The sequence below is a fragment of the Micrasema longulum genome, unplaced genomic scaffold (assembly GCF_059751315.1).
Source record: "Micrasema longulum isolate JH-2025_06_02 unplaced genomic scaffold, ASM5975131v1 h1tg000699l, whole genome shotgun sequence".
Taxonomy (NCBI): Eukaryota; Metazoa; Arthropoda; class Insecta; order Trichoptera; family Brachycentridae; genus Micrasema; species Micrasema longulum.
The window spans coordinates 1-144179 of NW_028277895.1; the positions used below are offsets into that span (position 1 = coordinate 1).

Sequence of the window (144179 nt, forward strand, 5' to 3'; positions counted from 1 at the left end):
TGAGAATAAAACCAATGACAGATATCCACAGAAATACATTAAATACACGTACAATACATACTAGTGTGTTTGTGTGAGTGTAAGTGAGTGAGAGGGTGGGTGTGTGGTTGTTATATTGGAAAGAGGGTGTCAGGTATCGAAAATATAAATATATATAAAATATTAAGAAATAGAGATAAAATTTAATACAATAAAATAAAACTTTATTATTGAAACTAAGTATAAGACAAAAAGAATGTTTTAAGACGCGCATTTTAAATGTTATTTTGTTACAATCAAATGGATCAATAAGGGAAAGTTCAAATTATATTCACTAGCAAAACGTATAAGTGGAGAGTTCTGGGCATAGTTCGTACGAACTGCTGGCACATGAAATAGAGAGCTCGACGTGTGAGGGTGCGGTAGCCGGGGACATTTAAATGATAACTCTGACAAAAGAGCCGGACTATCAAGGCGTCCACTGAGTATGTCATGAAGCACCCCCATGTCCAACAGTAGACGGCGATCTTCTAAAGTAAGCAAGTGGTGTTTTTTGCAGGAAGACATATAATTGAGATCGGTATACCTGCATCTCCAGTTAAGATGTCTAAGAAATGTCCATTGAATTTTCTCAAACTTTTCTTTATGTGTGACATATTGTGGAGACCAAACAGAAGAGGCATACTCGAGCAAACTGCGAACATGAGCAAAGTAGACCATTTTAATACACGCGATATCATTAAATACCTGACATGTACGAAGTACAAAACCAAGGTTTCTATGTGCACGGGTCAGTATGTCATCGAAGTGATTCTCAAATGTAAGTTTGCTATCAAGAATAACACCCAGATCGCGTACGGTATCAACTCTCTGAACAGGTTGGTTTGATAATATATAATGATATGGGATGGATGTCGACCTCGCGAAAAAGAAATAAGCAAACACTTTGATACATTGACGTTATTACGATTTTTCAAATAGTATTCTGTCAAACGGTTTAGATCATCTTGAAGTTTAAGACAGTCAAGGGGATTCTTAACTTTGAAGTATATTTTTTTATCATCTGCGTACATCAAAAATCTTGCGTTCATAAATACAACATAAATATCATAGAGATACGCATTGTAAAACAATGGTCCCAAATGTGAACCCTGGGGTACTCCGGAGGAAATATCAGCAAACTCAGATCGAAAACCACCAAGAACAACAGCTTGGCTTCTATTGCTGAGATAAGATAAGATCCATCTGTGAACGTCTCCTTTTACACCCAAGTTTAAAAGTTTTCTCATAAGAATGATATGATCCACTCGGTCGAAAGCTTTTTCGAAGTCTGTATAAATTACATCAACCTGCTCAAGTTTGTCCATACAATGAAAAACATAATCTATAAATTCTATCAAATTGGAGATAGTAGATTTGCCTTTCAGAAACCCATGTTGTTGGGGAGGTATTCCTTTTACTATGATTGGATAAATCCGAGAATAAACTATTTTTTCGCACACTTTGCTGAAAGTATTGAGTATGGAAATACCTCTATAATTAGAAATTTTATTTTTTGAACTTTTTTTGTGTATTGGTAAGATATGAGCTTTCTTTCCATTTCAGGGGAAAATATCCTTGCTTGAGAGATAAATTAATTATTTTATTGAGAGGGATACACAATGATTTTGCACATTTTACAATAAAAATATGGAGGTACTCCGTCACTTCCAGCACCTCCATTTACGTCGAGTGTAGACAAGAACTTGTGTACCTCCCTTTCAGTAGTTTCAATTTTATCTATTAAACTACCGTCATCACAATATGGTGGTGCAAGATTTTCTACAGATATGAAGTGCAAGGTTTGCTGAAGACCGAACTGAAGAAATCATTGAATCCTTGACAAATAGACTGACCACTGTTATATTTCTGATCTTTATACTCGAAGGATTTAGGGTAAGCAGAGCCACCTCGACGTTCTTTTATATATGACCAGAGTTGCTTGGGGTTGGATTTGATGTTATTTTGTAAAGATACAACATATTTTTGAAAACAATCTTCCTGAAGTATTTTTTGTCGATGACGCAACAGAGCAAACTCATCGTAATCGAGAAGGTTACCAAACTTTTTCCATTTGGCATGAACTTTCTTTTTTTCTTTAATTAATTTTAACAAAGAATCACTAACCAAGTAGGATATGAACGTTTGCGACTACGCGTGTCGAGAGGAATGTGTGTTACGATCAAATCATTAATTAAATCATAAAACCTGGAGACGGTATCTTCCAACGATAAGCCGAGGAATTGTTGAATCCAGTTAATTTGTAAAAACTTTTCATTAATCAGATCGTAGTTTCCTTTCCGAAACCTTCTAATTGGTAAACTGTTTTCCTTAAGAGGGACAGTAAAATATCATTAATGAAAATTTCTAACGAGGGGTGGAAAACATCTTCCTTTACTAAAGGAGAATTAGAGCGACTTACTTCCGATGCAAAATTACTAAAAACAAGGTCGAGAATATTAATTTTAGAGTTCTTATTCAAATTGTATTGACGAAAGTTATTTTTTATGAGTAATTCGATCAAGTTCCTGGCTGATTCCTGTAACTCGGCTGACCCTTTATGGATATAAACCGGGGAGTCAAAAGAAATCCATTGAATATTGGATAGATTAAAATCACCCGCAACAAAATAATAATCATCGCCACCAAGTTCAAAAACACTTTCAAATATTGAAGTTAAACTCAATATATGTTGAGATAGGAAAACTTGGTTCTTACCCTTGTTTACATAGTTGATGCTGTCAGGAGGGGCATACGAAGAGCAAATATGTAAGTTGCGAGAAGCTGAAGAAGACGCAGCCGAACCCATGCGGGAGCGCAAGGACTCCGAAGGAATGGTAACCCACAAGCACTCCGAACCCACTCGCGACCACTCGGGACGCGCCCGTGCACTGAGGCTCCGATGTACCAGTATCATCACACCCCCACCGTCGAGCTTACCACTTTCCACGCGATCACGATCGCGGCGAAAAATATCGTACCTGCTGTCGCAAATTTCGGAATCGAGGATTCCTTCGCGTAGCCAAGTCTCCGTGATTATAATTACATCATAACAGTTACTTAAGACATTCTGATAAAAAAGAGATAATTTAGAGCGAATTCCCCTTATATTTTGATAAAGAATTTGTAATTTATCGCCTTTCATAAACATAATATAACTGAGAAAAATATATACCTTTAGATAATTCCATAAATAATGTGACTAAACTCCTTGGTAAAGGCGCATAACTATGATGATTCAGTTTAAAGACAATAAAAAAGTGCGAGATATAGAATATTTGTTTTTTTAATAATAAAATTGTGTGCAGTAGAATGTGCAAGTGTGTACAGGACAAGTGTGCAAATGATAGTACACTATAAGGATACAGTTTTCTGACAATAAAATAGTGTGAAATATTGAATATTTGATTTTTTAATAATAATAAAAATGTATGTGGTAGATTGTGCAAGTGTGTGTAGAACAATTGTGCAAATGGAAGTATCGTAAAAAGTTGTATGTATAAAAAGATATAATAGTGATACAATATATTATATAACACTATACGGCGAGTTTTGATAATTTTAGTTTTAGAAATCCGATTCGTTTCTAATATGGATTCGTGGTGAACCGTCGGATTTTCTTACATAAATGTTACAGTTTCTCACCCATATATAATTGAACTTTAAAGAATTACACAACAATTTACAGTCTTTAAAAAGTTTCTTGTTAGATGGAGTCAGATGGTCGTATAAAAACATAGATTAAGAAAAACTGTCATTGTCTGGTTTAAGTGGCCATTTTACACACTGTAACATTCACCATTCTGCTTATGTTTAAGTTAAAATGTTCTTTACTCTGTTGTAATATTTTAATATGAATAACTCTCAAGAGCGTTGAATCCAGCTCACGCCCACATTTTTTTTAATATCTCTTTATTTTAACACAACACCTCCTTATCATTTTTGTCTTCTATCATAATTTTTAATTTTACTTTTTCAGTTTCTCAAATACGTAGTTTCAATAATAATATTTATATAACAATGTTTGAGTATGTCCAAATGATTGCATACTGGCTGGATTTCCTTCCTAGGGAGTTATTCGAGTTATTTAAATTTATTGCAAAGAGAGGGAAAACATTTTTGAGAAGGGGATATGAAAGTCTAGGCATTTACAGGCTTATGACCTGTCCATTAGCTGGTTTAAGTGGCCACTTTACGCACTGTGTAACTTTCACCATTCTGCCTATGTTTAAACATCCACATTTCTTCAACTCTTCCATAATTAAAGTGGCCACTTTAACCAGCCAAAGACAGGTCATAAGCCCTGTAAATGCCTAGACATCCATATCCCATTCTCAAAAATGTTTTCCCTCTCTGTTGCAATAAATTCAAATATGAATAAGATTTATAAGAAAATCAACATTCTTACCAAACTTTAAATAATGTTAATAAATAAAATATCAAAAAACGCAAAAGTTTTTGAAAATTAAATGAAAACATCATCATCATTATCATCATTCCCCTTTTTGCACCCAGTGGCGCATAGAGTATGGCATTGGTAAAACGAATCCAGCGAATTTCGATAATCTGTAACATGACGGTAAGGTAATTAGTCTTACGTTTCGGGTGCCAGTACAGGAACAATGTAATATTGCCGCACAATCAATATTTCACATCCTCCGTACCAGAAATTAAACTCAAGACCTCGTTCCTCGTCAACGAGGCGGATTTATCTCCACTTTATTCTTGATTTTATTTTTTATACTAGACTATTATATATAAAAGTAAATAATATTAATTATATTTATTATTTATAAGTCCCTATTTTCAAAAATATGAGCAGTATTTACAAGTCTAATAATTAGCTATTTGGAAAAAAATCTGAAAGTCTTTTATTGTTTTCGTAAAAAAATAAACAATCCATGATTAAATGTTTTCTCCTTTTAATACTTTACACGAATATTTTGTAAGTGTAAAGTAAAAATATCTACAACCAAAATTTTCTCTCCCACAAATACAAACCGATATTTTCGATTGGAAGGAATTAAGGGTAATCGATTGGAAGCAACTAACAAACCATTTGACCTCCAATAGATATCAATAGACAAAGTAAGGTTTGGGTAATGTGGTGTAGTACTCTATACTCACCCTTGAATAATAAAAAGGGTTAAAATACAAAAATAGTTTTATATTTTACATATTAAAAAAAAAATAACTGCTCACTATAATCATCATCAAAATAAATCCTCCAAGGTTTCATATACGTGTCTTTAAAGCTCTGTTTAGGGACCACTTTTGTGGAATGTGGTGTTTGATGATTTTCTCGAACTTTCCGTTTTTTTCATCATGTATGATCTAGGCTTTTGCTGATGATGGTATATTTTGAATTGTAGGTAATAGACGCAGATTCCAATAGAGTGAAGCAGCTAATGCATTAAATAAAATTAAAATAAATTATGTTTTGCTCCTCAAAAATCCCAATTTTCACTATTAAAAGGCAGCACTGTAAGTGGCGTCCATCTACTCCCAACTGATGGATGTCTCAATCCGATAAAAAAAATATGTCTTTGAATGCTCTTCTTGATGCTTGGCAATAGCAATGGGAATCTTCCTCTTCAAAAAGGGTTACCTTTTTTTTCCTTCAATTTGTCAGCACTTAAAATCTTCTTGGGTTATACGCAGTTTTCATCAGCTCTTGGTAAATTTAATGTCAATTTTTTTGTTTTTAATATTGTTGATTCCTTTTTGCGCTGCTGCAGATATCCTAATAAATTTTCTGACCACATCCAGTGGACTTGTTTTTTTCTTCCTCTCTATGATTATCGAATAGAGCTTCCCATTACTTTTTGTGACCATGTTATAGGTCCTGTCAGATATACAGATCTAGTGGCTTCCAAAAATTATTTCAACGCTTTTAAAAAGTTTTGTCATCATTTCAGCAAATTGATCATGTCCAATCAATTTAATCCCAGTCAGTGAAAAATTTACATCTCTTTTTTTCTCAATACAATAAAATGCACATTACGTACTTCTAAAATACCTTCTTTTTACACTAATATGCAAAGGCTACCAATTTACACGTTTAACGTCTTAACGTCTAAACGTTTTTATCTCTTTTCTGATGAAAAATATGTAAGAAAATCATAAAGGCTCGTATACGTAAAAAAAATATCTTACAAAGCTGGATAAACTTAGACATATTATTCAAAAAGTTTGTGTAAATATATAAAGGAACATTCCTGTAAAATTAGATGTTTAGAGCAGGGAGCGAAAGTGTACTATAAATCAACGCAAAGTATTTTTTTGTCAAAAGACGATACCAAAGTTAGCCCATATTCAACTCTTATATTTCTTTATAAATATGTGTATTTTATTTTTTTAAATAAACATTTCTTACTTGACAATTCAATAAAAACCACTTTTAAAATATAAACGGTAAAATTCAGTTCCAGGATTCGTCGCAACACGCCTTCATATGAGACATGCTTCCGCCCACGTTTAGAATACGACTGAAACAACGGGTTAGCGCTTGATTTCATAGTGTTTCCCTCTACTCTATGATCACCTATTTTGGTTCTCAAAATGCCTATTTATACAAAATTCTACATTTTTTACTCCTGAATCCTAAATTTGGTTCCACAGTGCTACGTGTAAACAACGTATTTGTTCGTAGAATTAAACATGTCAAATTTCGTGCCAAAAAACGAGTATTTGCGGAGAATTTACCTGCGCTATTTTTTTAACATAACCTGTAGTTGAAGCACATAGAATTTTTGTGAAACTTATTGTGACCATTTTCTGTTGGCACATCACTTAACATAATCATAATTATTATCTGTGCTCTGCAACATGATCAGCTGAATGTAGTGTAGTATGAGCTCCTTGAACCCAACGAAACTATCACGGAGGATCGTTATCAACTACAATTGATGCGTTTGAGCCGAACATTGGAGGAAACACGGCTGCAATATGCGGAGAGACACGACAAAGTCATTTTGCAATAAGACAACGCTCGGCCACATGTCGCGGGACCAGTTAAAATCTACTTAGAAATCCTCAAATTGGAAAAACTGCTTCACTTTTCGTATTTATCGAACATTGCTTTTTCCGGTTACCACTTATTCCAATCGATGACTCATGGCCCAGCTAAGCAATACTTTTAATCTTATGAAGGTCTCAAAAAATGGCACGATTTATGGATATCCCCAAAAGATAAGTCGTTATTTCAAAATGGTATTCGTATCCTGCCAGAAAAATGGGATATAGTAGTCGCTATACATTTAATGACACGTTTTTTACTAATTTTAGAAAATAAGGTATTAATTTTCACGAAAAAATAGTAAGAACTTATTCAAGTCCCCGTAAACTGTTTACGAAAAAAATGGATATTTAAAAAACGTTTATTTCATCACTTACAAGGAAGTATCGAAAAAATCATAATTTCTGAAAGTATAGTTGTAACTAGATTTTAGCTGATTTGAACATGTAAATAATTACGTAGTGTCGAAAACATTAGTATGAACAATCTACATAGACTGAAAAATATAACCTGATAGTTCTCACCTTTATAATCTTCAGTTGCTGCAACTAATCCTCTTCCCACTTCACCCCACACAAGGGCCACGGTAGACGCGGTAACTTTGCTATTGTCTTGAGATTCTCTATATGCATCATCAACTCCATGTGTATCGGGAGAGTTTCCCGATCCTTGAATAACAAAACTCTGCGATCGGATATCTTCCTCATTGGCAACATAAACCTCCGGTACTTGGTCATTTTTCAGATTATGAAACCTTCGATTTGGATCTGAATGGTCATCGTCTGTTGGTAATTCACCGTGGAGATTTCTGATTTCTCCTCTTGTCAGATCGCGGTTGGATTGTTCGTCGTCATACCACGTTGGTTCTGTCGATACATCTATTAAGGATACGTAATCTCTATCATCTTTTAACTTAAATACAGTCGGCGTGGTTTCCAAAACCACGGAATCGACGAATCCCGCTTTCATTGTTAGTTCTGGTAATGAAGTGTGATAATTTGATGGTAGTATTGTTTTTCCAATTTGGTTCATTTGGTTGTATTGTGTGGACTGTATTTTATCAGGAGCCACATTGGTAACGTAAATGAGCTCATCTTCTAGAAGTTGTTGCGTTATGTTTTGTTTGTTAGCCAAACTTGGTGCTGGTTGCAAATCTCCCGAAGATGCGTGAGATGATATCGTATCTGAAACAGAATGAGCGGAAATATTACAAACTAAAAAAAACTATACATAACATGATTCAAGATTCTTTAAAACTTCGATAAAATTTCTAAAGCATTTTGACAGAGTAACCGAGACCATAAAATATTGAAGACTTCGAACGTATGATGTCAACTTTTTATAGATTTTTTATCTAAATTGGAAGTTTTCCAACTTACTACTTTACTGAAGAGTTGTACGAAAAACGTGAAAACTGGGACCACCTGTCGTCTAAAAGTTTCAACCTTATAATACTGAAAGAAGCTTTTGTCATTTCCGGTTGAGTATTACAAAATTTTCCGCGAAGCAACGCTTTATAAAACTCTAAACCAACTTCTAAATGGAATTTATGTAGTGGATTAACCTTTGATAAATGGCTTATCAAAAACCTGTTATACACTTTATCTAAAAATAATCATCTTGATTGTTTTCATTGTAATAACTTTATGAACTTGAGATTAAGAAAACTTTAAATGAAAATATAAATTTATTTGACCAATATTTTGAGCGATTTCTAATCTTTCTAGAGGAGAAAGAACGGAATTTAACTCACTAAGGATTTCGTTACAATTGGCGGGTATTTCAACTCTTGGAAAAACTTTTTGAAAAATCAGTTTGTATAAAGACAACTGTTTTAAAAAGAAGAATAAAAGTATTTTATTTCTTTAAAGGTGTTAAAATTCGATAAACCCTACAAGGTTTTATCTTTTTTACTTCAAAAAAATCTGTTGTGTAAAATATTAAGTATAGGCAAAAAAAAATAATAATAATGAACTGAATTGTGTTAAGTGGTCACGTAAACTATCCAATGACCGACCATAATTTATGTAACGCCTAGACTTTCATATTGCCTTTTAAAAATGTGAACGGTTTTGGTCCTGGGTTAGTGGCGTGTTCTACGGATCATGAGGTTCGAGGCTTGTATCCTGCTCGATCACAGGCCGTTTCCCATTTTTGATAAAAAATATTGGGATTAATCGTTAGAACAAAAATATTTTCAGCAAAGATACGTACTTAAAAGATACGTACTTTGAACAGTCAGTCAGTGTGTCATTTTCAACATACACGTAATTTATTCAAATAGACTCTTTTTTCGGGAAAAAAACCCAATTATCCGAATTTTTGACTATCCGAACGGGTTCCGGATCCAATTGATTCAGATAGTTGAAATTCTACGGTAATTGATATTTTAAAAAATATTTATTCATTATTAGGTTTAAAAAGTTATTCTGTTTTAAGATTTTATTGATATAAAAAATAATTCAAAGAATTATTTATAAATTCAAACTTATTAATTAAATAATTATTAATCTACTTAATCATTTATCTGATTTTTTTTTTAAATTTTCAGTGTGTTAACATTTTTGTTTTTTCCAACTCAAATATTCACTTTTGCAATTCAAAAACTACTTTTCCATTAAGGGTAAAGGATGATCATTTCAAATATGTGATTAACAAATTAAGTATAATATAATATTTCATTATTGTTATTATTAAAGCACACATACGTTTATGTGCACCTTTAATTCAAAATTCAAAATAAAAATCATAAAATTTAAATAACCATTTCCACTAGACATATTTTTTTAAACCAATAAGCTGAAATACACTCAAGCCAAGAAAAATATATTTTTCAACTGAAATAAATTAGTGAATTTAAAATGAATTTACGGATATAATTTCTTGGGTTATATCATCATTAGAAATATAACCTTTAGTTTTTTCTTTGTATGAATAAAAGTTTCCCAATCTTTCTTAACATATTCGAGTATGTCAACAGAGAGTTTTGTTTAGTTTGTTGGTCAAAGTTAAACAGGTTTTACAATTTTACACAACCACCTTTATGATTATATTAGAAGTCAGCGTTGTTAAATAATATCAAGTTTCTCGTCACATTATTTCCCTCTAGAATTGAACATACCATTTCACATTTATAATAGTATATTACCTACATTATTCTATCCTTGTGGTAATAGGTGCGGCACGGTTACTGTTTTTTTCTCTGAAAATTGACCTTTCACGCTGATCAATAATTATGATTAATAATGACATTTATATGAGACTAGTTTTTGATAAGCATATAAAGACAGCACTTAATAAACAGGCAAAATTTTAAACGCGTAGGATAATAAATTAAATGCAAGCAAATACGTGTTGCGCAAGATAGACTACAAGAGCCAACCCTCTTTAATATATACATTAATGAATGTTGTTGTTAGATCACCGGTGGATAAATTACGTGTTTTACGGATGACACCGTCATACTTATTTATGTCAATTCCTGGAATGCTGTATACGAGAAAGCTGCAGAAATCATAAATTGTGAGTATACTAAAAGTCAATGAAATTAAATGTTTGCAATTGGTTGCTGCACAACGATAGGGACGAGGTTGTAATTTTTTTTAAGTTCAAGATTAGCAATTAGCAAAAATTGACAAATCTGCTTTCCTTGCATAATTTGCTTTTTTATATTTTAATATTTCTGTTTTTTTTATTATGTACTTTTGTATTATATAATTTAGCACTAAATATTTTTTGGCATTTTATATATTTCTCCTATTTTTACTACAGTGAAGAGTGAGTTTAAAGAAACCCTATCTCAATTATCATTTCGAATATATTTTTATATATACATTCTTTTTCTATTGATTTCAATGATACTATGATTTAATTTTTTTTTTTAATAGGTACTACTATATTTTACTATAATACTTTTATTTTGTTGATTTTAATAATTTCATTTATTCTATTCTATTTTATTTGGAATTTTTACGGCTATTACATTAACAAAATAAGTAGAAAAATATTAAAAATACTAGAGCCAATTTGAAAAATCCACTATAAATCTAATGACACGTATAAAAAAAAAGTTTACGTCATTGTATGTGTGTGACGTTTGTATTCATGTGTAGGTGAATGTGTGTATGCGTGAATGAATGAGGAAGAGGGTACACGTGCGTGTGGGAATGAATGAGGGAAAGGGTGCGTGTTTGTGGGTGCGCAAGTAAAAAAAAAATAGTTTCAAACTTGTAATTATATTAAAAGTTTTAATAATACTAGTATCTTGTATATTTGATGTATGAATCTAAATTTGTATGTTTTATAATTTACATTTTAATATTTTTGTCTGAATATCTTTTTTAAATTGTATTTATTGGAATTTTATTATTCATTACTCATACCTTTTTTTCTGGATTTTTACCATATTGCATCACATGTCATTATGTTTTAATCTAATTAATTTTACTATGTTTTTTAATTATTATTTATAATGTCTTGTCACAGCCACAGCCTAACGAGTCTTTATGAGGTAACTTATGTTTAAATTAGTGTAATTTTGAATGATAAATAAATAATTTAATAAATTTGTAAATACTCACTACAAACTACAAACCTTAAAATATATTTTTTTTTCACTTAAATTTAAATTTTTAAACAACTTTCATTTATGTTTTCTTTTTCCTTCTCTTTTTTATACTTTCATAATTAACATTAGATTTAATTGCTTTTTAATATGTAAACTTCACTGGTCCATTAGAATTAAGTCCAATTGTGTAAAATATTAAACTTTGTAACTGTACTGTATGTTTCCTGAATAAAAGAAAATAAGAAAAATTAAAAAAAATAAATAATCATGGCTTGATCTCAATTTCACTGACCTTCAACTCGGATAAGACTCAACACATTGTTTGTAGCATAACTATCAACGGACAACCGCTATCTGATTTACAAATCAAACTTCACGACAACAAATGTATAAGAAACATTTGCAAATGTCTTACCTTGCAATACGTGGATGTTATAAAATAATTCGATATCTTTATTTATTCCCTCAAATATTAAAATGAACACAGAGTACAAATACTAAATAGACTCAAGAAACTTATATTTGTAACACTCGTTCAGCAACACAAATTAACTGTATTGTCCTATTTGTATCAACCGCCTTTCGTAAAAAGCAATATAATGTAATTGCTCCAACAATATTTAATGATTTATTGCCAAATATAAATGACTTAAAGTGTAGAAAAAAATTTGAAATAAAAATAACAGCACATATAAATAGTGTAGCGAGAGATTTTTTTGAAAAATACATGTAAATCAAAACACGTAGTACTTTATATTATTGGTACACATATTATTTATATTTTAATGTATTTCATTGCTTTATAATTGTTTTCTGTTATAAATTAATTTATAAGTAACATGTATTCTTGGCATATAAACATACTTTGTATTTGTATAATAATGATTTTTAATATCTTACAATTGATTAGCTAGGCATTTATAATTACGTAGTTTTAGTTTTTCTTTTTTATGTTATTGTTTTATTAGTATGGGATTTTTTATGCTCTAAAGATATAAAACCTCCATTTCAGAATAGGCTGAGCCAGGATAGATGGAGACTATCATAAAACGAGAACACTCCGTTTTCATTTTACATTAATTAGTTGTATATACTCGTAGATTCCCTGTTATTAAGTATGTAAACTGATTTTTGGCAATAAATTTATAAAATAATAAATAAATAAATTTAAAAGAATAAGAGACATTATAAACCCAACAATAACTATTTTCTTTGTGCCATTCACAAATTGAATATGGCATTATATCATAGACGCAGCAAGCAAGACAGCAGCTCATCAAATTAATATTGCACATAGAGCCAATTTAATAGTCCTCTTGAAAGTGTCCATCTGTTCACCCTCAGAAGAAGTATTAAGAAGGTTCAGCGTAATGAAAAAAATAAGGTTTCAGCTCTTCAACTTCACAAACACATATTAAAGAATCAAAGGGATAAAGATGTTCAAGTATGGGCAGTGTGTAAAGTGGCCACTTAAACCAGTCAATGACAGATCATAAGCCCTGTAAATGATAAGACTTCCATAATACCTTTTCTTAAATGATCTTCATCTCTGTTGTAATATGTTTATATCAACAGCTCCCCAGGGAGTTGAATCCAGTCCATGTCTACAATCATTTGGACAAACTCAAAATATAATGCATTTAACGTAAAAGCAAACAAAACATCTTGTAAAGTAGGAAATTTTCTTTTGAATAACGTATAACCTTTATCATTTTCTTTTACTTTTGGTGCTAATTTTTAAATTTGGAAAAAAAAAGAAAAGACTCGTTTTAATATTAGAGTATCAATACATAAAAAATACAATAGATTTATTATTGAACTTTACTTTTTATTAACAACATTTCAAGTCCATGATTTTTTCACGATTCTTTTGCCGCACCTAACGGTGTATAGGGCACTGCATTGGTACACCATTCGCAGTGTATCTTGATAGTTTTTTCACGTAAAGGTGAGATGATGGCGGCCTCCGTGGTGTAGTGGTCAAGACGCTTGACTCACAGACGGAAGGTTCCGGGTTCGATTCCCGGTGAGAATACAAAAATTAAATGTGATTTTTCTCAAGCCTGGGTGTTCTGTGATGTAATTCACCGCTGTAATTGGGCCTCCTGGCCTGTTGTGGTGCAAAAATAAAATAAAATAAAAATAAATAAATAAAATGATCAATTTTACGCTTCTTGAAGCGTACCAGTTCAGGGACTTCGAAATATTCTAGTGTAAAAACCCTTTTTTAAATAAATGTTTCATGTCAATCAGTCGGGAATAGAACCCGAGACATTTTGCGTGGTATGCAGACGCGCTGACCACTACACCGCGAGGCCGACCACTTTATATTTAAACACGCTTATTTGTTTGTATTATTTAAGTAAAATAAACTCTTAATATTTTTTTAATTAACTGTTAGTATAAACAATAAAGTGCTAATGGTTTTCTAGATAATGCACAAGCAGTCGGCATATTAAACAACCCACAGCACAAGTCAGTCTTTTTAAGACGTCCTTTTAAAAGCATGATGACTTTTTAATTGCTCCTCCAAAGAAAAATTAAATTTATAAAGAAAAAATACTTTCATCCTAAATCATTTCCTTCTTAAAAATTATAGAGGCGTTATGAAAATATCCAAACGAAATTAACGCTGGCTTTAATTACTAGTTATAAAAAATTTAGTCTGGTCCTTTTTATTTCTTCAGACACTTTCAGAATTATTGTTTAGTATTAGGCGAAAAATTTTAAAAACGAAATTTCTACCAGAATTTTGATATTATGCGTATTTATTTGGCATGCTGAATGATGACAGATAGTTTTCCAAAAGTAAACACACTTCTCGTCAAAGACAACATAATTTGTACATACTCGTATATATTTCATTCAACTTGGCAAAGAAATGTTTGTCGCGAGAGGCAAAATTAGCAGTTCACAGTGGATTCTCGGTCCCGACTCTGATGTATCAGAGCGCGGATGAAATTAGGCTGAATGCTGTCAAAATGCAATTTCTCAGACAAATTTTTAGTAAAACTATGTTTTAAAGATGCAAAAATATCGAAATGCGTACATTATGTAAGGCTGATATAAGCATTGTCGACAAAATTAAGAAAGGACCTCTGCGTTGCTTTGGACATATAGAGCAAATAGACGGCGAAAAAACGGATAAAAATATAGGAATGCGCATTTTGATGGATCCTGAAATAGAAAAAGACCAAGAAAAACATGACATGACCAAATCCAAAAAAAATACTTAAATAAGAATATTTCAAAAGTAAGAATAATCGGCGCGTGTGACGAGAAAATTAATGAGTGTAGAGGAAGTGAGATATGTATGCAAGAATAGAGCGATGTGACGTTCTATCCTCTCTGCCTACCCTTACGGGGAAACGGGGTGATGGTTTATTTGATATAAAAATCAGTTTTGTTTATTGTTCTTAAATAGACAATATTATTATTATCAATAGCTCATCCACATATCGTTTGAACTTTTCGACTTCTTAGTTTTATATAACTAACTCTGAACTCACTAGCATTAAATCACGGAGAAAGTAATACGCTGCAAGTCTTACAAATGAAATCTAATACTTTGAAAATTCATACGAAAAATGGATCGTGGCGTGGGACGTGTCACCATTGTCGGCAATACCAGGGCCTGCATTGAAAAAAATAATTATTACAATAATTTTAAAAATTTAAACTTATCATGATTACTATTTTTTCAATTAAGATAATCACTAACAATCATCACTATCATCATTTCTTTGCTACAACTTATAGTGCATATGGCACTGCATTGGTCCACTTACCACAGCGTATCTCGATATTTTTTGTTACTTGAAAGTATAAAGTACGACTACCTTTTTGTATTTTTTCGCGGTATTATTTTTGGAGCTTGGTTTTGTAGTATGGTGAATTTGTTTTAAATTTGTCGTGGTTTGATAGAGTAATGTGCTGCTGCGGTAATTGGTATGTGGTTCAGTGATTGTGAAGTAGGTGATTTTGTATGAACCCATATAAACAAATCTTCTAGGTCTTCCCAAAAATTTCAATTGAAAATGTTTTGTTCCTAGCAATATTTTTCGTTATGGCTTTCAAATGTACATATACTGTTTAAAAATGTTTATGAATAGTGTATATTTTGATAATATATAGATATATGTTAATATTCTTATATATAAAAATCAGCTCTTGCATTCGTGTTTATGTTTGTACTTTTTTAAGACAAAAAGAATAAACATATATATTCTAGTGTATGACACCTTTTATATCCAATATTTTATGTTAATTATGTCGATTATGTCGGGAATCGAACTCGAAACCACTTATATTTTACATGTTAGGTGATTACGCTGACCATTAGACCACGGAACAGACTCAACAAAGCAAATGATGTCATGAAATTAATACTTCTGTTTATGTGTTAAGTAAAAAAAAAAAATATTTTGTATCTTGATTGCAATCAAGTATGGTATTGCTTTGCATGACAATCTTCAAAAACAATATTTTTCTAATCAAACTCGGCGCATGGTAAACAACATGTTAAACATCATGCCAACCATAAATGTACTAGGAGAGGGCTTTTTTCAGACTCGATTACAAGTTTTCATGATTTTTACCTGAGAGTATTTAAAGAGTCGAAAACACTCATCAAGGATAAAAAGTTGATTAAAAGAGAGGGGATGAAGGAAGGGGTATGAGTTTAATAAGTATAGGGTAACCATTTCAATGGAACATCGTATAATGGGCTATATTGAAAGGTTGTTTGAATATTGATCAACGGAACATTATTTTTTAAAGCCTTCGTAATGTGAAATATTCCCATGTATTTTACTTTTCATCCTTTATTATTTGTATTTCTGATTTTAACTCTTTTAATGATTAAAAGTTTTGTAAATTCGGAAAAATTGTTATTTTGAACTCACGTTATGTATTTTTTAACACTTAAAATTAAATTTAAATTACTGGTTGTTTTAATAACGTAAACTGAAAGATAAATGATTTTTATCTTTATTTTAAATAACACTTGACCAATATTATTATTTGGATACAAAGCAAATTTGACATTATTTAAAAAAAAATTGGATACATATAGTATGGATGTATTTACGTTAATAATTCTTCCGCGTTTATTTCCTTATTTTTTTTTTCTTTATTTTTCTATTTTATTAATAAGAGTATTTATTAAGAGTATTTTTTTAATGTATTTTGTATCCATCATTATATTATATTTTTATACAACAACTATGGTGAATGTGTATGGTGGGTTTGGCATGTTGGTTTGATTGATGTCGTGATGAAAAAACGGGTACGTCTCGAAGCCGGTAGACATAGAAAATGTGATAAGTGGTCATATACAAATATTTATTAACATACTTAACAATTAGAACTTTATTCTTTTTCCGCCCTGACTTGGGAAATTCCATGATCAGTCAGCCGTTTAAAGTTTACAATTTTCTTCAAAACCTTTTTTAGTATCGATATTTCATCAAACTAAGGCGCAAGACACAAACAAGCCAAATTAAGAATTTTAAAAAAATATAAATAAATTAAATACAATTATAATTAGGTTAAATAAAAAAAATAAAAAAACTTTAAAACTGACGTGCGTCCTATTCAAAGAATTTCCCAAACCGAAAAATAAATGAATACGTATTGTCAGAATTACTGTATAACGCAACGACGCGACGCGACGCGATGCGCACCGTGCACGGCGCGCGACAAGTAAATGCATATAATGACTTGCCATACTAATTTTCATAGAGACAGGTGGCTCCAGCGTTTTGAAATATTTCAAAAGTTTAACTGAATTAAAGTGAACATTTAATTACTTTCAAGATGTCTTTGTGTATTTGGAGTAATATTTATTGCACGGAGCATGACAGAAAGGGCATTTTCACGTATTTTTACGTAAATTCATGCACTTTTTTTTCATGGAATTTAAAAAATTTCAATTTGAGATTTTAACCTTAGATATATTTTTTAAAATTGAAAAAAAAAAATTTTATTTTACTTATTTGTACATATAATTGACGATTTAACTATATAAACGTTACAAATTGTAAATATTTTACCAATCTCATATGTGTTGTTTATTTTTTGTAGACTTTAATAATTAAAATAAACTTATTACTCAACTATACGAACAGAATTAGCAGTTTAATTATCGGGTATATTTAAATTTGGTAAAGCATCCAAAACAAAACACTTTTATTGAATTTAATTATACTTAAATATAACTTTTTAAAATTAATATGACGTATTTTATCTTGATAGGATATTATCAAACAAAAATTCTTTATACAACAATAGTTGCTTTTAAATAATATAGGTGTATAATAGTTTTATAGTTTATAGGGGCATTTAACATTTTTTTTATACAGACCAAGAAAAGAAACGTAATTAAAAATTAATTAATCATGTGCTAACAAGACGAAATGCATCACATATTTTTTTTTTAAATGTATGAATATTAGTTTAATTAAATCCAATAAACTGTTTTATTTTGGACGCTTTTCCAAGTTTTAATATGGAATCCTAACAATTATCTGCATACAAAATAAATCAGTTATATTGCTACAGTTGGAATGATTGGAATGATTGGAATGATGTTTTTAATAATCTGACCCTCAAAAAGCTTAGTTTAACAAAACGCGTAGTATAAAAATCCATGTGTACGTAATTAGTTAGAGCAACGTGAAAAACCCTTTTTCCGGTTATCTCACACTTCTGGCGTCCCGCCCACTAGCCCCGCCCTGGAAGGACTATTATATTATACTGTTGGTCTCTTATCGGAAGTTTTTGTGTATTTTTCTGCCCCAGATGGTCTCCCGATGCTACGTCACCCTTTTTTGTGGCGCGGATTGAATAGCACGCGCTCCGCTATTTGTAAAGCCGCCTACTCCGCTTCGATCACAATACTCGCCAATTAATGACCGGAAGATACAAATGATAAACTTTTCTTTCTCTTTTGTGCTTTTTTTCAACCGACACTTATTAAAACTCAACGTAGGTAGCGCATTGTATTTTAATAGTTGGAAATATAATTAATTTGTTAACCTAATTCTTCACTCAGAGAGTTAACAAAAATCTCCGATATAGATCACTTAAAACACTCCCCGTTCAAGGAATATTGTGGCTCTGCATCATTTCGGAATAGTGAAAAATTTCAATATTTTTTAAATTTATCAAACTGATAATCTGGATTTTAAATAAAATATCAAGCTCATGTCAAAACCGGCTGGCGGTAAAAGAACGACTAAATATGCATTGGCCATGATTGAGCGTCTGGGCATGAGTTAAGTGTCATAATTTTATAAGACTCGGGGTGCGTCTGTGTGTCTTATTAGGTCAGTGGTTTTATTTAAGAAAACCGAACCTGTTTCTTTGATTACGTAAAAGCATTATTTTGCATATATTGTAGGTATACTTAGTAATTTTTTATCTTGAGGGAAAACGTGGTCTTATTTTTCTTCAAACAAACGTTTTAACGAATTTTTACCCTGGATTATGACACTATAAATATTAACATTTTTTTTTTACATTTACATTTTTTTTTTGCACCACAACCGTCCAGGAGGCCTAATTACAGCGGTGAATTACATCACAGAGCACCTAGGCTTGAGAAAAATCACTTTTTTAAAAAAAAAAAATTGTGTTCTTACCGGGAATCGAACCCGGAACCTTCCGTGCGTGAGTCAAACGTCTTGACCACTACACCACGGAGGCCGCTTTCTGCGCCTACCATCTGCGTGTCTAAATAGTTTATCATTGGAACTAAAACCATCGAATAATCTATAAAACTGTATAATGTTATCTGCGGTCGTCGGGCGCACGGTATACACATGTCATAACTATTTTAGAAAAATACAAAACGTACCGATACAGAAAAAAATATTTTAACATTTTGTTTTTTTTTTTAATCGGTTCAGATCTCAGTTGTGGAAAATAGGACAAAGAAACGTCGGTTTTGTTTTTGTCCGAAATGTTGTTATCCTTTTTGCATGGCTTCGTTGAGGCATCTTCAAGACAGTGACAGGAAAACAACGTTCAAATACCTATTTCAAAATTTCCTTTCACCGCATATCCTCACAATTTATGTAATCCGAAACACAAAAATAATCGGGTATATGTACATATCTATTTTTAACTCAATACAATTATTGACATCTTTCGATTGTGTTCATTTAATATAATATACAAGCGGACTGAGAGAAGTTGTCCTGCCCGAACGTTAGCTTGTTTGTAATAAAAATGAAAGTAGAAATTAAAGCTATAGCATATATTTTTAATCTGATTCGTACTGACCTCAGATTTAATAATAAATGTTACAATAATAAAATAACATTATGACTTCTCAATCGAGATTTTTAAAATGAATGTAGTATAAAATAATATGTTCAAATTTGATATACTTATAATAATGTTTTTATGTCGCATTTAGTTTTTAAGGTCTTGCCAGTTTTTATTTTGACTGAAATCATTGATGTTAAGATATTAATTTTTAAATAGGATTGATTTTATATAAAGAAATCTCCACCAACAAGCCACACAAAAGTGGGTTGGTGGGGTTTAAGTATTTACTAATTACATATATTCTTCGTTTTCTCATCTTATTTTAACCCATCTTTTTTAACCCATTTATTGAACCCATCTCGTATTCCAGTGACATGGCTGCTATGAAATAATATTTTCATCCACATTTAATAATATAACGTGTTTATATTTGTGTAAAAAAAAAATTCAAAATAAATTGAATATGCTGACCGGTTTCAGAACATGACTATTTCCATATGAAGGCTTAAAAAAACTCACATAAAATATAAAGTATGTAGATACCTAAAATACATCGTCTGCTGACATACGAGTATTATCTGTTCAGTGTTTTACGTTCAGGCTACAGATTATCAGAAAATGAATAAGAGGTACGTAGTTTGTACCGGGTTAAATAATTATTTTAATTATTAATTATTTTAATATTAAGGCTGTTCAAATCGTTAATTCCATCAATTTGAAAAATACCTCATCACCCCTTGATTTGTAGTTGAATCTTGTTCAACCTTGATCATCAAATATTATTATTGCGATGAACAAGTACTGACCAGATTATTGGTCAAAAGTTATCAGGTTACATACACATAGACATTACATATTTGGAGAGCAAATAAGAATTTCATTGGAAAAGTTTCCAACAATTTTTGCCCTTAATCATTTGTTAGTAAATTTGCTTTCATTTTATTCATATTTTAAATTTTCTTTCTTAAACAATCCACTATGCCGTTTCCCCGTTGGGGTAGGCAGAGAGAATAAAACGCCAAATTACTCTGTCTTTGCAAACATACCTCGTTCTCTCTACATTCATAAATGTTCACCCTCAAGTATTCGTTAGATTTGGTCATGCCATATCTTTTCGGTCTTTCTCATTTTCTGCATCTATCAACATTCACATTCACATCGTTAATCTTTTTTGATGTTCTTTCGCCATCTATTCGCTTTGCAATTTTAATCGAAACAAACAAAAAGCTCTCTTTTTGATTTTGTCGATAATGCCTTACATAAAGCACGTATTTCGACATTCGAACACCTAAAGCTTCTTTCTTTTTGTACTGTATTTCATTGCTTAATTTACACAAAAATCCTTATATGTTTTAACTTACACGCAGTGAGCAGTTACGAATGATTACAGACCCAGTTATATATTAATATGTTACAACAGAGATTAAGAACATTTAAGAGAAGGTTATATTTAAGCATCTATAATCCTTCAGTTCTTTCATCAGCTGATGTTTTTGAAGTTAAAGAGCTTAAACTTTTATTTATGCGGGTGAGATTCGTGTGATTGAATTATATCATCTACATACTAAGCAACGCCTGAAATTTTAATTTTTAATTTTTATACTTCTTCATTGACCATGGAGTTATATATTGTTTTATATATTTCGATTTTAATGTTGCCGTTAGTTTGTTATTGTTCTAAAACAAACAAATAAAAACCTCGTCAAATGCATTGGCTTTTATAAATCGTTGGCAATACTGCAATAGAGCGTAACCCGTTTTTTTTTTTCGAAAACGTTTTACTGAAATAAATTTGTTATGAGCCCTTTATTTTAAATTATTTATTTATTTACTCTCATTCACGATAGTTTTCCTGATACTCCAACAGTATTTTTGGTTGATTAAAATCGAAAGTAATATATTAACAGAACGCTTCTAAGGTTCCCTTTGCCAAAAAATTCAATTCACCGACAATTTTCCTTCTTGATAAATTATTTGAACTTGAATGAAATACATTTATTACTACTTTATTTGTATCCATTTATTTTTTATTATTTCTACTGATTGGTTTCTAAGCTACACAAACTTGTTCATCAAGGTATAATGAACTTATGAGTAATATCCTATTTTATTTCAAAAGTAATTACAAAATATTATACCGAAAAATAAATCAAGTCATTATATTATTCTTGTAAAGATGTAAAGTGTGAAGTGAGATAGAAACGTTAAAAATAGACAGGATTTGACTTTTGTTTATTTAGTTTTTTTTTTCACTTTTTTTATTTTCTTAGATTTACATGTTGTTTTTTTCAACGTGAACAAGTTTTTTTCCAGTGTTTTAATAAAAGGTATATTATAAAAAGATGGTTTGCAAATTCAGAAAAAAATATTTTTCTTTAGGAACGTTAAGTGTTCATCTACTCCAATATTAATAAAGGTGAAAATAAAAAATAATGATTTAATCATTTATATGAATGGGCATCATCAGACTGGATTAATATAATGAATCATTACAGTTGAATTCCATCAAGAATTGTAAATAAATAACTTAAATAAAAATAAAACGATGTTGCTAAAAACAATGTTGTTTTAAATTAATGTTATTATAACGAATAACAAGAATATTAGTTCTTCAAGGATACATTTTATTTCAACTTTATTGAGTTATAAATTATAAGGCTACTTTAAAAAAAAAATCGCCATAAATTGTATGAAGATTGACAATGTTTTGAGTTGGTCCAATTTTTTGTAGACAAGGACTGGATTCAATCCCGTAGCGATCTTTTAATATAAACATATTACAACAGACACGAATAACATTTTACAGAAGGGAATAAAGAAATCTCAGGGCTTATGATTGGCTGGTTTGAGTGGCCACTTTACACGCGGTGAAACATTTACCATTATGCCTATATTACACATCATGGCATTTTCCTTCGCCTCTTCCATATGATAACGTTTGTGAAGTTAAAGAGCTGAAACCTTTATTGTTGCGGGTGAAATTTAATTGATTAATTATTTCACCGACGTACTTGGTAAAACCTGAAAATATTTTTTATTTTTATACTTCTTCTTGGACCAGGCGAATTCATCAACAATGTTTCGAGTTTGTCCAAATTTTTGTAGTCAACAGATGGAAGAGTCGCAGAAATTAAATATCAAGTATAAGCAGAATGGTGAATGTTACAAAGTGTGTAAAATGGCCACTTAAACTAGCTTATGACAGGTCATAAGCCCTGTGGATGCCTAAACTGCTGTATTCCCTTCAGTAAAATGTCTGTTGTAATATGTTAGTTTGTAGATTGTACAAGTAAGATTTGTAAAAAGTAAGCCAATAAATGACCATAAATCACTTCAATTTATCGATTGGCCAAGAATTGATAAAAACCACATTTGGAATTATTATTTGCAATGAATAGTAGTTCTGGCACATTCATACTTCGTCAGCAACATTCATCGATTTTCTTGATACTTTTATATTGGTTATATTGAATTTCTCTTAATTTGATATTTGATATTGTCGATTTATTTATTCGAGGTTCTTCCTACGTCAAATTTAGTACATGAACAAGTGAGGATATTAATTAATAATAAAAGTAAATGACCAAAGTTTCCCTTTAGATACATACAAACAAGAGACTCGTTCTGTTTATCGATAAAACAAAGAAACTGATTTATCGTCATAATTAACTTTTCTAAAATCCAAAATATTTATAATCCACATTCGCCTACCATTCTTGAGAAACTAGGTTCAATTTCTGGCAGAGTGGATGTGAAATATTTGTAATAAATATTTAAGGTTTTTTTAACTGCTTTATTTAGTTTTTCTTGGACTGCCACCCAAAGCGTAAGAATGATCGCATTACCTACATGTGACAGGTGACAAATTATCGAACTACTATACATTCGATTGATCGATGTATTAATAACAATGTGTTTTATGAACCACAGGGTGTGGATTAAGGAATTGTGATAACTACATGGAGAATATTCATTTTATTCAACGTCGATGGGTATTCTCACGGAGATGGAGAATTTCGAAAGGGAGTGGTGAACGTTTTTGATGAAACACAATAAAAGTGATGAGACAGGTCATACGCTCAGTAAATGCTAAAGCTTTCATATTCTGTTTTTAAAATGTTTTTCTATCCCTTTTAAAACATCTGTTAATCTTAACAAACTCCATAGAAGGTCAAAACCACGGTAGTTTTTATATCAAATGTTCTAAGAGCTACTTGGGTTTTTATACCTTCACGTCCAGGTTTCGCAAAACTAATAGTTCATTGAGATAGATTTGTATGCTTTTACTAGATCTATTTGCAAATAATAGTGTTAAATGTAGGAGGTTGGGCATGGCTAAGCTTCAAGTTTTATACACAGTTTTTTAGGGCCATACTGCAAAACTTCAGAGGAACATTTTTTATAATGTATTTTTTTAAATAACCCAATCATTATTTTCTAAAAAAGTATTTTTATTACTTTTAAAATTGCAATTAAAAACGTATTTGACGTAGATTGTGAAACGGATAAGTACGGGAGGGGTAGGAGTTTGTGTTAGGCTCAAAGTTGTACTTCGCTCCCACTAAATTTTTAGAGATGTCCCTTTGTTCTATTGCAGAGAACAATAGCGTTCCAAACGTTTGGTTCAACAACAAACGTATAACGAACGGTTTTGGTTTGCGCTTGCAATTTTCGACCTGAGTACCTAAGGCCCATCGTGTTGCAGTAAACTGAAGCCAACTTCGTGATTGATAATCATAGATCGGTATTTGCCCATATGGGCGACTCTATAAGCGGGTGGCATATTAAAACTCTGAGATGTAAGATGAGGGATACCAGTTCGAGATATTTAAGAGTGTTTCCATTTTCAAAAACAATCACGCCATTTTCCTGTTTTGTTAGGCGGATAGAACGCTGTATCATTTATTTTTATAAAATAATGTATTTTTTATGAAAATAAAAGCCATCGAAAATTGGAATTTTATTCTGAATTTTCGTTATCTGACCTGGAAACACTGATTTTAGAACAATTTGTTAGAATATAAATGATATACCATGATTTGTGATATGATTTTTTATCATTGCTTAATGTATTTGCATTCTGTTCCCTTTTTTCCTAGATTTTTTTCTAAATACTGTACACAATTTTATTTCATTTTCAAGTTTAAATATTGAACAATATTTGTCCCAAAAGACTATCAGCTACAAATAGTTTTTCATCTTTATTATAATTGAACGTGGTAATGCAGAAAGCAGTCAGCCATAGAAAAGTGAAACTGAAATAATAGCACCTTTGTGAAAATAGTGAATAATTAAATCTACACAACAGTTGGAATGTTTTGAACATTGACAAATGATAAACAATGAAAACATAAGTTTATTGTATCATTAATAAGATTCTTCTTGTGTATTTGACCAGTTTAAATGATATTTTTAGTACCGTAAGATTGTTCTTGTGCTGTGGCTGTTTTCTGCAAATTAAGAAATGCCATTTTTGTGATCGACACTATTTTTATAAGGTGATTTTTACAGTTTTTGTGTGAAAACGGTCTGATGGTTTTGAGCAGAACATAGAACTGATCTTACTGCACCTGATTACATTTTTTTTTATTTTTTTTAATGTGGACTCTCTGCTTTTTGCATAACTACGTTCAATTGTTTTGGGTAGTTAACAAAACAAAATGTAAACTTATATTTATTTAATATGTCGTCGATTAATTAAGTGTTCTTTTAGATACACATAAAAAACGAGGTTTTTACGCACCAATAAAAAATGTATGTTTATTTATATTTGCGTTTGTATTTTTTGATTTATGATATGAATAAGGGGTTATTTTGATAAAATCGAGCTGAAAATAAAAAACCTCAAATATACACACGAGTAAATACACATTTTCGAAGTCTGCCGTAATACGGCGATGTCCCAAGGGGAACCTCAGCTGTTTTGATACAAAATATTAAGGATGCTTTCAATTCAATAGAAAAACGTTTTAGTAATCATATTTGATATGAAAAAATTGTAACAAAAACTCTTAATAAGCTTCTTACGACTCACCTTAAATACTAGTATGTGTACATATTATACCATACAAAGTTTTATTATTTGTTCATTTTATTTCACAGTACAGCATAGTTAATATTAAATATATATTTTTTTTTAAAGATGTGTAGGAACCAAAACAGCAAGCTTCAATGCAAACAAATAGTGACTGAAGTATTAAAGAAAGAGAAAAAATTAAAGGAACACATTAGTTATCACGATTATTTTATTTATCAGAAACTGGTAATTAACTTTAAAAAAAACGACACTGAAAGGAAAAATTTGTTTTATTTATTTTTATAACTATTTTGTTTATTTTATTATATATATTAAAAATTAATGCCTAGTAGAAAAAGACCCGTGCTAAGGCAGACTAACATATATGTTTGTTTAAATATCGCAATGTACATACACACACACACACGTGTGCACCCTTATAAACATTCATACTCATACACACATACACATGCATATATACATATATATACATACATATAAAACATATACATACATATACATACATATACATACATATACATACATATTCATACATATACATACATATACATACATATACATACATATACATACATATAAAAACATATACATACATATACATACATATACATACATATACATACATATACATACATATACATACATATACATACATATACATACATATACATACATATACATACATATACATACATATACATACATATACATACATATACATACATATACATACATATACATACATATACATACATATACATACATATACATACATATACATACATATACATACATATACATACATATACATACATATACATACATATACATACATATACATACATATACATACATATACATAATATACATATATATACATACATATACATACATATACATACATTCACACACATATACATACATACAAATCGTTACATACACATACATACATATATTGAAATTGTATCCTTCCTGTCATTGTATTTTATAGTGTTTAAATTGTCGTGGATAATATTAACGTTAATATAACTTACTTTGCAATGAAGTTCAACAAGCTTTCAGTTTCTTTTCTTAATAACTTAATAACCCACCGGGTTATTTTATTTTTTTGTATAGTAGTTACATCGCGTTGAGTGAATAAAATATCTTAACTTATTATGAATTCAAGGAGCCATAAAGCTAAAAGATCTCTGTCCGAAAGAAGTTCTCGTCCGCGGTATAATGTGTTTCTGTGGCGTCACACTGCGAGTTGATATATTGTGTGCTGTCAAGACGTGGTCAATTTTATTGTGATGATGAATTATTATTAAAAATAAGATAGATTTATCGATGTAAACACATACTTAACATAGAAATAATGGAATTCACATCAAAAACAGAGAAAATAATCCATGAAAAGAAAGAAAGAAATTTGCAGGTATATTGATATTAATTATCTTTTAACACTGTATTTAAGAACGTTTTAAAATGAAATATTGTATCAAAAATCCATTTTATGTCATAGATCAATTTGTAAGAAATATTAGTAAATTTGTAATTTTGTTCTGCATTTTTATTGTTTGTACCGCTATAAATAGGCCAAGAGCCCTTTTTATAGTGGTGATTAATCGAACAGAACACCCAGGCTTGAGAAAAATAAGATTTAGGTAATTATTAAAACCCTCCGTTTTTGAGACAAGCGTCTTATCCATTACACCATAAGAATTTTCACTGTTTAAACAAGCGTAGTTGCAATTACAACGGTGAATTATGTGAGCATCATAAAATTATGAAGTCACATTAATCCTTAGTTCCCCGATGGCACAAATTTGTCGAGGTGTAAAATTACTCATATGTTTAACACTTATATGAGAATGCATTTAACGTAACTTATCATTATTGATACATATTTGATATTTTTTAGTAGTTTCCTAAATTCTAAAGTAAATATTTTTTTAAAAAACTCCAGAGGATCAGTTTTATGTAGAGCTGTCACCCGCATGGGTGTGTACAATTACTACTCCTTTACAAACTTTAATATTATGATAGCAAGTAAGATTTATTTTTCAAATATTTATTGTGCTTTGATTCTAATGTGGGTTTTTTATTTATGTTTGTAAATATATCGTATTGGAAAAAAAATCACTATGTTATTAGCAATTTCCTTACGGTGCTAATTTGAATCGCTATTTTTTTTATATATGTAAAGAGTTTGAAAAAAAGAATAAGGAAATATGCAACCATTTTCAAAAAAAAATAATCAAAAAGGCCACATAATCTTTGTTCAGGGATTCAAGGATTAATATACATTATTGCTGATACTATCTAAAAAATTATATTGCATGACAGAGAGAATCAAATTTGCCTGTTATAATAATAAATATTTATAAAATCCAAATGTAGGTATATAAAAAAAAACCATTTAAAAAAATATGAAAAAACGCATTTTTTAAATTGTGAATGTATAAACACGACTTGAAAAAGAGAGAATGAAAAAATGTAACACATAATTTTTTTGCCAAAAACTATTAAAAGTATTAGGTACAATTTTGTATGGTAGATAAATATTTTGCACTTAATCTTTTATTCTATATTTTTTTTATTCAACCATTTTCAGACTTTTCTGTGGATAGCGAATTTGAGATGTACTTGATGATGTCTCTTTGTCAGGGTATTAATCACGCTAACATGCTAATCCTATTGCGCACATTTACCACAGTAGTTCCACGAAAAAAACCAACGTGATGATGTGTGCTATTAGAAGCTTACTCTTGTGGGATAGTTGAAAAATGCATGTATAATATTCGTCCTGTCAGCGCGTTGGTTCATATTTTTATGCAAATACTAGGGTGAAAGTGGGATTCGCATGTTATTCTGATAAATGTCACGGCGAATAGACGGGTACGTCTCGAAACCAGTACCCATAGGAAAGTCGATAAATGGTAACATACAAATATTTACCATTCAATAAAAGTTTTGACCACAAAATCACTTCTTTATTTTAAAAATATGTAAATAAAAAAGATTTACTAAATGAAGAAAAGTTATGGCCAATAAATAAAATTGTGTTAAAATAATTCATTTATATTTGGGCCTAGATAAAAAGTCAATATAATTTCAATGAAAGTATTTTTTTCATAATTGAAATGTAAATCGGACTTACTCTGCGTAAACCCGCCAGATTTACGATTGGAAATTTCGATATAAATTGATGGTTTTGCTCCCGCAAGTAGAACCAGAAAAATTATACTACGAAAATGTTTATATTCGATAAAGGCATATGTACATTTATCTATTTTTTGAGGAATCTTTTAAATTGGAATACTCAAAGGAATTCGTATTCCAAAATACCCATCATCGATTCTGGAAGGAATCCGAAATCTAATCAAAAGTACCCCGGAGTTGGATAAAGGGGTGAGAAGGTGAATCATAACCCGGGTAGGCAAATTTAACGCCAAAAAACTACTGAATATTGATAACCAAAGGAAATGCGCCAAGTACTCGTATATCTACTGTAATAAGCAGAACAAACAGAGGGTTGCTGACTCGGAGGACGTATATTAAATTAAGGATCTAATACCTTACGGAGGAAAAGGATGTGCCCTTATATATATATGCAGAATATTATGTGTATAATATGAGAATACAATGAACACACTATAATATTATTTAATTTATGTGCTACCTGTTGTATTTACTACTTAAATGTGTTTCAAAAACCGTACCCTAAAATTTATTATTTCTGTTTTTGGTACTTTTTTAATGCCTGTAGGGCTTTTGCGCAGATGATTTCAACACAAACCTATAACTGCTACTACTACCAACACGCCTTTTCAGAGGCGGCGAGGATAGACCGCTTCATACGTCTATCATGACATACATTCCTAGCGTCTTCCACATTAATACATTTTGTCATACATCCTTTAGGTTGTGTCTGCTTTTGACATGACCAAAATTGAGATTTCGATTTATCTGATCATTCCGCGTCTTTCTTTGTCGTTCTCGTCTTACGTTATCACACATTATTGCCATATATTTAATTTATTTTAATTTTTTAAAAGGTTTATTATTTTGTTTCTTTTTATATTTTATTTTTAAAAACAGTTGAGAACCTCTGAGCTCTTATCAGCAGACAGTTAGTATTATTCCTAGGGCATTCAATATACATTGCAACAATACCAACAAATCAATGATTTATGATTTTTGCTATTTCGAATATACCGCGTAATCTTTATTTTTATTATTTTTCTACCTAAGTATGTTAAGTATTGAAATTCCAAAGTTATTACATAGAACATTTATAAAACAACTGTGTAATATGTATAGATATATTGTTATTATATTATTTCATAATTTTGTAATAGAACACTGTATGTTAATTGTATTTATGATTATGTTTATAAAAGGCATTTGTGCCGTGTATACACTAATAAATAAATAAATAAATAAATACATATTTATCTTGTTTCTACATAACCGAACCATCTGAGTGATCCATTCTTAATTTTATTAATTCTAACTGTTTCAGGGCCGCGATTTCAATCGAAATTTAAGAAAATCATACCTTCACCGTGTTTTTACAAAGATATACTACTGACGCTCTATCTTCGAGTTTTGGGTAGGCACAACGATATTTATCAAGAAGACACGTACGCCAAGGCACATATCTACGCATTAATATGACATACCTTCATTATGACGTCATAGTTGAAGATAAATTCTCCAGAGTGATTACGAAGATACACTGCCGACGCTCTATCTTCTAGTTTTGAGATGGGTTCATATACATGTACCGAAAGATCTAGTACTCCAGGGTACACATATCAAATAAAGTGACATAAATATGAATACATTGATAAATTTTTGTTTTGACAGTTAACTTAATTTTTAATAGTTCTGAGCAGGCCAGTTTAAAAAAAAAAATATTTTTAAAATATGAAAGAGAAATAAGTCAATTTTGAAGTCAAATTTAATTCTGACATAATTGTCAGTTTCAAATTCGAACCACAATATGCAGAAATAATGTGACTAGGTGCTACTTTATTAAAATACAGTAGCATCTAGGCGTTAAAATATTGCCAACATTAAAATAAATTCAGTTGTTATATATTTTCCAACTTTTTTACTTCCTGATTTTACGTATCGAGATGTCAAAAGAGCCGGCTTTGTAATACCTCGGTAGGTAAACATAGACAAAAGTAAAGCATGCTGTCTTGAAAATATTTAAAAGTCATATTTAAAACATGTTAAAGCAAACATTTCATGCTTAAATTTGGATTTATTTGGGTTTATGATCGCTTCAAAGTGGTTACTTTATTACCACAAAGTCTACTTAAAATATAAAACAGAAATATTCTAATTTCAATTAAGCATTGAACGCGGAGTAAAATTTCCGCACTTACATATGGTTGAATTCGATCATATGACGACAGAGATGACAAGTTGGTAGAGCAAACCGAGGTAGATAGAGATACAACATAAGTTACGTATGCTGTCTCGGTATGTACCAATAAAGATGACGTTTGTAATTGCCCCCCAGATTCGCATTCTTGCCTGATTTCATCATTCATACCCTGTCATAATGTTAGATTATTGTCAATTTGTTAAAAAAAAAGTTTTTTAAGAAATTTTAAAGGAAAGGTTCATAGGAAACGTATTTGCATAATATGTTGAACTATTAACTTGATGAATATTTTGGTCGAATTTCATTTTTTTTTTTTTAAATTTAAATTTTTTAAATTTTTTGAATTTCATTGTATTTACATTACAACAGAGGTGGAAAACATTTCAGATATGGAATATAGGCATATACAGAGCTAATGATCTGTTATTCACTGGTTAAAGTGGCCATTTTCAACTCTAGATTTATTAAAATAACAATTACAATGGTTTGAGTTGTTGTCTAACAAACATGATTTTTTTCATATTTGTTTTCAGCATTTGAACGTTTTTAAAAGTTGGCTGGCAGTAAACGTATTACCCTAATTTAGAACCAGGATCCAATTCGTGATGGAGTTTGTAATTGAATTTCGTTCCCAATACCTGAATGTAAAATATTGTTTAAAACATTTTTGAAATAAAACTCCCGCGGAAAACGAAAAACGTGACAAGTTTGCTTGAATGCTGAAATCAAAAACTGCTTTGAATTTACCATTGCAGTGTAATTGAATTTCAGCCACGGATAACGTTTGTTAGAAAATATATTTGTTTGCGGATGAAGTTAAGTTTATCTTATCTATATAAACAAAGAGTTGAGATAATTTTGTCTAAAAAAAGATTTTATTAGTAAATTGGATTTGGCTCTCTATTCCCAATATTTTCATTACTTCACATGTAGAAGGCCCCCGCAATTTAGTTTTAAACAATACTTTTTCACCAAATAAATACATCGAATTATTTAACATTATGTCTCTATGTCGGCCTCGTGGTGTAATGGTCAGCGCGTTAGCCTGCCATGCAAGAGGTCTTGGGTTTGATTCCTGACATGGTTGATATAAAATATTTATTTGAAAAGGGTTTTTTCACACTAGAATATTTCATAGTCCCTGGACTGGTAACTGAAGCGTGAGACTGATCATCTTACCTTCATTTAACAAAAATGATCATGATACGCTGCGATTGTTGATTGATACAATGCAGTGCCATATGCACCATTAGGTGCGGAACGGGAATGATGATGATGTCTCTATGTTATTTTTTTTCAAATGTCTGAACTTAAGAACATTTTTTTTTGCTTGAGGTAACACAAGGTTGCATCACCGCGTGTAAAGAAGTTTTGTCTCACAGCCTTTTAAGAAATGAGTATGGCTTTAATTCGTGCTTCATTTGGGGTTCAGACTGTCGATAGGATCGCAGTGAGTCACATCTTGCTGGAGGGTGTGACTCTTTAAAATGCTGCAACACCAAGTTGCATTCCACAGGCAACACTACAAACTAGTCCAACTCGTTAGCCTATGGCGTCTAAGTTCTCTTTCCCTTCTTCTCGGTGTGTTCTGCTGATTTGTCAGCTGACTTACCGTAAACCCGAAATCTATCACAAATCTCTTATTTTTGGTTAATTTAAAAGAACTAGTGACGTCCAAAGTAGTTAATTTTTATTTAAACAATTTTTTTTTCAAACATTTTCAAGAAACTTGTGTCCTAATTTTTGAATGCCGTAATTTTTACCGCAATTTTTATTATTTTTATTTTTGATAACACATATAAGTATACAATGTTACTTCTAAATACAATTTTTTATTTATTAAATATATAAATTTACATTAACGTTTCCCATTACGTAAAATAAAAAAAAACAATTCTTGTGTTCATAATGGGGAGTGACGTCTTACAATAGTTTGTTTATTTTATTTTTAATTATGAAAATTTTAAGGATAACATATACATAATACATTTTAAAATCATTTTTTTTATGGGCCTGAATTTCTTAACTGTTTTATTTCTTAGTATCAATCCGGCAATTTTAAAATCCGGATGACAGGAGTTCAAATAAACGCAGTTCTGTACAGTTTAAATAAACAGTGCTTAGAAAATACATTGTGAAAAGTAATCTGTTTGTAATAGTCAAAAAACTCATAAATTATCACACATCTCTGCTTAGAAGAACTCTTTGTATTTGTGCAAACATATTAAAATCTAGGTTGGGGGTCTAAATGACTGTATATTCATATATGTAAAAAACATCACCTACTGCCTCTGCAAAAACGTCGTGAAATAGCGGATATAATTTATTTACTTAAAATTGCCTCTGGTTCAATTGACTGTCCTGAACTACTTTGCAAACTTTCTATCAATGTTCCTTCCAAAGTTTTAAGAAATAACCCTCTTCTTCACATACCTCTTGTTTCATCTAATTATAGGCAAAATTCATATTTATGGCGAACTTTTAATAATTTTAATGTACTAAATAAATCATTTAACATAGATTTATTTGAAAATAATCTTAATAACGTGCGGCGTTTGCTTTCAAAATAACTCGTAGTATTTTTTTTCTTTTCTTTTAAATTTACATTTAATTACTATTCATTTTATGTTCGAGAATCTTTTTTAACTTACTGTGATGCTACTTGTGAAAACCTGTAATTGGCTTATTTGTTATTTGTTTTGTTTTATAAATATGATATAATTATAGCTGTTGGTTATCCAAATAAATAAAATAAATAAAATAAATAAATGGGCCAATTTAAATAACAGCATTACAGGATAGTAATTTCACAAACATTTGTGACGTTTTGTGACGTTGAGGTGTTTGAAACAATTATCAATAAAAATAACACTGCCACATAAGTGTGTAGTGTATCCATATACATAAATTAAATATGTATATTTTTTTATATTTTATTTTACCCTGTACAAAAATTTGGCATAAAAAAATTCAATTTGACATTGATCCTTTCCATCCCAAGGCACAGAAATAATTGGTGTCAAACGTTTACATGATTTCGTTTCAAATATCTATAAAACATGTTTGATATGATTTAATTTATCTGTCTGTTAAAATATAAGACACGAGGATAATAAATAGCAATGTAGATGATTGTGAAGGTACCTAATAATTATCTGAACTAAAGGGATCCTATTCAACGTCTGTGGATTGATTTGCGAATGAATAAATGATAAGGAAAATCATATAAAACTACTCGAACAAGATATTCAGAGCTCTGACTCTTTATGAGGGTAATCTGTGTAGGAAAAACATGAATGGGTCGTTTGAATGGAAAGCGATAGCTCATGTTTATTGATAAATGTTTTATTATGCTCTTTTCAAAACTTTAAGTATAGGTTTTCAATTAAAACCAAAAATTTGTTAAAATAAAGATTTTAGGAATGCTTGATTTTCACATTTATCCGCTCCTTAAAGGATACTGAACTTTATTGCAATTAGTATTCAATATCTTACGGTAGTAAAATATTGTAGAATACAAGAGTAAACACAATTGTTGTATGTTTCAAGTGTTTATTCTTATTAATAAAACTTTTTGCAAACATTTTGATCCGAATGTAACTAATTCGATTGTGAACCAAATCCGAGACTTTTATTTTCGCATAGGTAGATAACTAATTACTTTGATACTTTTTACCACACACTGCTCTACTCGCGCAATTAATCGCGACGCTCCACACTTGTCATTTGTCTTTCTATACAATGGACGATGAAACTGTGACAGCGTGCACGCTGTGCATTTTTAGTATAGCTAATTATATTAATGTCATACAAAGAAACATACATAATTCAAAGATGACGCGTAAAAATACGCTCGATGCGTACTGTGACCGCGCGATTAGGAAGCCAGTACTCGCGCTCATATTGCCGGTCCTCTGACTCGCGCTCAAAAACTGACAAAATAGGGAGCGGTAGGCACAACGAGGAGCAATGTTGCTACACTACGTCTCTGCCTCTTTTCCCTACTTCCCATGCCACTCGTTGAGTGTGTGGCAGGACCAATAGATTGGAAGAATTTAATGCTTCTAAAACAAATGATTTAATTGAATAAAGTCAGTTTTAATTATTAAACTTTTCATTATCTACAACATTTAAAAAAAAAAAGTTGGTCATTAATCGTAACGATATGAGATAGGCCTGATGTTCTTTCATCAATAACTTCTGAGAAATTGAAACAGACCCACACATATATAATCTTTTGTCTGCGCAGATATATTGCGCTTCGTCTAATTCAGGTACAAGAACTGGCATAGGTCTGTTGGTTCCTATGAAGGAGTCGTTCAGTACTGAATTCACAATTCCGCGCAAGCGCAAATTAAGATTTTATTTTGTGGAAGAAGGTCTAACAAACCAATCTTTGTTTATTTTCACATATTGTGACTGTTTTATAACGAATTTAGAACGTAAAACGGTTCACACGCTAATATAATAATATTAAACAAAATAATATACAAGTCTTTTATGCTGAAAATATGTCATAAAGTCGCTTTTTAGTTTATTTAGTAGTCAATAGTATGTAAATAGTTGAAAAAAAAGTATTTATTCCATCTGCCAGTCTGTAGCACTAACTATGCACAATACTCTTTCCTCCGTCGTTCTTGCTCAAACTATAATGCTTTTTTTTCCATCTATTGATATATTTAACATGCCCTTTAATTTATTCGAAAATAGATTAAGAATTATTTTTTCTGGCTACGATACACTCCCACTTCCTTTTTAACGATGCTCTCGCTTACACACACCTGAACACTTACTCCTACATAAATACACAAAGACACACCTCTACACTTACTCTCATACAAATACACACAAACATAATTTAATATGTTCATTTATATTTAGAAACTTTGGTGGTCTGCCTTTAAACCGTATATTTTTTATATTATATCATTGTCAACTGTTAGTTTCTGTATAATAAACAGTTGACCTATGTATCTTATATTTATTCACTGCTTCTTTAATCGTCCAAACCTCTGTGCACGCCCTTGTTGTGTACCTATCGTATTCTAGAGTTTAACGAAAAAAAATAAAAAAATAGTCGGTTTTTTCCGATGTTCCATTTTTAAATCGGTATATTTTATTACTTACCAAAGAATTAAGAGTATTCCAGAAGCCGAATACAAGCACCAAACAGCAGGCGACTAAATTACTCATAAAAAAGTAGTTTTACGTTTGAACCCATTAGTTTCTTTGTAGACGTCGCAGTCGCTTAGTACGCAACTTCTGAATTGAATTCAACTATGCCGTGTTGTGTTCTTTTAAAGAGTAGAAATACTGCTGGGATCTTAAAGAAACGGGATGGGATCACATTTTATGTATAATTAGCAAATGAATGTGTAAGTAGCAAATACATTACTTAAAAATTGAATTATTTTTCCATCTGTCAGATTGTCGAAGAAATCAAAATATAAATTTCGTTTGTGTTGCCAGGGTAGTGATTTTTTTTACCCAACTTTGCTCATCTAATAAGAAAACTAATGAAAATCGGATCATCGGACATTTGACCGACATTATCTTTAAAACATCAAATATTATTTAACATGATATAAAAATATCCGTTTTATGTAAAATGAAATTTGTTTTATATTTAAAGTTCAAAGTTCATTAATTCAATCACTTTTATTAAATGACCCTTTACTTATCTACTCTGTTGTGTCAATCAATATTTCCGCGTACAGAACACAATTTTAGAGGAATTAACAGATTGATTTTTTTTGCCTTACATTTGTGTTATGATTATATTTTTTCCCGTCGTGCAACATTCGTGGGCATAGTGGGGGGATTTTCGGACCCAGTCCGATGTATTCAAATATAATTCTACGCTCCTTCTGGACTATTCTTAATTCTATGTTACTAACGTTAGTACAGTGCATTCGAATGTTGCATTGCGTAAATTAATGCGTTTGTATCTGTCGGTAAAGCAAATAAATGTAGGTGTGATGTTTATTTGTGTTATTACACCCGATTGAGTATTTTATTTTAAAACTTTATGTTACTCGCATAAAAAAATTGCTATGTACGTATAAAATTCAATAAATAAAGAAGCTTCTGAATATTAGAACTGAAGGTATTTATTTCATAACAGTGTATGTTATTTAAAATCATTATTTTTTAAATAATAAAACTACGTATTTAGTGTGTAAAATCTCTAAGGTGTTTTTAAAATGGAATATTTTATATTTTCTAGACTGGCACCTAAACAGTTGATCATCTTACCGTCATGTAACAAAAATGATCAAAATACGCTGCGATTTATGTATCAATGCAGTCCTTTATGCACCATTAGGTGCGGAAAGGGAATGATGATGAAAATCTTTGAAACAAATTTTCAATGCTGACCACTTTAAAACACGACTGTTCCATTGTCATGGTTTTAAAATAAACTGACATTATGTATTTTTAATCTTACGGAATAACGAGTACTTATTTAACTAAAGTACATAATCTTCTAACAATAAACATGTAATTTTTTCAATGTTTTACGTTCTGGCTACAAATCTTGGAAATCAAACTGAAAACCCCAAATAAATGCTTCTGCAGTGACTTAGTAACACTCACTCCTGAATCGCCGTCGCTACGGTGCCAGTCAAGACATAAGAGTGGGCGGAGCTACGTAGAACGCGGTGACCTGCACTTAAATTTAGTCTTCCTGGCGATGGGATGTATTTTTTTATAATAAACTTAATCCCTACAATTACCATTTTTTCTCTAATAGAGTTTTAAAAACATTTTCTTTTTATTGTATTTTGGCGACAGTGCAAAAGCTTGCGGATTCAATTTCAACGACGCGCAACGGCGTGACGTACCTTTATTTAAAAATGTATTTTTGAGATTTTTTATTTTATTTTTTTATTTATTAAATCATATAATTTTATTTTTTTTGTACTCCCAGGAATAACAACAAACTCATTTTGGGACAGAATAATATTTACATAAAGGTTTGGTAAAAATAATAATATAGTATCAAGTAATAATAAAGTAACAAGTTATAATATGCACATAAAACTGAAATAAGACAGCAAGCAAATATATAATACATAGAAATTTAAACAATCCAACTTATTTAACTCCATGCATTAAATTATTAAAATTCACTACAAATAAAGTCATCATCATCATCATTCCATGTCCGCTCCCTAGTTGGAGCATATGGTATCCACAAAGAGCCTTTATGCATCACTGTCCACCAACAATTCCTTTGCGTCCTCCCAAGTTAGGGTCTCGTTCCGAAGTTCTGACATATTTTTTATTTGATTAATACTTTATATACATATACAGTTTACATACATATAAAGGCGAGCATCTTGCCTTAAGGCAATTTTTTCCTACCTACCTACCCAAACCGTTTAGTTTGATAAAATTACAAGTATATGGACATATTGAATCTTACAATTTTAGACAAAATTAAAAACAAAGAATAAGAAAATAAAAATACATTAAAAATTTAACACCATACTATGAAGAGAGGAGAGGGGGTGTGAAGGAAAGAAAAAAGGATAAAGGAACAACTTAAATATTAAGAAAGTGACATTTCAATCTTTACTTAACTACCGGTAAACTGTCAGCAGTGGACGTCCAGGACGTCGAGAACCTGATGCCTTGTAAAGTAGGCAAACGTGGTTAAGGCTCTCAGGAGGCATCCGCAATGGCCTAGCCAATCAAATCGCCTCCGCCTGACGACAGTTGTCACCGGAGTTTGCTGCGTCCGTTCTTTTATTACCTCATTTCTCAAAAAGTCAAACCACCGCACACCCAAGATTTTTCTGAGACACCTATTCTTAAAACTCTGAATTTTGCTATTTTGGGCTCTAGTGAGGTGCCACGATTCGCATCTGTAGAGGAAAATAGGTGTTTTGCAGGCGTGATATAGGCGGCAGTTGGTTTTCACTATAAATAAAGTACTAGTTAAATATTTTGTGCATAGTACTAGATACAAATCAGGGTATAAAGATGATGCTTTGCAAAAAAAAAATCAAATAGTAAATAACCATCAACTTAGCAAGAAAAATACTCTTTTTCTTCACGCTTATAAATTCAATGTTATGAAAGTGGACTCAAATTTATGGATCCGTCAAAAATGTAGTCGCAAAAAGTTTTACCGCCATTTTAGGAAGATAGCGTGTCCTAATTTCTAATACTTCAACTCACGTACACTTCAACTAAGTGGATATGAGAAAACTTGCTCTTGAGGAAATTAGTTTTGTTTAAAAGTTTTATCCTCATAATGACGGAACTTTGTCACAAAAACACTACTTAATATACCTGGTCATATAAATTATAATTATCTTAAGAACCTTAAATTAAGGCTAATATGTAATTAACTTAGTAAGGTTTTATCATCAAATCAATTGAAATTAAGTGAATAACTGTTTATATTTTGAGTTCAGGGATATTTTGAAGACTCTTCATTAAATTTTGTATAAATACTCTAAAAATGTACATAAAAAGTCACATTAAAATAATTTTTAAAATACACATTTTTGAAAAAAAATTCTTTGCAGATGTTAACGGTTTTATAATCCTATTTAGTCAAAATTTAAAATACTTCCAAGTATATATTTTTTTTAAATTCATCCTCTTTACAATAATAATAATAACGTATGAAACTATTTTCCAGACAGGAAATGTATATTTAAAATAAAACGTTAGTCCAGATGATGGGAAATTGGGCAAAAATAACTTGAACTTAATATATTCCATAGTTCATAATGCAAAATAAAGTATATGCTTTATTTTACATATTTTGAGTTTTCAGTAATAATTACATTTCAACACATTTCCGTGTTCCAACAAATATTCAAAATTACATTTTTTTGCGATATTTTTATCCATAAGAATCCATTAAATAGAAACATTTAGATATTGCGAAATTAAAAATACCGAATAAATAAAAATCTTTCATTTGAAATCTAATATTAACAATAGTTGTTACATAGTCGGAAAAAAACCCGTGGACAGACACATCTCTGATGATAAATGTCGGAGGTTACTGAGAGGAGATGAAATACAAAATTCCCTGACTAAGAATTCAAATATTATATTATTGTATTTTTCTCTGTCGGGGAGTTAGGAAGGGTGAAACGTATAAAGGGGGGAAGGCTGTAAAGCGTTAGGTAACATCTGAATGGGGGATGATTTTTTGCTGTCGTTTTTAAACCCTTTTTCGTGTAAAACCATTACTGTTTGTACATAGAAAATAAAAGCCTTTAAACATACATATAACCGTTATGGGTATCTACTGTAAGTAATGTTAGAGATTGAAATGATAGTTTTAAGTAGACAAGCAACCTGAGACATGTTCATGAATATTTTTTTTAAATGTAACTGTATTGCTTAAAAAATCGTTTTTTTCCTGTAATTTCTGTAATTTGAAAAACAAAATATCATAATATTAAACTTAAAGTATCAAATTTGTTGTCAAAAATTTAACTAAATGTTATTAAATATTTGTATATAACCAACGAAGAGAAGGGTACGTCTCAAAACCGGTAGACACAGAAAAGTCGGTAAGTGGTTATAAACAAATATTTAATAACATTTAACAACATTTAACAAAACAACAGTTTGTAGTTCTTTAGTTCTTACAGATTATTTATAATTAATAACTATTTAATAATTATAGTAGTTAGTTGTTAGAATTGAGAAAAGGAATTTTTAAAGCATTTAAACATTTCTAGATTTTTTTAAAAAGAATCACTGAAATTGTTAATTTATTTATACTTTAATGACTAATGTAGTGTTCAATCAACAAAATTTTCAATATTAACTCATTTTCCGAATGTTTTTTTAATCTTAGGAAAAAAATGTCAAATTTTAAAACTTAATTAATATCACTTGTAAATTTAAAATTAAGCACTGATCGTGTAGTTGAAATTATCAATTTTAAAAATCACTTTTACTGTTGACTCAGGTAGCACTTTGTGTAAAAACTTGACGTTGCGTTGCGTAAGTACACCAAATTTCTCACTGTACTACGAAATAAATTAATTGGTGACTTTTTTGTAATTTTATGAAATAATTATATTTCTTCAAAACTGATGTAGCTAGTTGGGTAATGATAATATTTTAAAATCTGTGTCAAAACCTACCTATTTTTTATTTTTTTTATCAAAACACATGCTTAAGTTGAATTATAAGGGTGTTTTCTTTTCAATGTAAAATACGGACACAGAGGCTACACGTGAAACATAACGTTTACCCTTTTCACAAAATATTCGATCACATTTTGACATAACTGTGAATAAAGTTTTTCAACAAATCATCAAGTTACTGTTTTGGGCTGCAAAATTGTCAGTATATTATTTGAATATGCTTTCTCCTTCGAAAACCTTTAAAGAAAAAAGTCCAGAGGAGTCAGATCTCACGATCTTGGCGGCCAGTTAACTTTTCCCCGCCGCGAGATAACTTGTTAGGGAAATTTTATCTGCATTACCTGCATTGTTTCTGCTGCAGTGTGGCAGGTTGAACTATCTTGTTGAAACCTTATGTCATCAACATCAATTTTATCCGACGCAGGCTAAAAAAATTTACGCCAGTCCAAAATTCACATCACGCGGTAGGTGCATAGGTTGCTGATGAATTGCTCGTGGGTTTTCAGTTCTTCAAATTCGTCAGTTCTGTTTATTGACATATTCATCAAGGAGAAAGTTTGCCTCATTTTTTTTTTTGAAAACTTACCATCGACTTGTTGACGCTCTATCTTATCCAATTTGCGAATGTTCGGCGCAGGGCATGGGGTGTTGGCCTTAGAGGTTGAGTTTATTGAATTTCGGAAGCGTGCATGTGACTTTGAAATTATGAAACTGCTATGACTCGCTTTAGAATGTAAAAGAAGAAGAAGAAAAAAACAGTAAATACTTTACTACTATCATCGAGTCACTACCCCGTAGGGACAAGCAAAAAGCATAGAACACCATATTATGCGTCTCTCCTGGCATTCGCGCTTAGCTTTTTCCACATACGTACATCGATTTTGCTGGTTGATGAATGTGGAGCTCCTATTTCAGTTAGAAATTGACCGAAGACGCTAGGGTGATGTTTAATGTATGCCTTTATTACATGGCGAATAAATATATGATGCTTTTTTGTGAAACTAATGTAACGTAAATAATACATAAAAATATAAATAAATGTTAAACGAATTCCCTCTCTAAACCCGAGTTTTCACTCTATTAGAGAGGTAGAAACGTTATTATTAATTATGTTTGTACCAATCGTCTTGTAAAGTAATCCTTATTTTGTCAAGATTTCTCGCATAATTTTTTTTTTTTTTAAACTGCTATAAATGGTTAAGCGGACTACTTGCTGGAACTGATCTGCCGCATCACTCGGTTCACTTAATTGTGCTGACAATTTGGGCTGAATGGGTGCTACCACGCCTTGTGGTTTCTTTACAGGCCACGTTCCTTTGTTTTTCATATCTCCATAGAGTGAATGTACAGCAGAATGTTGCTCTTATCTAGATGGACGTTTTTCTGTGCAATGCTGTTTGTCTTGCAGAAAATAATGTATATTATTAAATATAAAATGATGCCTTGCTATATCGGTCGTTGAGTTATATTTTAGATAAAATTATTGCACGTGTATGTCATCAATCAATAGACTATGACTCTCACACATAAAATTCCTTTCATACATGGATAACGAATTTGTCTGTTTTTGACATGACTGAGATTTTCGACATGAGATTTTGGTTTATCTGGCCACGTCACGTCTTTCTAGTTTATCAATTCGTTTAATGTGTCCATTTTACACAATGTTTCATTCATTTATTTGGATAAAAATAAATTGCACGTCCAATAAAACAGAGCCAAACTACTAAAAATATGATTTTTGTTCAGTATACAGATCGAATTATAAAAAAAACTCGCTTGCCGAAAAAAAAGACAAAATGTTATCTTTTCAATCTCCCCATTTGATGACTGTATGACACTTACTTGAACGCCGCCATTCTCAAACAATGTCGTATTTTAACTATTTTCTTTTTGACAGTCGATATTTTCTCTAAAAAATGAGAGAGATTTTTCAAAAAAAAATCCTTACATATATCTCGACATTGCTTTAAAGGTGAATAGAAAAATATATGAAAACTTAAAAATATTTGTAATGACATTATTTCAAGACAACGTGTTAATTGTGATTTTCGGCTCTCCTTGAAATTTTGTTTTTTTTCATCAGATATCGATATGTGTTCAAAATCCATCCGAGGGTTAATCCAATACTTGTATAAAATATTTCAAATGTTTTCTTGTATGATTTCAATCTTTTTTTATGAGTTTTGAAATATCCACACGTTTTTAATTTATTTATTTAGAATTTTTTAGGTCATTTACATTATGAGGACAAACGTTTCAACTCAACAGAAATACGGTAATTTTCTGAGTTGAGAGAGATAAAGTTTTAGTACAATAAATTATTGTTTAAATAATAATTGATATATGCATAAAAAAGTGACTTTTATAATTAACATATTAGAAAGCAAAACATAATTTTATTTTGGCATTGGAATAATAACTCTTTGCGGAAATTTTAAACTTCTTTATTTCATTATCATAAAACACACTTCGGAATAATTACTTAAAATTCAACTTTTTCGTCGAAAACAATATTAACTTTTAAAAAAAGGAGTTTCAAAAAGTTTTTATGGTAAGATTCTAGTAACGACCTCAAATTTATTTTATTCATGAAAATGAGCAGATGTGGAACAATTTCATCTTCAACCTCTCTCCTTTAATTAATGAATTACCTACTATTCCGGGTGTCCCGAAACGTTTCTTAAAAATCTTAGTGGGAATTTAAACTTTATGAAGAAAACTGTCATGCGTTTAACGTTAATTAAAATAAGGGGTCTTTCCTTTTGAAATTCCTATTTTTAGGAAAATAGGGTCAGTATTTCAGAGTATTTTTAATATAAAAATTCTGACATTATAATCCTTCCGCTTATTACTAAGATTCTTTCATAATTTTACATTCAGACTTGCAATTTTTTTGTTAAAAGATACTTTTTTTATGTTGAATATTAAGCCACACTAAATTATACATATTTAGATTTTAGTTATTTATCTTGCTTTTTTATGATCGTTTTAGGTGATGTTAATTTTTTTTTTGGTACCATAGATAACAGAAAACACTTTGCCATTGTCACTTTTGACTATGATATATTTTTTGAATATTATAAAGTATAATGAGGTGTATTTTAATACAACGTCTTTATTTTACGTGTATTCAAAATAAATTATTACGCTTTATCTTAATACTAATTATCATCTTGATAGGAACAACTATTGATGTGTCCCTAACTATTTATGTCTTATATCTTTCACACATATATTTTTATAAGTTTAACTTATAAAAAATATAAATAAAATGAATTGTCTCATTCGCCCAAACCAATATTAAATCAACTGCTCCACAAGTGTATGGCTTATTTAGGTTTTTATTCTTTCATTGTGCGTTTTGTAATATAAATAATGTAGATGTACATAAATTAATTATAAACAGAAAAACGTAGTATTTAAAAATGTCTGAGCATTTTGTTTACTATCTCTGTATTAAGATAGTCTTCTTTATTTATTCTCAAATGTTAAAATATTTTTTTTAATGTATATTGTTAAGTGTCTTAGGTACAGGAAACCCCAGTGAGGTGATATTGATTTTAATATTAATTATAGTTTGTAAGATAAAAAATATGAATAAATAAATAAAATAAAAAAATCCGATTTGGTTCGAGTTGAAATAATTCAGGTATTTTTTCAGACGTTTCTAATTATTTCTATTTTGTTGACAATTTTGGAGCAACACCTTTTTTTTTAACTGACATTTATAGCTTCCGTTGATGCATATTTCGGGAAAAACTTTTTTTTAAATATTTTACTAGGTTTAATCCCTTGTACATTGAATTTGATCTTCTGGTCATTTGTCAAAGTATCCAGAACTTTTTTCACTGCCTAAATATATTAATATTTATATTGCACAATGCATTTGATAACAATCATTATTATTTTTTATCCAGGGCGCTTATTGCTCCATTAATTGCAGCAAATCTCGATCATTTGTGTTTTAATGGGAGTAAGATTATCAGACATACGCTTCTGGTGCTATTCTATGTGCTTTAAATTAATTCATTTCAAGCTGGTCTAAAATCCAACCCGTGACCTTGTGCATATAACTTGTACAAAAGCACAAACCACTAACCACTAGACGGCGCGGCGGGGTGGATTTTTGAAAAAAATACCATTGACGTTGGCTAGACATTGCACTTCATATTGATATTTTTATTTTATTATTTTGTCACGCCCATGGGGTTTTTACATACATGAAAGTTATATAAAACATGAGTATATCAAGAACATAAAATTTAAAAATAAAATATAAAGCAATAAGAAAAAGAACAGTGTTTAGAAGTAAAGTAAGTAAAAAAAAAAGATAAGTATATTAACAACATAAATTAAAAAATTACAATTTAAAGAAATAAAAGATAGAAACAGTGTATTTTATAATCATAATGTATGATTATGTTCGTATTGCAATATTTCATAAGCTTAATATTTGTGCTAAACGATTATTGCGCGCTATAAAAAGTAATGTTTGCAAAATGAACACTTTAATAAAACTGCAGTGCACATTACACTTCATACTATTTCCGATACGAAAGCTAGTATCGTAAGAACTTTTCTACCTTCACATTTTCGGAATTTCACCAGCAGAAAAGAATTTTTGCCGGAAGCTTATTAGAAATATTCCATTTACTTTATGAACTAAAACTATTTGCGTTATGATACTGTAATGAAAGCTTCTCTGTTAACGTCGAATATTTTCATCAAATTCATTTAAAAATTAATTAATTTCATTGGTTTTATCAGCATTTACTTTGTAACAATTAATGGAAAAATAGTTTTATGTTACAATTAGTACTGTTAATTTTATTCTTAATAGGCCTCTTCCAACTTCTTTTAGTCGACTCTGTCTTAACTACTCATCCGGGCACCACCAGCGTCGGGGCAACGTCGTCGGTCTATCTCTTTGATGTCCTTCCGACAATCGTTTTATCTGCCCATGGCCTCCACTTCAATATTTGTAGTCCTCACCTAGTGTCGCCCTGTCTAACCATACGTCCTGCCTATTGCCATTTTAGTTTTACCACACGGTTAATGACATCGGCAATTTTACTTTTCCGTCGAATCTCTTCGATTCTTATCCTGTCTCGGAGACGTCCACCAAGCATCTGCCGTCTCATGAACCGATTTTAGACTCTCTTTACTTTGAAGTTTGTCGTCTCAAGTTCGTAAGTTTTTGATGTTACACTTGTTAACCCAAGTTCACAAACCTTTTTTTCAAGTAACGCTGTAACTTACCTTTCGACTGTCAGACTACGAAACAAAACATCAATATTTATTTAAACAGTTTTATTTCTACAACAAATCACTTAACATACCAATATTCATTTTCAGGATACTAAATAGTTTTATTATATTTTAAATTAACCTTTATGGAACAGCCACAGCATAAACGAACAGTGTAAATTTATTTCAACAGAGAGGGAAAACATTTTTGAGAAGGGAATATGGAAGTCTAGGCATTTACAGGGCTTATGACCTGTCATTGTCAGTATTCCCTTCTCAAAAATGTTTTCCCTCTCTGTTGAAATAAATTTTAATGTGAATGACTCCCTAGGGAGGAAATCCAGCCAGTCTGCAAGCATTTGGACATACTCAAACATTACAAACAGTTTGCCACAAACGACTCTTTTGTAGAAGTATTTCCGCGTGCGCAGTTTTTTGGCTAGGCAATAGCTGTTAATTTTACAAAGAAACATTTACAATAATTATAACAAAAATAAATACGTTTGATAAAGTAAATAACAACAACAAAGCGCAATAAAGATCGGCATGACTTGTATAAAAAATGACGATTACGCGATATATTATCCCAATCCAATTAGCACGCATCCGCAATCAATGCGTGCGGATGACTGATTTCAATATTTAGGAAGGTACTACATAGAAGTGGACGAATCGACGAGGGGAGCAACTATTCTTAGATGTGGAAGTCAGTGCTATGCAAGCTCCTGACGTCTATGCGGAAAGATCTATGCGGAGAACTTACCGAAACACCAAAAGCGCGGGGTGGCGTGGAGTGGCGTGGGGTGGCGTGGGGTGGCGTGGGGTGGCGTGGGGTGGCGTGGGGTGGCTATTATACAAATAGAGATCTAGGGTTCAAGACATTTTAAGTTTAATGAACGGATTAAAAATATGTTTTTGGCTATTGCAAAAAAAAAACACATTTTACTTTATTCGGGTGCAGATGGATAAAAATGATTAAATTTAAAAATAATTTATTGAGCTTGTTACTAACCCATTCCTAACTACCTACTAACCCAAGTTCCAGTGATTTTCTGGGAAAAATATTACAACAATGTTTGAGTATGTCCAAATGCTTGCAGACTGGCTGGATTTTCTCCCTAGGGAGTGATTTATATTTAAATTTAATTTAACAGAGAGTGAAAACATTGTTGAGAAAGGAATATGTAAGTCTAGGGCTTATGACCTGTCGTTGGCTGGTTTAAAAGGCCACTTTACACACACTGTGTAACATTCACCATTCTGCCTATGTTTAAACATCCACATTTCCTAAACTCTTCCATCTGTTGAGTTTTGTGAAGTAAAGGAGCTGAAACATTTTGCCTTGTAAGTGATTTGGTTCAGCCGGATGAATATCCCCCACATAATAACCAGCCAATGACAGGTCGTAAGCCCTGTAAATGCCTAGACTTCCATAGTCCCTTCTCAACAAAGTTTTTCCAAACTGTTGTAGACTAGAACAGGATTTAAATACTTCAATAGAGATGGGGTACATTTTGGAGAGTGGAATATGAAAGTCTAAGCATTAACAGGGCTAATAGCCTGTGATTAGCTGGTTTAAGGGGCCGCTTTACACAGAATGTAACATTTACCATTTTGCCTGCTTTCCATCTCAATCTTAAGGTTTCAGCTTTTTGATGCTTAAATATGGGTAGAATGGTGAATATGTCTCGGTGTGTAAATATCCACCAAAACCAGCCATTAGCCCAGTAAATGCCTTGACTTCCACATTACCTTCTCTGAATTATTCTCCATCTCCGTTGTAATGAGCTTATAAAATCTGATGCATAAAAGATACATGATATAATATGTATGTCGCAATCAAAACATTTCACTATATTAGTAAAAGTGGTGAGATTTATAAAACTTTAAATCGGTCAGATGTTAAACTTTACCGAAGAAAAGTTTTCTCTCAAATTCCGTAATTTGTAAAATACGCTCCAAATATCAAATAGGTACCTACTTTATGTACGATAATCTTGGGGTTAAGAGGGGAAAAGTGCCGACTTTTTGTGAGACCAGGGTCCCTAAAAGATCCGAATTTGATGCCCCGAGGCCCGTGTCAAAGGTGCCTCCTAAAAAGATATCTCGCTGGAAAGGGTCAGGCAAAAACCTTTTTTAGATTTTGAGGCATTTTAGGGGTTTCGGTTAGATACGATGTTTACACAGATCGCTTTTGAAAAATTGTGAGCTGAATGCAGATTTTTCAAATAATTTAAGTAGCCTAGGAAATGCGGACCATATTCTTCTCGTATATTCCATTTCTGTAGGTTTAGTTAGATCGATGAAGATATAAATGTTTAAAAAAATGCTTTTGTTAAAAAAAAATTGTGATGTATTTAACGCAATTAAAAATAATACATTTTAAACAACTGCATATTTTTTTGACAAACATACATACTTAAATAATATTATTAACATTGAATTTATTTTTCTTTTTACGTTCTTTTGATCAATAATCAAACAACCATTTTATATAGTTCATTATACGATGTTCCATTGTAATGGTCACTCTATACCTATTAAACTCACGCCCCTCTCTTTATCACCTCCATCTCTTTTTTCAATTATTTTTCCCATAACATAAATTACTTCCATAACCTAATCAGTGCATGTGAGAGTTACTTATTAAAATGCATGGCATGTTTGTTTTATATTTTTGTGCAACAATATGTTGAAAGTGTATGGTGGGTTATGCATGTTGATTTAATTGGTGTCCTGACGAAGAGACTGGTACATCTTGAAACTGGTAGAGAAAGGTAGAAACTGGTAGAACAAAGTTGGTCATTGTTTTTTTACAAATATTGAAAAACATTCAGAATACTTGGGTTATTTCATTTTTAAAATGCTAAACAGAAACAATGCAGCATTTTGAGGAGCACGTTTAACCCATTTACCTCGTCTGTCCCCATTTGAGGACACTACTTACTAATCTTAAAATTTGTTTTTTTTTACTTTTTATTTTGAAAAATTGTTATTATCCCATTAGCATAGATGTCAATGGATATTACATTGTGCCGATAATGACAGTTAATTGTTTAAATTTGATATTTATCTACGCATAACTTCATTGCGTTTACAGCGTTTATCGGTGAGTTATTAATTGTATTGTTTTTTCACATTTTCTATTTATTTTTTTGAAATTTTACTAAAAACATATACGAAACTTATGTACAAACTTTGTCTTACATATAAAACATCTATCAATAATCTTTATCGATGTCTACGTCAAGTTTTATATTGCCGTCCTTGTTTGGGGACAGTGAGCTTATTAGTGCTACATTTTTACTCTTAAGTGTCGTAAGTTTGTGACATTAATAGCTCGACATACGTTGTAATTTATTTTTAAATTAGATCATTTACAATTTTTCGTTCCCCCTGTATTATAATATTCTGTTTATGTAGTTAGTAAATAATACATACGCTTATTTGTTGTTAAATTATTTGATATTCATTGCACTTTTTTTACAGTTCCGAGCAACACAATAATGAGTAAGAGAATGTTCAGGTCATTTAACAACTATTGAGGATTAGAAGAAGCCTTAACTTCGATTTTCTTTGAGGTAAATGAACAGACTGAAAATGATTTAGTTGTAATACCTTCAGAACCAAGCGCATTAAGAGATAATGAAAAAGGGTCTGATGATGATCGCAATAGAGATAATATGTCGAATAATATACCTAAAGGCGTCAAGGTATTAATACAATTGCCAGATGAAGATGAAAGTGATTGGAATAGCAGTGACGAGGAAATGCTGTCAAAAAAGAGACCCCGATTGACAGATTTGGAACATCCACGTTGGAGAAAATACAATCCACAGTATTTGGAAGCACCTAACTTTACAAAAGATGTATACGTAATTAAAAAAAGAAACGCTATCGCCGCACTAAAAGGACTAAAGCCAGTCGACATTTTTTAAATGATTTTCGATACTGAAGTAGTGGACCTAATAATTAAGGCTTCGAGGCTCTACGGTAAACAAAATAACCGACAAACTTTTGATCTGACTTGAACTGAGTTAAAAGGGAATTCGGGAGGTTATTTGGGAATTCTGTTACTAACAGGATATTATAAACTACCAAGAGAGGCTTTATTGGTCGTATGACGAAGATTTAGGTCTACACATTTTTGCGAAAACAATGTCTAGAAATAAATTTACAGAAAATAAAAGAAATTTGCATCTAGCTAATAATGATCTCGCTGCATCACGAATCACAATATGTTCAAGCTCAAACCGCTTGCCAAAATGTTGTCTAAAAAATTGTTCACTGGGGAGTAGACATGGCAGTAGCAAATGCATGGCGTTTATATCATTTAGCCAATGGAGAAAAAGAAAATATGGACCAATTCTATTTTTGAAGAAGCATTGCTTATCATTACATGCGTGAATGAAGTTTGGTCTCAACAGGAAGGTCATCAGCGTCAATGCTACCTAGCTCAGCTCTAGACGGGCTTGGACATTTTCCCAAGAAAATGTCATCCCAATTACGCTATGTCAAAAAGTATCAAAATATCAGCTAGTTTTAATTTGGACATTAATGGGTTCAGTAAAAATATAAATATTTCAATTAAATTCAGATAACCTGGGTTTAAATAAATATAAATTGTTAATTATGGCAATCCCTTCCTTTCATTTCAATTCCGCGTCCCTTAATTTCGTCAGTAAAATGATCGTCATCGACGGCCTTCCAAATATAGCAACTTGAGTTTAGGTTATACTTAGGCATGCAAAGCACGTGTCCGAGCCAGGTCCACTACCGCACACTTAGAATGCTCATTTTAGAAGGCTGCTGCATCCGTTCTCAGACTTGAATCTTAGTTATAGAATCATACCACCTCATACATACACACTTATTCTCAAAACGCAGAAGTTTGGAGTTTCGAGTTTTGGTAAAGTATCAAGATTCGTATCCATAAAAGAGTATTTATACAAGAGTTGATTTATCAATTTTTAGTTTCGACCGGGTATTGACTTATAACACGCATCTTCTTAAAAGTTGCTCAAGCAATACCAAAGCGCGTTGCGAGCTTTTTGAGCATGCTACTAGTCTCAGTTATGTGAACTCCTAAGTATTTAAAGCTGTCAACTTTCTCGATCCTCTGTCCATTACTATAGAGATACTGATTAGGGTCAGAAGAAGATTTGTTGCACATACGAGTAATATGGGTATTTTTTGTTAATATTAAGAATTAGACCAGGGGAGTTTTTTCGCAGTTTGTCAATTTTGTTCTGAAGATTATAAATAAGGTTTTTAAGAAGAACCGCATTAAACATCAAAATACTATTTTTTACGAGAAATTGCGATTTATTTACAAAACAAATCCAAAAGCTGGTGCTCAGTTGGGTTCGTTTACGTTTATTATTGACAAGGGTAAAGTTATATTTATTGCGCACATAGACTTAATTCAAGATCAAGGTGAAGCCAAAGCAAATAATAAAAAATTTACTTTGTTCAAAGAAAAAAAATTAACTTCGGTACTTTTAGTTTCTCAATTATCATCGGAATTCATTCAACAGTATTATTTTCAATCGATTATTCATGCCACCAATTCAGAAGCTAAAAGTAATGGGTATCTCTTTTAAATTTATCGCCAATTAGGTTGGGTCTAACGTCAAAACGACTCTGGGAATTTTCAATTAGGCATAGTCATCAAAACAAACCGTGAAATTCGCCGTAAGGGATATCGATATGCCACCCCTACTTTATAGAGCCACCCGACCCCTCAAAACGGCTTCAGTCTATATGGAGAACCCCTGTCACGTGGAACAAGGCTGTGTTCTAGTGACTGGTGACCTACTCCGAGTTAACAAGTCTCTTGTCACACATTAGGACTTTCCGAATTCGGCTGAAATTTCAACACCCTTTTAAATATAAAAGCGGTGAAACCTCAAAATTAGAGGGCTGAAATTTCTCAATCAAATTTGTTGTAAATAGCTTTTGAATCGTTTGTTTTTCAGTATTTTAGCATGAATATGAAATCTACATGATTTTTCAGATAATAAAGTTGAATCAATCTTTGAACTTACACATTTCAACAATAAAAACAATATAATATTATGACTATTATATTTTTATTTTACATAAAATAATTTCTTTCTTATAATTTACCAACGAATCTACGAGAAGTAAATAACCGTTTTGAATGGGATTTTTTAATGACGTACGTTATTTATTTTTAATAAGCGGTCTTTTTTCCCAGCAATATTTTATGATTAATAGACTGGCGCCTAAAACCCAAGACTGACTTTTTTTTTTTAAATAAAAAGAAATATTTGCGTTCTTATGATTTACCGGAATATTTCATTTTCAACGAGTTATAAGTAACTAGCTATTGGAAAATGGAAATCGAGTTGGAGTAGAGTGGGATTCGAGCCACGAACCTTTGAGCCATAAATTCGAGACACTTGCCACGAGACCACAACCCGATCCATTTATGTGGCAAAAATGATCAAGATACACTGCGGTTAGTGCAGCAATAAAGTTTTATATCAAACATTAGGTGCGTGAACGGAATAATAAAAAAACAGTTTTCGCTAAAAATATTTTATAATTATAATAAAATGTAATTCTTCGATAAGTCTTAAAAATATTTCAGTTTATTTATTACACATATTGAATATTCAGGTGAATGATCAATATGTGAAAGAACCAGAATCCTGAACGGTCGTTGTTGATGGCTACTCTCAGGTAAAAATCCATTCAACGTGTAACATTTACCATTTTGCCTATGTTTGAACATCCGTATTTCTTCAATTCTTCCATTTGTTGATTTCAGTGAAATTAAAGAGATGAAACCTTTATTGTTGTGAAGAGATTTATCTGACTGAATTATTTCACATACTAGTATGCATGACTCCCGAGAGCGTGTAATCCAGTCTTTTGTCTACGAACGTTTGGACAAACTCAAAAATCGGAATTATGCTATTTTATAAAATATATTAAAAGATAAAGTATACTCTTTTAACCTACTCTCCAAAATAAATCTTAATGTCCTCTTTCACGTGACAAGAAATATGTATTTATTATATTTGCTAGTCTGTAGCACTAACTATGCACAACACTCTTTTTTCTATTATTTTTGCTCAAACTATAATGCTATTTTTTCATCTATTGATATATTTATCATACCCCTTAATTTATTTAAAAATAAATTATGACTCATTTTTTGCTGCAATATGCTCCCACTTGCTATTTAATTATGCTCACTGTTTAATTTAGCGTTTTCTTTTGTGTCTTATTTTCTTGATACAAGTGCATTTTGTTGCTCAACCCTCGAAACATACAAAAATAATTACTTGATAAACATGACTTCTTTCATTTTTTAGTTAGCTCTTACCAGTGACGGTGAGGACACTGAAGACCAGCGTCAGCACCACATGTCGCCCCATGCTGGCCACGGGGACTGGAGCCCTTGGGGGCTCGGACAGGGGGTGCGCCCCTACCCCACGGGGGCCGCCCGCCTTTCCCTCCCCAAACCCGATCGCTGAAAATATCAAACCATTATAAATTTATTAAATTACAGTAATTTCAGTCTGCATTGTTACAAGTAGTACAAGGAAAACATCAGCCGTTTGTGTTTTTCTCATTCATTCTATCAATCGGTTATTGGCAGTGAACAGGAGTGCACGCTAGTTAAATGACTTGCATGTTTAGGATTTAAAATGTATTTTGCTAGAACAGGCCAAACTTTTGTTCTCACCGCATATCCTCCCAATTTATGTAATTCGAATCACAAAAATAATAATGTGTTTGTAATTATCTAATTTCAACTAAATACACTAATTGATATCAAACGTTGGATTGTGTTCATTTAATATACGCAAACAAGTATCTACTCAAATCTTGCAATAGCAAAGCATTGCGCGGTTCAACTTGTATTGTATAAAAATTAATAAATAATTTAGCCTGATGTAGCAAAATAAATTTAAAATAAAAATTACGCCGATTATCTTACAGCGTATTATCTTATATTTCACTCAAACACCGGCCACAAAACAGCGTCTATGTATTCTTTATTGTGAGTTCTAACTTCATGAGACCTACTCTTCATCCATTTTTGTACAAATTTTACTTTCCAAATCCGGTGTGAAAATGTTTATTTGAAGAATACAAAAAATACAACTTCATATTTTTTTTTTAAAGTAGAGATATATCAAGTCTCGTATCGCATATCGTATAAAGACTAGTGTGACATCATAGCCACTCGAAAGTTAGTTGTAATGTATTTTTTTGGATAGTTTTAAACAAAAAACTTTCAAAACTAGTTATAACTCACACTACAATCAATATGTACGAAAATAATTTCAGTGACTATATTCTTATTTGCAGTCTCAAGCTTGGGGATTGGTTTGCAGCAAAGTCCTGCATCTCGTCCTCCAATTAAAAGTTATTAAATTCAGACGCATTACGTCTCCTTATTTTTTTTTGTATTTTCCATTCTTAATTTTATTGAATTTTTTGAGCAACTTTGTATGCGTCATCTCTCTGTTTCTGAATTTGACGCAAGGGTTGTTGTATACCATTATTTGTTAGTTTTCTTAAATGTATTTTTTAAGTAGGCATAAAATTGTCATTTACTTTCATCACAAATCGATATTTTCTATTATTAACCTTGTTTATAGATCTTTCATAATTCTTATTTTCTTTTTGATGATGCATAGTTATTTTTTCTTTCGTGCAAATAAGTTTTTTGACATCAATCTCCGAAGAAATCCAATCAAAAATTAAGGTCATGATTTGGAAAATGACATAGCACTACAAATGTTCATGTTATAAATGCTTTGTTAACTTTTGTAACGAGCATCGTAAGATTTGTTTCTAGCAAAACCTCATTTGAAATTATCTTGAAAGAAATTTTACTTCGGATGACGATCATTACGCCTCCTGTATGCCGACTTAACAAATCACATCTGACAGTCATGCATCCCGAAAACATTACTTCATTTGTTTTTATTTATTAAGTCATCACTTAGCATCAGCAAACGTGGTTTATATTTATACAATGATACTTCCAGTTCTTCGCAATTAGAATTCATTTCAAAACAATATTTTTGTAACTTTTCACTTTAAAAAATCTATTATTCTTTTCTCTGATTCAATTCTCTTTTTATAAATTTCAGATTCCTTACTATAAACCGGATGGTCAACATCAATTTACAATTTTAGTCATTTATTATGTAATAAAGTTAAATAAGTAATTATACAAAATATATATATGAAAGGAAGAAAACTATTTGGAAACAAATTTCGAAATCCCCCTTCTCCTTTTCTCTCACTCTGTTTCCACAAAGATTTATATTTTTAATAAATTATTCACTAGACTGAGATATTCTTTAAAGTGCGCTGTTTTTCGTTGGATTGAATTGGACTGAGGGCGTAGAATTTCAAAAATTACAGAATGAGTTCTACAGACTGGGACTTGATACAAAATGGTTCCGACAGTGTTTTGTGGATTATAAATTATATTATTAACAATTTTATACAGAAAGCTTATATTTAACATGATACACCGAGTTGCGAGATTAAAAATTTAATGAAAACCATAAATTTATTTATAATATTTTTATAAATTTATCACTGTTTTATTAATTTATTGCAAAATGTACATAATATATTTAAAACCAGGGAATCTATATAAAACTAGTGAATTAGAAAATAAATACGGAGCGTCCTCCGGTTAGGATAGTTTCCATCTAACATGGCTTATCCTGTTCTAGGATGGATATTTTTTTATCTTTTAAAGTATAAGTAGTTCTATACGTATATAATAATAACAAAAAAAACTTTTTTTTCTTATTGAAAATGTATAACAAATTAAATATAAAAATTTAATTATCATTTTTTCATAAATATAAAGTATATAATATGTATAATGTTACTTAAACATAAATAATGTAGTAAAACATAAAAAAAAGTAATCTAATACATAAGAATATGAATAAAATGTGTAAAGTAATGCGTTTATTAGTCTCCATATTTTTTTATAAAATCTTTTGCTACGCTATGCGATTTTTGTATGTGCACGTATTTTTATTTCAAAATTTGTTTTACATTTTGAGTCTTTCATATTTGGAATTAAATCATTTTATATTTTTTTGATACACTATATTGTTTTTTTACGAAAGTGGTTTATACAAGTGGGACAATACAGTTCAATTGTGTTCGTGGGCGATTGTTTATATTTTGTTGAATTCTTTTGACCTCACTTAATTTATACCTCGTCTTACTTACAATATCCTCAACTCGAATAGACCTTATGTTGAATACCTCAAAGGTTTTTTTAAGAATGTTCTTTATGATCCATTATCCCTTTTTCTGTTTTTTTCACAGGTTCAAGATTCAATTGCATGTATTTATTTTTAATACATCATTCCTTTCTTAAATTCATCTACTTCTTGAGTTGCAAACGAGATAACATCGGTTGTTGACATTATTTGTATATTGTTTTATAGTGCCAGCCCTGACAAAAGTGCTCGATGGTCAAAAAATATATAAGTTAAACTCAAACAAAGGTTTGACTGATATTTTATGCCAAAATCTTTTTTTTTTTTTTTAATTCTCTACCGAAATACTTACAAACGTTTTACTCGTATTTGCGCCTAAAAAAATGATTAAGGGTAACTCAATACTTATTTACAATTTCAATTTTTCCTAAAATTACGAAAAATTTCAAAGGGTTAAGTCATTTTGCAGGAGCAGTTTTATTAACACCATTTTCTTTGTATTTTAGGGAAAAGGGCTTTTCGTGGTTTTATTTTATTTTGTGATGAAAAAAATGGTTTCCGGAACAATGAAGTTATTTCACGTTTGTATTTTTAGGGAGATTTTATTCAAATTAGATACGAGCTATTCGTTTTATGGCGAAATATAACCGTATTATGTTAAATATAATTTTTGGCTGTGTAAAAAGACTATCTCATATACAAAGCTTAACGTTTAAAATGTTATTTTTAATCCTACCTATGTAAAATCATGTTTTGTAAATTATTTTTTTACGTTTTTCTGTATTTGTTCTGTGTGTTTATAAAATGTTGAAAATTTTTTGTTTGTTACTAAAAAAGGTATATTTTTAATAAAGTAAATATAAAACAACTCTGTTTTCAACCACAAAGTTTTACCTTTTCAACCGACTGGTTTCAAAACTACACAAGCTTTCACGTACAAATCTAAAACTTTAGACATTCCTTATTTTCCTAAATTCAATACATAAAATATTGAAATTTACTTAAGAAATCGGAAAAATTAAAAAATAAAACTTTCTTGACTTGTCTTTTAGAATAAAAAATTTTAAAAATTATTTCAATATCTACCGTTTACAAACATAATCAAATACAATTATTCATAACTAGCAGGCGACAGTCCGCTATCGCGGACTGTTCCATGCTAAGGAATTCGGCTCTTTGAGCCTCGTGTAATTGGCCATTCGGGTCTCGTTTTACGGCCCTGCGGGCCTTACTTGATCGGCCTCTGGCCTCGGTTAGTTAGGATCTTGAGCACCTTAAAATTTCGCCCATTTGGGCTTCATATTTGTTTTTTGTTCGGAGCATTCTAAATGTGATAAAGAAAAAATCGTGACTCAGTATGAAGCTACTAAAACGACACAAAATTCTCAGATAAAATATATTAGATTTCTACACATAAGGTTCGGTTACTTAGCAATTAACATGGAATAGCGGAGAATCTGTGATGTAAAATAATAACAGTCAGCTATCAACATAAAACCAACATGCTAGTTCATTTGGCCCATTGAGCCTCATATAATTAGCCCTGTGGGCCTTAGTGAATCTGTTCCAAAGGTCTTGGCTAATTATGATCTCGGATGCGCTGTACAAGTTATCCGTTATCCAAAAAAATACATTTTTATGAATGGCTTTGTAACGCGCCCTTGAGCACATTACGAAAATGGCACTTTATACGTTTTCCATAATAATTATATTGATAAAATACATGAAGGGCCTTACTTATAAAGTAAGTATAAAATTATGCCTCGGCATAGTGGTGGAACAAGAATAGTATATTAAAAATTCTTAAGCCTCGCATAAAGTTGTACTTGGTATAAAGCTGTGATAGCGACCGTAGTTACTTATTCCACGCTTATACCTGGGTCCAACGTGGTAAAGCGCTGGAAAAAACCCGCGAACCATCATATGCCAATTTTTGTTTTTGTTAAATGGATCGTATTTATCTAAAATTTAAAAAAATTATAAAACATGCCCTTTTTTCAGAAGTTTTAAAGTAAAATATAATTTATGAGTGTAAAAGTAATCATCATCTTGATTTTATTCTAATAAATTTGATTTGGCAGATATTTTAACAATGATTTTTTTTTTATTTGCCTTATTTATTTAAGATTTTTACATATTTAAATTTACATTCATTTAATCGTCTTAACATTAAACAACAATTTATTGTTTTTATGACCAATGTCGATGCTTATGTCAGTAATTTGTGAGTGCTGTAATATCTAACAATTGACATTATTTATTTACATTTGATATTATCTTTTAAAAGTCTGATGACGCCAAAAGAATATTTTTTATTTTCAGCTTGTTTTTTATAACGAATTCCGAGTATACAACACAACACAAATTAAATAATACGTCAATTAATAAATACCATCATCGATTTTGATAGACTTAAATTTTGTTAGACGCTTGACGTTTCTTTAGTTTGTTTGGTTTTGTTACTAATACGAATTACATGTTAGAATTTGAAAATGCACGCAGCTTGTTCATGGGTGTGCGCAAAAAAAATGCATGGTTAAAAAATAAATGATGGAATAAGCTAAGTAGTTATAGTTTTTCTAAATAGTAAATAAGCTAAGTAGTTATAGTTTTTCTAAATAGTAAATATTTTGAAGCGTAACCTTTTTTTATACCAAATATAAATGGTTATATCGGGTATAGTTATTCCTTAATGTAAACTCCGAAAAAGAGAATCTAATAAGTAACGTCAATAAAATTATTTAGGATATTTTTTTTTCTTCGCAAATTGAATTTTGTACATTTTGGAGGATATTTGTTTTTTTGGAGTATAATTCAAAAATATGTCAATGTTAATAGGTAGGTACTTAAAATGAAATCAAGTTGTGGCCCCGTGGCTACTGTCGTGGACTCACAGAGCAGAGGTCCGAGGTTCGCACCAAGCTCTACCGCAACCTGATTCCCATTTCCAAATAATGAGTTATTTACAACCCGTTAAAAATGGCCCCCAAAATTTAAATGTTGTGTAAATTTTAAAAAATAATAACCGAATGGAAATGTAAAAATTTCATTTAAGAGAAAACATGAACAAAAAATATGGATATTTAAAAAAGGGCCTACTCACCCTATAAAATATTTATATGGCTACACTTTCGTGAGCGCAGATTTGATATCCGTATAGATGTGTGACACATTACGTTTTGTATATTACGTTAAAATAAGATTTTGAAACTTTCCTAAGTGATAATATAAAATACCAAAATTTTGTGACATTTTCAACACTTTTTTTACAATAAAATGAATTTGATTCAAGTTATATGCCAGAAATTTAAACTCTTTTCTCCCTCATACACGGCGTTCAGACAGTGTTATACCAAGTGTTCTTCAAATGACAAATTTCAGACGAAAATGACTCACTCACTGACTTACTTAAATAATATAGCTAAAATTCTTATCCGCTTATTTAGTCAATCATTCAACATAGTACGGCACCATCCGATAACATAGGGTGGATTTATAAATAACTATTTTTTCCATTATTTAATTTATCAATCGACAGGTAAACACACGAATCATTACATTTTGAGGCCGACTAATCTCCGATCGATTTCTTTTAGCGAAAATTCCCCCGCAAATAGAAACTAAATAAATAAAACAAAAAAAAAAAAAAAAAAATATTATCCACCCGCCGTAATTTTACCGAATGGAGTGGATTGTCGTGATACGTGTAAAACGGGCCCGTACATGACAGACACAATCAATCTTTTTAGACTATTAATTTAAAGGTCCTTTCAAATCATTCTATTGCCCATAAACATTCCGGAATCTATCAAACGATACATTATATGTTAATTAATGTTTCGCTAGCTGATACTTATTTTTGAAAATAACTTGATGCAGTATGTTATAAAACATCAAACCTGCATTCTAAACAATTAATAATTTTGATGTTGAAAATCACTAATATTAAGTCTCTTGATATTATAAATCTTGCATATACTAATTAAATTGTAATGATTGAGATTCAATCTATATTGGAAAAACTAAAATAAACTAAAATATTAGAGCAATAGAACACTTAAGGGGCCTAAATAATAATATTTTATCTGGATTTGCATACCATCTGATGGCAAATAATCATCGTTTTAATGAAGAGACTGGATTAAAATTTCTCCATGATGAAATAAAATATTTAATTCAGTCTTGAAAATCATGAAATTAAAAAAATAATTTATAACGAGAAAAACCAAACAACCAAATAAATATTATTTCTTTACTTACCTTGTATCTAATTCTAAAGATTGTATCCATCCCGTGGTACATTTCCCATCTTTATCAGAGAAACATGACAAAAAAACATTTTTTTAAAAAAGATTTCACAAGTAAGGGAAATATCTCACATTTATTGAGATTTCAAATCTTTTCCATAAAAAAAGATCAATGGATTAAATACTTGAAAACGTATGTTCGTTTGAATATAAGCGAAATTCCAAATGTTAGACAGTTTTTGAAAACTTAGTGATGCCAAGTTAGAGAAAACCATTAGTTTCATATTCTCTGGTCGACGAGGTTTTTCATCTCTGTTAATATATATTTTAATCAAGACGAGAATATTTTTGCAATAAGATCTTTCTGGAAGCTTTCCCGGATTCCAAACTAATTGGCTTAATAGTTTGCCACAGAACCACGTAAAATTGTGGAGACTCGGGAAGAAATGGATTGCGTTAGAGATAAGAATGGAAAAAGTAAACGAGAATCAACCGAATTGTCCTGGCGCTAATAAAGGTTTCAGAAACGTATTTTGGTGATTACATTCAGAAACCTAAAGTCGCACATTAGGGCGAAGTTCTGAGAAAAAATAAAAGTATGCTAATTCATGGTTCAATACATTTTCAATCCCAAAAAGTTTTTTTATTTATTTATTTTTATTTGGGAAAAAAAACAACAGTTCTTTTGGTGATTACATTCAAAAACCTTAAGTCGCATATTAGGGCGAAGTTATGAGGAAAAATAAAAGTGTGCTCATTCATGGTTCAATACATTTTGAATCCCAAAAAGTTTTTTAATTTTATTTTTTTAATTTTTATTTGGGAAAATAAACAACGATTTTTACAGAAATTATATACAGAAAATAAGAATACATATGAACGAAAATTGTGAAAACAGTGAAAAAAAAATTTTCACAGTGGTGTAAGATATTGATTAGTCGTTTTTCCTTGAGTTAGTCCTAGGTACTGGTAAATTAAATGTATTTTAAAGAAGCATTTTTGTAAACAATGAAGTTTTATAAGCTATCTTAAATATTGAGATTTTCTACTGACATTTCTTGGTGGAACTGCATTTTAATTTTAATAATAAAAATACTTTATAGTTTTATTCCACTTTTATTTATAATTATTTTATTTTTTATTTAACCCCTGCTTGCACTTGTATATAACATAGAAATTTGTTTAGTTTCCCACCAGTCTGACGATGTCGGTCACGACGAAACCCGGTCACTGGTAAAAAATATAAAATAATTATAAATAAAAGTGGAATAAAACTTTTAAGTATTTTTATTATTATAACTATCTTAAATATTTATCCAAAATAAGAAAACGCTATCTCACCATCAAATTAAGGACAGTTTTAAAAAAAGTGTTTTCGACTCGATGGCTATTGTCGAGTGAAAATCCTGAAAAAAGAAATTAAGTGAAAAGTAGTACGCCTCGTGTTGTAGTGGCTGGCGTTTTCGCCTACCAGGCCAAAAGTTCTCGGTTCGATTCCTGAGAAGGTCGACATGAGACATGTGTTTTAATGTTGCTGAATTATTTCATTGTCTCTGAAGCGTTCATCAAAATATGCTCCATTTTATTTTACAATGCAGTACCCTATACACTATCGTGTGCGGAAAAGGGTTTGATGTTGATGATTTTTTTTAACATTTTTTGTGAAAAAATACCAAAATGTACAAGTAAGCTAAGTCACGTATGAGTCACTTCTTTCAATACGCATGTTTTTTTAGGATCATATCTCGAATATGATATGTAAATACAATATCCAACCAACGATAAAAATACGAAACAACAAAAAAAACACTCACAAAACAAATAAATTTAAACATAGTACTAGATACACAGTTGTTAGATTTTTTTCAATATTTTGAAACTGGTATTAATTTTCTGTGTTATTAAGCCATGTTTTGTTAGTCTTTTTTGCAGACGCGACGCAACATCTAGATGTCGACAAATGTTAACATATATAAACTTCATAAGTTGGAAGTTATTCTTTTAAATATCCGTTTTGACAGCAGAAAGTAAATGGGTGTCATAGTTTATTTATCAATGACACACAGACGTGCAACCATTTCACCTGAAATAGAGCAACGAGCGATAAAGCCAGTCAGCATTTTATCTTTAGTATGGTACATTATATTCTGCAAGACTAACAGTATGGTACATAAAACATCCATTTACATAAGAACAATGTCTTTCTTTGTCTTCGTTCCCGACATGTAAAACAAAAAATTGTGGCCTATAAAGAGACCATAGGGCGTGGTAATGCCCAGTCAACCCAACAAATGAGCTCAAGCAAGTCCATTACTATAAATAAATAATAATAATCTAATCTTTTACAGAATATTTTATTTTTTCTTTCTTATATAACTTAAAAATATTATACCTGCCTATTTATTACAGAAGCATAAAATTCATAAACATTTCTTGTATACCAACGAACAGGCCATGCCTTTGTGGGATTTTTTGTTTTTTACTGTTTATATGTATTTTTACTATTTATATGTATTTCATTACTATATTCTTGTATCCTTTTTTTAGTACTCTGTTTTACCTTTTATGTATATTGTAAAAATAAATATATATATATATATGTTGTCTATTAAGTCATATATTGAACATTTAAAAGGAAGAGGGTTTTTCTACTAATACACTAATGAGTAGGGCTAGAAGGTGTGTATCGGTAGGGGGTCGGGCTGGGCTGTTCCTTCGCCGCCGTGTTGTGTTATTGAAGATGCTGTCCTTATATGTTAGATTAGGTGTTCATATTGCGAGGGGTAAATAAGGTTGGTTGATTGTTTGTTTGGCAGGTGATGTCAAGTTTTAAATAAGTTGATGCTATGTTTTCGTCTCGACTAGGATGGTACTAGAAATAGAGCGAGATTAAAGCGATTTTCTTTCGGGTTAATAGGGTTTTAATTATTTGGCCGGTGGAGAGGTGGTAATGGTTCTGGTTTTCCCAATTGGACTTGTTTCTTCCGGTTTACCAACAAGCTGATGAACTAACATAACCAATCGTCTTCAGAATCGGAAAAATTAGATTAAGGGGACAGACAGATTGACTCATGTATTAAGGTTGCTCTGGCGGCGATAGGGGCATTGAAAGTAGGTATTAAATGTAAATATATTTTTTTTAAAAACGTGAATCTTTTGAAAACATAGTTTTCCGTTCATTACAGCTAAAAAAATGTTTTTGTAATGTAAACTGAAAAGAAGCCACAATATTCTTACAGGCCCTTAAAAAAAGGATCCGGGTCATAGGGAGGCGCTCTAAAAAAAATTCCAGCATGTAGTTTAAGTGCAGCCACTTCAACACCTCATCGCTATATCTTATTCAACATGCAATAAATTCGCACTAAACCTCAAATGTCGTGTCTTATGTCAATATTCAACTAGGGTAGGAGCTCCACAATCCTAATATATGTATGGTAATTTTAATATTTAATGATATGACTAACTAAAAATTGCGTTTTTTGATTTTGTGGCTTTCAATTTGGCTGAATTTTAAAAAGCAATTCAAAAAAGCAAATTCAATATCCTCTTTCTAAGAGATTAAGTAAAAAGCTGATACGAAGATAAAATATGAGGTAGGAATAAATTCTTAAATTTTCTTCGCGTTAGAAAATTCTTAGTAACGCATAAAAAATATTCAGGATGTGGGTATTCCTTCGCAAAATTATTAGACACGTAGTATATAGTGGATAAAAGAGTAGAAAACGTTAAGTATACGGTAGAAGATATGAAGGAAATGGAAAGGGATTTTCCATAAAGCACGGATATTGGTGTTAAGAGAATAAACTGAAGAATTTAGCCTTATGGTTAACAGTTAAGAACACGAGATATGGCCTTTATCGACTTTTGTGTAGTTTTATCGACTGTCATATTTTAGAGACATCGTTCTCATTTACTTTAAAACATAATTATCATTGATGTATTATCCGGATCTAATAGTTACTCTTGATACTCTAAATTTATTCCTTGGACATTATTGACTAAAGAAGATAAAAAGGGATCAAGGGAAGTCTTACGGTATTTGTGAAGATGCGCATTTATAGTTCCAGTAATATAAATATATAAGAACGGGAGTATGAGGTCGCATTTTAAAATGCAATATCTCCAGTACACTATATATTTTTTTGTGTAAACCAATCAAAAAAGACAATTTACTAATAAAATAAAATAAAATAAAATAAAATAAAATAAAATAAAATAAAATAAAATAAAATAAAATAAAATAAAATAAAATAAAATAAAATAAAATAAAATAAAATAAAATAAAATAAAATAAAATAAAATAAAATAAAATAAAATAAAATAAAATAAAATAAAACAAAATAAAATAAAATAAAATAAAGTAAGATAAAATAAAATAAAATTTTAAAAATGGAGTAAAAAAAATTTTTTAAAAAATAAAAAAACAAAATAAAAAAATAAAATGATAATAATAAATAAAATAAAATAAAAATATAAAATAAGAGTAAATAAAATAAATTGATCTGAAAATAAATTTGAGTAAATATTATAAAATAAAACACAACTGTACTGATATCAATCATAATCCATTAGCATTAAGATTTTTTATAAAAACCTTTTCGGCAAGACGTCACGTTAGAATTAATCTCAACGGAATCCCGTGCTAGATATGGCTCTCAAAAATAATTCTTTTGGATAAAAAGAAAGCTTTTATATTTCGTAACATAATACTGTACTTTCGTGAATATGCAGATAATAGGATGATTAATGGTTATCACTCCGTACCGCTTTTTAATACAATTCTCACGGAACGTATAGCCACAAATTATAGTTGTTTTGTGAAATTTTACGCCCTTTAAAATAACGTTACAAACTTTTTGAAGGAACATTAATAATGTTATTAAATACATTTTATTTGAACACCTCGTATTTAAACATTTATAAATTTATAACATTTTAAGAGGGTATCGGATAATTCCTAAAATTTGTATTTTTACTGGTGTTACTCGTATATTTCTTTTACTTATAGGGTTCTTGTTCCTTTTTGCACTCAAAACTCAATTCTTCATCTCACCGAACACTGAGATATCAATATTTATTGAAAAATTTAAATGGAATTTTTTACTTAAGTTGCTTACCATATTCGGGGTAGACTGCAAGAAAATTTTGATGGGAAGAATTATTTTTGAGCCTCCCAAATCGCCTTTGGAAATCTAAATCTCTCGGAACATTTATTCCCTTTGAAGTGACAAGAGGCGTGAGGATATTGTCCCAGGCCCAATAAGCCTCCGTCCATTGGATCCCTTTAGTCCTACTGATATATGTCACCAAGCGACAATAAGGACACTGCTTCAACCTTTTGAGTAAGATAATAAAAGTTTTCTCTTCACTTGTCGAACAAGAGTGAAATTTAAGAGCTTTCGTCGGAGATATTTTCAGCTTTTATATTCAAATAAAATAAGTGTTTCTTCATGTTCGCATAAAACTAGTCCTCATTTTTTCCATTCTCTGTTTTTATCGCAAAAAATCATCCAAATAACTTTACTTAAACTTTTCTCAACCTACCCGGTGCGAAGAGTGAAATCCGAATTCCCTGTGAATCAATTTTAATTCGGTAACTCTTATATTATTGGGACTATTTACTCCATATTTTGTTTGTATCTTGAAACAAACAATAAAAAGCATTTGCTTTTTTGTTTTTAAATATTTAAATCCTTTATCTTATTTTTTTAAATCAATAATTTTTTTATATTTATTTGTACTCGACGAGCTAACAAAAATGAACAAAATACGTGAATGAGTAAAAAACGTATTTGCGATAACATGAAAAAATATTTGCACGATCAAAAACACATCGAACTTTTTACTTTCTTGACTAAAATTGAATAAAATAAACATAAAAAAAAATATTTGACCAAGAATGTCATACATATAGAACAAGGGAAGAAAAATAAGATTACTAATGAGAAAAACAAAATCTCAAAACTCATTGTTCAAGGGATTGAAGCTGTCCAATGAGTTACCTCAGGAAATAAAAGAAATTAAATTAAATTAAATTATTTAAAATTCATTTGAAATATATGTTTTTGAGAAATTTAAAAAAAAATGGTAATGTTAATGAAAGTTTATATTAGTTCTTAAAATGTTATGAACTAATTTAATAAAGCATTGATAAATGAATGAGCCTGTGCAAGTAATTACTTTACACTGAGTCAATGTTTGAAAATGCATTTTTTCTATTTTTGTTTGGCTCTCACAATTTTAAAAAGTGAAAGTCAACGCCTTGAAGTTCAATAAAGTCGTATTGGTGATATTTATACGAATATTTAACATTTTACGGCTCACATTTATAAGCTACGAGTACATGTATTACAAAATTTGATAATGCTTAAAAAGTGTTCTTCCACCTTGGGGTTTGATGGTTAGCCTCCATGCAAGATGACTCGCATTCGATCCCCGACATAATATATTTATTTAAGATTATTATGTTTTTACACCCCAATACTTCACAGTTTTTAGACTTGTACCTAAAGCGTAAGACTAATAATCTTATTTTTATGTAATAAAATGATGTAATAATGATCTAGACACTGCCATTGTTACTAATGAAGTGCCCTATGACTATTATTAGATACGGAAAGGGAACGACGACGATGATAGCGATCAAAAAGTTAATTACAACTGGGAATATTTACATAAACGAATCAATTTGTGGAGCAAATTTATAGAATATTACGGTTTACATAGAAATATATCTTTCAAATACGATTTAGTGTTTAGAATGGTGATATATAATAGAATTTGATCGATTACGATTACGATTATAAAATTAGAATTCCATAAGGTTAAAAAAAAGAATTTTGATATTGAATTGAATTCTAAGGTGAAAAAAATTATTGGTATAAATTTTATATATTATTACTTATAAAAATGGTTTATTGTGTCTGTCATGCACGGGACAGTTTCACACGAATCACGCCAATCCACTCGGTCCGGTAAATTTAAGGTGTGTGGATACTTATTTATTAATTATTATTAATTATTATGAAAATAAAACTCCGTTATTAGTGTTACACAGTTTTATACTTTTACAAGAACACTACTATAGTTTCGGGAGAGCACTCCTCCCATCGACATTATTTATTATTTTGTTTTTTCGTTTTATTTTTTTATTTTCTAATCGAGGGTGAAATTTTCACTAAATCAAATCAATTGGAGATAAGTCGGCCTCGTGGTGTAATGATTCGTGTGTTTTCCTGCCGATGGATAAATTAAATAACTAAAAAAATATTATTAATGAATCCGCTCTATGGTATTCTATGATGCCGTGCTATGTTAAATGATTGACTAAATAAGCGGAAAGGAATTTGAGCTGTATTATTTAAGTAAGTCAGACTTATTTTCGTCTAATAAATAATGTCATTTAAAGCTCATTGGGTATACCACTGTCTTAACGCTGTGTATAAGGGAGAAATCGGTTTAAATCTCTCGACTAAAACTTCAATCAAATTCATTTTAATGTCAAAAAGCGTTGAAAAAATTCACAAAATTTTAGTATTTTTTGTGTTATTTTGCTCTAATTTGTGATTTAACACCGCACCGATTAAATGTCACAAATGTAAAATTTGTAATGATACATTACCTTGAACCTTCCGTTTACTTAAAACGGGATTGAATTTTAGGTTACACGCAAAAAACTATGAAGTAGTTGCTAATTTCTCTCGCGTAGTCACTCCCTTGCGACCGGCGGCGGCGGCGGCGGCGGCGGCGTCACCCTCGTCAGACCCTTCCTTGGCCTCCGTAGTTGCGCCACACAGCAAAAGTTCATCGACGTGTGGCGAACGACTAAAATTCGTCCGGACCTACTCTTTGACCGTTATAAAGATAGCTTTTAGCCCCGTGTAATTCGCCACTGATCCAACGTGCTTCTATTTCCAAGTTTACAAACCATTCCCTTGTGATTGTTTAATAAACATCGTTGTTAACGCTTACTATAGAAATTCTCATAAAATTCTTCCGATACTGGTGATAAGAGACCTACGAGTAAGTTGTGCTTTTATTAGTGTCGCGTAACTGCGAAATATACAAAGAACGGTTGATCGTTTAAGGGGATTCAAACAAAACTCATACGCATTGGTCGGGTGCACGACCTGTTTTAGTCGAATTTTGGTGAATATTGTAGCGGGGATGATTTCTTTCAGCCCTCCGCTGAGGATGAAGCGCGCAGGGGTAGCCGGTCAGCTGCGATGATAGAAGAGTACCGTTGTGGGGCCGAGACAGCGATACATGGGCAAAAAATCAGAGGTGCCCGTTACGGTCGCACGTTACAGTTTTCAATTAATGTAATTTATATTTTTACATGCAATCACAGAAAATTACAAAAAAAAATGTCTACTTTGTGTTTTAAAAAAAAATATTTTTTGAACTGACAAAATCGAACTTGTTGCAGCAATTCTCGCATTGCAACTGTTTTTTTACCAGCCTTATTTAGGACATGGAGCCACAATTTGTTTATTTTTCAAATTCTATTTTATTGAACTAATCGAGAGAAAAAAAATAGCATAAACATCTCAAATATCAAATAAATGCAATGATAACCTTTAAGCTAAATACCCCTTCAATTGATGTACATACAATAACAATTGAGTGTTATTTTATTTTTTCTTTTCGAAATAAAATATCCTTATACTTTTAAAGGTCCAAAATCAACTTTTTATGTTAAATTCTAGAGTCCTGCTACTTCGCATTCTAAATTATCGGAAAATCTAACAAATAATATAATTTTACAGAGCACGCCGCGCCACGTCGTACTGACAGTCAAAGAAAACATTTTTCGTTCGTTATTAAAAGTTTATGTAATGAAAAACATAACAATATTGTAAAAATTCATGTTTCAATACAACTTTTGGCATTTCTGAAATGATATTGAAAAAGTTTTTCATTTTGTATCAATTATCTTATTTTGTTTACCTTTGGTATGTAATTGTATCCGTTTTGGTATTGGAAGAACAAGTTTTTAACATTAAAATATTTTTACTGTAGTTGCTTCTGAAAACATAATGTTTTTAGTTGAACGGGCAGCATTTTCTTGTTTCGCTATTTTACACAAATGAAATAAGCTTAAAGTTTTTAAAGTCCATTAAAAATGGTATGTTTCAATAGACGCCTTTTTAACGACATATCACAATAATTATTATGTTCACTGGCAATATTTTTTTTTTGCACCACAACAGACTAGGTGGCCCAATTACAATAGTGAATTACATTACAGAACACCCAGGATTGATGAAAATTACATTTTATTTATGTGTTCTCACCGGGAATCGAACCCAGAACCTTCCTTGTGTGAGTCAAGTGTCTTGACCACTATACTATGGAGGCCGCTATGTCATCATCATGTGCTTCAAAATATTGATTTTAAATCTGTCTCCAGCATATTTTTTTAAGTAGGTCAGTCATTGTAATGTTTAGATCCATTAACATAATTTATTTTTTAAATTTATTGCATAAATAAGTAAAAATATTTAATACCAGGGAATCTATATAAAACTAGTGAATTAGAAAATAAATATGGAGCGTCCTCTGGTTAGGATAGTCTCCATCTTACATGGCTCGGCATGTTCTAAGATAGTTCATTGTAAAGTTTTTTTTAAAGTTTTATATTCGTTAATGCTTTTTTTATTCACGAATATTCCAAAATCAATCTTTAACTACTGCGTATAAGTCAAATGACCCATAAACGAATATTTTTTACAAACCATGCTGTCAATCTATGAAATGTCGGCTTCATATTTTTGGAATTACCAGTTAATGTTTATACATCAAACGGGGTGGATATATTGCGACTGTTTGTTTTATAGGTTTTGTGATAATAATGTTTATGGCCATATTTGACCCCTTAAATAGAATCCACGTACAAAAGTGTCTGGGTCATTTTGGTCATTCATACATAGTAATGTAAATTGATATTTTTCTTTGATTTTATACTGTGGAAACAGAAACCGATCAATGTGAAAAAATAATAAGTGGCCTTTTGAATTAAATAGTGATGATGAACATAATAAATCTGAACATTAATGTTTGTAAAACCCATTTGAACTCCTTACCAGTGGGGTTCTTTACTGACTGCCTCCGCGGTCAGTCGAACAATAACGCGCTCTGACATTTCTCTTGTGACATGTGCACTGACCCTCGCTATTATCACGAATTTTGATTTGTATTTGCGGACTAAATAATAACACTTGTTTGGTTGTGTTTTGCATTGTGTTTAAAGTGGTAATCTCGCTTAAATAAGGTTGCCATATAATTATTTTTTTACTACTGTATTCCATATAAGTTTATTGTTGCAATTTACCGGGTGAGTACATTTATTTTACTAAACGATAACTCGCAAGGTGCAGTCAGTTTCTTTTTGTGTAATCATCTAAGGTAAAGTTAGCACTTAAGTGACCTGTTAAAATATCGTTTTTTTTTTTTATTTACTTTTTATTTACTTATATATTATAAGGCTATTGGGTATTTATAATATATTTCCGTAATGGAGTCCACCGAGCCAGGCCCACCTCGTTCTAAAAAACAAACTCGCGGTCATCATGGAACTCCATCTCCTACTATTGCACCTTCGGCTGTCCGACGCAAACAGGAGCATAATGTACCTAGCGATGGAGATACGTCCGATGGGAGTCATTCAGATTCGGAGAAATCTACTAAAGTAACAGAGATGAAGAGCAAGGAGCAGAATTCTCTTGCCATTGCTCAAGCTGCTCTTTTAACCCTTCAAGAAGTATTGGGGGAAAGACAAATTAAACTTCCCAAAGAACAGCAGCTTAAGGTGGCTATTCATATCCAGCACGTTTTGGGTTCAGTTTACTAGCTATGTATTGACAAAGATTCAATTATGCTGGAGCTGGTAAAATCTCAATCAGAGTGCCAAGTTTTAAAGGCGGAAAAAAATGCTGTATTTGAAACGAACTTGTGTCTAAAATCTAAGATAGAGCAATTAGAATCCGATCTCGGCCCTGTAATGCGACGCGTAGCGGACGCAACATTTTCTGACATTGCCAGGAAATCTATTAACACTTTGGAACCCTAGCAGCTAATGCATTAAATAAAGTATCCGATTGGGGTATTCGAAATAAATTAAGTTTTGCTCCTCAAAAAACTCAATTCTCACTTTAAAAACGTAATTTTGTTTGTCCTCCTTCAATTAAATTTATAGACACGTCTATTCGAGCGTCAAATTCGGTTTCAAACCTTAGTGTAATCCTTGGAAGAAATTTGTCTTACACTTCCCATGCTAGGAAAGCCGTGAATTCGGGAAAGATGGCTTTCCACAAAGTTGCACGCTTATCCAGAGCCAGCTGGGGATTGTCTTTTGAAACTTCAACGGTCTATTATAAATCCATTTTTCTAGGTATTGTATGCTATGCAGCTGGTTGTTGGGCACACCAATGTGAGTTGCAATATTTCAGGCGAATTATTTTAAGCGGACAAAGGCAACCTCTTCTGGCTCTTTCTAGAGCATATAAGACATGCTCAACGGATGCACTCCCGGTTCTAACGGGCTTGTTTCCTTTATATCTGGAGGTTCAGCGACGATCTGCAATCTTCCACCTAAAAAGAAGGCATTCCTCTATTGTTGGTGGCGTTCGTCTATTCCCAATTGAAGGAATGTCTCAATCGAATATATTTTTTTAAACTTTAAATGCTCTTCTTAATGCTTGGGAATCGCGATGAGAGTCTTCCCCTTCAGGGAGGGTTACCTTTCTTTTTTTTCCTTCAATCCGTCAGCGCTTAGAATCTTTTTGGATTATCCCCGATCACTGGACTACGCAGTTTTTATCAGGTTATGGTAAATTTAATGAAAAATTATGCTGCGGATATCCTAACCAATCTTCTGAACACATCCTGTGGTCTTGTTCCTTTCTTCTTCTCTATGATTACCGAATGGAGCTTCTCGCTACTATCCGTGGCTCTGTTATAGGTCCTGTAGGATATACATATCTGGTGGCTTCTAAAAAGAATTTTAAGGCTTTTAAAAAGCTTTGTAATCATTTCGGCGAATTGATCATGTCCAATCAATTTAATCCCAGTCAGTGAAGAATTCACTTCCCTCTCTTTTCAATCCAATGGAGTATATATTATGTACTTCTGGATTACTTTCTTTCAGCTCAAAGATGCTAAGGCTACCAGATTTCAAAGTTCTCCTTCGGGCAGCTTTTCTCGTTTGACAATGAGCAAATTTTCCGTGTATGTGGGCACCGCCCAGGAGACTTATGTCCTTAGTGCGGTGTGCGGTATGTGGTGGGTAAGCTGTTTGTAAAACCCATTAAAAAAAACATTTATAAAATATGAGAAGTGTGCAGATTTTTGTACAAGAATATAATACCTAAATAAACATGATTGTCAATTTTATAAGATAGGTATAATACCTAAATAAACATGATTGTCAATTTAATTCCCATTTTAGAATAGAACAACTCGTTAAAAATGGCGATTAAAATAACTTTTTGTGTGGCTGTGATTTCACACTAGTCGACATAGGACACAAGACTTGATATATCTCTCTTTTTTTTAAATGAGGAAGTCATGTTTTTTGTAATTTTGAAATGAACATTTTCACACCAGATTTGTATAACTATGATGGATTTAAATACAAAAATATTTGTTCTTGCTACGCAAAAAATAAATGTCCGCTAATTCAGAAACACACCGATCCGATAGAAGAGAGAGCACGAAGATAGAAATTATAACAAGGAAGACAGGGACGCTGTTCTGAGGCGGGTGTTGTCTAAAACAGATTCACAAGGCCAATTTGTATGTTGATTCGCATAAATCATGTTTTTTCAATGTGTGTACTTTAGAATATTCCCTGTTTTACTAATGGTAACACGATGTTACATCACCGCGTTCAAAGAGATTATTTACCACCGTCTTTTAAAAGTGAAATATTTGGGTAAATCGTAAGAACGCAAATATTTTTTTTTCTCTAAAAAAAAAATTCAGAGCTGATTTCTCTCCACTCGATTACCTATTTAGGATTTTTATCAGAAAGAAATCAGCAAATCAAAAACACTCGTTCATGATTCAGGTTCTATTTTACTCACATAACATTATTTTTCATTCGCCCTGAAACAGATAAAAAATATACTAATTCACGTCAAATTTAGTAATTCTGAGCATTCGTTATTAAAAACCAAATTTCAGTTTTAGCCAATCGATAAAGCACGTCTTTCTATAACATTGTGAGAAGGTTTCGCTTAAACCAATACCTTTTTTAAATTACCTCAAATGATCGATTGCCCAGTATTATAATGAAATATGCTAATGACGGATTTCCTTGATGGCTTTCAGCTTAAAGGGGCCATTTTTTATAGAACGACAAATAAGAAGTAATTGTAAAACGTATTTAGTAATTCATCTAGACGAGATTTTTTTTTAAACAAAGAAAACAAGTAGGATTTGATTGATAAAAAAAAATACTTTCTAATTTCGATTATTATTTTGTTTTTTTTTTGGGATTTTTACAGCTATTACATAAACAAAATAAGTAGAAAAATCTTAACAATGCTAAAGCCAATTAAAAAGTCCACTGTAAATGTAATGACAGGTAATATATAAGAAAATAAGTTTAGTAATTGTATTTGTGTGACGTTTGTATTCATGTGTATGTGAATGTGTGTATGCGTGAATGAATGAGGGAGAGGATACATGTGCGTGTGGGAATGAATGAGGGAGAGGGTGCGTGTGTGTGGGTGCGTAAGTTTAAAAAAATAATTGTTTAAAACTTGTAATTGTATTAAAAATGGTACAATAAACAGCTTAGTAAAAAGTAAGAAACCTGTTTGTTAAAATTCAATTCAAGAAATGATATAAATTGTTTTTTTTTTTTAAAGTATGTTAATTTTTTTTAAGTATGTTAAATTTACACAGCGAAACACCGATTCTAAAATAGACAAGTCAATTTAAAATGCGTAATTTGTTAGTTTGTCATAAAATTAGAGTGAAATTTTGATTTTAAACTGGTAAAAACATATTTATTTGTTATAGAAGATTTCAAAGCATGACACTAAACTCTCTCTCGTTGTTGTAATCAGTAATTTAATAATAATTTTATGTATGTTTATTAACAAAAATGATTAAAACTATTATTCTACAGTTTTTTTTTTTCATTTTTACAATACTTTTCGCCATTAAACGAACTGATCTTTACTTAACTCAAGTAAAATGATAAATCACTTTACTTAACTCAAGTAAAGTGTAAGTTAAGCTAGTATACCTTGATAAGGAAACTTGTGTTGTTTCGAAACCGGTTGGTAGAAAAAAAAATATAAGAAAAAAAAACATAATGACTAACCACAAAATTAGTGCTTCAAATACTAATTTTATTAAATTTGAATGTAGTCTTCAATAAAAGATAAAAATAACTGTTATTCTTAAATGCATGCTAAGGCAAATATCTCATTAAGGCAAATATCGCGGCCTCCGTGGTGTAGTGGTCAAGACGCTTGATTCACGCACGGAAGGTTCCGGGTTCGATTCCCGGTGAGAACACAAAAATTAAAATGTGATTTTTCTCAAGCCTGGGTGCTTTGTGATTGATATAATTCACCACTGTAATTAAACCTCCTGGCCTGTTGTGGTGCAAAAAAAAAAAAATGTAAAAAAATGTTTATTATTTTGTTAAATTCAACAGTTTTAACAAAGAAATTAATTTGAACCGGGTTGTGGTCTTGTGGCTGATATCTCGGACTCACGGATCAAAGGTCCGTGGTTCGAATCCCACTGTACCCCAACTTGATTTTCATTTTCTAAATGTGAGTTATTTACAACTCGCTGAAAATGGGCCTCAAAATTTAATATTTGCGTAAATTATAAGAACGCAAATATTTTTTTTATAAAAAATAAAAAATAAATTTACTCCACAAATGGTGTAATGCCCCTAGTAAATGCTTACATAAATCACATAGTTTGATGGTAAATTAGACTAACAAGTGCCTTGCAGTTATAATATTACTCTTAAAGTGATTTAATAATGTTGAAATATATAAAGAGAGGTAATAGCATGTAATAAGTATTTCCTGCCCTTATTCCAAATCTCTAACGGCTATAATAATCAAGAATAAATCGAGTGAAAATCTTTATTTCTTAGCTGGAATCAGATTCCTATCTCACAGTTTGGGGAATAACCACCCTTACTCTTCATTCAAATGAATAAATAATCGCATCTAACTTTCCTCTAGAATACTAAACAATATTCTAAAAATTGGAATTTCTTCGTTTGTTTATAGCATATGGAATTTTAAAAGCAATATCCGTTTTATTTATCTTTTTATTTAAATAAATTGTTTTCATCAAATATTTATTTTTCACAAATACATTAACGAGATTTATACTCTGAAAAGGCTGTGCTAAAAAATCTTTTGGATGCGGAGCTTTAATGTCGCGTGTTAGACATTTCAGACAGAAATTCAGACATTTGAAAAAAAAAACAAAATGAATAATTCCATTTCCATAATTTTCAATAATAAAATTAAGGTTTGTTTCAGCAATTTAAATAAAAAATTATAGTTTCATCATTGGCTCAGCTCAGCTCTTTAACACCACAAACTTCATCTGATGGAAAAGTCGAAGGAATATAAATGTTCAAATATACTTAAACCATCCAATGACAGGTCAAAAGCTCTATGGACGCCTTGACTTCTATATTCCGTTCTCTAAAATGTTCTTCATGTCTGTCGTAATTTGTTAAGATAATCATGAATAAATATGGGCGAAAACGATAAGAAGTGCCTTAGGTACATTTGAAAGTCTTACAAAAATATTAACTGAAATATATTTTCTTAACAATGTTTTGAGTTTGTCCAAATGCTTGCTGACTGGCTGAATTTCCTCCCTAGGGAGTCATAAAGATTTAAATTTATTGCAACAGAGAGGGAAAACACTTGAAGAGGCCACTAAAACTCTGTTGCAAGAAATTTAGATTTTTTAAACTAAAAATAATAATATGAGGAACATTATGATGCCAATAAAAAAACCTGTAAATATCTGTATTTGTTCTATCATTTACTTAAATAATATTTATTTTCATTGATTTGTCGTGGGTGGTTTCCATATAAATTTGTATGGAATGAACCAAGAAAATAATTATACACTGTCAAATGCAAGCTAAATTTTTAATCCGAGATAAGCATTGAAACTGGACGGACGTCGCGTCGCTTGAGGTTTTGTTGTTACATCTACCTACGAATAACGTGTTTTTGTGCATCGTTTAAAATACCCAACTCACGCGCTAGCTGACTGTCTCTCCTCAAAGAAATATATTACTGATTGTAGGTATATATTTTAAAAGGTTAAAATTGTTTTGCTACATTTGCGAATGAAAAAACTATTATTTTTTTGTTTTCAGACAACTAGACTTGATAAAATATATTTTAAAGTAATATAAGCTTTTTAAAGCCATTTTGTTTTTTAAAAATATTTTCTTAAACTACAATAATTTATGTATTTTACTGATATAGATAAATCCTACAGTAAATATAAATATATTCATAAATATGAAGGCACGTCACGTTAGCATGTAATTTAAACATGTTTTTTACTAGTGCCACTTTACAATACTCTTTTTCATGGATTTTATTAGTGCTTTATAAGATTCAAACATTTCAAATCACTTGACAGTTTTGAATGTGACCATAAATATTTTTTTGTAAGCCCTAAATATTAAATTTAACATCTTTGGCTATTTGGGAACATTCAACTTTTGGGTTTTCCAATATACAATTTAATTTTTCTAAGCAGGAAAAATAATTGTTCATTATTTAAAGTATGTAATTCAAAATATTTTCATTATTGCATACATTTTTTCTGAATACAAATGTTCCGAGAGTCTTCACAAAATACCTTTTCACGAGACATATATTTTTAATGAAAAATGTACATAATATGATTACATTACCTAATATTCCAAGTGCTATCTCCCAGAACCCAGATACTTAACGAAATGAGGCAATAAACAGTTTTTATGTACATAATAAATACATCCCATAAATTTGGGGTGGATTTCTTAACCACGTTTTAGCTGAGATTAAAGTTTTTTTATCAGGCCTTTGTGGAGGTTTTTGCGAATAAAGCTAGTCAGTTATAATTTATAATTTCTGTTCATATATATCATTTGAATAATAGAATATTATGAATGTAAATAAACGCCAAAGAAAAATAAATAAAGGTTCATAGTTGATAATATACAGATACGTTTTATTGAATTATTATTAAAGGCATTTTTTTATTATTTATGTAACGCGATAAAATAAATTGTATTTCATTCACGAAGCTAAAGATAAAACAAATCATTTTAAAAATTTAATTTTTATTTTGCAGTGATTGAACAATATGTACATGTAACTTAAAAAATCACCTTAATTAAATTTATTAATCTCTTTTTGTGCATTAGCCGGATTATTGCCAAATGGCAATTTCTTCTAACCAACTAATTATATAGAACTGGCAATCACTGGCGGCTCCTGACCGAAAACATTGGCAGTGCATTTCTTTACATTTTGTCAACTTGTATATTATCGAGTTCAAAAATATTATAGTAAACTGATAGGTCTGACGTGATAAACGAGCAAAAGTATGAAAGCCCGCGCATCAAAAATTGGAACCAGAAACGCTAAATACGCCCAACATTTTACGCACGTTATAGTACAACTAAATTTGTACTAATATCATGTTATTACGCATGTTCAAAGTGACATTACAAACGAACTTTAAATCTGCGGATGCGTTGGCAATGCCCGGAGTATGTATATTATCTTCTTCCTCTAACGCACAATTCATCAGTATGAAGCATTGTCTGTCTCGATCAAATAACGATTTTAGGAGATATGATATATTTATTACAAATTCAGGGTAAAAGATTGTGCAAAACAGAATATGCATTTGGACGATTGCGCATGCGTAGACAAGATGAGAAAATTGTCCGATAGAGTCGATTTCACTAGATCTTTTGGCGCTACTAGCATTGAATATTATGATGTTTACGTGTATAATATTGCAACGAATCCCCGTTGTTTTCTACCTTCTTTTAACATATTGTTATTATCTATAAAATTACTAATTTATTTACACAAATATTTACTTGGCAGTACACTGCACTTATGCACAAAGTAAGGAACCACCTGTGCTAGGAATACATATAAATAAACAAATTTAAATCGAGATTAATTTTCAATAGGAAGAAGGGATAAAAAGGTAAAACATAAGAGAGATTCAAAAAGAGAAATATTTTTCTTTAGTGGGATTAAAATTAGTAAAAACAACTTTCATATTGGATTGGCGATGAATCAACAGTCGAGCAGCGCGGACAATGGACACTAAAAAAATGAGTTTAAGAAGAAAGAAAATTAACGCCTTTTAAAATGATGATTACAAATTAATGCATCTCAAACAATTTAATATTGTAATTTGATTTAATTTATAAATTACATAAACCTATTTTTTTTTTTATACAGTTCGCTATTAGCTAAAATCAATTTACGGCGATCAAAAAAACAATCATAGTTTGGGTTATCTGACGTGGGTCTTGAATTCTCATTTGTAAATCTAAGTCATGTTAGGATATTCCTAAACAGCAAAGTTGAAATTCTACTGAAAGTTACTCGCTTCTGATGGAAGAGGGTCAAATCCCTTAGAGGTGGAATTATGTGGAATTAATTTAACCACAAGTTGTACTTTCCGACTTCAAATAATATTATTAAAACATTTTCCTCGAGGGAAAGTGATTGATTCCATTTATAGAATTTCCTAAAGCTCATGATGTTGGTTTGAAATTAAAATGTATAAGTACTCTTTTTACGAGTAGTTTTCCAATTATTTTATTAACATTACTGTGGAAACCTCAATAAGTCTGGCAAAAACATTTTTTTTTATTTTTAGGTAATAATTTTTTTAATGAAACAAACTAACATTTTTGGTCGAGTAAAACGGTAAAACAAAAAAAAAACCGATCAAAAACTCAAAACACTAAACTCCAAAATTTTGAGAGTAAGTGTTTGAGGAGAATATTTGGTATAAGGTGGTCTGATATCATTACAAACATTAAAGTCCGATAATGGACCCAGTAGCCTCCCAAAACAAGGCATTTGTAGCACGTGGCCAAGCCGGGTCCATCACTGCACCCTGCCTTTAAGAGTGAGTGCAGTGATGGAACTTTTTTTAATTTTTTTTTTTTTAAAAATAAATATTTTCGTTTTTATGATTTACCCAAATATTAAATTTTAAGGGCCATTTTCAACGAGTTGTAAATAACTCACTATTAGAAAATGGAATCAAGTTGGGGTGTAGTGGGATTCGAACCACAGACCTTTGGTCCGTGAGTCCGAGACACTAGCCACAGGACCACAACCCGATCACGTCTTGGCCACGTGCTGCGAATGCCTCGGGAGAGCCTTAACCTAAGTCGCTTCTTCCTTACACCTCCAGCATAGAGAATTAAGAATAGTCCAAAAGGAGCGTAGAATCATATTAGAATACATCGGACTGTGTCCGAAAAATCCCCTACTTTGCCACACTTTCGCCGCGCGTATGCTTGAAATCGCCGCTTAATGTTGCCAGATCGAGAAAAATATAATCAATTCCACAAATGTAAGATAATAGAGAAAAATCACATACTATGATTACCGATAAAAATATAATAAATGGATTAAGAATAATTAATTGTATTTCCAAAATCATTATGGATATTGTAGAGAAATGTTTTCATACATAAATGTAAAAAACAATAAAAATATGTTAGCAGTAAAACGCGACGTGTTTGGCCTTAGTTGTTGTGACGTCAAGATTCATGAAATTGTTCTACATAAATTTCAATGGCATAAACAACTAAACATAAATCGTGACGTATTAAGGGCGTGGCCCATGGAATGACCGTTATTGCGGGAATTCAAAATTACAAATTTAAAAGTATTTTTTATGCTACTAATAATTACCAAAAAAAAATTCTGGACAGTATTTCACTGACTTTTAATAAAAATGTAATAAAAAAAATATGTTTCCCTAATTAAAAAAACGCAATTTGTTAATGTTTCTAAAATTTTATTGAACACGCCGAAACATCAATTGACACAGCAGAGTATAGTAGTAAACAGTTATTTAATTTGTTAACTTGAACTTAAAAAATAAAACTTATTTCATTTGATAAAACAGATGTTTTTATGTCATGTTAAATAATATTTGATGTTTTAAAGATAATGTCGGTCGAATGTCCACCACGGCGTTTTTTAATCCAAGGGGTCCAATTTTTATTAGTTTTCTCATTAGATGAGAAAAGTAGCGTAAAAAAGTTACTGCCTTAGCAACACTAACAAAATGTCCATTTTGTTTTCTTTGACAATCTGACAAATTATAATTATATTTTTAAGTAATACATTTGTTTCTTACTCATGCACTTGCTAATTATACATGAAATGTAATCCCATCCTGTTTCTTTCAGATCCCATCAGTATTTCTACACTTTATAACGACACAAAACGGCATAGTTGAATTCAAATCTGGAGTTGCGCAATGAGCGACGTATACAAAGAAACCAATGGGTTAAAATGTAAAACTACTTATTTAAGAAGAGTTTTTAAAACATTTACATCATTCAAATAATAACAATTATTTTAGTTTTATTTAAAAATAAATAAAAAATCTCCCTACTCGTTTCCAAGCCAGTGTGATTGACAATTGGAGAACTACCAAAATTATTCTGTCTCCTAGACACCACAACAACTGTTTTGGTATCTTAATACTCATCAGTCTTGTTAAATCAGGGACTTCATGCCATTCGGCGTTATATTAAAATTTATTGAATCGTTGAGAATTATTCGCTTTGAAAGGGACGATAAGTTGGAAAGGTTGAATAAAAAATTGAGATCAATCTGTTCAGCTGGAAAATTAAGTTTGAAATTGATGAATCTGAGAAACTTTTTTTAAACTTTTTCCAGCTTCATTAGTTTCCCACTGTAAAAAGATTGCCATGTTCTTGATTTACTAATTTATTTATTTATTTATACAGTTTATCATTTATCCACTTTTTTGCACACTTTGCCCAGTTGACAAGAGCACATATTCCGTTTCAAGTTAGGCAATTATATTTTCAAATCTTATAATAATTTACAAGTAAGTATGATGACCCTGATGAAGCGAGCAAAGTATGAACTTGGGAAAACGGGCATGAAAGTGGGCTGAATGCAGTCGAAATGCGATCTCTCAGGCAAACATGTGGTAAAACTGTTTACGATAGATGTACAAATGTTGAAATCCGTACATTATGTAAGGCTGAGATAAGCATTATCGACAAAATCAAGAAAGGAGCTCTGCGTTGGCTCGGACATGTAGAGCAAATGGACAGCCAAAGAACGGCTAAACATATTTACGATGCAAATGTTGATGCATACATAAATAGAAGTAGGCTGAGAAGACATGGCATGACCTCCAACAAATACTTGTAGACGGACATGTACTTATGCCGGAATCCCCCAAGGATCCAACCTGGGCCTATTGCTTTTTCAACATGAGGGAGCACGGATATTATCCATGGCTTAATCTCACTGAAATTTTTCAAGGTATGAATGATTAGAGTACTTTTAAGATCAGAAGGAATGTGTATTTAACTTCGCATTTCTTTCTATTGCTATGCGACAACCTTAAAATCATGCAAAACATTAGCTTTTATGTTCCGGATTACCTACCTTAGCATAGACTGTTTCATATTCCAATATACAGGACCAACCTGCCAATGGTTATGCCTGTTGGAAGGGCTATCTCTATGTTGAACAATATCACTTTGGACATTGTCATTTTTCACGTCTCTGGGGGAGTTTTTCGTTAAAGATTCTCTTACTTTTTTAACATATTATTCTCTATATATTATGTATACCAATGTGTTATTTTTATATATACCTAATTTTACATTTTCATTTTCATTATTTCTATTTGTTTGAAGTAAAATATTCCATTTTGTAAGGTACATATATATGAATAAATAAATTGAATTTAAAAAGTCGGAATAATCGGCGCGTGTGCATGAGAAGATGTATGAATGTAGAGGAAGCGAGATCTGTATGCAAAGGCAGAGCGATGTGGCGTTCTATTTTTTCTGCCTACTCTTACAGAAAACGGGGATGGTTTGTTTGTGTTACAAGTTAATAGAAAGAACAGAAGTATACACATATTAAATCGGGTTGTGGTCCTGTGGCTAGTGTCTCGGACTCACGGATCAATGGTCCGTGGTTCAAATCCCAAATCGTGGTTCTACTCCAACTTTATTTCCATTTTCTAATAGTGAGTTATTTACAACTCGTTGAAAATTGCCCTAAAATGAAATATTTGGGTAAATCATAAAAACACAAATATTTCTTTTAAAAAAAAAAAAATAATAATTGATACGTATATAAACATATATATGTACACACACACATATATTGACATATATACACACATATACACCTTTACTTATACACTCATACATATACTTATACGCACAGTTATATTCTAAGTTACTCCTACGTAAGGCCGTAAACAATGTTTTAAGGAAGTGGATGGAATTAAAATTCTTAACAGTTCGAAAAAAGTACCCAAGGTATTTAATCATTAGTAATCTCATTAATGTGATTTATATTTGTGTAACTCTTACTAGATGAATTAAATTAATATCATAGCAAACAAGTATTGTGTTTTTATTTCGAGTAAACGTTATGACACTACACTTGTCAACATAAAAAAACAGCTCGTTCTTGATTTTGAAAGGGGTTAGAAATCAAAGCGCTGACTCTGTTTTTGCTACGAGTGAGATTCACCTGACTAAATAACGAGTATTTCACCGTCATACTAAGTAGAATATATCATATTATTACAGTCTGTAAAGTTGTCACCTCATCTAGCTTATGAGGGGTCATCAAGTCCTGTGGGTGAGATTCATCTGACCGATGTATACAAGCCAATACAAACTTATACCATTAACGTGCAAAAGTAATTTGAGTACTCAGCAATTAAAATCAACAATCTTTTTCCATTGTCTATTAAAACCATTAGTAACGAGAAAATGTTCAAAGAGGCTATGAAAAATGGATAGTGAAGGTGGGCAAAAGTAAAATGGATTGTCTCATTCGCCCAAACCAATATCGAATCACCTGCTCCACAAACGTGCAGTTCATGCTGTATCTTTTTCTTTTTATTGTGCGTTTTATAAAATAAATAATACAGGTACACAGAAATTAAGTATGAACATAAATACGTAGTATTTTTAACTGTCTTAACATTTTATAATTTCTCTCTGTATATTGATTGGTGTACCAATGCAGTGCCCTATGAATAATTAGGTGCGGAAAGGGAATGATTATGATGATGACGATTGTACATTTAAAAAAAAACATATTGTCGAGTGTCCTCAGCATGGGTTACTCTAGTGGTAACACATTATTTTTATTATTTATTGTTGTTTGTAATGTAAAAAAAATAATAAATAAATATAATAATATTTAAAGCATTAACTCTGTGATCAAATTATTATTATTATTATTATTATGGATAACTTATATAGCGCCATTTTCGTAATAAAATACCTCAAGGGCGCTTTACATTGTGATTCTATTGTTAAGTTAATTTAATTGAAGCTTTTAAATTTGTAAATTAATTAAAATAATTTATTTTTGTGTCACGTGCTACGGATGTATTCAAATGATTTAGAGAACAAGTGGGTTTTAAGTTTTTTCCGAAACATCACTTCACTTTCACAGCCTCGCACCTCTGCTGGGAGAGCATTCCATGCCATAGGGCCTGCGACCGCAAATGCGCGTTCACCAAATTTAGTGCGCTGTTTGCGTAGAGGTATAATAACTTTTCCTCTCGCCGTAGACGTAGCTGATCTAAGCGTGAGACGCCTGTCAGCTAGTTCATCTGGAATGCATAGTTCCCTTAGATATTCCGGAGCCGAGTTGTGCAGTGACTTATACATAAGCCAACAGAGTTTGTATTTGACCCTCTGTGGAAAACGTAGCCAGTGTAGTTCCCGAAGTAGTGGAGTGATATGACTGAACTTAGAGATTCCGAAAATAAGTCTCGCTGCGGCATTCAATACAGATTGTAGGCGAGTCATTTTGTTCATTGGTAGACCTGCATAGATACCATTACAATAATCGACTCTAGACACTACAAACGCATTTATTAATTGACGGGCGGCATCAACCGGCAAATTTTTGCGGATGCATTTAATTTGTCTCAGCTGGTAGAAGCATGAACTTATCGTTCTACTAATTTGAGCGTCAAGAGATAGGTCAGAATTGAGTAAAACTCCCAGTAGTTTAACGGTGGGTAAAGCGGTACTCCCTACATTAGGTAGAGCCGTATCCTGGATCAAATTCTGTCGTCTGGCTGAAGCCACCCACAGTTGTTCAGTTTTTGATGGGTTTAATGTTAGTCTGTTTTACTTGATGTAATTACATTTTTGTATATTACCACTTATTTGACGACTTTTCTTTGTCCGTCTCTTCGTCAGGACAGCCATAAAACCAACATGCAAAACCACATTCACCATAGTTGTTGTCCAAAAATAGAAAATCAACTTGCCATTCATTTTAATAAGCAACCCTTACATCTTACATGAACTGATCAGGCTATACATAACTAGTGTCCTGGCGAATGGCCGGGTACGTCTCGAAGCCGATAGACATTGAAAAGTCGGTGAGTTGTTATTTAAAAATATTTTATAACATTTAGTATAAAAATAGTTTAGTATATATTTTTTTTTTCATATTTCTCCTTCTTTAAATCACAGTCTAATATATAATTAATGAGTACTGAAACTATCGCAATCAATTTATTAGAAGTGCTTAATCTAGTTCATCAAGATGGAAAAGTGATCATCAATTCATTAGGAGTGAGAAGGGGAGGAAGTAATGCCAATTCTCATTTCTTCACTTGGCAAGGGTTGCAAACAGAAATGGCGAAGGGTCATTCACACTTAGGTACTTGATAAACAAGAAAGTAATCCATCATGATTTCAAAATACGTACTATTTTTCACGAATTTTCGTTTTTTTTACAATATTTTTGTTCGTTTAATCAAAATAATACATAAGGTTTATTAGTAAAATATTACAACAGAGAAAATGACATTTCATGGAAGGGAATATAAAATTCTAAGCATCTGCAAGGTTTATGACCTGTCATTAGCTAGTTGAGGTAGCCACTCTACAATTTGTGGAACATTAACCATTCTGTCTATATTTGAAAATCTATTTTCCTTTATTTCTTTCATCTGTTGATATTTGTGAAGGTTAAGAGGTGAATCTTTTTTTATGCGGATGAGATTAATATTTTTGAATTATTACACCTACATATTAGGCAACTCCTGAAAAACCTTTTTAATATATATGCTTCTTCATGGACCAAGTGGATTTATCAACAATATTTTGAATTGTCCAAATGTTTGTAGACAAGGACTGGATTCAATTTCCTAGAGAGTTATTAATTTTAACACATTACAACAAAGAAGAAAAACATTTTAGAGAAGGGAATATAAAAGTCAGAGCTTATGATCTTACGACCTGTCATTGACTGGTTTAAGTGGCCACTTTACACACTGCGTAACTTTCACGATTCTGACTTTATTTGAAAATCAAAATTTATTCAATTCTAACATCTGTTGATGTTTGTGAATATGAAGAAATTTATGAGTTCGTTATTTTATTTATTCCACCATTTAAAAATAAACGGAGGTTCTTTGTTTCAGGTCCCGACTAGCCAGGAAATCCATGTGTCAAATCAGGGCCTTCTTTTTTACAAGTGTTTTTTTTTCTTTAAATGTTGCTTAACAAGTACAAATATAATATTCAAAATAATACAAACAAAAAACCAAACGATTATAATAATAATTCAAGCATAAACATAAATTAGAGAACATACCATTAATAATTAGAAAACGAAGTATGACTGTAAATGTAATTCATACAATGCAACAACGGCGGCCTTTGTGGTGTAGTGGTCAAGACGCTTGACTCACACATGGAAGGTTCCGGGTTCGACTCCTGGTGAGAACACAAAAAATAAATGTGTTTTTATTCAAGCCTGGGTGTTCTGTGATGTAATTCACTACTGTAATATGGCCTCCGGGCACAATTACGTGGTGCAAAAAAGAAACATTTGCACTGGTAATCTAACTAGTAAATTTATACTATTTATTTTTAAAATTACCTTAAACGTTGTATTACGCATTTGTAAATGAATTTATTTTGAAACTACAAAGTAATGTCACCATGGTTGTTCAACATATACATCGATAACTGTATGAAAGAATGGGAGCAAAAATGAATGGTATAACTGTTATCTGTCTTCTGTATGCGGATGATGCCGTGCTTCTTGCTAGCAGCAAAGAAGACCTTCAATTCTTGGTAACAAAAGTCTACGAGGTATGCAAGAAAAGCGATTTGCTTATGAATGTTGATAAATCGAAAGTGATGGTTTTTGAAAGGGATGCAAATATAACTAAATGTGAGATCAGCGTGAACGGAGATATTCTGAATCAGGTAGAAAAATCTGTGTACCTTGGAAGTATGTTTACTAGGGACGGAAAGGCCGATAAATATATTGAAAGGAGGGTGAGTGCCGGGAACAGGGTGAACGGTGCACTAAAATCTACTTTGGCAAACAAATGTTTATCGCAGGAGGCTAAACTAGCAGTTCACAACGGAGTTCTAGTTCCAACTCTTATGTATGGGAGCGAAGTATGGAATTGGAAAAACAATGATGAAATTAGGTTGAATGCTGTCGAAATGCGATCCCTTAGGCGAATGTGTGGTAAAACGATGTATGATAAGTGCACAAATGTCGAGATCCGTGAAGTGTGTAAGGCTGAGACATGCATTATTGACAGAATCAAGAAAGGGGTGCTGCGTTGGTTTGGACATGTAGAGCGAATGGACAGCGAAAGAACGGCTAAAAGGATCTACGATGCAAATGTTGATGGATGCAGAAAACGAGGAAGACCGAGAAAGACATGGCACGATCAAGTCCATCAAATACTTGAAGATGGACATGTCAAAAGTAGGAATAATCGGCGTGCGTGCATAAGAAGATGTATGAATGTAGAGGAAGCGAGGTATGTATGCCAAGATATAGTGTTATGGCGTTCTATCCTCTCTGCCTACCCCTACGGGGAAACGGCGTGATGGTTTGTTGTTGTTGTTGTTGTTGGTATTTATCTAATATTTCATTAACAAATTTGTAGCTAACGCGCTACCGGCGTCGTGTTGTGGTTCCGCTGCAGTCACTAACGCACACGTCCCGATCCACTGGTTGTAAGGCAGCGGAGGCTAGGCGATCTTGTCTAACTCGTCAGGGCCGGAGATGTCCTCAGAAGGGCCTCTTATTTCAGGTTGAAGTTGCCGGTTCGCCGTGGTCAGGAATCCGTAGGGAGAGAAGTCCAAAATCCAAGTCCAGGGTGAAGCGAAGGTGTCAAGCGAAGTGAAGAAGAATCGAGTAGAAAGCCGGGTCGGGGAGAAGCGAGTAGAGATGAGTAAAAGCCAAACGTCAGAGAAGAAGTGTCATTTATTTTCATTTGTACACGTTATATACCGTTCGCGCTACGTGCCCCACCATTCACCCCGCCGAGCGGGTCTAGCCGTCGTATGCCGCGCGGAGAGAGAGAGAGAGCGATAGAGAAGGCCGCACGCCCGCTCCATCCGTCTCCCTCCCTCCACGTATATAGGCACTACCCCCTCCAGTTCTCACGGCATTCTTGCGGCGGCAACGCAGCGCGAAACGATGCACATTCAAAAATATACTTAAAACTAATTTGTAACTAAATGCCTATTCTAAATGTCTCGGTATGGAAAAGGCCACCCCCGAAAGTGACAAATACTAGTCTTTATTGGAGGGGCAGCTCATTTCTAACACATACCGAGATCCCTAAGTCTAAACATTTTAATATAGCGCAGGGGCGGTCCCTACAAGGGCCGCTTTTCCGTTTGACGTCCGTAACACTCCCCCGGTGCAGTCTCCGCTGCGCTGAAGCATCCGGACGTCCTTCGGCTGCTAGTGGCCCCCTTCGGCGAAGACCGCCACCTTGACTGCTGGTCTCGTGTAGGTCCCGGTCGCCGTCTTGACCTGCACCACGCGGACTTGTCCATCGGCTGCCGGGCTGGCCCTCGTGACTCGTCCTCGGGGCCATGTGTTGCGTGGCAGCTTTGGGTCCGCTATTAATACCAGGTCTCCCTCTTGTATGGGCGTTGCCGGGTCCCTCCATTTCGGTCTCTGCGCCAGCGTGGGCAGATATTCTCGCACCCACCGTCGCCAGAAGATGTCCGCCATCTGTTGGGCCACTCGCCACTGTTTCCTAAGGCAAGTGGCCTCCTCCGCCTTACTATAATGGACCAAAGGCTGTAAACCGCCAGCTGATCCCAGCAAGAAGTGGTTAGGAGTCAACGGCTCCTCATCTTTCGGGTCCACAGACACATGTGTTAGCGGGCGGCTGTTGACGCTGTATTCCGCCTCAGCTAGCGCCGTTATCAGTGTCTCTTCCCGTGGGGAACGCGCTTTTATAGTAGCGCTTAGCGCTACCTTCACTGATCTTACTAGGCGCTCCCAGGCGCCTCCCATGTGTGGTGAGGAGGCGGGAATGAACTTCCACTCCACCCTTCTGGCGCTTAGTTCACCGAGCATTTTCTCATCTCGGCTTAGCTCCTTTATGGCCGCGTTCATCTCGCGATCGGCCCCGTGGAAATTTGTACCGTTATCTGTGTACAATACCGCGGGGTGACCACGCCTAGCGGCCATCCTTCTTAGAGCCATTATAGCCGAGTCCGCGGATAGGGAGTATGCCAACTCCATATGCACCGCCCGCGTTGTCATGCACGTGAAGAGCGCACCGTACCTTTTCTCAGTGCGCCGTCCCAGTGTCACGGTCATCGGTCCGAAGAAATCGAGGCCGCAGTGAGTGAACGGCCGCTCCCCGCTAGCCAGCCTGGCCGCCGGCAGCTGTCCCATCAGTGGCGGCTTCGGAATGCATCTCAGCATGCGGCACGCCCGGCAGCTCCTGATGATCCCTCGCAGCGTCGTACGGAGGCGCACGACAAAGTAGCCCGACCTGATATCGCTTATCGTGCGCTCCGTCCCTGGATGTCCTGATGCTGCGTGCTGGTAACTTATCATCAGTCTGCAATATTCATCCCCACCGTCCAGTATTGGCGGGGCATTCACGTTCTGGTCATCTATCCTTTGTAGTCTGGTTCCCATACGCAGTATGCCGCTTCCATCAATAAACGGCGTGACAGCGCGTAGCCGTCCTCCGGGCGGTAGGGCCTCTCCCCGTTGTAGGCATTCTATTTCTTTGCCGAAGGCACGCCTCTGTGACAGGCGCACCCATATTTCTTCGGCTTTATTCAATTCTTCGGCCCGGAGTTCGAAGTCACCTCCCGGCTTCTCGGGCTCGTCACGTTGTCTGGGACGGCGGCAACGTCCGACGAACCTCATAACCCAGGCCGTCGTCCGTATAAGTCGTACCCACGATGAAAAGCGGGATACGTCCGGGAGTCCTGTCGTCGTGTGGCAATGGCCCACAAAGTGACGCGGTGGTCTTATCTCCAGCGCGTCTTCAGGAGGCGAGATTGTCCCTTTTTCCTGAGGCCATTCACTCTCCGGCCGGGAGAGGAAATCTGGGCCCCGGAACCACATGCCGTTCGAAGACAGATCGAGTGGCTGTGTATCTCGCGTTCCGATGTCCGCCGGGTTTTGTTTTGTCGGTACCCAGCGCCAACCGTTTATTCCGGCGATTTCATCGATCTCCCCGAGTCGGTTCGCTACGAACGTTGAATACTTCAACGGGTCTGTGCGTATCCAGGATAGAACCGTGCTCGAGTCCGTCCAGAATATAGTTCTTTTAATTTTCATGCGGCTTTCCCTCTTTATACTCGCCGCTAACCGCGCGGCGAGTAGCGCCGCCTGAAGTTCTAGACGCGGTATCGATAAAGGCTTTAGCGGCGCTACTTTACATTTGCTCATAATAAAGCTAGTGCCCGCCCTGTGCACAAAATATGCCACCGCACAGCAGGCTTGTTCCGAGGCATCGCTGAAGACGTGCATTGTTATTTCCTCCGCCTTCCTGTTGATACAACACCTCGGTATTGCGCAGTTACTTTCGGCTAGTAACTGCCGCCATTCGCGCCATCTCTGCACGTGTTCTAGTTTTAAAGCCTCGTCCCATTGTATGTTCGATCGCCACACGGCTTGTAACAGTATTTTAGCCCTCACTGTTATGCATCCAATAAATCCCATTGGATCGAAGACCCTCATGGCGGCTCCCAACATCTGCCTCTTTGTAGGCCATTCAGGTTCGTCACCGCCCTCTTGGTTATACTTAAATACTAGATAGTCTGCGTGCGGGTCCCACCGCACGCCTAGTACTCTTTCCGTAGTGGCGGCCTCGCCAATGATGATAGCCGTCTTGGCTCGATCCTCGTCGCGGACCGAGCACAATGCCTTGGCGTTGTTTGATGCCCATCCCGTCATTTCAAAGCCCCCCGTCAGCAGGAGGGCCGTGACGTCTTTCACCAATTTTGCAGCCTCCGCAGTCGAATCCACGGCGTCCAAATAATCGTCCATGTACATTTTCTCGTGTACAGCCCGCGCTGCTTCCGGGAATGATTCAGCATTCGCCGCGGCCACGCGGTCTCTTACGTACTGGGCGCTGCTCGGAGAACACCTGGCTCCGAACATCATGGATGTGAAAGCGAAGGTCCTCACTGCTTCGTTCGGTTTTCGACGCCACAAAAACAATTGTGACATCGTGTCATCGGGTGTCATCTTTATGCGGAGAAACATCTCCTTTATATCGGCGGCGATAGCTACGCCACCCTCTCGGAACCTCTGTATGTTCCCCACTAGTGACGTGAGCAAGTCCGGTCCCGTCAGTAAGTGGTCGTTGAGGCACACACCTCTGTGAGGGCTCGCCGCGTCGAACACAACCCGAATTTTCCCAACCTTGTTCGGATTGCATACCGAAAAATGAGGCAGGAACCATTTCCTTGGGTTTTCTCGTGCCTCTTCTTCCCTGGATAACTCAACGGCGTATCCCTTTTCCTCATACTCGCTGATTTTAGCCCGGTACGCAACTTCAAGTACCGGGTTCTTTTTTAATTTTCTTTCCAACGAGTAGAGGCGTTTTTCTGCCGCTTCTCGGTTGTAGGGGAGCGATGCGTTGTCTGAACTCCATAGCAGGCCCGTTTCCCACCGGCCTGTGGGAAGCTGCTTTGTGGAGTTATGCATTATATCCAGCGCTCTTTTTTCTGCGGCACATATCCGCGGCGCGGTCGTGATTCCGATCGAATCCACTTTGAAGTTAAATTTCACTAATTCACTTAGCGCGTCATCACGCGACGGTCCTTTAGCACTCACTAGGACCGTTTTCACTATGCCATTAGAAACTGACTTATCTTCGTTATATTTTTCACCCGTAGGTGCACTCGCGTTATTATCGTTATGACTCACGTGTCGGCCAAACGCGACGCGGCCAAGCGGCGTATCACTTATGATGACGCCGTCACTTCGAAACTCCGCCCGGCCGTGCGGCACTATTAACTCGGCGTTATCGAGGCCTATAAGCATCTTAGGTCTCACTGTCACTTCCCGCGCCGAGTTGTCGCAACTTTTAACTTTTTGTGTCGGCAAGTTGAGTGTCTTAACTGTGTAGGCGATCGCTTCATAAGCGCCGGCGTCGCCTTTTATTATCACTTTTACGCGTCGCGATGACGCATCACTCGCGGCGATTCCGGCTATACCCGTAACTTGTATACCGGCCTGTGGACCGCGCGCTCCGATCGCGTCGGCGACCTCTTCTTCCAGGAGTGTGATAGTTGAACCTTCGTCTAGTAACGCGTATGTATTTACTCGACCTTTCGGTCCACTGAGAGTCACAGGTAACACTTTAAGGGCGACCGAGCCCTCCTTCCGCGATACGTGTAACACATTCTCATCCGTCGACTGGGCGCGCGGCGTATGTAGTGTGCGATGGTGCCTTCCTCCGCACTCGTCTATGTTGCACCTTGTTGCCCGACATTTCGACGTTCGGCAGCGTTTCCCCAAGCACAGGAAACACAGTCTTAAATCGCGCACAAATGCCCACTTGTCTTTCATGCCAAGCCCCGAATATTCGCGGCACACGTCGAGCTTGTGTGTTCCGTTGCACTTTGCGCATTTTTCACTTTCACTGTGTACGTTCAGCAGCACGTGTCCTTTAGAGGCGCGATTCCTTTCAGCCCTGACGGGGCCTGTGTTGATATCGAGGCACCCGGCGTTAGGTATCACGCCCGTCACGTCCTTTAGCCAGTCGGCTAATTCACTTAACTTCGCTTTTCTCTTCGTCCCGATGCGCGACGTAATCCACATCCATCGGTGCGTGTAGGGAAGCTTCCCTACCATTTCCCAGAGAAGCTTCGGCGAAGAAAGGTGTTCACCGTCGAATCCTTCGACGGTCGCGACGACGTTCCTCACTGCGACGGCGTAATCCGTCACGGCTTCCGCGGACGCGTTGTCTGGCAGCTTCGGAATCCTCCGCACCCGTTCCAAGACCGTCTCCACGACGAGCTCAGGGTGTCCGAACGCGGATTCCAACATCTTCATGATCTCGGGAACCCTGCCCGGGTCCACGAGTAGGGCCGATACAGTCTGTCTGGCCCGTCTTGTGAGTGATCTCTGCAGCCGTATGATGTTTTCTGCATTGGATAATGCGCACATCTCCGTAGACTGGTTGAACTGCGATTTAAAAATCCGCCACTCTAGCGGATCCCCGGAGAACTGCGGCAGGTCTCTCGCACCAGTCTGCCTCGCGATGAATGACGTCATCCTTGGGTCATCACTTCGTGGCTGCGACGTCACTCCAGTCGAATCACCGTCCTTCAGTGCCCTCACGAATGCTGCGGCCATCCTGTCAACTGTGGGGTATGAAGCACTGTTCTGGTTGTCAACCCACTCGCCGGTGAGTCGTCTTGTCTCCGAATCCATGGAGCCGAGTGTCGTCGGGTCCAATGTAGCGTGGTCCGCAGGGCTTGCTACGTTCGGTCGTGGCTCAGCGGCTTCCTCCAAGTACGCAGGCCCGGGTTGGGTCGTTTCCAACGACCCAAGGTGTGCACAGGTAGGCGCCGCCGCCGCGGCGCTCGCTCCGGCGGGCGTCGTGGTCTTCTCTGGGGTTGTAGTAGCGGCCAACATGAGCGGGAGCTGAGATCTCATTTCCTTGAACATCTCAACCATCCCGGCCGTCATGTCCTGCATCAGTCGCTGCTGCATGGCTCGCATCTCTCTTGAGTGGGCGGTAGATTCCGTTGTCGTCTGGGCCGAAGTCGATGAACCGGAGTCGGATTCGGCGCGTCCTTCCTGCATGGCGGCGTTTCTTCCAGACCGAAGAGAAGCAGGCATCAGGTAGATGATCACTCGTGTGACGACAGCAGATCCGGATTTCTCGAAGGACCAACAATGTAGCTAACGCGCTACCGGCGTCGTGTTGTGGTTCCGCTGCAGTCACTAACGCACACGTCCCGATCCACTGGTTGTAAGGCAGCGGAGGCTAGGCGATCTTGTCTAACTCGTCAGGGCCGGAGATGTCCTCAGAAGGGCCTCTTATTTCAGGTTGAAGTTGCCGGTTCGCCGTGGTCAGGAATCCGTAGGGAGAGAAGTCCAAAATCCAAGTCCAGGGTGAAGCGAAGGTGTCAAGCGAAGTGAAGAAGAATCGAGTAGAAAGCCGGGTCGGGGAGAAGCGAGTAGAGATGAGTAAAAGCCAAACGTCAGAGAAGAAGTGTCATTTATTTTCATTTGTACACGTTATATACCGTTCGCGCTACGTGCCCCACCATTCACCCCGCCGAGCGGGTCTAGCCGTCGTATGCCGCGCGGAGAGAGAGAGAGAGCGATAGAGAAGGCCGCACGCCCGCTCCATCCGTCTCCCTCCCTCCACGTATATAGGCACTACCCCCTCCAGTTCTCACGGCATTCTTGCGGCGGCAACGCAGCGCGAAACGATGCACATTCAAAAATATACTTAAAACTAATTTGTAACTAAATGCCTATTCTAAATGTCTCGGTATGGAAAAGGCCACCCCCGAAAGTGACAAATACTAGTCTTTATTGGAGGGGCAGCTCATTTCTAACACATACCGAGATCCCTAAGTCTAAACATTTTAATATAGCGCAGGGGCGGTCCCTACAAGGGCCGCTTTTCCGTTTGACGTCCGTAACAAAATTTATATTACCTTTCGTATTATTTGGAAGGATTATAAAATGCCTTATGTTAATATTTAAAAAAATCAAATTGCAAGTTCAAAGTATTTTTTCTCAGTTTGATTCTTAGAAATTAAAAATTCACTTTTATGTTATTTAGTTACGGTTTTCTTTGCATGATCAAAATGGGAATTCTATTTCAATTATAAAGATAAATGATAAAGGTAAATGATAAAAGGAATTCATTTTCGTTCTCTGCCTTTTAGCATAATAAACCTCCATTTTGGTATTTACATTGTTTGAACGTTCATAAGTCTAACATTATTTGATGCATTTTGAATTTGCATTAGACTTATACAACAACTAAGCCGTCTTAGGATTTTATCTAAACTTATGTTTGATTTCATTTTTGTCCAAATTATAATTTTTTTTTTCATACTTTTATTGATATTTTTAACATGCCCCTTAATTTATTTAAAAATGAATTGAGACTTATTTCATCTAGTTGCGATACATTATCCTGCACTTTCAAACTACATTTTAAATATTTTTTTATTTATATCCCTACAGAGATGAGGTAGAATTTTTTTTTTCAAATTCAGGATTATGGATATTCGAGCGTTTACAGGGCTTATGACCTGTCATTGGCTGGGTTAAGTGGCCACTTTAAGTAGATACTACAACATTCCCCATTCCGCTTATTAGCGAATATCCACACAGATAACATTTTTGATTTTTGTATATATCTTACTGTAAGCAAATTTATTCAGACACATGGGATTAACTATTGCTTTGCAAATAAAATCCTGCCAGATAAGAAAATTCACAATGCAAAGTACAACATTAATGTATATTACTACGTTTAATATATGTAAATAACAAAAAGAATTTTATTACTTCCTACTGACATATATATTCCATCAATTGTACTGTTTACTTACGTAATTATAAGACAAAAATCCATAAGATAAAAAAAAAAAAAAATGCAGCAAACGGAGCAAAAATGAAATTAACTGTCGATTGTCTTTTGTATTCTATTAATGTCGGACTATCTTCTTGCTAGCAATAAATAAAATCTGTTATTTGTGGTAACAAAGGTCTACAATGTATTTATTTTTCATTTTATAAATTTATAGCAAAAAAACAGTTTACATACTTAATAACAGGGAATCAATATAAAACTAACTAAACGGAGTTTTATCTGTTTATGATAGTATGCAAGAAGAACAAACGTTGTGGCTTTTGAAAGAGTTCAAAATATGACTACATGTGAGATCATTATGAACGAAAGCATTCTTAATCCAGTAGGAAAATTCATTTATCTGGGAAGTACGTTTACTAGGGATAGAAAGTCTGAGAAAGATATTCAAGTGCCGGGAATAGCGTGAATCGTGCCCATTGTGGCGAGCAACACTAACACTCGCGAGGTTGACAGGTCCGAACTACGCTTTAGCCTGCACCACGCCGTCCACTGCAATGTCAGCTCGGAAAAGATATTAAACGCCGTGCATCGAAAGAACCCATTACATTTCATCTTGGCATTTCGTGTCACCTGGCCACCAGCTCTCCACCAGTGTTCGCTATTGTAAATTCCTTTCGTACAAAATAATAGGATGTAACTTGTGTGTAACTGCTTAATAAATAACGTCAATTGTAATTAATCATTCTCATTAAACCTCAAATCAACTCACGCGCACCCGTTTTATAACTTCAATCAACCATGAGAAATAAATGTAATGTTTGTCACAGGGGCAAAACAACCGCAATATTATGATTAGGAATGAAACATGGACATAGAAGAAAAAAGGAAGAAAGCATGCTGAATGCCGTCGAAATGATCTCTCGGGCGAATTCGTGGTAAAACTATGTATGATAAGTGCACAAATGTTGAGATCCGTGCATTATGCAAGGTTGAGATAAGCATTACCAACAAAATTAAGAAAATTCTGTGTTGATTTGAATATGTGAAGAGAATTAACAGAAAAAGAACCGCTTAAAAGATTTACGATGCGAAGGTTATTGAATGAAGAATACGAGAAACATCAAGAAAGACATGCCTGAATGAATTAAACAAATACTTAAATATGGACATGTCAAAAGTAATGTCAAATGAAGTGCGTGCATCAGAAGGAATGTAGAAGGCACCTGAAAATCAATTCTTAGTGTCAGCTGACCTACTATTGTATTAAAGGCAGTGCGAAAACGAAATCAGACCCCTATTGTATTCAAACAATTCATTTTCAAAACACCCAAATTATCGATGATATACTGCTTATGCGTACGGACACTAAACTGCTGACAGCCAAAAAAGTAGTGCACGAAATCAAGTTCTCTCTAGGAAATAAAATGAACACTAGATGATAAATATATTGGGTTACATCCTTAGTTACAAAATGTTGTTTGGACAGCCAGCATACAATCAAGCTCAGACATTCTCACAGTCAGTTACAACATGTACTTCAGTGCTCAGTTACGTTTCAATCTAAGCAGATACTCTTTCTGTTATTTACTTTATTCAACATGTAATAAACACCCATAAAAAGCATCCATCGTTATTTTCTGTCAACCTTTCTGACAACTGCATAGGAGCTCCCATGCATCCACAAGCATCAAATCCTACAGGTATATGAATGTAGAGGAAGCGCGGTCTGTATGCAAAGACAGTGGCGTTCTATCGTTTCTGCATACTCCCACTGAGAAACGGCGTGATGGTTTGTGCATTATAAATTTGTTAAGAAAATCAGTCTTGTATTGAGTTTCAAGGACGAAAATAACTCGTTACACGCGCAACGAATTACTCCATAATTACGATATTGAATAGCAATTAATACAGAGTTCATTGATTTGAACAATTATAATGGCTGTTTTGTCATTGCTCAAGTTGGTCCTTATCCTGAAATCTACTCATTATAGGCATCAAAGTCCTTTGATCCCAGTACCTATGTACTATGTACTCGTACATAGGTACTGTTCAACTCAATTTAATCAAATAAGCTCAGTTAAAATTTAATAATTTATGAATTATCGAAAATACAGATAACATAATATTTGCAGGAATGTACGTATAAATAATAGTTCTATTATTAGTTATTAATATTTTTATACTAGATTTTTTAAGCTTAGAAAGCATGCTAGTTCTATATAACTTTAATAACTACCCACTTCTCATTTTCAATAATTGATGGAGCCTTATAATAATAAAATTTAATATTTGATAAATGCCTAGATTCCGAAATATTTCAGGTTCAGGTTGAGATAGGAATATTCAAGTCTTAGCATTTACAGGGTTTATGACCAGTCATTGGCTGGTTTATTTGGCCACTTTACACACTGTGTACCATTCACCATTATGGCCACGTTTAAATATCCACGTTTCCTCAACTCTTCCATTTGTGGACTTTTGTAAAGTAAAAGAGCTGAAATCTTTATCATGTGGGTAAGATTCATTCGGCTGAACCAATTCACCTACTAAGCAACGCCTGAAAACAATTTTTCAAATTTTATACTTCTTTTAATACCAGTTAGTTAATTCAACAATGTTTTGATTATGTCCAAATGTTTGCAAACAGTCTAAATTTTCTACCTAGGTTGTTATTTAGACTTAAATTTGTTGCAACGGGGAATCTATTTTAAAACAGCAAATGACGGGTCATAAGCCCTGTAAATGTCTAAACTTCCATATTCCCTTGTCAAAAATGCTTTCTCTCTATGTTGCAACCAATTCAGAAAAATAATTATGATCAAATAAAAATCATTTCACCGTATGTTTTTTGATCGTGCCGTGTGAACTTTTAACATGGTGTTAAAAGTTTACACGGCACTATTAAGATCAGAATAAGAAAAAGTATTTAAAAAATTGGTATTTTGGGTCACGTCTTTCTCTTCTAGATGGATAGAATATCACGATTCGGAATTTGTTTATCGTCGCGTCGATTCCGGAATCAATTGCCAGATCCGCCGATCAAATAATTTACGTGACCTTTCACACTGACCCTAATCTTTTTAACTTTATCGGATTTTGTATAACATATTGTTACTCCATTTATTCGATAAGTTCAAAGTAACATATTGAATAATAATAGTTATTTATTTCTTCAATAGTTTTCAACTGTCATAAGTTTTCTCACGCAAAGAACATAATACGTTTAAAAATATTTCTACTCCATTTTTTGAGACTATAAATAAAGAAGTCAAAACATGTAAAGAGCTGATGTCCTGTCATTAGTTACATACAAAACACGAAATTTAAGATAACGGAATCATACAATGTATTCTCCAGTATGCCTCTATTATTTTCTGCTTATGTTAGTAGTTTGGCATTTCACACAAAAGTTTGTTTTTTTACCTTGTCAGCTGTCTCCCGGCAATTATATTTATTTTGAAGTAAATTTCTGTCATTCTTCTCGATTATTATAATCACACAAATAATGTGCTTAATTTATTTCCCCTGAATTTGTAGTTTTTATCAAAAAGGGCTTTATGGCTATTATGTACACATTTCTGTTTGAATTTTATGTATTCCCGTTTTGTTTTTTCAAAATATTATATATTAATATAATTCTTTAAATAAAATCTCGCTCTTTATAGTTAATTTACTAGTAATTATTATTGTACAAATAGTATTATCACATGATAAGCCATATAAATTTGCTCTGGAGTCTTGAAATAAATAGTAATTATATTAAAATAACACTTATATTGATGTATTATGTTCCGTCTGATTTTCTTGGTATATTAATCCGTTAAACTATTTAATTATTCAATTTGATTTTTAAATTGTGTAAAACTTCTACTGAATGTGTTACATAATTAATTTTTAGGTTTAATTTTTGTTTTTAAATCTTGGGTAAAAAGTATTATATACGTTTTTTTTTATAAAACAGTGCTATTTGATTTTCTTTCTTTCTGATGAAAATATTTTATTATTTAATTTGATTTAAACAGTTATTTTTTAATTGTTTGAGCTTTTTTCGATTGTGTTTTATAATTTTTGGCTTCATTTTTGGTTCTTCATCTGAGGTAATAAGTATTGTATGCGTTAAATTAACCAAATATTAGATTATAATTTTTGTAAAAGGTATTTGTGTTGTATATGTTAATAAAATAATATTTAAATAAAATAAAATATGTTATATATTAATAAATGAACAAATATTAATTCAGTTATCGGATATTGCCGTGTTTGACACAGTCAGACTTGTAGGAGACAAAACAAATTATTATGGTATACTCGTAAACAAGTGAGAGCTCTTGTCTACATACTCGTATGGCCAAGAATATTGTTTTTATGAAGAGTCAAAAATAAAACGTATTTTAGCAACCATTTTGCGCAGCGAATTTTGCGAACCTTTTTCTTCTTCGTACATTTTTAATTTAAAAATATTATTCCCGCATTCCTTTATTAACCAACATTCTTACAAAACGCTAAGCATTATAAAAATATTTTCGCTTCAAGATCAATATTTACAAAATCGTATTTTCTGAAAAAAACGGGTCCATTACAGGTTTTAATTAACATTCCTAGCAAACTCCTTGTTTCTTTCCCTTATGGGTTGAGATGATAGCTTTTTTCTAGAGTAAATAAAGAGAAATAAAAAAATCTAACGGATATTATTTTGGGTTAATAAACCTAAAAGCTTTAGCGGTGCTTAAAATAACTTCCGGCCAAAGCAAAGAAGAGGTTTCAGAAGATAAATATTAAAGTTGTGTAATAGATTTATACCCTTACACATAGTATTTTTAACTATTGAATAAATATTATTTTTTACAATGTTAACAAAGATGAACAAATGATCGCATTTAATATTTTATTTGTAAAATAATGTATCATTATATAAGGTTTTGTGCTATGAAAGAATATATATTTTTTCAATCTCCAATAAGTTTTTACAGGGGAGGAGTATCAGAGGTATTAATAAGTTTTCCGTATTTAATGGATTAATCAAATAATATATATTAAAACGTATCATGACTTTTGTGATTTAAAAAAAAATATATTAAAAAGAAATCTCTTTCACTTAAAGAAAAGACAGAAAACAATATTTGATTCAAGAGTTTTTAAATAAATTTCACATTATCAACAATATTTACGGTATATTATCAAAAAAAATAAGTCCCTTTCGTTTTTTTCATAAATTCAAACCATGGTTACAATGTTTGTATTAAGATACTTGATTTTTTCCTTTAGTTTCATTTTTATCCCCTCTTCTCTTAATAGCAGAGAGAAAAAAATTATTTTTAGTAAAATGAGTTCCCTTTTTATCAAAACCTTCGTAAAATACTGGCCATGTCAGAATTTTTGTTAGTTGGTAAATCAAGATGGAAGTTTTCAAATAGAAAAACTAGTTTTACTGTTTATTTGCTATTGGCAGTTCTAATTTTTTTTTTCTTCTTTATAGTTGGAAATTGAAGTCATTTATTATTTTTCTAACCGTCAGCGATTTGAAATCCACGCAAGGTGACCAATATTTTGTATATTATAATATTTTGTTGAGTGCATGCAGGAAATGCATGATTCACATTATTTCTGTCCTTAAGATGAACATGTCGAAAATAAATGTAAGACACAATTTCACTAAAAAAGCAATAATTTCATGAAACCAGTATTTTATCTACTTACTACTTTTTAAATTTGGATGCAATTTTTTTACCCAATGTTGCATAGGATATTAAATAAACTTTAATGTAGTAGAGAAATATCTCTCGATCATCTGATAATGTGAATCAGTTTTCGTTGTCTACTTAATTTTTAACTGCCCTACGATGTCGATTAGTTTTATTTTTGTTAAAGAATAAAAAACACATTAAGGCTGGACTCCGCTAGATAGAAGTTTAGATTACTCTTTAAATGTAATTAAAACTTTAGCATTCAGTTTGGTAAACTAACGTTTGATTTCGTAAAAACATTTTTAGATAAACTTCAAATGAAACACAACGTTTTGATTTTTAAAATGTAATTAATGAGTATTTTCACTGCAGCCTAATTGGGCGGATAAAACAATACTCAACTCGCCATAGAATCCTTAAAAAGCATTAAAATCAGAAAAATAAAAATGAAATGTAAACAGATATAAAACAACTAAAGCATTGATGAGCAAACCAGAAAGGATTTAAAAATAATAGAACTTAAAGAGAGATACAAAAATGAAAACTAAATCAATTTAGTGGATCAGGTAATAATATTAAGAAAAATTGCAGTTAAGTGATTCAATGCCACAACCTTGATTTCCAGCAATATTCCGCCAATAAGGAAAATGTAACTTTTTTTCACAAATTTTAAATTACAAAGGGTCAATTAAATTCAGTTGAGTACAACATTATTTTTTACTACTTATTGGAAGCATTAAAAAAATATTTTCAAATTTGTAATTTAAATTCCTACGAAAACGGTTCATTTAATTGGCCACGCCTCTTATACGTTACGATTTGTGTTTATTTTGAACTTTGTTTGTGACAGTTTAAATTTTAATAGAACATCGCCACAAACCATGACGTCACAATTATCAAGGCCAAATATGTCGCGTTTTTGAAGCGACATGTTTTTAATAATAAAATCGGGTTGTGGTCCCGTGGCTAGTGTCTCGGTCTTACAAATCAAAGGTCCGTGGTTCAAATTCCACTTTACTCAGAGTCAATTCTCATTTTCTAATTGTGAGTTTTTTACAACTCGTTGAAAATGGGCCTGTAAGTGAACATTTGGGTCAATCATATAAACGCAATTTTTTTCATTTTTTAAATTTTTTTTTTATAGTTATGTATAAAAACATTTCTCTACCAAATCCACATTGATTTTGAAAAAACAATTAAATTTTCAAAATCACCTTTATATATTTTTATTGGTAGTATTCGTAGTGTATGATATTTCCCTATAGGCTGATTATAATGTTAGGACTTTTCCCTAGCCAAATTAATACTAACCCAAATGCTTGTAAACGAGTACCAATCATATCTTTAGAAAACCATAAACGTATATTACATAATAAGGGGTAAAACCCAGCTCTTTTCTATGAATATACTTGGACATTAAAAGCCTCCCCCACTTCTTCGGATCCATTTAAGAGGTCTTGTGGCCTTTTTTTCAGATCTACACATTGAAAAACATATAATAATTTTTAATGAACAATTAAATACACTTTTCAAAATATTTTTCCTTCATAAAATATTTGGGTTTTTTTAATGAAAGTTTACTGCTTTCAATGCCCAATCACCATAAATGCACCTTCGTTTATATTATATTGTAATTATTTCTGTCACCATCATTCTTATTTTCTCATTTTGATGGTGATAAGGCGTGTTTGCTCATTAACTTATCAGACTACAAAAACAATATCCGATAAAATATTTTAACAAACTCAAAATTATTTTCGATTAAAACAACTAGCTTAAAAACTATATAGATCAAAATACAATATATGAGCAAGCCGGATTCAGACCAGGTCAATCATGTATGGGTCAGGTGCTAAATCTTGTACAGCATATAAAGGATGGTTTTAAGAAGGGAAAAGTGACTTGCATAGCCTTCGTAGACCTTACAGCAGCGTATGACACAGTCAACCACAATAAACTACTCAAAAAAATCTACACCCTAACAAAGGACAATAAGCTTGCCCAGACTATCCAACACAAAAACAGCAGATGAAGACCTCAAAAAAATGGATTACCTCAAATAAGTGTTCTTGCGCCTATTCTCTACAATATTTTTACAAACGACCAACCCACCATTGGTTTAAAAACCAAACAGTTCATTTATGCCAATGACACAGCCCTGACTACCCAGGACACATTTCAGATAGTTGAGGAAAATCTGTCTTAATCCCTGCAAATACTTGGAGACTACTATATGGCAAATAACCTGAAACCAAATCCAAGAAAAAAACAACTTTCTGCATTTCACCTGAGGTATAGGGAGGCTGCAAGAGAGCTGAATGAGGAATGGATGACAGAGAAGATAAAACATTGCAAAACACCGAAATACCTTAGAGTCGCCTTTGATAACGTATAAGGAGCACTGCATACCAACTAAGAAAAAGGAATGTGCAAGAAACAATGTAATACGTAAACTCACAGGGTACTACATGGGGTGCAACGCTATCAGTACTCAGAACTTCGGCGGAAGACTTGTGCATATCAGCTGCGGAGTATGCGTGTCCTGTGTCGTAAAAATCTGCCAACTCCAAACAGGTGGACATAGCAGTCAATGAAATGGCACAAATAGTAGCAGGATGCCTCAAACCAACATCGACTGATAAAATATACCCAATCATCGGAATCGCTCCACCACTTTCAAAAAAAGACAGCCACAGAGGCAGAGGTACAAACAAACCTACAATTCTAGACACCCCTTACACCACCATCAACCAACGGTCTCGCGTCTGAGATCTAGAAACAGTTTTATCAAACCCACCTCTCCAGTTAAATCCTTACAACAGCGGAGAGAAGAACTATGGCAACAAGATCTTGGAGCAAGACCGTGGATGGATTCAAATGAGGGTATCCAAGGAGGTGAAAATCTACCATATTCTCTATGGATTGCCCTCAATAGACTACGGGTGGGTGTTACATGATGTAAAAAAATGTCCAAAGGTACCTCTTTGGTGATAATATATTGTGTGATTGTGACGCAACCCAGGACAACAGCCACCTACTGACATGCCCGCTCATAGAGGAAGGCTGTACTCCTAGGGACCTAATTGTGGCAAACGACAAGGCGCTATCTGTCGCCACATATTGAAGTGGCAGGATATAATCCAACCGAACACGCTAAGTAAGTAAGTTAGCCTAAAAACTGGTGAATGGATGTTCAAATAAAAGCAGAAAAATCAATGCTACATAGTGCATAAAGTTATTATTTAGCCAAAAAAACCCATAAACTCTGTAAACACGTTCTATTCTGAATTCTGTTTCCAATTTTTCTCCTACTAAGCTTCTAAACACACATTAATATCAAATGATTATTAAAAATTTAAAAAAAGTACTAAATGTGGAAGATTGGCGGTTTTTTTTATTTGTTAATAGACTATCAAACTTAGCGTAATTTTTTTTTTTCATATATCGTATTATCATAACCGCGATTTTTTTAGGTTTTATATTTTTTTTATTACTCCGCGCGTGAGGTCACTAGTTCTCTTAGGCGACTTGTCCTGATTGGTGAGTTGGCTTTCCGGATGCCGGAAATTTATAATAACACTCTGTCATTGGTTGATTTAGAAGAACTTGTTTTATTATTTGAAGTAATTCATTGTTTTTTTGCTTACTATTTTTACTGTTACTATGTATTTTATTGCCATGTAATTATCCTTTGTTTTTTGAATATTTTGTTTCACCTCTTATGTATATTGTTAAAAAACAATTAAGTAAATAAATAAATCAAAAAGTGTTCTTTTTTATAATTTTTTAAGAAACTTCGCAGTGCAATGAAATGTTTACCGCGAGTAAAAAACATTTTTTATTTCCGATTTTCCGTAGCTCTAAAATCCCTCATTATCTATTGAATGTGTTTGGGGGAAGATTTGTGTTTCCATCGCATTTTATATCTTTAGATGAATTTTATTATTAAAGTTGGTAATTTAATTAACCATTTAATTATATCAATGTTCACGTACCAAACTTAAAAAAGTACTCATTAAAGGTAATGAATGTTTTTACGAAAAAAATAATGTTTTCAGGATAGCGGACTTTTCAATATTTAGAAATTCTCAACTAACTAATTTTAACGAGATACTTGTTAAATAAGGAAAGTTTATAGTATCTCCTTAGCAATTTGACATAAACTTACATTAAATGATATTTATAAATGTACTGAAATGTTGCAGGATGACTTTAATATCTTACAAATTTGATGCCATGATGCGAGCCTTTTAATAAATGCCAAAAAAGTCAATTAATGCATGTTAGATTGCTACACGCCAAAATAAATATGTTACCAATTGTAAAAACTCATAATTTTGAATGCCTTCATAACTCTATCTTTGATAGAATTTGCTTATTCGATAAATTAGACATTGTGGACGAATATATTTATTTAGGTATAACTATTGATTGCTTTTTTAAGTGGAATATTCATGTAATGAAAACATGCAAACGGTTAAGATCCGTCGTTAGTCAACTGCACAAATTAAAGTTTTAAGTTCCTCTCTCTACACTTAGATTAGTAAATTTGTCTCTAGGAGAATCCAAAATATAATACGGGATCACCGCTTAGGGACATTCTTATGCAACAAACATTAAATACGTACAAAATGTTCAAAGTGCACTTGTCAAATTGATTGCACCTAATTATGTATACAATCAGAGAAATAATACTTCATTCATGTATAATGAATTAAATGTATTACTAGTCAAGGGTATTTTATGGAGCAAAATTATTATCGAGCAAATGTTCTGCTAGAAATATAAAAATAAATAAGAACAAAGCTATCTAATAAGATTTACATCTGTTGATGGCCTAGTTGTACCAAAATTTAAAAATATATATGCACAACGTACGTTGGATTATATTGTTCCAAAAATATTTAATATGTTGCTGCTTGACATGAAAGCATGTCACAGTTAAAATAAAATTCTTTTTTTATTACGTAAGTGGTTAGTAGACAGAACGTTCCTATATTGATTTATTATTTATGTAAAACATTTTTTTTATCTCTCATTGAATACATTTTTGTTATTTTCTTAGCCTTTTCTTTTATTTCTTTCTTATTTTATTTACATTTTTTAAATCTTAATTTAAATAGGTACTTTTAATTATCTTTTTACTTTTTTTTTCTGTAGATATGAATTGAAATTTTCGATTTACTGTGTTTTATTTTTTATCTTGTTTTGATTACACTATTAATATATGTGTTTAATTATTTTCTTTAATTTAAAAAATATTCTTATCAATTGCTTTTCTTTAATTTTAATTGTATCATTTTACTCTCTTTTCTTAATTTAAAAAAAATAATGTAATTCTTTAAACTATTTTTATCTCTTCATTATTTTAATTTATTTTTTGTTCATTATTTTATACGTTTATAGTATTATATCTGTACTCTTTTTATTTTATTATTAATTAAAACTAATGTTTGAACACCCGAGAACAAACTATAATTGAATAGTTTATCGGGACAAAGCGTGTCAAAAAAAAATGCTTTGTTTTTTTTTGTAATGTTTTAATATTGTAATAATGTGTATATTTTATTAAGTGAAGACTGTGAAAAAAAAAAGCCTGAAAAAGCCAGACCATTTTCTTTCGAGTCAAAAAATATTATAACATACATATCTTCAACAGCAACAATATTTGACATAACGAAAAACTAGATATCCCAGATAAGTCGAGCTTTTCACGAAAGAGCATTTTCTAATCAACATCGCCCCACTAATAGAATGTTGGTCTTGAGGCAAGTTTCTTTCGTGTCCGGGGGGATAAAAATACTATTGTTATTTCAGTTTTAGATTTTTCTTGATAAAACTTCATGTTTTTATTAAAAATATAAATTAAACCCCTTAATTACGGTTATTAATTTTGTTTTCTTTGACAAATTTTGAATTTACATCGGTAAGTACTATTTATTTACAATATTTTGAGTTTGTCCAAACCTTTGTAGACAAGGACTGGATTCAACTCCCTGGGGAGCTGTCTATATTAACATAACACAACAGAGATGAAGAACATTTAAGAGAAGGTAATTTAGAATGTTACACAGTGTGTAAAGTGGCCACTTAAACCAGCCATTGACAGGTCATAAGCCCTGTAGATGCCTAGACTTCTAAATTACCTTCCCTAAATGTTCTTCATCTCTGTTGTAATATGTTACTATTTATTTCACTGATTTTTGAGGTATGATAATTTTGAGCGAGTATTTTCATTTTTGGGACAGACAAGTTTTAATTATGTAGATACAGACAAGTTTTATGAATTTTACATTTGAAGATCTAACTTTGTGGTCATTCGTTATAATAAAATATTTAAAAAAACAACTTTGTTGTTCACCATTTTTTTGTACCGACCGGTCTACCGATTTACCAACGCAGTGCTCAATGCACTATTAATAAGGGTTTTTTATGCTAAAAAAATAAATATATGCCTATCAAAATAAAAAAAATCAAATACTTATTAAGGTCTAAGAATTATTAGAATTATTAAGAAGTATAAGAAATATTTAATGACTGTTGAGATATCGCAGAGATGTAAGTAGATTGTAATCGTTTAATGTTGTAATTTTTATGCTGAAATAATAATTTGTAATTAAGTTCCCTATCTTTGTTCTCAGGCAAAGTAAAACTTACTTTGTTTAACTAAGTTTTTTCCTTGTAAATAAGGGTTGTTACAGAATAAAAGGACCTTAATTTCAGATGTTGTTCAAACGCACTGTCTTTTAAAGAAAGTAAAATCGATCTTGGTTTATGCGTATTTTGCTTTTTTAACACAAAATACCTCTTTATTGTGAATTCACATTTTCCAATTGTTTTATTTGTAACAATGCAGATAACGACGTATTTGTTTATATGACAACGTAAAGAAATGTGAATTTGTTTAAAATACTAAAATTAGATTAAAAATAATATTTATTTTAAAGAACGACATAATGTTATATGGTCTTTTTTCTTATACAATCATTTTTATTTCAAAATGGTCGATTGCAATATGAAACGAAAAAAATCAAAAGAATTTAATTAACTCATCAGATTTCCAGTTAAATACAATATTTTTAGTCTTTTATTTTTAGAGGCAGCAAAAAAGCCATCACACGAAGAATTTCCTTAGAATTTGAGATTGAGTAGTTACACTGTAAAAAGTGAATATTTGCATGACTTAACACGAATACTCCCGAATAAATTAGGCGATAAAATCTTGACGCGGGACATTTTCGGGAAAACTCTTCCCCAAAAAAGGACTTCCTACATTTACTCTCACTTAAATCTTTTCTATTACTTTCATCTTCGTTCGTATTCAGTCTGTGAAGCAACCAAAGCCTGATTTGACTGAACACATTTTGAGATTTGCCATGAAGAGTGCCTAAATAAACCCATTACGGTAACACGCTTGCTCAGTAAACTCCACCATTATTAAAAGTACCTTCACAGCACTTAAAGCTTTCCTAATGTTTCTATATCTGCAAAACTAGTGCCTATTAGTATACAAACTCATTAACCCTTCTTCTTGAGATAAGCAATGATTACAACATTTAAAACAAACATTTTTGGAGTTAAATGAAATGGCTGCGTTTGAGGAAAGCGATTAAATTAATTTATTTTCTCTTTGTGGTACATTCATACGATACATATACATTGTATGTATAAAATGGCATACATTCTGTTTATTTCCCAATGAGCGAATTTCTTAGCTGTTAGTACAGTACCTCTTTACGAATGTTACATTTCGAGATATTTGCAAAAGCAACTTAATTGTATTTTGATCCATTGGAATAATGGGATATAAGTGACTGTTTTATATTTAAATATATTTCATACCTCACTTAAATGTCAAACGGTTTCCATACTTTATTAAAAAAACTACTAACAATATGTATAAAAAAATTATGGCTGAAGAAGGCCGGTTGTGGTGTTGCGGATAGTGTCATGAACTCCGGATGAGGAAGCCCGAGATTCGAACCACGCTCTACCATATTGTTTCCAATTTTAAAACACTTTTATTTACGAAAAAAAAAAAAAATTTTTTTTTTTTTAATTTGGCAAGGTCTTAAAAACGCTTTTATTTATTTGAAAATAAAGTATTAAAAAAAAATTCCGCATATAGGTATGTTGTTCATTCTAATTCATAATTTCGTTACTGAAATATGATTTAATATTTTTAAAGTACCTGACAGAATATTTTAATCACATATTTTCACGTAACAGAGAATCAACTTTTTGTTTTCGGAAAATTCCAAATTATTAGCTAAAAAAAATACAATAAATCTAAGGAAAATATTGATTTTAATTTACAAAACAGCATCGTGTTGGATTAAATGGCTTTATTCAAAAAAAATGTTTTTTTATGACCAAATAAGAAAAAAACTGTAGGTTTAACAGCAAAATAAAGGCAAAAAAGGTCAAAATACTAGAAAATAACATAAATATTTTATGGTATTCGTTAGACATCTTCTACATTTTGTTGCCATTGTTATTTTTTTGACATTAACATTTGTGTTAAATTCAATTTACGTTTATTAAAATTTACTGTATTTAATTAACAAAGTGCCGATTTTTTTTTCGCTAAACGCATATAATGCTGAAGTTATTATATCGAAACCATATAAAATGTAGAAAAATAGTACGAAATACATAAAAAATATTTTTTGACTTAGACAAATTAATTCACTCGTTATTTATATGTAATATTAATTTTATATTATAATTTATGTTTTTTAGCATCAACAGACCAGAGGAGACCCAAAACCTTTTGTGTATGAGTCAAGCATCTTAATCAATAAAAATAATCTTGGAGGCAGCCTTTTATATTTTGAGCATGTCTAAAAATTTATAGACAATTCCTGAATTTTGCCTTCCGGGAAGATAATCTAAATTGTTTTATTTTACAACGGAGATGGAAAATATATTTTAGAAAGAGAATATGAAAGACAAATTAATTAAAGAGTTCATAAGTCAGTTGAAGTCATCGTTTTAAGCACTACAAAATAAATGTTTAGCATTCACTACTCCGCGTATGTTTAAAACTTTCTTTAATTATATATTTTTTCCAACACCTTTTTGAATTGTGTTTATATTCATCCCAACTTATCGCACAACTTAAGCCCACATTTTTTTTTACATAATAATTTGAAAATGAAAAAAAATATTTTCAACAATTTCTTGCATTAGTCCAACAAATGCAATAACCAATGCCACATTTAAGCTGCATAAAATAAGTTATGTGTTTTATTTCCTTAATTGTAAAATTAGTTATACAACTTTTTTATTTTTCAATTTTTAGTATCTGATCATGTGGCAGTGACTCAAAATTCAAACTCCGCCAAAAATTACAATAATTTTTAATCATAGTGGACTGCATAAGATGAGTATTTTTCAATTAATATTTTTATATTATGATTATTATTTGTGTTAAGAATAAATATTGAGAAGTCTGGAATATTTTATATGGATAAACAAAACACTCGTTGGCACTAATCCAAAGTACTACATCTCCATTTGAGATTCATTTTGGCTTTACAGCGATTACTCCCTCAGTGAACTGGAAAATTTCAATTTGTACTAAAAATGTTCTACAAATACAATACACTTATTTAATTGATGAAAAATGTTTTTTTTTTAAAATAAATAATATGGTTCGATATTGTTCGCTGTATTTCATAAAACTGAATTATCTAAAAATTACATAACGAAAAAATTTGGGTGTTGTTGATAGCAAAATAAAAATTTATTAACATTACATGAAATTAAAGCATATAAAAGACACTTATACCCGTATGCAGAGACAAACCTTAAGGTGAGGTAAGTACATTGTATTGTCTTCACCTTCGGGTTATTCTCTGCATATGAGATTAGAATGTACTTTCCTCACCTTAAGTTTTGTCTCTGCATACGGGTAATAAGATTAAAAGTTACCAATTTTTGGCGTAAATATTATTTAAAAACCTTTATCAAATTTGTCCATAATAATGTATTGCAAACCTTAAAATCTATCATAAAATATTTTTTTTTTTTCAATCCATAGTATTTCCCAAAAAGCATTGATTTTATTGAAAATTCCATCACAATTAGAATCACGATAATATTACTTAATTTAAGAAAATTTAGGTAATAAAATATTTTTTTAATTAACTGATATATTTTTATTTAAATAATTTTATTATAAAACATAAACTCTTCAAAATTAATTTTAAAAAAAATAAACTAAATATAAAATTTTCGTTATTTTATAAAATATTTTGTTATTTTATATTATTTATTTATATTGGTACGACAAATCATTCGCTGTATAAGAGAAAATATCAAAATACATTACGTATGTAGATCGTCATTCATAATTTCCGTTTCCGCGTCTAATGGTGAATAAGGTACTGCATTAGTACACTAATCGCAGAACGTCTTGATCGTTTTTGTTACATGAAGCTAAGGTGATCAGTCTTACGCTTCAAATGCCAGTTGAGGGACTGGGAAATATTATATTGAAAAAACACATTTCTAAATGTATGTAGATACTAAAACAGAAAAGTTAATTTACCATGTTTGTGATATATTTTTCAGACTCCAGCACTTAAATGAAAAAGTATTGCAAAAACATTTCACAAAACCACTAAGTTCAAACTCAGTATTTTACATATACTGTCACTTATATTTTCCACCAACACTTTTATTGTATATCAAGATGAAACTACCAAATTTTTTCTTACTTTTTTGTTTACGGAAAACAAAATTAAATTTGTGTTTCGCGAAAACTTTGTCGGAATTCGCGGCCCGGCACGAATTTACTAGAGTTCCTTTCGCGTTGTCTATCGCTGACGCTAGCCCGGCGTAGACTGCCGTTCGTAGCGGGGCCGTGGCGAACCGTGCGCACGCTAGTGGGCCAGGCTAGAGTGTAGGTCGTGCGTAGCAGGAAGAATAACTGAATCCACGTTGGGACATCAACTGTTCTAATAAAAAAACTGTTACTTACTGTGATACTTTTACATTTGTAAGAGGTTATTTATGTTTTGTAAACTGTCTAAATAATAAGTTTTAATCAACAGTTAAATATATATTTTTTTATATATGTTTTTTTGAACAAAAAATGCACCAATTTTATTTCAATTTTGTTTTATAAAAATGTAGCAATCAATCTTTATATATATAATTCCTCTGTACGTGTGATGTCACCGTACTCCTCTTAAACGGCTTAACCGATTTACGTGCAGTTTTTAGAGAAATATAGATCTTTGCGCTGTGCGTGTTCGTAGATATTGAAATCTTCAATTGAATATGTAAAAAAGAGGTTTGGATCCAAAATGTTTTATTTGTCGATCTAACAGGGTTGCATTCAAAGAGAATGCATTTGCAAAAAAATGGAAAGATGTTGCTTTTTTGGGTATAAAAAAAGTTTCTTTTTGAATATTTACAAACAACATCTGTTTTTTGTAGATCTCAATCAGATACAGTTGAACATAGTTATGCAGAAAGCAGCCAGCCATAGCAAAATGAAACTAAGATAATAGCACCTTAGTGAAAAGAATGATTTATCAAATTCACACAACAGTTAAAATGTTTTTGACTTTAACAAATGATGAACAATAAATACACTAGTTTCTTTTTACAATACAAACAAGAATCTTATTATGTATTTGACCAGTTTTAGTGATTTTTAAAGTACTGTAAAATTTTTCTGGTGCTGTGGGTGTTTTCTGTAAATTGAGGAATGCCGTTTTTGTGATCGACGCCATTTTCAGAAGGTGATTAAAACAGTTTTTTGTATGAAAGCGGTCAGGCTGTTTTTAGCAAAACATAGAATTGACTTTACTGCACCCGATAACCTAAATATATATTTTTTCAAAATCGTGGACTGGCTGCTTTCTGCATAACTATGTTCAGTTGGCGGTGGGTACATCAATGAAATATTTTTTTTTTTAAATTGAACGCTTTTAACATAGTTAATATGTCAAGTTTTTAACTCGAAAAGCCTAGTAAAATAACAGCGCAAAACACGTTTATGTTTACAAGTTCGTATTTGAATTATAATTTTGTCATTTTTCCAGGACTTGTTTATGATCGTCATCATAACTTAACCACCGACCGTACCTGATGCTGCATAGGACAGTGCATCGGTAAGCAAATGATGTTTGTCTCTATCATCAGTTACAAGTAAGGCAGGGTGATCAGTCTTACGTTTTATATGCCGGTCCGGAAATATTCCTGAGTAAAACCATCGTATAAACAAATACTTCCTTTACACCCACCCAGAAATCAAACCCGTGACCTCAAGCGTAATACGCGAACGAGCCAACACTGCGAAGTAAACTTTTCTGCACTCAAATTATTTATTAAGGATTGCATATGAGAGTAACCGTCGAGTCGAAAATACTTGCCTAGGATTTTAATTCTATTTCACGTACATAACTGTTTTTTTCATCCTCTTCGGCACAAAAAGGGATAGAAGTCAAACATTGAGTGTATTTTTTTTATTGTGTTAAAGCAATTATACTATTGCAACATTTAAAAAAAATATTATTCTATTAGGTACTACCACAATTTTGTCTTAATTTATTAAATATGGTTCGCTACAATTTATTTCATCAAACCATTTTTCGTAGAATTTAAAATGAACAACTCAATCAGGTAATTAATAAAATCTTGATTATAAGCTTTAAATAATAAAAAATATGTATTGCAAATAAAATAATCGGTAAAAACAGTTTTCAGGAATCGGAATGTAAAAAAATCCGACGGTTTTGTGATTTTAAAGTGAAATTCCAAAAAAAGAGGTCATCGGCCAAAACAGTACCTACCTTTGTAAAACAAAAAAAGGAAACGAAAATAAAAAGGTTTTCCCTGAGAAAATGTCCTATTTTCAAGAACTGAGATCGGGATCGCTGCAAATAGATTACTTGAAAATGAGAAATGAATGGGCTAACGTTAGTATGACTTGCACAAGAAATCTAGAATTTTCACTAGATTAGATATGCCTTAGAAAAGTACAGCAAATCAAATGTTACCGATTACAATAATAATATTTTAATGTTTGTCGATGTATTTATAGAAGTCAAATATTTCTTTAAACCTAACCTTAAATTAAAACCGTGGCTAGTGCATTAGATGATGATGATGATGACGATAATGATGATGATGATAACCAAGTTATTGAAACAGATTTTTTTTGAAATTGAATGTTATTTCTAATTTTTTTATATCATTAAAATGTAGTTAAAAAGCGGTAAAATAAAAAAATCAATGGAAGCAACATCATACGCCTCTTGATCAATTTTTTCAGCTTTAAATTAACAGCTTTTGTGCCGTTTAATTAGTCAAAAAGCTTTTTCAAAAAATATAATGTTTAATGTTCGCTCTATTGTGAATACACGAATAAAACAGGAATCGCTGGCACGTTTTCCAATTTGTTTAATTATTCAAATACATTGATTAATAGCTTTTGGAAATAATCGTTTAGCTAAACTGCCTGCTCGTGTTCGCGAAATAATAACGTCTATATTTAAAGACCTTTCAAGATACTGCGAAAAATTCAAGAGTGATAAATGAATCCTTGTACCGAGTCAGAAGAGTTATTGTAAGAGATACGTGAGCAAACTAAAAAATTCAGCAAAGAAGGTAACTTTCTGTGTGCTGTGCTCACTCTATTATAACTTTTATCCCGTAAACGTTAATAAAGCTCAGGTAGACAGCCTTTCTTTTTCTTGCACTGAAGAGGATACCTGATTAGTGGAGACAAACTAACTTCATTTATAACTAATTAAATTTGAAGGTTTGTTAGTGCAACATTATCAGCGCTGGGAGTTTGTAACTAGTTTCTATAGAATAGTTTGCGTAGCACGGTAATTTTTATCATACATCCATTTTAATTTCATTAATTAAAAATGTAACCTTATGAGTATCATCAATTTGTAGTTTTTTAAAGTTCTTTTTTTTAGTTTATAAAATTCACGATATTAGACTAATAATAATGTATATGATACTATAAATAATTGATAATCATCATTCCCTTTCCGCACCTATTGGTGCAAAGGGCACTGCATTGGTATACCAATCGCAGCGTATCTTGATCATTTTTGTTACATGAATATAAGATCATCAGTTTTACGTTTCAGGTACCAGTCTAGGGACTATAAAATATTCTAGTGTAAAAACACCATTTTAAATAATAATTCATATCAACCATATCGGGAATCGAACCCTAGACCTCTTGCAGGGTAGGCAAATGCGCTGACCATTACACCACGAGGTCGACAAATAAATAAATAATTGATACTTGCAGGCAACAGTCGGCTTTCACCGACTGTAACGTGCTAGGATATTCGGCCCTATGGGCCTCGATTTATCGGCCCTGCGAGCCTCAGTTGATTTATTAGGATCTGAGGCACTGTGAAATTTCAACTGAGAAAAATAATGTTTATTATATTTTGTGGTTTCAGCATGTTTTGACGTATCAAAATAAATTTCATTAGTTAAAAGTTGTGAGCCAGAAATTTGAACCGCTTTCTCCCTCATACACACCGTTTAAACAATGCAATACGGAATAAGCTTTAAACGACCATTTTTTTTGTTTTTTTCATATTTAGGTAAAGATCGAATTCCTATCCGCCAATTAAGTCGATGGTTGTACATCCCACGGCACAACGATATATCATAGGGTGGATGCATTTATTATTTTGTTTTAAATTATTTCGTATCAATAGGCAGGTAAAAAAACAAAACAGTACACCATGAGGCTGACTAATCTCCACTCGATTTCTATCAGCAAAATTTTCACCCGCGAGTAGAAACTAAATAAATGAAACCAAAAACGAAAATAATAAATATGTTTCCACCCACGCTTATTTTACCGGACCAAGTGAATTGGAGCGATACGTGTGCAACGGGCCCGTACATGAAAGACACAATCAGTAATTTTTAGAACAATAATATACAAGATATTCGAGGGTCATCCACAAAACAAGATTACAAAGGCTCCTCCGCGGATATTTTTTTGTGCCAAAGTTGGTGCATTTAACGTATAAAGAGGATCCTAACGGTCAGTTTATTTGGTCGAGCGTTTTTTTTGACCATTTTGTTTTTTTTTCCAATGGAGAGCACCTCGCGCGCGTGAGTTTTTTTATTGTTTTGCACAGGAAAGAGAAAGTTTTTTAGATGGAGACAGAGACGTTAATGTGTTGCTGCATTCTAGAATCCAAAAAACAATCTCTTCAGTGGCGTCATTTATCTTCCCCGTCAACTAAGAAGTTCGAAACGGCTCATTCAGCTGGAAAAGTTATGGCATCAGTTTTCTGAGACCACAAGGGGGGTCTTTTTAGTTGATTTTATGCCTTACAGGACTACCATTGATGCAGTACTCTAAAAAAAAATCAAAGAACCATGCAGAACCGCAGTAGGGGAATGCTGACCCGGAGAGTAAGGCTCCTGCATGACAACGCCAGGTCCCACACCGCGCGAGTTACACAGGAGCTGTTGACAACGTTTGAATGGGATATTGTCACCCACTCCCCCTATCCACCTGATTTAGCGCCTTTTAACTATCACTTTTTTACATAAATAAAAGAGTTTGTAGGTGGAAAACGTTTTTTCGACGATCAGGAGGTCAGAGAAGCAGCCAAGAAGCACCTGACACAGCTGGCGGTGGATTTTTATGACACCTTCAAACAAAAACTGGTGCCCTGACTTCAGAAATATCTCAATCTCGATGACGATTGTAATGAAAAATAGTTTAATTTATTTGTAAATTTTATTTGAGTACAAAGTTTTTCGATCCTACATAAATGTTGTAAACATATTTTGTGGGTGACCCTCGTGGTAGGTAAGGCTGCAATTGTGCCAATGTGAAGCATCTGTACCATTAAGTAAGTAGAAGAATTAGAGTGATATTTTTTTTGCACCAGAACATGTCAATAATTCCAATAACATTGATGAAATTCACCACAGAGCACCCAGGTTTGAAAAAATCACATTTGAAGTTTTTGAATCTAACCGGAAGTCAATCCTCGAACCCTTTGTGCTTGAAACAAGTAACTTTACACCCCGGGGTGATAAATGAATTTAATATAATTATTTATTAAACTTTTACTTTAGGTAAATAAATTGTAAATTTTACACAAAACAAACAACAAACAAAACAAACACACCATCACGCCGTTTCCCCGTAAGGGTAGGCAGAGAGGATAGAACGCCTCAACACTCTATCTTTACATACAGATCTCGCTTCCTCTACATTCATACATCTTCTCATGCACGCGCGCCGATTATTCCGACTTTTGACATGTCCATCTTTAAGTATTTGTTAGATTTGGTCATGCCATGTCTTTCTCGGTCTTCCTCTATTTCTGCATCCATCAACATTCGCATTGTAAATATTCTTAGCCATTCTCTCGCTGTCCATTCGTTCTACATGTCCAAACCAGCGCAGAGCTCCTTTCTTGAGTTTGTCGATAATGCTTGTCTCAGCCTTACATAATGTACTTACATAATACACAACATTTGTGCATCTATCGTACATAGTTTTACCACACATTCGCCTGAGAGATCGCATTTCGACAGCATTCAGCCTACTTTCATCCCTGTTTTTCCAAGTCCATACTTCGCTCCCATACATCAGGGATGGGACCAGGACTCCGTTGTGAACTGCCAATTTTGCCTCTTCTGACAAGCATTTATTTGCCAAGGTCAATTTAAGTGCACCGTTCACTTTGTTCCCGGCACTCACCCTCCTTTCAATATCTTTCTCAGTCATTCCATCCCTAGTGAACATACTTCCCAGATATACAAATGCCTCTACTTGTTTTAGTATAACTCCATTCACAGTGATTTCACATTTAGTCATACTTTCATTTCTTTCAAAAACCAATACATTAGAATTATCGACATTCATCAGCAAATCGCTTTTCTTGCATACATCGTAGACCTTTGTTACCAAGAATTGCAGTTCCTCTTTGTTATTAGCAAGGAGTACAGCATCGTCAGCATACAAAAGACAATTGACTTTTAAATCACCCATTTTTGCTCCCATTCTTAAGCCTTTCAGTTCTTTCATGCAGTTATCGATATACACGTTGAACAGCCATGGTGACATAACACATCCCTGCTTCACTCCTTTATGAATGTCAAACCACGATGTGTATGATCCATTTACCCTAACACATGCTGTGCTGTCTTTATACAGAGAAGCAATAGCACGTGTTAGATTTCCGCTTACTCCGTACTCCGATAACAACTTCCATATTTTTTCTCTGTCAACTCTATCAAACGCTTTTTGCAGATCGACAAATGCGCAGAAAAGCTTTTGGTTTTTAGCGAGAACTTTCTCTGTCAAACAACAAAGAACTCTGTCAAAATGTGAGATATTTGTTTAATTATTGTCACTATAATTTATTTATGAAAATACTATCTATTTGCTTTTATTCACTTCATTGAAAAAATTATTTTAGGTTAATTAGGTATCTTTTTTTTTACTTATTAAGTATTTCATTGATAAAAATATAGATTTTAAAGTTTCATAATATTCCTCACTTGAAAATCCCGTACCGAGTAATGCATTTTACAATTTTTCGAGAAAGTCCTTTTTTTATTATTTTCATAAATGTATCCATATGCGTGTACAATAAAATTCAGAAGGAAATATGTTTTTCCAATTTACATGCTTTATTCAAAGAACTGTTTAATGCAATAAAATTCAGTAGACAAAATATACAACATACAATTTACATGCTCTTTGACAAATAGCCTTATTTAAAAAAAATATGTTATTGCCTTTACCATAAAATTCAGAACATAAAATATATTTGAAATAATTTAGAAGTTTTATGACATTCGTTTTCTTTTTTTAAATATTTTATAAATATGTTCTAAAATTCAGTGAATAACGTTACCTACATACGTTTTAAATGTTTTCTGAAAATGAATAACCTTTTAATTAAATAGATATACTATACACATTATTAAGTAAGATGCATTTAAAATGTTTTGTGGCAAAAAACTGTTTTTTTTAATGTTTTTATTTGATAAATTATTACATAGATTTTTCATATGTTTGCAATGTTTTCTTTATTTTATTTGTTTATAATAATAATTTATTTTTTAATTAATAATTTATTTATATTTAATTACTTTGAAAATGGTTTAAAATATCATTTTTTAAGAAAAAAGTATTGTTCTTATACAAAAATTATATCACAAAACAATTGATAAAACAGCGAAAACAGGCCCCTTGGACAGATTGTTTGAGTTGTTAAGTAACATAAATGACAAACAAAATAATTTATTAATGAGTACAGAAAACAAAGAAATTTAAATGAGAAGTAAATTTATGTGAATCGACATATTTTGAGATTTTATGACTTGATAATAATGATTTCGAAAGTTCTTACAGATCAATATCAAAACAAACCCGATGTATTTAGCTAGATGGCGCATATAAAACATATGTGTGTATATTTCAACAGAGATAATGATTGATTATAAATAGAGATATTTATTTTCCATAATAATTAATCTCCTCTATATCAACAGTCTTGACAATCTAAATATCGTAATATGTAAATGTAGTTTGCAGATTAAATTCCTCGAAAGTGTTTTAAGACTTTTCAACAACGATAAACATACACACATTGTTTACAATCAGAAAATGTTTTTAAAAATAATAAACATTTTTATGAAAAAATACATTCTACTTGTAATGGTTATAAATAGCAATTTGAAAAATATTGTTTTCATGAAAAAATATTTATTAAAAAAGGCAATATTTAGAAAATAATAAGCTACGTATTTTTATGCAAAATCACTCAGTTAAAATAATATTAAAACAACATTTCAAAACACGATATTTGTATTAGACTGGAAAAGAAACCATTTACAAATTATGAGTAAACACTTTCGCTTTACAAACTATAAGATTCAAAATATTTATTTAAATTTATTTATTTTACTTTACGTGAACAGTGCAATGATTAATTTTAAAATATTACACAAAATGAAAACGTAGTTTAGTTTTTTAATATAGAAAATCACAAAGCTCGTGCAATAAATATTTATTTTAAGAAACATTGATTTCTTTTCGTGTAATTTAAAAAAAACAATGCAAAATGAAACTCAACACATCTATTGTTTGCTTCCGTTGCATCAACACTTTGTGTCAGCTTCTTTGTTGGAGGATACTCGTATATATTATTATTTCCACAATAGCATCTCGTCTCTTGGCGGCTGACGACTTTGTTTCACTATCTTACAGTCTTAATATTTTGAGGCCTGCCATATTTTATTAACTGATTGCATAAACATGTTTTCCTTTCATTAGTTTAGTGATGAGTTCTGAAATTAATCTGATAAAAGTAGAAACCTGAAGCACGTCAAAAAATTTACAATATTTATAAATAAAAAAGGCATTTTTTCTAAACGGAGCAACAGTGATAAAAAAAACAAAATACAATAACGTATTAAAGCAAAATCTCTTTATCCAAGCAGATGAAGAATACAATTCTGTTTGTGAAACAGAACTAGAACCTTGATCGAGTGTTTAAGATTCGATCGCTGGTCTTAGGTAAAAGTCCTGACTGAATAAGGAAATCGAGTGCAGATAAGGGTACCTCGTTGTGCATTTGACGCGTTTGCTAACCATTCTTGATCCTGGGTTCAATTCCTAGCAGGGTAGACGAAAAATATTGATTTCAACGGTTTTTTTAACTGCAATATTTCACTGTTTTTGGACTGAGATCTAAAGCGTAAGACTGATCACCTTACCTTTATACAACAGGTCATCAAACTACGCTGTATTTGGTTTATTAATGCGGTGTTTTTTTGCACTACTGGGAACGGAAAGGGAATGATGATGAGGATGATAAAGCAAAAAATTTAAGAACTTTAAAGAAACATATCAATGCTTCGGTACAGTGACTTTTACAATAACCAGGACTGATATAACGGAAGTGTATTAGTAATAAGATTAAAGAATTAATTTATTTAATAATTTATAATTAATGCACAAGACACAAACTAGCCCACCGTCGACGAAAAGTATTTTATATACTTACTTCGTCCCCCATCCCGCATAAAATTATTTAAAAAATTTACAATTCAAACCGAGGTGCGTCCAGTTTAAAGTATTTTTTCGAACTGACAAATAAATTCATATATTGTTTGGATTATTTCGGAGCACCGCGCCGCTGCGCCAGCCGTGTGTCAAAACTACAATATTTCCAAATTACGATTAAATTACAGTGAATATTTAATGACTTTGAAGTGGTTTAAATGTACTTTGAATAATATTTAACTTATTTTATTTGAAATTATTAAAGGAATTGCTTAGGTGCACGGAATATGACAGGAAAGGCGTTTTCGAGAGTTGTTACGTAGGTGACTGCATTTATTTCTCATGGGATAATTCAAATTTCAACCACTTGATATGTAGGTATATATCACCTTTGATATGTTTTCTATTATTAATTAATATTTCGTTAAATTATACATGTTTTTTTCTTCTATTACAATCTACTTATATATATTAAGTCAATTTTATACATGACATACTTTCGAATGTATATTAGAAAAAAAAATGTACTAAATAAACAGAAAAACAAAAATTAATAATACTGTTTAACTTATTAAAATAGAACTCGGATTCTAAAAAAACCTTTTAATTTACTTTGAATTTATTAAGTGATATGTATATTAGTTTTAACAGTTATTATTTGATCAGGGAGATTTTTTTTTCTTGTGTTCAGAAATTATGTACTTTATTTATATTTTAAACACCTTAATAAGGAAAGATGTGGCAAAGTACAAGGAAAGTGTGGTCAATGAGATTATAAAAGACAGTGGAGGAACTAAAATTTTACATAAAAAACTAGCATTGGCAGAAAACAAATAACGACGTTGTGTAAAGAGGATGGTAGTGAAAGCAAAAATAGATCTGAAACACTAAATATAGCAAAAGAGTTCTACGAAAAATTTTATAGCTCACAAATACCTGAGGGTGAGAACCAAATCCATAAGATTGGAATTAAAAATATCGGATCAGAATACATTCCTGATATAACATGGGAAGAAGTCCAACATGCCATGGGACAGATGAAAAAAAAAACCCCTGGCTCTAATGGTAAAGCTATCGAAACTAAAAAATGTGGGGGAGAAATTCTTCAACAAGCAGTTGTGACTCTATCAAATAAATGTCTGGAAGAAGAACGTATACCAGAAGAATGGAACAACGCAACGATCATTCTCCTTCACAAAAAAAGTGACCATGGGAAGTTGGAAAATTATCGACCTATTAGTTTGTTATCTCACTTGTACAAGCTGTTCACAAAAATAATTAATAATATACTCTCTAATAAACTAGACGCATACCAACAGGTAGAACAGGCAGGATTTAGTAGAGGTTACAGCACGAACGATCATATACAGACCCTGAAAAATATCATCCAGAAATATAATGAATATAATATGTCACTACAACTAGCATTCATTGATTTTGAGAAAGCTTTTGATTCTGTAGAGGTATGGACAGTAATAAAAGGTTTAGATAATTGTAGAGTGGATCACAGGTACTCAGAACTCTTAAAAAACATATACAATACTGCCACCTCTATTGTACAGCTCCATGAACCAAGCGAAAAGTTCCGCATAAGAAGAGAAATAAGACAAGGTGATTCAATATCCCCAAAATTATTTACACTAGTTTTGGAAGATGTCTTCAAAACTCTTGACTGGAACGACAGGGGTATTAACATCAACGGCAAACTCATTAGATTCGCAGATGATATAGTCCTATTTGCTAAAGATGAGAAAGAACTCGAAAACATGATAAACGAAGTTAATACAGCATCCCTGAAAATAGGCTTGGAAATGAATGCTTTTAAAACTAAAGTAATGAGTGATGCAAACCAATCATGTAATATCTTAGCAAATGGAGATATAATTGAAAAGATTGATAGTTATATATACCTAGGATATGAAATAAAGCTCGGCAAAGATAATCAAGAGGTAGACATAGAAAGAAGGCGAGGTTTAGCATGGGCCGCTTTTGGTAAGCTCTCATATATCCTAAAACCTCCGAAAAATTTACATTACTTAAAGAAGAAACTTTTTGATGCTTGTGTTCTCCCTGTACTGACATATGACTGTGAAACTTGTGTTCACGAAAAAATGTTTACACAAATTATCAGTGACACAGAGAGCCATGGAAAGGAGAATGCTGGGTATTTCGTTGAGAGACAAAAAAACCAATACATGATTAGAGCGAGAACAAAGATCACCAATGTGGTTCATAGGGCTGCCAACCAGAAATGGAGCTGGGCTGGTCATATGGCCAGAATCACAGACTCTAGATGGACCAAAAAAGTCCTGGAATGGCGACCCAGAACGGGTAGAAGAAGTGTCGGCAGGCCTCAGACAAGGTGGTCTGATGACATAAGACGAGTTGCAGGAAGTGGTTGGATGCGGTTGGCTCAGGATAGGGAAATATGGAGACTAAAGGGGGGAGCCTATGTTCAACATTGGACAAGAGACGGCTGATGATGATGATGATGATGACACCTTAATATCCGTAAAGGATTAACAGTTCAATCATCAGTAAAATTGTATCTGTTGGTATGCAAAGTGATGTTTCTAATATCGGACCCTAAAGAAACAAGTTTAAAAATTGTATTTTTTTACATTGAAAAAAAAACTACCGTTTATTGATGTAAGAGACAAACAATAAAGCAACCAAACGGAGTAATATTGACATACAAATAAAGAGTCTGAACGTAAATAACCTGTAAAAAATAAGGACAAAGTGTACGGCGCAATCAGTTATGGTAGAGTCGCCGTGAGACATGGAACCAGAACGTGTACAGAATTACATCGCGATATATCGTGATAAGCGGGCTTAATGTTTTACAAGTACTTTCAGTCGTTACAAACGGCGCCATTAGCATAATATTCGGAGATATCTACTCCGATAAACTTTGATTTATTGTGCTGGATTACGGCAGCTTAATTTTTTATCGAACATCCCGCGAGATGGGCGCAGTTTGTATTATTAGGCGATTTATCGGTTGAAATATTGCGAGGACGTTTGCTAAACGGTAGTCAGCGTCAAACAAGTAACGCGGCTTTTACGGTGTACAGTGAAATTGTGGTGGAATCCATTCTTACCCTTTCGCCTTTGTATCAAATTAACGGACACGGTAATTAATTAAGCATTAAAAACGACGGGATTTATATAGCGGCCGCGTCAAATCGGTCAAACGATAACCACCTTTCGACCATTGCATTGTTACATTTATTCGAAGTCATTTAGAATTCCGCACGACCGTTTCGCCTCACACGTAGGTGTGAAAAATTTATATAAAAAACAATATAAACATTGTCAAAATTTTTCAAAAGAAACGTTCACAGGGTGTGAACTGCGATTTTTTTATTTTTATTATTTCAACATAACACTGCATGAATTAGGTGCCCTTGAAAATGGAGCGAACTGACATTTTAAATGTAAAGTAAACTCATTGCTTGTAATATTAACTTTCGTCAATCAGTAAATTCGAAAAACCATGTTTCACCCTAGTTGAGACACAGCAGTAACCGTGCGATTGCGACCGGATGGTTTGAACTGCGGAGACATTTATATTCTATTCAGACACGAAGGAAATCGCGCAATTACATTGTTATGTTTATTACAAATAATTTATTTAGCGCTTTTTTGTGAAAATCGCATCAAAGGCGCTGTACAATACATGTCTCAATACGTCTTGCGGCTACATAGTGCATGGGTGGTTGGGATTCTAGCTGCTTAATTCTAATTATAATAGAATTTTAAAACGTATAACAAAGAACATTTTACAGCTACAAAGCAGATGGACGGTATAAAATCTAGCCCCCCATACATATAAAATATAAAAAAATTGGCGTTTTTACTAACTTCTTAAAATCTTTTAAAAGTAAAAGCTGGATGACAATATCTTCTGCAGCTATGGAGCGCATAGACAGTAAAAATTGCGAGCCTTATTTATAATTTAAAAAAAAAAAAAAAATATTAGTTTTTGGTATTTGCAAACGGAAGAAGAAAACTTATATTCTTATAATTGTTATTACCTTATACTAAAATGATTTTAATTTAAATTCTTTAATTTACATAATTATATAAAATCATGATTTACAACCCCTGCTTGCACTTGTATATAACATAAACATTTGTTTGGTCTCCCACCAGTCTGACGATGTCGGTCACTATGAAAGCCGGTCACTGGTAAAAAATTTATAAAATAATTATAAATAAAAGTGGAATAAAACTATAAAGCATTTTTATTATTATAATTTAACGGAAGTTAGTTTAACAAACGCCTTGCAGCTACAAAACATATTTACGAATGGCATTCTAGAAACCTAACAATGATTAAAATAAAAAATAAATGCACATTAATCAAAAAGATAAAAAGTAAACAACTAAATAGGTAAAGAACTGTTTTCAAAATTATTGTTCACAAAATAAGGAAAGCGACTTCCGATGTCCGAAGGGTAGGTAGTTTCAAGTACGGCTCCCTCTATCTGGTAACCAAAAACATGTTAACTACCTCTTTTTGGCTAATTCTTAATTTAAAAAAAAGTTTTTTTTAAAGTTTGTTACATGAAGTCTTCACGCACTTTATTTATTATAAATACGGTCAAAACCAATTAAAGCGGAAAGAAAAAACATCTGAACAAGAAACTGATTAAAAATAACATTAAACTATCTAACAAAGACAAACAGTGGCAGTAAAATAATAGTACACAATTTATTCATAAACACGATCAACATATAAGACTTCGAGCTAACCCATGTCAAGCTATCTTCATCCCATACTGCGTTGATAGGGAAGAGATCTACGAAAAGCCGGAAGATGTGTCATGTCCTCATTTATAAAATATATTTAAAAAATAAATATTATGAAAAGTGATTTCTTTCTGTTGCGTGGCTCAAATTCGTGCAATGAAATAATTATTAATATTTTCAACACATTTTATAAAATAAGATAATATGCTTAAGTAGAAAAGAATCAATTTATCTCTAACGACCCTTTTCCCCAACCTAAATAATGAACTATCAGGTTGGTCGAGCTTGTAATATAATGGCGTTTTAAACGCTATTATAGTCTAAGTAATGCAAACACGAAGCTTTGAAACGCTTCTGTTGTATGTAGATAAATAATTACTTTCTTTTGTTTTTATCAAAACAGCTTGTTTTCTTGTCATGTAATTAGGTAACACGAAACATTTCAACCATGCTTTGTAACGGACCAACGAAACTGCTAGAAAACATAAATGCGCTTTTAAAAGCAAGTTCATTAATAATAAATTACTTAATATTTTAAAATGAAAATGAATAGTAGACACATCAAACGGCATTAATTTATTTTATCATTTACTAAAAGCATCATTAGTCGTCCAAACTGTGAATGCAAATTAACCTTATTTAGTGTTACATCACAAAATAAACGTATTTATATGCAGATTGAAACAATATTGGTAATTTATCTAAATTTATATAATAACCAATAACATTTGTCAGTTGGCAATTATTCAAGTCTTTTATTTAAAAATCAATGATTAATATTAATACCTTTTACTTTCAAGTTAGATATTCATTTTTACAGTTACTACAATCCTGTTATCTCACTAAATACTTGTATACCCTGAAACAATACATATTATATACGTAAATCTTAACGTTGAAAAAAAGCAAGTATTTCTTACTACAGTTTAAACATTACAATAAATTCTGAAATTTATTTACGATATTTACGTACATAATATATACTTTTTTACAAATTATATTCGAAGACAAATAATGTGTTTTACTTTATTTATTGTAAATGCAGATAATTGGTAGACTTTCGTATTAAAAGTTGGTAAGGTCTCCTAAATAAAACACTTAGGTTGGATTTTATTTTACTTTTATTTTTTTAAATGTAATATGTGACGAGTTTCGGCTTGTCAGGACATTATCAAACTAACCTAGATGTTAACAAAGTTTCCTTGTATACTTACAATAATTGCTGTTTAATAATAAAGAGGCCTAAAGTGTAAAAAGGTATTTACTTATATAGTATTTAATAAGTATTGAGGATATTTATTTAGACCACTTTTTTCTCGGTGTTTGGAACTGGTCTCCTAGAACTTTGCTCGGTATATATAAAAATTCTCGTATTTAGCTGAAAATGTTTTGAGTATTGTAACGATTTTATTTCATCTAGCTCCATTAAAGCAGCGCGTAACTAAGCGTGGGTCCGAATAATATTTTTTGGTACGAAAAAATTTTAATATGGCAATATATTTGAGCCTGGAGCCTATGGGAACGCCTAAAAAACTCTAGTAACGAAATTCTCCAAGCCACTGCAGGTTGGATCCATTCACCGTTGTTCGAGCGATGGCGCAATATGTTAAGACCACCATAAGTGCTGCAATATAAAATTTTATTTTATGTTTATATTTTTGTTGATTGTTATATTTATGTTTATTGTTATATTTTTCTTTATATTTATAATTATGTTCATGTTTATATGGTAGAATTGGCTCTGCACTTTATAGCCATTTTACTGGAATAAAAATTTAAAAAAAAAAAAATACCGTGACAGACCGTGCATTTTGAAAAGCAAAAGCCGCCAGTGACAGGTGAAATTCGGGAATAAACGTGTAACTTAACAAAAACTAAAATGTAGTTTGTTATATCGTGGGAGCATTGCCTTACGGCATGTAAGTACTATGTACTTGAATTTGTAATCGTATTGTCGTTTCTATTTGCCAGAACACGGAATCTAAAAATGTATTTTTGTCCATAATTATAGGCTTCCTAAAAACACCATTTTATTTTTTATATTTAAAATTTATGGTAAATTACCATCTTTATAATAAATTATCATTACATCTGTCTAAATCTTGAAAATTTTCGTCAAGTTTTTTTAATATATAATATGATTTTTTTAACCCGATAAGATGACAATAAGGTCGGTCTGAGTTTTATTAAGAGGAATGACGCGGTCAGCTGTGGCTTGCGCTTAGATGTTTCCCGGATTTACCTTTAAAAACTGGAACCTTTCACAAAATACTCCAAAAATACTTTGAATATCTACAAAGAAGATTTTTAAAATTTAACGTGGATGATTGGTGTCAAAAATCAAATATTTAATATTTATTTTTTTATTTTATTTAATTTACAAATCATTTGTAATTTGGACTTCTAGATTTTATAATTAGCTAGGTTAACGCATAAAACTTTATAATTGTTGCTTGTAAGAATAAAATTGTAATTTCGAGAAAATACCTTTATTATTTTGCAATTACCTGGTCTACATGTTTTAATTGGCAATACACAGTGATTATTTATATTTTGAATCCTTTTTTTTTATCTTGATTCTTCACACATTTTGTGTGAAGGTCGGATATAATTACTGTCCACATTTTGAAGAGTTTCTCATCCTTACAATACTGGTGAGTAGCGTATGTTTTGAGATGGATTTGATCTGTATTTATTTGTTTGGCTCAATTTTTGCATTGTCTCACCACAATGCACAGAGCAAAGCTGTCAACCAATAAAGGCACCATTAATTTTTTCTATATAATTGAGTTTCATTTTTTTTTGTAAATCTTTGAAATCTCTTGATACATTGAGTGTTGACATTCTCTTATTTTATGAAAAATTCGACATTTTTCACACTCCTTTCAAAAGGACGCTACAGAATGTCCAAATGCTTGCAGACTGGCTGGATTTTCTCCCTAGGGAGTTGTTCATATTTAAATTTAAATGAGTGAATGTTGAATTAACTACCTGGTAAAATAAGAAGTTAACGAAAGTGGATAATTGTTTTCAGGCGTTGCCTAGTAGGTAAATTGGTTCACCCAGATGAATCTCACCCGCACGATAAAGGTTTCAGCTCTTTTACTTCACAAAAGTCAACAGACGGAAGGGTTGAGGAAATGTGGATGTTAAAACATAGGCAGAATGGTGAATGATACACAGTGTGTAAAGTGGCCACTTAAACCAGCCAATGACAAGTCATAAGCCTTGTGAATGCCTAGACTCTCATATTCCCTACTCAAAAATGTTTTTCCTCTCTGTTGCAACAAATTTAATCATGTATTAAGCTGGTTTATGTATTTTTTTATTCTAGTGGAAGATTATTTAAATGTTTTACTACTAAGTTCTGTTTACATATTTCAACAGAGACGGGTCATATTTTAGATAAGTAAAAATCGAAAGCTTTTGAAATTATAGATATTTTCCAATAATGAAATTTAACAGGTAGGTATTTTTGATAATGTTTTTAATAATAATACGAATAAAATGGTAAACATTCGATTTGATGACACGTTGTTTGCATTTTTTTAAATGCACATGCCAAAAAATAACAGTGTTAATTTTTTTTTAAATCACACAGAAATTCCAGGCTTGTGAAAAATAAACATAATATGAGACGAATAATATGATGACTCATCTGGTTAGTAAAGTCAGATTTTCAACTTTGATTTAAAATTAGTCTCGGAATACATTGTTGGATTTAAGTCCTTTGAATAGTATTTTTGACTGCACCGCCCTTTTTTGCTTTTTTTTATTTGGTAGTGTTATTGTGAGCTATTCGATTTGTATATAGCAGCTGTTTTCTTCACTGTTATGTCATCGTCATGGTTTTTTTCCAATGCAATTTTTTGTACAATTTTTATCTTCTCGATTTTTGTCGAGTATTTTATGTTAAAGATAAAAATGTGATATTAGTTTAATGATTTTACTCTGTTGTCTTTGTACCCTTGTTATGTCGTTTTGTTTCCAGTTTCCCAGAAGGCGATCATACAAATCATATATATGTAATTTCACTTAAAATCAAACCTTAAACCCTAGCGCGCGTAGAAAAAGGTTTTGGCTATCACACCGCGACGTTCGTTATTTTTTTATTCCAATATTTCGACCAATTCGTGTTTACACAAAAAGTTATAAAACATTTTATCGAATTGTGATTTATTCGCTTTACTAAATAATTATATCTATCAGATTCATGGGCAAACTTTTGCATTCATTTCTTAATTCATAAGTTAAAATTTATACGAAAAATTATGAAATTAAAGTTGAAAGCGCCAATTAACTTTGGCCGTTAAACACGACGGCTAGTGTGCTCATTTTGGAAGTTTTTGGCATTTACATGAAATGTGTTTTGCTTCAAGCACAAGTTGGTTCTAAAAATTGCGATCTATTTTTTAATGAGGTTTTACAAATTGTTTATTTATTTAAATGAAAAAACAATTATTTTTCTTCATCCTATGTGCTTTGTGAATCCCATTTACAATGTAAACTCCTTTTTTTTTAAAATCGCCTTTAGACTTGGTCAACTCACTGCTATACGACTAATGTGACCGTATAGATCTATGGCACTTGGTTATTGCTGTGCTCGAGATTAATGTTACAACAGGCTGATGTATCACAATTGCGTATTTTCACGTCACTAAAGGGAAATTTTATATTTTGTATTTGGATAGTTTTTCCTGAAAACTTTTACTGGAGGTTAGTAAAAAAACTCTTCCATTAAGCCTATTGACTGTTTTTTGTAATTATTTTTATAAAAACTGATATAAAGAATAAGTGAGAAACTGACACATTTGAAATGTATACATTTTTTGTACAAATTCAATAAAAAAAACTACAGCGTTTTGTGACAGTTTGCCACAATATTTTTTACTTGCGGTGTATTAAATACCTACATTGTTATTACAATTTAAAAAAAACTCATGTTTTAAGCAAGTTAATCATCAAATACAAATTATTAAACGATTCAATTTGCTTTTGTTGTTTAAAATGAATATCAGAATTTTACTATTCTTGTCAATATTTTTTTTTCCATTTTTGTTTATTTTTTAGCTGTAACGCTAGGTGAGATATACGTAATAAATAAGCAATGCGATTTCTAAAAAAAATATACAATCTTAATTAAAGGTGAAAAATGGACAAAAAAAAAACATTTTGTAAAAGGTTGAAAAATTATTACGAAGGATATTTTAGGTTTATTGTAATTTTGATAAATCGTCTCACAGCGGTAATTTCCCTAAGGAAACTTTAAGACAAAATTAATTTGAACTGCGCCCTCGATCAGATAGTTAAAGCCAGGAGGCTTCAAATACTATGAGCTTAAGTTATATCAAAAACAAGACAAATTAGAGTTGAAACATGAAGGTTGTGAAATATCATCTCACGCTTCCGCCTCATTAATCTTAGTTTCCATACCTCCTTTGAAATGCACCCTTTTCTATGGCAGCTCTCATTTGCCGGACCTCTGAGAGGTATTAAATATTACATTGGCCTAATCAAGCTCGCTTTTAATCATTTCTTGACAAGTTAGCCGCTTTTCGTGAAGAGCGCTCTGTGTAAGATGCTTTCCATTAGTCGCTAAAGGAGCTTTCGAAAACGAACCATGAGAAAACTTACCGAAAAGACCCACAAAGAACTTCTTTACATATTTGGGGCGGTACTTTTATATACTAACGTAGAACTGGGGATTATTACTTATATAATGAATTCATTAAACCTGTTAACACAAATGTAAAATTGGGATAAATAATTTACACACTGTTTTATGTCTACTACATATTTATTCGAAATAAAGGTCTGACCAACATAGTTTATATTCATTAAACCACTATTGATACCATATATACCATATTGTCAGCAGATGTTTTACGTTCTCGAACTAATTGTTTATTCCTTAATAGACTTACAGACGATAGGAACAATTTTGTTTGTTTAACAAATTACAACAGGGATGTAGAATACCTTGAAGAAAGGAATATGAAAATCATTGGCTGGTTTAAGTTTTCAAGCGTTGCCTAGTATATGAAATAATTCTGTCAGATGAATCTCTTCACAACAATAAAGATTTTGGCTTTTTAACTTCACTTAAATCAACAAATGGAAGAATTGAAGAAAAATGGATGTTCAAACATAGGCAAAATTGTAAATACTACACAAGGTGTAAAGTTGCCAATGACAGGTCCTGTTAGTGCCTCCACCTCCATATTCCCTTATTTAAGGTATTCTTCATCCCTGTTGTAACTTCTTAATCTTAATGACTCCCGAGGAGGTGAAATCCAGACTTTTGTCTACAAACATTTGGACAAACTCAAACACTGTAATTTTGTTTATCTTTTTAACTTTTTAAAGGACACATTATTTATTGATCACATCTTGCGAACCTGGTGGGATATGTTATTTTTTATGATACTAAACCTACAGTATTTGAAAAAGCTGAATGGAAGATAGATCTACCAGCATACGTTTTAACATTTAATATATCTGTGGTTGCAACGATACTCTTGTAACAAAAGACATATTATGAATACGAAATATAAGAAAATAAGTAGCTTGATTTTGGAGGTATATGTACATATTATATACCACTCTGTTGTATGTGACTTATGTAGTGTTGATAACCTCTATTCGAATGGTGATTATAAAACCTGTATTAAATAAAACATTAAAATATTTTATTTTTTTAAATCGGTTATAAGCATAAATGATTTATAAATAATTACTTGATATCGCATGACTGCACATTTTTAGACATATATATATTTTTAACATCACCATAGGTTCGGTTCAGTGGCGCAGTTTGTTAGACGGCCAACTATGAAACTGGCATCGCCGGTTGATTCTCTCTGGTTGCTAGAAAAATATTCAAGAAATATTTTTTCAAACTGAACTGGGTGTATTTTTTCATAACCTCCATTCATATCTTCTCTTTTCTATCTGCAGACCTGCTTCGGTAGTAGAACCTTAGCAAATAATACATTTAAATAAAAATAATACGTTGTACACTTCACATATCCGCACCCGATAATGTAAAATAAACTGAATCGGTACACCAAATACAGCGTATCCCTATCAAGTATTACAAGAAGGACGGGTAATCTAGTCATAGGCTTCAGGTGCCAAGTCCAGGAGCCATATTAATAATTTAGCGTAATACTACTTTCAGTGTACTACTACTTTCCAAATCAATTTTTATGTTGACAATTTTAGAAATCAAATCCGGGATTTCAAGCACGGCAAGCAAACGACTACTTCACTCGATTCCCTATTTCTTTATTTATTGTAATTCAGACAAAAACATTCGTTTGGATTCAGGTTCTGTTTCACAAACAGAAAATTCTTCGTCCCCTAAACACATGTTAAATATCAGAATTATGTTTAACATAATTATTGCCAATTATTTTTTGTTGTTATTTTATTTTGTTGATTAGTTGCGCTTTGCATTATTTTGGCTCTAAAATAAAGAAATGACATTTAATTATTTGTTTCATTTGGTTTATTTACATTACTTGTTGAGACAAATAGAGTAGTAAAAATATATTATAACTACAATTATTAATACAGAACACGCAAACAAAATGAAAAGAACAACACGTATAAAATAACTAAACATTTATTATTTTTTCATTCTTCACTTCATTTTCCCTCCTTTTACGGCTTGTTTTGTAATATCACACTTGAGATTTATTTTTTTCAAACGTTTTTTCCTATACACAACTTCCATTTATTTATTTTTTTTAATTCGAATCCACTCAAGCCCACACTGTTTTACTAAAATAATTCTTCCAATCCGTAATATAAAATATTTGACTCGTTCAGGCGTAAGTTCGTAGAAACATTATAGTTATGTGTACATATTTATTTACCATGGGCAAAAATTCAGTACCTGAGCAAATAACACTCCTACCTTAGCACAGAGAGCAGTAAGCGTCACTTCAACCCACGTCTGGTTAAAAATAATTAGAGCTAGAAGAATGGCAGACTCAAAAGCTCGAATGAGGAAGTTCAGTGACTTTTTTTTGCTAATATTAATATTTTCATGTATCGTATTATCATCTATACGGTTTTATGAGTAATTATTTATTTATTTAAATGTAAGATTTTCTTGTTAAACATATATAAAATAAAAACGAAATGTTTTTACACAAAGTGGCAAAAAGTTGATTATGTGCGTATTAAAAATTGTAACCACGATTCGAAAAGTTTGAAAAAAAACAAACATAGCCTTCTCACTGAAATTATTATATTTTTCTTTTATTATAAGACCTAAAGCCTTTGCTTTTTACTTGAATTTTGCTTAAGACAATGACCCTAAGCAAAATTTTGTGACCTTCCTGGGGATTGAGACCCACAGGTTACAGATTACTATATATAGATATCTTGACGTTCTTTGAAAAACAATCCTCTCATATATGTATATTATTTTTATTGATTAAAATGTTTTTGGTTCTTATTATTTCTCTTCTCAGCTTTTTGTGGTCTAACCATATATATTGCAGGAAAAAATATCTCTTAAAATAGAGTTTAGGGTAGCGGATGCAATTGCAACTGCTACCCCGTATGAAACCTTGATACCATCACTTATCTAAGAAAGTTTATTAAAATCCATTGAGTTTTGATTTTGGGTTCGATTTTTATTACAAACATAACTGCAAGTGGACAAACAAAATTTTTATTTACAAGAAGTACTTTTCCCCTGAAAGATGCAAAAAACTGAAGAGTTTGATAAATTATTTAAATATTTTTTTTTCTCTAACTAAGATAATAGTTGTGATAAGTTTATTAATACCACCAACAATCATTTTTCGAAAAGTTCGCTGGTCTAAAAAAAAAGTTCTAATAGTAAGACAGATCTTCTATTCTTACAGCATCTATAAACAGAAAAAAATTGTGCATTTACACGGCGCAACATCAAAAAGTTTATGATTTTTTGGCGACGTCAACGTCGTCAACTGGCCACCAAGATCGTGTGATTAAACGCCATTAGACTTGTGAGTCAACAGACGATTGACGCTTTAAAGGTCATCATCAGTAACATAAATAATATCGAGCCCAATTAATATAGTCGAGTCGTCGAAAATCGACCTATCGGATATGCGCCGTCTCGCGAAGCCGCGGCGGGCATTTGGTAAATATCATATTCTATTCATAATGTAATTGAACACTCTTCCTAAAAAAATAGCGTATCTCGTCATCAAATTGTTTTATTTGAATTTTAAGTTTTAGCGCTATCAATAAAAATCCTTTAATTAATAACAATAATTAGAATTTGTCTTTATTTTTATCCGATTCATCCGAAGGTCTGCGCTTTGTTGTATTTCGTTCGACGCTGCATTGTTGAAGTACAATGGAGTAGATATGAAAATGATAAGCGTGCCATGCGCTTCTCTTGAGATAAATTCTCTATGTTTTCTTAGTCGACCTTATTGTTTTAATAAAAAACAATTCCTTGAATTATATTCCACAGAAGAAAAACCAACGGAAAAATCATAAAAAACATGAGATTTTTTTTTTAAAACACTTTTTTTTCATGAATTATAATATTTTCAGTATATTTTTTTTATACTAGAAAATATATATAACATATTTTCGACTTTTTTTTTCGTAGGAACTAATCGATGGATATTGATCTAATTTTCATGTACCAAATATTTTTTTAAAGATAGAGGTACGTAAAAATAACTGTGGACCGGGTGGATTAAAGTTACATTTCTGTGTGTGAAATATAACAAGAATCCTGCACGAGTGCTTTCAATTCGATGGCTAATCTTGGGCAAAATCCTGAGTAAGAAAATTGACTGTAGAAAAATCCTGCTCTTAGTGCAACCATGGATCCCGTATTCGATTCTTGGTAGAGTAAAAGTGAAATATTTATTAGAACTTTAGTTCTGCAATCCAATATTTTTTATTACTGGACTGGCACCTGAAGCGAAAGACTGATTTCCTTACCTTTAATTTACGTATGTTTTTTTGTAACAAATAATTAATACACGCTGCATTAAGTAACAATTGATGATTTCCTTACCTTTAATTTACGTATGTTTTTTTGTAACAAATAATTAATACACGCTGCATTAAGTAACAATTCAGTATCCTTTGTATCATCGGGAGCAAATGATGATATTGGTATTATATTGGATGTTTACATAAGCTGTGTCCGTTTTTTCCACATGAAAAGATTTCCATAAAATTTTCCGATCTCGCACACCTACCCCGATCTGCTCATTTTCGCCAATCACGCACAACTACGCCAATCTCGCCTATTTACGCTGATCTCGCCTATCTATGCCGATCACGCAAAGCTACGCTGAACTCGTCCATCTACATCGATTCTGCACAGCAATGTTTTAACAGTGTCACGCCACGACGGTTTTGTTTTCAACCTTAGTTCACAAGAATAAATTTTCAAAAAAACACCTTAATAACATGATAACCTTATTATGCATCTTGCAAGCATCATATTTAACCTTTGGAAGTCATGGAAAGAATTTTCATAATGCATATACATTTGGTTGCACAGAAATTTTTCGTTCTCTGACGTGGATTACTTATTGCTACGAGAAAGCACATCATCTTACTCTGTAGATATCTGTCAATCTAAATTGGGATATTAAATTTCTCCGCATTGACTATCTGACAGACAACATCTGGAAATCAATTAAAAGATGACTTTTATGTTTCAATTTTAGAGATAACAATTCACTAATGTTTACATTAAAAAGTAATATATATTTTTTCCATTATGCATTGTTTTATTGTTTGCAAATAAAAATTATTTCAAACACTGCAACGTTACCCATTCCAACAATCTATTCATACCAGAGCGCAACATTTTGATTTTCAGCTTTATCAGCACTCATGGTAAGAGCCAAAATCAACAACTAATTCAAAAATAGCTTTGTCATCACATTATTTGAACAACTAACATCAGCAGTACTTTGCACTAAGATACAAGTGTCCTACTATAAAGGAAGCAATCTTCACCAGTTTTTCACGAGAATTTTTGTAGACAAGGACTGGATTCAACTCCCTGGGGAGCTGTTTATATTAACTGAAGTTAAAGAGCTGAAAACTTTATTTATGCGGGTGAGATTCATCTAATTGAATTATTTCACCTACATACTAGGCAACGCCTGAAAATATTATTTTTTCAATTTCTATACTTCTTCATGGACCAGGTAATTTATCCACAATATTTTGAGTTTGTCCAAATTTTGTTCACAAACATCAACTTCACAAACATCAACTTCACAAACATCAACAGATGAAAGAATTGAAGGAATGTGGATGTTCAAGTATGGGCAGAATGGTGAATGTTACACAGTGTGTAAAGTGGCCACTTAAACCAGCCATTGACAGGTCATAGGCCCTGTAGATGCCTAGACTTCTATATTACCTTCTCTTAAATGTTCTTCATCTCTGTTGTAAAATGTTAATCAAATAATGTCAACAATACATAATCCATAATCACGATCAACATATGTATACGACTTGAAGCTAACCCACGCCAATCTATCTTCATCCTACTATGTGTTTATGACAAAGAGATGTAGGAAAAGTCGGAAAATCTATCCCGAAGGATATTTGATTAATAGCAGATTATAACTTCTGGTGACACGGTTGGGAACATGAAAATAATTGCAACAGAGAAAATAACAGATTTATTGATCACATATAGAATTAAGTATTTTTTAAATGCTTATAAGGTCCATCTGGTGTCTGCGTTTCTCAAATGAGGACAGATTGAGAGATTGCCCTATTTCAATAAAGGAACTATTACTCCTTTACAATCCGAGCAATTTTGCTTCTTTTCTTAGAAAACAGTGATGAACAGACTAGACATGGCCAATATGAGTCCTATATAATGAAGACCAAATTGGAGAAGCATATTCTAGATAGGGTCGAACTAGTGAGCAGTTAAGAGTTTTGAAGGTATTAATATGTTTTTAAGTACGTCGTCATTCTATTGTGAGTTCTTAGTGAATGTTTTACTGATCTTTCTCTTGTATGTGTAAATTATTTATATTTTTCCGAAATGAAAAATCCCTGAATTTAGAAAACTTACATAAAAAAACATATTTTTTAAATTGGCAAATTCTTTATATTCTTTTAGCAAGAAATTTGAGAAGAAATTTAACTTTTAAAATATCAGAATAAAGAATTTAAAATTTTGGTAAGTGTATTGTTAGAATCAATAAGCGCTTTTGCCTCACAAAGACATCAACGCAGGAAGCCCTATACAAGCATCTTTATACTTTGAAGCTCAAAATAAATATAAAAAACGAAAGCATCTTGTATATAATTATTTTAAAAATGATTAATTGTGTCTGTCATGTACGGGCCCGATAAAATGTCATCAGCTATTTAAATGCCTAGACTTCTATATTATCTTCTTTAAAATGTTCTCTATCCCTGTTGTAATTTTTTTTATCTTAATGACTCTTTAAATGATGAAATCCAGTCTTTTGTCTTCAAGCATTTGGACAAACTCAAAATATTGTAAATCGAACAGGGTGTTTATTTAAATTCACAATTAAACGGTTTTTTATTCATCTTTTCTCAATTTAATAAATATATTTCTTTTCATGGTGTTTTTTAACAATAATTAGCACTGATAGTGATCATAATAATGAAATTATAAAATACATGACCAAATTTAGAATAATAGGGTCTGATGACACTAATGGAAATGAATAAAGAATAAATTCCTTAATGCCCCCAATATGCCGTCTCTCGTCAATTGCTTTTGACAAATAAGATCGCTTTTCAATACCATTGGTAGTTTATTACTTTCGTCACAATACAATAATATTAATGTTAGGGATATTTCAAACAATGGCACGATTATTTGATTTATTGAAACCATAAAAAGTTTGTAAGAGGTCTTTTTCAAACCAAATGACGATCTGGCCAGGTTATAAAAAAGTCATTTTTAAACGAAATATACTTAGCCTGATATTTAGATATGAAACTAAAAATGAAACTTGTGTTATTATTGTGATTTTGATTTCAATGTTATTAATTTTATGTGCATAAAATCCGACTCATCATTTTAAAAAATATATTAAGTATTACCTACGTTAATTGTTTTAAAAAAATTAAATTTATATTTTCCAACGAATTTTAATATAAATATATACGGAATGTAATGTAGCGAGTTCTTATATTGCTACCACGAATTACGTTCTGACTCCATTTGCTTGGCAAATCGAAACATGGTTTGTATTGCAACTTGTTTTATTTGTACAACTTAAACAAATACATTAAAAAAAACAATTATTTAGTTAGACTGACCTTTTTAATAACTGCATAAAAACTTATAAAATTCTCTTTATTTGAGCAATTAAAATATCGTTTGTTTATTTTTTTTTTTATATTTATAATTTTTACCAAAAATCAAAATTTTCGGGCTATTTCTAAAAAGTCGTAGAGAACTTTTGCTGGAAATTGAAAATCAAATTGTGTTACAATAGTAGTCGAAACTCAAGATTTTTATTTGTAAGTTTTTAACGATTCCACGAAACTATAACCCGGTTTATTATTTTTAAAAGGTACAGTTTCAAAAATGTGAATAATTTACCCGTAAATCATATTTAAAGTTCGTGTAATGAATGCCATTAATTTAATTATCACAACGTTCATGTTTTTGATAGTCGTATTGGTCATTTAGCAAATAAATTAAATGGATAAGGCCCCACATTAGTTAAACCCTTAATAGGATAATCTCACTAATTGATTTCAATAAAATTATCCAAAAAGGTTTCCATGATAAACTATTTCTGAATTTGATTTCATAACAATATCAGATGTCTTTTTATTTAATTATAGGTGCGTACGTTTTTATTTTTTTGTTAAGAAAATGTTACACAAGATTATAAGCTTAAGATGAAACAGTTAACAAAATTGAAAATCAATTTCTCAATAGAAATCAATGCTGTATCTATGATTTTTGTCGGAATTAAACGCTTAATAAAAAAAATGTAAATACTAATCATATTTAATAAATTAAGATTTCCTAAATAAGTCTCGATTTTTTATTAGTCTCTACAGTGATTCGATACAACGAACAAAAATTTTTTTTTTTTTAAATATGCTTATTTATTTATTTAAATCTTAAAGTAGGGCACACATATCATACATATTGTTATGTGTGTTCTAATAATAACATCTTATTTTTCTAATAAGAAAATTTCTACCACCTACAGTTTACTGAGCAAAACACTCCATTTCCTGAAATTAATTGAAAGTTGAAAGTAATTTCATGAACAAAGTATTTCCTGAAAAAATCCATAACCACTCCGCTCAACGCATTCGGACCGAAAAAAGCCTCAAGAGATAAATAAACGCGGAAAACAATTTTCCGAGCTTTAATTGAAAATACGTATAAAAGTAAATAGAGGAGGCCTAGAATATAATTAGGGTTAAATCTTTCTGGAATAATTTATTGCGTCTGTTAAAGAAATTGCTATTTGACGCGACTCCACCGGCGTCAAAGGTCATGAAAGGTGGCTTGTATATTTAGCCCATTAAGCAATATTTACCAGGGTGGAAAAATTTATTTAATCAACATTCTGTGCTGTTAATAGGAAAAAACATTTTTAATATTAAAACTTAAAACAAGGTCACTTGAAAAAAAAAACGTCATGATAAGAAAAATTAAAAAACGGAAGTAACAAATTTATAACAACATTAACTTATTAATTTTTTTTTAAATATTTTTTTTTACGAATAATGTCACATAAATCTTTTAAACATCTGACCTACTTAGTTTTTTATTTTTTAATGAACATAACGTCCTTTATTATAAATGTTCAAAATATCTAATTATATATAATATGAATCTACTAAAAGCATCAAATTCGTCAGGTCCTGATGGTATTGGTTCTGTTCTGCTTAAGAATTTTAAATTAATTATTGCACAGCCTCTCTCCTGTATTTTTAACTTTAGCTTTAACTCTGGTTAATTACCTTCTTCCTTAAAGAAAGCTTTTGTAATTCCCATTCATAAAAAGGGAGGCAGAGTATATATTGCCAATTATCGACCAATATCATTACTTAACACAATCTCTAAAATCATAGAAAAAATTGTTTAAAAAAAAATTCAGAATACATAGACACCAATAATATTCTGTCGGCAAGTCAATACGGATTTCAAAAAGAAATAGGAACAGATATGGCAATCTCTTGTATAACAGATCTTATTCCTAAATATGTAGACTCCGGCAAGAAATGTCTTAAAATTTTTTTAGACTGAGCAAAAACTTTTGACACGATATCACATAAAATCATGTTGAAACGTCTGTCAAATATAGGTTTGCAAGGTAATTTACTAATTTGGTTTAAAAGCTTTTTATGTGGTAGAACACAAAAAGTAAAAATAAATAATATTACTAGCGAAAAAAAAACATTGATTTTTGTGGACTACAAGGTAGTATTTTGGGACCGATTTCGTTCATTTTCTAAATTAATGATTTATGTCTGACGCATATAAAAACATGTGTCATAAATGCATTCGCATATGAAACTGCTCTAATTTTTACTATTGACAAATGGGATGAAACTTATTCTGTGGCTCAAAACGGTGTCAATATAATAAAAAAGTGGGTTGATAACAATCTCCTAACTTTAAAGTTTGACAAAACAAAACATATACATTTAGTAAAACCACAGTGGGACAGCCTAAACAGAACTTTCAATTAAAAATATGCTCTGAAATACTTGAATACACCATATAAAATATTTTGGAATAATTATTGATAAATATTGTAAATGGGCAGAACACATAGAATACATAACACAAAAAATAAGAAAACTTTCCCATTTCTTCAAGTCTATACGTAACATCTTATCCCTAATTAAACTCCAACAACTATATATTTTTTTATTTAACTCAATTACAACTTTTTGCATAATAGGATGGAGAAGCACTAATAAAGCAATATTAAAACATCTCGAATCTGCTAAAAGATGAATAGTTAAAATAATTTTTAAAAAGCCCTTCAGGTACTCCCAGCATCAAGTATTTTGAGGAATTTGTGATCTTAGATATAAGGCAATTATTTATTTTTACAATAATAATGTTTGTGAAGGCAATTTTTCCTCCCAAATCCCAAAAGGAACTCTCCCACACTACCAGAAGTAAAATTAGAGGATGGGTCATGGGGTCTATCACAAACTCTCAATTTGGGCAAAAAAAAAATCAGGTTTCTAGGCCCCAAAATATTCAATATGTTACCCAAATATTATAAAACCATGACCTGGATGCAATTGAAAAAAAATGTGAAAAATTTGCTACTGAGTTAAGGGCGAGAAAAATCGGAAAATTTACTCAAAATTCATTCTTAAATGAAAAATGACATAAATTAATATTGTATAACTGTATAGCTAATTAACTTGTAGGTAGTAAAATTATTTAAATTTATTTCAACAGAGAGGGAAAAAGTTTTCGAGAAGAAATTTGGAAGTCTAGGCATTTACAGGGCTTATGACCTGTCATTGGCTGGTTTAAGAGGCCACTTTACACACTGTGTAACATTCACCATTCTGCCCATGTTTGAACATCCACATTTCCTCAACTCTTCCATCTGTTGACTTTTGTGAAGTGAAAGAGCTGAAACCTTTATCACGTGGGTGAGATTCATCCGGCTGAACCAAATCACCTACTAGGCAACGCCTGGAAACAATTTTCCAATTTTTATACTTCTTCTTTTACCAGGTAGTAATTCAACAATGTTTGATTATGTCCAAATGCTTGCAGACTGGCTGGATTTCCTCCCTACGGAGTTGTCTGCAAGCATTTGGACATAATCAAACATTGTTGAATTACTACCTGGTAAAAGAAGAAGTATAAAAATTGGAAAATTGTTTCCAGGCGTTGCCTAGTAGGTGATTTGGTTCAGCCGGATGAATCTCACCCACGTGATAAAGGTTTCAGCTCTTTCACTTCACAAAAGTCAACAGATGGAAGAGTTGAGGAAATGTGGATGTTCAAACATGGGCAGAATGGTGAATGTTACACAGTGTGTAAAGTGGCCACTTAAACCAGCCAATGACAGGTCATAAGCCCTGTAAATGCCTAGACTTCCAAATTTCTTCTCGAAAACTTTTTCCCTCTCTGTTGAAATAAATTTAAATATGAACAACTCCGTAGGGAGGAAATCCAGCCAGTCTGCAAGCATTTGGACATAATCAAACATTGTTTAGTAATATTATTGTTTATTTTTGCATAAAAATGTCTGCCGTAAAAAAGGTTGTACCTAGTTAGGCAGACTAGACATGATCCAGAGAAAGCTATTACATAAGTGTGTATGTAGTTGATAAAGTAATTTTCGTTTTAATTAATAAACTATTATTAGTATTATTA

The 144179-nt window shown here is 32.1% G+C and overlaps 2 protein-coding genes across 2 annotated transcripts; both read right to left on the reverse strand.

Moving 5' to 3' along the window:
* Positions 1-7560: 7560 nt before the first annotated feature.
* Positions 7561-112831, reverse strand: LOC148279578 (uncharacterized; the record flags this gene model as incomplete). The annotated part of the gene is made up of 3 exons (XM_088229713.1): positions 112553-112831; positions 54035-54181; positions 7561-8220 (listed from the first exon to the last, which is right to left on the reverse strand). Coding segments are annotated over exons 2-3 (712 nt in total), but the record flags the coding sequence as incomplete, so codon positions are not given.
* LOC148279579 (uncharacterized) lies at positions 89221-94593 on the reverse strand. Its single transcript, XM_088229715.1, has one exon. It carries the CDS (start codon positions 94591-94593, stop codon positions 89221-89223), a length of 5373 nt encoding a protein of 1790 aa, XP_088085841.1.
* Positions 112832-144179: the final 31348 nt, after the last annotated feature.

Coding starts and splice junctions, on each gene's coding strand:
- LOC148279579 (XM_088229715.1), bottom strand. CDS start 94,593: ATGCCTGCTTCTCTTCGGTCTGGAAGAAACGCCGCCATGCAGGAAGGA.